At 40.3% G+C, this 121,896-nt stretch overlaps 1 protein-coding gene across 1 annotated transcript; it reads left to right on the top strand.

Annotated features, from left to right (window-relative positions):
- The first annotated feature begins 37,837 nt into the window (after window positions 1-37,837).
- On the top strand, window positions 37,838-106,410 carry gria1a (glutamate receptor, ionotropic, AMPA 1a). Its single transcript, XM_069171043.1, is given in 20 exon segments — window positions 37,838-38,259; window positions 38,426-38,560; window positions 54,731-54,970; window positions 58,480-58,664; window positions 62,274-62,327; window positions 64,711-64,869; window positions 66,186-66,353; window positions 67,401-67,505; window positions 68,428-68,538; window positions 72,884-73,090; window positions 74,211-74,656; window positions 89,649-89,847; window positions 90,326-90,573; window positions 93,479-93,593; window positions 99,892-100,026; window positions 102,003-102,056; window positions 102,058-102,094; window positions 102,097-102,164; window positions 102,166-102,198; window positions 102,200-106,410. Coding segments are annotated over 20 exon segments (2,937 nt in total). The 5' UTR covers window positions 37,838-38,171; the 3' UTR covers window positions 102,350-106,410.
- Window positions 106,411-121,896: the final 15,486 nt, after the last annotated feature.

Genomic DNA, 121,896 nt, shown 5'->3' on the forward strand with positions numbered 1-121,896 from the left:
CCCATCAGTTTATGTTATAGCCACCAGTTACCCTCCTCTGATTATTTAGGCTTTGTTTCTGAGACAGCAGGCAGGTCTAAAAACTAAATATCCATGAGCTTTGTGCGGTGTTACTATGAAGAAGAGTAAGAACTGCAAATCAGAACCATACAATCGTAAAGTGGGAGAAACCTTTGGTTCCAGAAATGTTTCCCTACTTTTGAATTGTCAATTCAAAAGTTGTTTTTTTTAATAATATGGTTCTTAGCTTGCAGTTGAACCCAAATACTTAACCTTAGATTCCAAATATACCCCAAATTGAGCCTGAGCCCAAAAGTAAATTTATATAATACAGGTTATATGATCAATTAGAAAAAAAAATGGGCGCTCTTTAGCATCCCCTGCCATTGCTGGTCCATTTCGGTTCACTGTTGTCTGGATGTAACTTGCCTAAATGCACCTTGGGTGTCCTAGTTGATGTCTCCCTGCACATTACTGTATACAGGTGTGACCAGGTGATAATATACAGGAGCCAGAATAAGCTGGAACTTGAGACTGACGTAAACAAAGATGTGAGCTTTATTACATTATAACAAATAAAATGTATCTCCAGTTGACTGGATAATCCAACTAAACACAGGGCATAATGAAGGGGTTGAAATAACTGTTTAATACAAAAATAAAATAAACCATAAATTAACAACCAAAGAAATAAGGAATGTGGGTCCAAACTGCACTGTCGGGGAGGCTGGTGGTAAATGAGATGTACAACAAATAAACACCACTGCAAACAAATTAATTGGAGCTAAACCAAACAATTTAACAGCACTACAAAATGACGAAACTTAAAGAAACTCAAACAAGACATGCATATAGCCTGCCACCATTTTGTTCTCCCTGGCAGCCTAACCACAGCCACACTGGAAAGAAATTAAACAGAAAAAACAGCCCAAACAATTTTGTATTAAAACAAACTAAAACCTAACAAATGGTGGAAAAAAGAACAGTGGCTGGCTTCTCAGAAGTATCTGGTAAAAGAACTAAGGAAACAAACAAAAATTAATATACAAAAGAAACTTCACAACCACATTTTACAAACTATCTACAGAGTGGAAACAAAAGCAAATACCTTCCAGGCCTGAAACAAAGCCCTTCCCTTCAGTTGGAAACATGCAGGTGCCTGGAGACTATTTATATAAAAAAAAAAAGCGAAGTTAATATGTTAAAAATAACAATTGATTAACACATCTTTTATTTTATCTAAAGAGCTAAAAGGCACAGTTCATCTTGATATTTGTTCACTACTAAAACCATGTTTTTCAACAAATCTTTTAAAACAAAGGGAGCCTACCAAAATCACCACCAAATGAAGGCGGGCCTCAGCTTCAGCTCAGGTGTGCAGGTAAGTGGCCCAGGTGAGCTTCCTGCCTCCCTTTATAGCCTCTCTCCTCCCTTCCTGCCTGGGTCCTAGTGCTCGACTAGTATCTGCCCGTCCACACAGGCTTGCACCATTGACTTTGATTTAAGAATCTAATCATTTCTGTTGCCGTCTCTTATCCTTTATACTAATGATTCAGCCAGTAGCTACTTGTGTCCATTCACCTTAGCTGTTAGTCACCTGCTATTGTCTATGCAGAAAATGAAGCATGCGTCTATATCACTCCTTCCCTTTGCAACGTGACTGCTTTCATTATGACTGTTGGACTTATCACATATACTATTACAGTATCTACCCCTCCACTGTGCGAGCCAAAAAAGTAAACAAGTGGTGCCCATTACACACGACTTTCTCACAATGCCAGCGGAGGGAGCATTTGATAACCTCACATCTGCCTGTGAACAGCAGTGAAGACCTCATAAACCAGAGCCAGACTCTCAGATAAATCAGCACCTAAATGTCAATATGGCCTTTGGAACACAGTATTTATAACTCAGCTACGTCACAGAGCCCACTGTTACTCTGAAACTGGTTCTCTCACCTTTGTTTTTCTCTCCACTTTATGTGAGCATTAACAAAGTGAACACAGCCAGGTGTGTCTCTATGTTTCCTCTGTTTTTCTGTGATTTAGTGCTAACACTGAATTCAGAGAAAGCTGCACCGACCGCTTTTTGTTCTTTCAATGTTTTCTGATTTAGCTGACATCTTATTATCTGGCTGTGGGTTCTTAAAAACAATCAAATGTACCTCTTTAGGTCTCAGAATGCTTTGATTTGTTGAGTGGAACAAGGTAAAATGTACTGCTCGCTCGCCATTTTCATGTTAATAAAAAAAAAAAATGGAAGCCTTGAGCTCCAATAATCCTCATATCATCTCTCTAGTCATCAGCTTGGATTAACGATTTCTCGCTTCATTTTCCAGGTAATGGTATGTATGTCCAGATACTCTTTGACCTTTGCTGCGATGTACAGGCCTTTTCACAAGTTGCCGACACATATGGCTCCTGATATGAAGTAATGCCAGAGGGCTACATCCATAGATGCTGTATTATTTGGTAAATGAGACTTTTAATGTGTTTGCCACAGTTGTCAAAGCCACATTATTAGTGATATGGAGCCCATTACAGCAAGTTTTACGTGATGCAGCCTTTTGATTGCTGTAGTTTACATGTTGTCTACTTATGGCTCCTCTCAGCGGCTGGAATGTGACTTTGTCAATCTGTTCTTTGTCAACAGCTGGCTTTTCACAGATCAGCCTCCAGCTTTCATCCCCAGATTTAAAGGTTGGTAAATGGCATGGCCATGCCTTTATGTACTGAATACAAGCTCATCCTTTTTTCTAGTATTCCCCACAGCAAAACCAGCATCACATTTTTAATCAGAAATGATACAATAATAAATTCCTATCCTGCTGGATGAGCCATTTTAATGTCTCGAAAAAATGTAATACTTCAATATGTTACAATGGTGCCATATAAATGGCCATTGCTTTACATTATCTTAAACAAAGGATGTAAGTGCATGCATTTAGGTATGTACATGTGTATTGACAGTTTGAGAACACGTGATGTCCCAACTAACCCAGCGGGTTTGAGTAGCTCTGGCTGATCCAAACAGACCCCAGGGCCAACAGACGTGTCCCCAGATGGGTTGCCTGGGGCTAAGAAAGGAAAGAGATGCGGCCTCGGCCAAGCTGACCACAGAAACAAGGGAATAGATTCATCATGTGTATGTGAGCAACATGATAAGTGCGAAAAAGGGATACACCCCACCAATAACAAACTAAAAACCTCTGACAACTAAGTTGATGTATTATTAGTCACCAGGGCATTTGTCTGGGAGTAAATCGAACCTTAATGAATGTTCACACACTTTATTTCAGGCTCTGTATCACTAGGTCACTGCAAAATAGGAAAAAGTCATGGGTTTTGCTTTATTTCAGTTAAAGATCAATCAAAATGCAATCGTATGAACATAAATCTGTAAACGTAAAGCTGTCTGGTTTAGACTTGTTAATCATTTGTATATTTAAAATCAAGTTATTCTGTAGATTGAGATGAAGAAAAGGAGATTAAATAAATATAAAGCATATAGAGGGGTTATTGAAAAGGAAGAGACACAACACCAGAAATCAATCCAGATCCAGATATGATTTACTGTACGTTATTAACTTAATAACTGCTCCACTTTAAAAGGCATTAGATCATAAAGAGCAAGAAATACATTGAAAGACAGCACGAGTAAGTGATGATGTGGGAACAGAATAAAAGAGGGTGGATATAATATTGACAAACCAACAGCACATCACAATAAAAGTACAATCAGATGGCTAAAATTGCCTGTCAGAAGCAACAGTGTGATTATAATATTAAAATGGTGGCCATCTTTCATTTCACTCCCTTAGCACCCTAAGTTATGGGCTAAATCATTTTAATGCATGTCATCAGTATTCACTCAAGTTAAATGGGCCTCTCCTGAGGAGGCTTATTCCATGGTGGAATTGAATTCATATTCATACAAGTGTACTTCTCTGGATAGGACCATATGTTTATTTGTGGGTAGAAGCGCGGAGCATCTGCTGACACTCTGGCTTGCCAGATAAGATGCTAGATGGAAAATTAACTTTTGAATAATCCGTGAAGTTTAAAACAAAGGAAACTCTGGAGAGAAATAAAATAAAAAGCTCTGTATGTGTAGTGCAAATATGACATGAGATTGAAGTCAGTATTAGAGTATTCTGAATTGTTTTTTTTATTATTCATTTAAAAAAAAAAATTATATTACATTACTATCTTTAACACAGCTCTGTCAAACACCCCACGCAAACATATCACATGTTCTGTATTTATTTGTAGTAATTTAAAACACTATGTTAGGTTTTAAGCAGTCAGGTGACACGTTGAACGTATTCACTGACCATCAAGACCGAGCTTAATGCTAACACTAGTTCTAGTGACTGCACAGAAGCAGCACTTCAAATGTCTTATCCTGGTAGTGAAGATGGTCAAACCAAATGGTTCAAACACTGTCAGGTTCGTAAGTATTTACACAGTGACACCATTTGAATAATTTAGCCTCTGTACTTCAACACAATGGCTTTCAAATGAAGCAATCAGAATGTGTTTGAAGTTTTTTCATCGTGGGAAAGACCTCTGCAATCATCCACTTTAGTTGTCATCCAATGTCACTCCTAAATTTTCTACTATCTGTCCAATAGGTTTTTGTGTGTTTTCAGTCTATATGATAACTTCCTTCACTCGCATCAGCAGCTCTTTGGACCACATGTTGAGAGTAATAGCTACTGAATGCAAATTCAACATCAACACCAGACCTTTCATCTCCTTAATTTGTCATGAGATAACGAGGGAACAGGCCACACCATGAAACTGCTTTTCAGTAGGTTGTCCAATTACTTAAGATCCTGTAAAAAAGGAGGGATCATGTAAAAAGAATGTCTGAAAGTCTATACTTCAATCACATTTTAAAGTAGCTCCATAGTCAAGTAACTGTACCTACAGCAGCTGTGTGCAGAGACGATGAAGCTCCACCATTAGCTGACGTACGCATCCTCAAAAATAACAACTAATGTTTGGTAGCAATGGGTATACAATGTAGGAAGCAAATAAGTGTAATTGTTTACCTTCTCTACTTAGGTTTCCTACAAGTCTCTGGTCATGGTGGAGACTGTTGATGGTGATGACAACATTGAGGAAGTTGAAGCAGTTTTATGGGCAGAAATATGTGTCAGTATAAACTGAATTTGAACCATTTATATTGGAACTTGAATTGATCAACTTGAATATTTGCAATGAAACCAATGGCTCTGAAACCAAACACTGAAATATATTTAATCCTCACAGAAAATGTTACTTTTTTTGTATTTTCACATTCAGCTCATAATTCAAGTTCAGTTCATGAATTTTAATTGCAGTGCATGTCTCACACATCCAGGAGTTTGATGAAGAGCAATCGAGTGCAGATCCACAGAGCTTCTTTTCTACAGTTATGCTGTCAATTGTATATACAAACCTTCTCATACAAGGCACGATCAAAATGTTCTGAGACTGCTCCTGGTGTGTGCAAACGGAGCGCGTCCCATAAAGTCTACTCTTTTTCAGTAGCACATATCTAACAAAGTCATATATTATGTGAACCTGCTCACTATGATCACCACTCCTTATCACAAAGTGTGATAGAAATGGTTAATTGAATTTACCATGTAACGTCAGTTATATATCTGCAAGGTATTGTCTATTGTCACCATGTGACAAAATAAAGTGAAGCAGTTACAGTGGAGACTCTAATTAAAGTGAAATACAGCCTGGTCACATACAATACAGCTGTCTGGTGCTGAACTATGAATCAAAACCTATAACATAGGACAGGACCCAACCTAACCACTCGTGTCAAACATAAACCAAGTTTTGCTTGTTGTTATTGAGAAAAAAACATGTATAATTGAAGATGTTACTAGGTAATGTGCCAAACACTGATAGCTTTTCATTTTTTTCCTAATTTGTTCATTCATTTGCATATCTGGAAAATTGTTTTTTCCCCCCTCTTTATCTGCTGTCTCTCTGCGTCTCTACCCTTCGCTACCTTTCTCCTCTGGTATCCTTTGTTCTGCCACTTCTATCTCATGGTGTTTGCTATTTTTCTCCTGTAATCAGACACACAGATTCATCTCTGTCGCCCTCAGACACCACCTAAATCAATTTCCCAGCACTCTCCCATCTTGGAGGGCCGCTGTCAGGGTTGGCACCTTGCAGCTGGGGACACACAAACACACACACTTTCTCTTTCATTCACATTCACCCACACGGTCACTAAAGCACACAGACAGGCACATATAAAACATGCACAGGTCCACACACATACACACACACACACACACACACACACACACACACACACACACACACACACACACACACACACACACGCTCATACCGGTGATTCACCACATCACTGTTCTCTAATGTCTTACTTGCTTCATCTTTGCAGCATCTATTTGTCACCGCTGACAGGTCCTGGCAGCAGCATCTATCCATCCTACCTTTATCCTCACCCCGTCAGCCCACACTTTTTCCCTCCAACCCGACCCCCACCCAGCCTCTTTCTGAGCTTGGGAGGAAGCAGCGAGGATGCTACACAAATGGTAGCCATTCCGATGCGGGGCCATGTCTTGAGGTGATGCAGCCTGTCTTTGATGCCAGCCAGCGTGTTCAATCCCAACATGGAGTTTAGGGTTGAGCGGTAAGCCAACCAGTCAGCTGTGATCAGTGGTGTCGAGGAGAGCATGTGATGCATCAGCAGGAAGGACTCAGCTCAGGCTGGCATCTTGTGGAGAATCACTTAGACACGGTATCATGATTTCTGTGTGAGGGAGTTATGATGCTGTTGTGGAGTCTACCGTACATTTCTACAAAAAACACATATCAAACTGATAAAAAATAGAAAAAGGTTTCCCATGCATGCTGTCAATAAGCTATCGATCACATCTACTGATAACTACATTGGTTGATTCGTTCAACACCTTATTCTAAGCTGAAATATTGTTTTACAGACATGTTTTGTATTGAAATTGGTATAGTATTTGTACATTTGTATTGCTATAAACCTTGGTACACAAGTTCATGTTCCACATCAGGATGCATTGTAACTTTGGTGATCCCCTGCCGTTTTTATCTAACTTGCATCATCGAGTGCTAATTAGCAGGTGTTAGCATTCTAACACTTTAAATTAAGATGGTGGTGTTAAAATTGTCACGTGAGCATGTTAGCGTGCTGATGTTAGCATTTAGCTCAAGCCGAGTTACATATTTGTGATTGCAATAACTCAAGCATATACTGTACTTTGTACTTGAGAAACTTTGAATGGGACACCACTAACTGCATGATCTGTTTCGCACCGCCGTGGATAAATGTGCATTTTAAAGAGTGGAAATGATTTTCTTGAACTAACTTTCAGTGCTTTGTAATACTGATCTAGTTGAAATTCATAGATCCCAGGAGTTTTGTAGGGTATATGTTAATTAATGTCTTATATGGCTTAATCACTGCCCTTATTACCACATGTGGTTAGGCGTAATATATCGTACTGATTATACCCATACATTAATTGCCTTAATACACCCTGTCAAACTTGTGTGCCAGAAGTGCTTGATCCTGGAGAAAACAGTCTGAGCATTGAGGGAATCACAGGAAGAAAAGGATCAGGTAGAAGGAATGAAATACAAAAAGACCAGATAATGAAAGATGTAGAGTTATCTACAGTCCTGACCTTAAGAGTAGTCCTGCTCTGTCAGCTCATCCATCTCTTCCTGGTTCCCCAGTTGTATGTGTGTCTGTGTCTACTGATACAGCCAAGCTTTTTCTGATCAAAAAGCCTGTGGAAGTGAAGTTATTGCTTACATTTCATAAGTCAGCACCATGGACAAATAGTTGTTTCTTATTCTGATTTTTTTTTTTTTTTTTTTTTTTTTTATCCCAACCAGCAAGACGACAAATGTCCTGTGATGCCTTTAAGTTATAATTCCGTGGCCAGGTTCACTGTAATTTATTGGTCTCTGCGTCTGTTCTTTAATGATGTATCTGATTGTTTACCACTATCTGAAGCTCTCCGCCAAGCTGACGACAGCTGTTCTGTCTTGTGCCATGCCAAGGTCCTTTCAAACATAATGGATACATGAAGACAGCGTTGTAGTTATATAGCAAATATAACTACAACGCTGTCTTCATGTATCCATTATAGCTTTAAACTGTTTCAAGTGTGTGGCATCAGAATTCAATTCACTGAGGCTGAGTCATCAGTGTGCGCTGAATGAAATCTGTCTCCTTGGCTTTTCAATTCTGCTCACAGTCATAATACTTGTCAACATTGAGGCATTTAACAAAAGAGCCTTGCCTCTTCCTGACAGCAGGAGCAACGGGAGGTTTGTATCTATCTGGTCTTTCTGCACACACTGCTGGCTAACTATGCAAATAAAATATATAAAAACAATTTAGGTGGATGCAGCTGCTTTTCAGAAACATAATCAAGGTTGGTGATGTTGATCTGCAATGCATTGTGCACCATACCAAGAAAAAAAAAAAAAAAAAAAACAACTTTTGAACTGAAGGGGAAAAGCCACACACAACGGAAAGCAATGGCCAGTAATTGTGTTGACGGTGATTGATAGTGATGTGGTAAGGCTAAAATAATCATAAATCACAAGTGACACTGGTCATGGAGCATTGCTGGAAAACATGCAAGAATGAAGGCATCTTACAACATAAGATGTTGTTGTTGGCCGGCGCTCTGTTTACACTCTTTGTTTGCTAAATTGATCCTGTGATCCACTGAAACTTTATGGCACAATTCAGCAGCATTCAAATATTTCATTCTTTTTTTTTTTTTTTTTTTTTTTTACCAATCAAGCATTGTGTACAGAAATATGTTCCAAAATTCAGCTACAATGAGGCTTTAGCAGTTTTAGGTAACCAAATGGAGTTGTTGTTTTTGCTGTTTTTGCTATCCCTTCTTATGCAGCGATGTACCACTCCCAGTACTCCTGCCACAATCAGAACACTTCCTGAAAACGTGTCAAGCACCATCTGCTATTCGCACTGGATTTCCTCCACAGTGGAGACAACCCTTCAGGTTAAACTTCATTTTGGGAAACAGAAAGAAGGGGCAGGTTGGGAGAATCTATTGTGCGGGTGAGAAACTTGCATGTTTTTGACACACTGTGAGCGAGTACGCTGACGTGTTGATACCGCGGTTCCTGTCATTTTTGATGAATGTTTTTCCTCCGACGCCTCAGAACGTCAGAGTAGAACCGGGTGTTGAAAGTCTGAACCTGGGGAAACAATGCATGTTGCACAACCCCACAAATGTAGGAAAAAAAAAACTAAAAACACCTGGGAACCGGAGAAATGTAAAACATCTAGCCCAGTACTTTATTGCTGTAGGCTTTCTGAAGCGTTTCAGGAGTCTCCATTGCTGATTTTACGAGTTTGACACAAAATTTCACTTGAACTTTTGTTTCAGGTCTGTGAAATTGCAGACGCACACGTACCAGTAGTCCTAAAAAAATATGCAACACTGGTGCTGACGTTGATCAAGCAACCTAACTTAACAAGCCTACTCATAAAAGTTATTGTTTCCCCCAGCTCTGTGCACATCACTGTGCTGCGCATCATTTGTGTGCAACAGGAACAGTTTCAGAATTTTGGATCACACCTTCTATTTTCTTGATTCAGCTCACTCAGGCTGCTGAAGCCTTAACTTCAGTTGCAGCTCATTGTTAAAATACTGAAAAAGATAAGACTGGAAAAAAAAATCAGAACCCATCCGTGCCGCAGATCTGTTTAGTTCATCAATAGTTGCAAAATTACCAAATTAACCCTCGTGTTGTCCTTGGGTCAAAATGACCCGCAACTGTGTTCAACCAAGTTCTATTTTATTTCTATATTTTTATATTTTTTGGGATCATTGGTCATCATTCTTTAAAGAAACCCTCACAGCCTCCTTGTCACCAATGATCCCAAAAAATATGAAAATAAAATAGAACTTGGTTGAACACAGCTGCGGGTCATTTTGACCCAAGGACAACACAAGGGTTAAGTTTTAGGTCATATTTAAGAAGAAAAAGGTTTCAAACTCATGATTTATCTCCACACTCTCTTTTCCTCTTTTGCAAACAAGTTGGTTATTTAAGTAAGCATATATTTGTACTTGTTGTCTATGTTTACAAGCCTCAGATGGCTGGCAGATGTATTTCTGCCTGTGTGTTCAGGGTCTTGTGTGGGAGAAGGATACACGTTCATCCTTGTTGTTAATGTAGCAACACGGTTATCAAGAAGCATTGTGGCGTACTTAAGACTCAGGCTGCCGATGCAGTGTATCCCTCCACATGTGCTATAAGATTAAAAACCCTCACCAAACTCCATTCTGGCTGGCGATCCTCTCATCACCCTGTAAAGCTGTGCTCTGGAACAGTGATCAAGATAAGTTGGGCAATTTTACACAGCAGCACTCCAGTAGAGCCACAGGGAATACATTTTATACATATTGTCAAGCCAGTGTTCTCCAAGGAGTGAGAGCTGCCAAAGTAAAGAGACCAGTAAATGAAGAGTTGAATGGAAATCGCTTCATTCATTAACAGGAGTGCTGGTCCAAGCAGTTTTAAGTTTGTTGGAGTATTGTAGTATTTTACACCCAACAAAAGGACAGGGCAGAGGGGTCTTCAGTTACACTGGATTTATTGGTAAAGACGTAAAACACGCAGTGAACTTTTTGTGGGTGTGACTAGCTACTCTCTGAGCTTGTTCTATATTTGTAGAGGTGACCTTGATATAAGTCTGATACTTCTACATTGTGACCAGTGTCTTTTAAAGGGCCACTTAAGTTTTTTTACTGCCTGCACCTGACTCATGAGAACTCTCTCCTCAACACCAGATAATGTGGAAAAGCTGCCTCTGTATACTGTGCTTCTCTATCCACAGAATGGACCTTGTGTGCCTCATTGTATTGCAATGCAATAGATGTTCATGGGTAATTTCATGCACTCATAAAAATGTTAATCTACAGTGATAATACTGCAAATGGAGTTCAATAATTTGGTCTGGCATGATAAAACCTCTTTGTCTGCTCAGCCTTCTCTTCTGTCTGTCTGTGTCTGCTCTGTTGCTGGAAGTGTTTGTCTTTTCCCTGCCTTTTTAAAAAAAAAAATGTTTTTACATGTGGCACTGTAAATTCAGCTGCATAGACTACCGTCGTGCATGAAATAGCATTAGTCACAGCTTTACCTTTCTGGCTGCAGCCACGCTTCAGAGTCGTGTAATGGAGGCTTTTAGGCAGGGTAAATTTCAGATGGTCAGTTCAGGTCACGGGGTCTGTGGGATAGGCTGCTGGGTGAAACCGTGGAGAGTCAGCACAAACCGAGAGCAGGGTGTCATCCAGCTTCCATCACCGTCAGATTTACTTAGGCTGGGTCGTATGCAGTTTAGTCTGGGTCAAATCAGGTAGAAGAGAAAAACACTAGGGCAGTCAAATGGTCCCCTTTGCTCACAGACGATGATGCTGTTACCTATGGTTTGTGAATGTATCATAGAGATTGATGCTGATTACATGGAAGCATTTTGGCAAAGATGAATTAAATAACTGTACTTCGGTTTCACGTCCCCGATTGTTCCATTCTGATCAAAGACAAATAAGCTGTTTGTAATCACAAGGATTAAGGATGAAGATAATTGTTTGCTGTCTACCTTGGCTGTATGTGTTTGCTGGCCACGCTCCAGAATGTGTGCAATCAGCCTTAGTTGACATTCATTTTCAAGTCCGCTTTCACCATTGTTTATGTTTTCTAAAAAACATCTTCCTGCTTTACATTTGTGGATTACAGTGAATCTACACAACTATTGAATAGATTGCGGGGAAATTGTTTAGAGACACTGAATGATGAATTGTGGAAACTTAAATGACCCTTGGCTTTTCATGTAGCAATACATGATATTACATTATATCTGCTAAACCCAGCATGTTAGCATTATTATTGTGGACATGCTTTAATTTTGACCATCGGTGTAGTGCTGCCTGAGCACACAATTTGCCCCTTATTTTCTTCCACGTGCGGAAATAAAGTGTTCACAGTTCTCTTGATCCAGTTGAAATCCATTTGCATTTTTTAAGGGCTTGAAGATCCTGTTATCTCTGAAGTATTGGTCAAGCAACAGATCCAATAAGAACAAATTGACTGGTCAAAGTTGTCATATTGTCACTGTATTGATTTAGTCATGATGTCAACTCGAAGCCTTGTTTTGATCTTCTCCTGTTTGTCCTGTTAAAGTTACTGCATTACATATTGATACAAACTTACTATAATACTTCCTGTATCCATTATAAATTAAAAGCTTTCTATAGCATTTCATTAGGCAGAAAACTTGTATTCCTTAACAAGGCTTTTATTTTGAAACATTTGCAGGAACCTGTTGTGCCTGCAATTTGTTTTGATTTAAGAGGTTGTCACTTCAAATCAAGAATAAGAAATGACCTTAGATGGTTTAGAGTTTTATTTTCCACAATCGCAAAAGGAAGCAGGGGAGCTGCATTCGGCAAGCTTCTTGGAAGTTAACCAATCACAAGAAAGGGGGCTTTTAGAGAGAGGGGTCTTAAAGAGACATGAGCTAAAATACATTGTTTCAGACAGAGAATTAACTGAGTGGATGCATAAAGGTCCAGCTTGAGATAAAGGTTGTTTTACTTTCAATTATTAGATACTGTTTGTATAGATCTCCCTGCCAAATTAACATTGTAGCCTATGAGTATTTGCAAGAGAGCTCAGCTCCCAGCTCCACTAAATCTCAACCCTAAGTGATTGTTTGTTTGTCCTTGTTTTTAAGTTAGGTTTTTTAGGTAGGGGGAATATGAAAATTCCTTGAGGGATATAAACAATAAAGACCTTAAGGCTGACTGTTTTGAACTGGGAACTAAAGTACAAAGTTTTGGTTATTGGTCTGATATGGTAAAATTATGCATTATTTACTCCTTCTGTGGATGAATTTATTGTGACTCATGGGCAAAAAGTCTTCAAGTTAATGAAGTGAACAGCTCTTGTGTTGATTTCCTTTCATGGGATAGGTTGACAAAAGTGAATTACTTAAGATAATCTGTCTTCCCACCGTTAGGTTCGTAAGCCCAGTTGTTTATTGTTAGCACAGGAACAGAACAAGGCATCACAAGGCAACAACACATTACGACTCCTAATAGTCATTGAACTGGATCACCAGCAACAATCATGACTGGCCTTGTGTGTGTTTGTGTCAAGATGTAAACAAAGTGCTGGAGAGTAGAGGAGGATATCCACATTATCCAACTAATATCACTTTGATGCGAGTCACGTAGAAGAACAGCATGGGTAAACAGAATACTTTACGTAAAAAACAGTAAACCCATATTTCTTTTAATCATATATTTTTTATGTATTTCTTGATTTAACAGCATCACTGATAAGCAGAGATTAGTTCTGATGGCATCTCTGGCATTTAAATCAGTGGGGCATTTGTGATAAATGGGCTTAAGAACATACTGTACAATGGTTGCAAGTCAATTACATTATCTCCGTAATATGTTACCGGGCCTGTATATTTAGTCATAAAAAGTGAATAAAGGACAGAAGTTGATCAAATGTGCTACTATGGAATTTTTGTTAGAGAGTCAACTACATGTAGAACTTTAGAATTTTTTTTTACCCGAACTCTAGGGTTAAATTTACTTGAAGCTTAAACCACAGATTTAAGGGATTTGAATATACTTTATACCTCACAGATTTACTATATTTAGACCATGGGATTCATCCACAAGAAAGTAAGAGTGTCGGTCAGTTTGGACTAGACATTTCCGCTACAGTAGATAAAAGGTCAAGAAGTTATCAGAACCCAAATTCTCAGGAGCATTTTTGATCAATTCCAATTTTTTATTGCAGTCTGGATGGTGTTTGTTGAGATAAAGTGCTCTGGACCAAATGTTGAATAGAAGGGCAGATCATGGCCATTCAAAGACCCTGCCACAGAAACTTTAAGAAGCTCAGCAACAGAGAGTAGGCTGACTTGTCATCTGTAGCTTTTCAAAGTTCTTTGCTATACTGTGGGGGAGAATTCATGTCTAGAAGTGACTGAATTGAAATCCTTTCGTCCAGTCAAATAACATGACAGACTGAGTTTGGCTATGAGTCACCAAGCTGTCTTTCTTCCTGAGGGGTCGCATTCCGGTTGCTTAATGAAAGCTCTTCCAGAACTCCAGTGTCTGGAGCACCAGCATGACTTTGAGTCGTGGGTGTGTGACACTGCAGTGAGGTGTGCAATAGAGTACAGCAGACAAATAACTTTGGGCTTCTGGTGGAAATAATTCCGCCTAATGAGAAGAGTAGAGTCTGATATGATTGATGAGGGGAGGGATGAAGGACAGGTGATGACAGACAATATAAATTTTACCTCCTCTATAATCGCCAGCAGCTGGCAAAGGAGAAGCGAATCTACAGGGTTAAAGAGGTGAGAAGTCTCCCATCGTGACAAGAGTGCAGCTATTATCACGCAGCAGCCATAGGTATTCATTTGAGTTATTTCTGCGACGTCCAGCTGCCAGCTGGAGATAAGCGCTGTTTGGCTGAACCTGTGAACTTACCAGCAACTCTTGGAACCTGTCCTCACCATGTTAATTGATGTATGCACCTTCAGCCCTGTTGCCTCATATTAATGCAACAAAAGCAATGGAGCTGGGCTAAGTGGATGGGCAGAATGTGATTTAAAGTCCAACAGAATTACTGTACTGTGGGGGTTATTCATACAATGATGCACTTTAAGTATACAAACACAAGGAAAGTGTCAGGCTTAGAAGCCCCTTTTGTTGTTGTTGTTGTTGTTGTTGTTGTTGTTGTTTCCAGAAGATTGGGTTTTATGTTGTTATTACTTGGATAATATCCATGGAATAATCTGTTTTTTTAGGGTAGAATATATGCACAGAATATATAGCTGTTGAAAAGTAGAGCTAAAAAGCATTCATGAAAAATGTATCTGTAGGTTAGCTGTGATTCAGAGATTCCTATTTCATCATCTCAAGTTTTAATCAATATGTTCAATTAGATTCTGTGTTATTACATGTCCACTGTACAATTAAATTTGCATTACATTCAAATTCACTGTCCATCCAATACATATTAATAAATAATTGTAAAGGGGTTTTACTATTTAAAATATCACTGATATGCAGCATTGTTGACTGACCACAGCCATAACTTGGATTTTAAAAATGTTGCATTAATAATGGACGATCAAAGGAACCTCAGTAAGACGGATCATTTAAACAGAGGAAAGACAAGCTTAGACTGATTTTAGTAATCTAACAACATTGACACAGATGTGAATCTAATAAACTGAAAACATGAAAGGTGTAGTAGAAAAAGTAGTTTCTTTAGAGAGGATAAACTCTTTGAACTCTGGTAACAGCAGGTCATTTTCTATACTAAGATGTCTCTACTTGATGGCCACATTAAGCAAAAATACTATTTGATATTCGGTTGGAACTATTTGACTACTATTATTGTTATTATGCTACTTATATATTATTTGCACTGCACCTCTTGTTTTTTTGTTCTGTTTTTTTAAGTAGTTCCACACACAACTTTTGAAGATTGTAGAAGTCTTTTGTATGTTTCTCTGTAGTATCTAATCTTTCAGTGCCACACAGGTTTTTACTGGCACCTGAAATGAACGTCTTATTCTTTTGTTGCAGCTGACAAATAGCATTTTAGTGCATTACCTCCACCTTCAGGCAGTAAAAACATGTTATACTAGGTATGGGCAAAAACAAGGAAAAAAAATATTTTTGTAGACAAAACATTGGTCTTGATCAATGTTTTTTTTGATAAATGACTAATTGAACATTTTAAAATCATGACCCAACCCTGCTCTATCCTTCCAAAAGCTTTGTTGTCTTGTCCGTTTCAAGCCCTCCAGCCTCATAGTCTTTACCCCTCGATTGGATCTACTCTTTGTGCCATGTTTCCTTCCTTTTTTTCAACTCTTGCACTGGACAGTCATGGATCCTCTGTAGACTCACCACACTTACTTACTAGCCTCAGTTTACTAATGGGAGGGTAAAGTCAGAGAGTGGATTAATTAATAGTTATTATGAATGTGACAATGTTGATGTAATGACGACAGGGTGTGATATGATTGACGCCAGTGATATAGTAGTAATGCTGGTTAATTAATGTTATCGAAGTAAAATAATTTCACAAAAATCACCCCAGCCTCAAACTCTGACCTCCAACTGAATAAATATTGTTGAGCTTCTGTTTTTTCAAAGGCTGTGTGGCTTTTTAAATTGTAATGCGGTATTTATCCTGTCTGTCCTGCTTGGTGTTATATTTCCTTGAGTTTGCTGCACCTGATTTTTAAAGAGCCTCTTGTTAAAATACTGCCCTCATTGGGCTTTAACCTTCACTCCCTTTTGTCAGGCTTAGAAAACAGACATCAAAGACACAGTCTTGTTTTTAATTTCCATTATATTAACCCCCCTTTTGATTGGCCCTGTAAAACCAGCAATTACCGCCATGGCTTCAAATAATGTTAATGTGCTGGCTTCAGCCACAGGGACTGGGAAGTAGTAAATGCAGTTGGTAAGTAAACTAATTTGGGTGTTGCACCAGGAATTGTATATTTGTGTGCATTTGAATTTATTTTTCTCTTCACGAAGAAGGGAGGAAGAATGGTGCTTTTGATCTTTTAAGTCCAGGACAAGGCTAAGCCTTGGGATAGGTTAGAAGAAGCCAAGTCAAGGCTGAGGATTTGCTTGGATGCAGACATAGCCAGCTAGCAAGGCTAGTTCATTCTAGAACAGGCAGATTAGGAGCTAAAGATTAGACTCTAATGATCCTCAGGTCTGTGTGGTAAGAGCTTCAGCACAAACAACATTAAACTTATTCATGGCCTGTCATCAAAAACAGTACAGGGCTTAATAAGCTTTGCCAGTAAATTCTAGCCCACAGGCCTGTGTCCTATGCCGATAAAATGCTGTACATTTTGCAAAGCACTCTCTTGACCTTGGTAAGGCAACGAGCCATGATGAGGGGCTAAGGGGAATTTAAACCTCAGCTTATCTAAACAGCTGACTGCCAATGGTTTCACATAGAGCGAAAGAAAGAATGAAAGAAAGACAAATACAAAGAGAAACAGAGAGTCATAATAGAGGAAGGATGTAAGAGCATGTTTGTGTGTTTAAAATGACACTGTAACTAAACATGTGTTTATAAAAGAGGTTATCTGCCCATTGGAGCATACTGTATTTCTGTATGCTGAGCAGGAACAGATAACCAATAACTGCCTCGAAGGAGTGATAACATAATTTTCGCAAGTGGAACTAATTTAGAAGGCAGAATCAGTCTTGTGAAAACAATCACACCACAGGCATTGATCATTATAAGCAGTGTATGCAACTAACCTTTCCAGTTTGAAACAGCAAAGAACGAGAACAAAGAAGCCCAGTTGGTCTTTCAAATTGTGGACATCACTTGGTAAGCAGATGATGTAGCACAGAGAGCAATCTAAACAGCAGTGAAAGTCTATCAACGATGTCAGGGAGCAGTGTTCAGTTGCCCACCAGATATATGGAAGTGTAGCTTATGCCCTTTAAATTCTGTCATCCCTGCAATGAGGGAGTTTTGATGTCTTGTCAGTGGCTTTAAAAGCTCAACTATATTATTAAACTGGTACATAAATGTTCTTGAAATTTGGTATTTGAATAAATTAGTCAGGTAAATTCATAGTGAGCTGCCAACATGACATCATGATCGAGGAGGTGCTTGACAACCAGAGAAGTTGCTTCGGTGCACCCATATCCCATGTGTCTATCTAGAACATTGCTCATTCTTCTATCCTGGTCATGAGGGCTTCCGGGTTGAGGGGCTATATATGTTAAAGCACTGTGGCCACACACTTTAAAATAGAAAGAAGAGGACAAAACTCAAAAAGTGATTTTAAAGTGTATCTGTCCACCAGTGGTGCAAGGCAAATAGTAATCCTGAAATGTTTCACATCCCCTATTTCTTAGGTACCAAAACATTAGTTATTGGGGTACATTAATCAGTATCATCATGTAGTAGTTCCCAGATTTCAAGTGAAACAGCAGAAATGTTCTCTTGTCTAAACGGAAGGGTATCTGCAAATACCAAGAAATCAGAAATCTAGAATTGGGCTCAGACTAGAAAGCCCTTGTGTGTCCTCCTTCATCACTAGTCTCAGTGGCTTAGATACTGAAAGCACATGGGAGACTCAAATTAAATGAAGCGTCCCTGTACAGCGACCAATGACCCTCTCAGGCTGGAGTGTCTGAGGGCAGGGAGGGCTGCAACAATGAGGGATTGCCTTCTGCTTCTGTGATGCTGTTTTTTTGCAACATAGTAAAGTATGTCTGTAGGGAAGTGGCTTTTCTTTTTCAAGCCACAATGATCAACGTACAGGATGTCTTTGTTTATTTGCAAAAGGACTGAATGCTCGACTGAACTACCATTAGATAACTCTTTTATTAAAATGTCTTGAATTTGACAGGCTCTGTGGTGGTTGACACGGTTAGACTAGACTAAACTCGAGTAAGCACTAAGGTAGCAATAAATAGAGAAGAATTCTATTAAGAAATTCATAATCCAACTAAGTATCAGCCTCATTACTCTGTTAACTACAAATGATTTAGGGAGCAATGCATAATTTATGGAGAGGGAATCTTAAGCCAGGAGCACTGCTAAAACAGGATACAGATACAATCACTGTTTACCCAAAAACCACCAAGGATCCTCTTCACCTCTACTGAGACCACAACTGCCTAGACCAATATCAGCCAACATAAAAGCTATGAACATTACATTACAGTTAACACAATGTTATGCTGTTGTGTATAAAATAAATATAATTACAAAATATATTTGTTAATGAGTCTCGCATACTGTAAATTACTGTAATGGGCCTACCACCCTGACATTTTACACCCCACTAGACATATTAATTTGAAAAAAAAAAAAATTGCTTCAGGGCTTCAGGGAGAACATTGTAATTAAACCTACATTACTCACTATGATTTTGTCACTTCTGAAGATGAACAAGGGTAAATGTTAAATGTTAAGAATAAAGTCTTCTTTCCAATTTCTTATCTTGAAATGAAGCGTTTTTCTTTTTATCAGACATGTTCAAATTACCAGTAAACATTTATCCTATCACTTTCGGGGATGGATCCATAACTATAAAATGCTTTGTGGTAGGCAAATGAAAGAAAAATGTACAAGATGAGTTTGCGGAGAGGCAGGGGAATCTAAAACATCTGCACTTACAAACCCACGACTTACACCTGCCAACTGTTGTTATGTAACATTTAATGAGGTAAACAGTTTTATTGCAGTAATCATGTTATTTTGTAGCTTCAAGATCTGACCAGTGAAAGACTCCTCGATAGATGCATAACTGCAACTGAAATTGTTATTGTGCAGCAGCTGGATAAAAAAAGTCAGCTTTTTGTCAACCAAAGAGGATTTGCCACACAATTGCGTCTTTCTGTGTGAAAATGTGTGTTTATAAGTACGTATGCAGTATGTCTGTCCACACACAAATGCATATTCATTCTCTTTTTTCTGATCGCTGTTGTCTCATGTGACAGCGGGTTATGCATTCGATATTTCCATGTGTATGAAATGAAATACTTTTATCCTCTGCTCGCATATCTTCTTCTGGTCTCTGGTGCTTTTCCTATGAGGGCCAGTGAGCTTATCTGTCTGCAGAGGAGTGTTCATCCAAACCGTGCATGTAATGGTGGCACCAACCCCCAAGAGAAAAGGTGATGAAATATCCCCCCTCAGCAGCTTAAAAAAGAACTGCAGTTTCCATAGGAACCGAATTAAAAGCAATTAGATATGACGCGCTGATTGAAGCTTGATGAGCCATCATTCAGGAATGGCCCTCAAAATTCATTCTGACGTCAACAGAATCTTACACGTCTCCCTGTCTTTAATTTCCCTTTCTTCATTGCTTGTGTTTCCTCTGTTTCTCCTTCCCTCTCCTCACCAAATGCTAGTTTAAAGCATGCTTTCTGCAATGAATCTCATCTTTACATCATGAGGGCTCTATTCATCTTCTGATCAGCCAGCATGTCTGAAGTGACGATCAATGACACAGTCTCGTTTTCTGAAAAGGAAAATGGGATGATGAGGATGGGCTGGAGAGGCAAACACGAGGATGTGTTTATGGGGGGAGGTTTAGGAGTAAGGGAGAAAATTAGAAAGAAGAGGGGGAAGGTAAGGGCACAAACAAATTGGACGATGAGGCGGACAGGGAAAGAGAGGGTTAGATGCAAAGACAAAGAGGAGGAAGGAGACGTGGTGATTGGTGACCCTGCATCGGGGCAGTTGTCCATGCTCCATTAAAGCTCATCTGCATAATGCTCCTCCTGGCCTCATTAAAGATGAGCGGAGGTACTGGCAACATTCTGCCAGGTAATACAAGTGATAGCATCCCCTCCTCCTTTTCTTCATCACCCATACCCCCCATAATTTTCCATTGCTGCCTTCCATCGTCGCTCAGCCCTCCACCCTCCAACCTTCCCTCACTCTACCTATCAAAAACGCATAAGAGAGATAAAGGCAACATCTGACAGTCTGCAACCCTCTCCACCTCTCATCCATCATACATAAATGCTTCCCTCCCCTCCATTCCACCACTGAGCTGCCAATCCCCCCCCCCTCATTTGTTGGTACATGTTCTGCCTCCCTTTCTCTCCCCCTTCAGCATTCTGCTCGCTCTGGGCTAAAGCATGACTGCATGTCAGCAGCAGTTTTGAAAAGTACACATCTTTCCAGGAAGAAATGAATGGATTTCATCTCTATTTTTGCCTTGCTCTCCTCCCCCCTCCTATTAGGCTTAACAGACAGTGACAGTAGCTCTAGCGCCAGTGTTAAAGGCCACTGGTAAATGGATAGCACGTTCAAAAACATGTTTTGTTTTGTTCTTCTGTAAAAAAAAAAGAAAAAAAAAAGGAATATTAATGACCAAATGTGAACACCATCCAACACAAATCAATGACCCCCGGGAGGAGAAATTCCAATTCACATCAAATACCATCCATCAAACCCCCTCCTTTATTTGTTTTAGTCTCTTGACTTAGAGAATAATGGCTGCTGTGGCAATCAATAGATTTTCTCACAACTAATGTCACTCTCTGTTCTACTCGCTCCCACACACCTCCTCACTTGTTGAGAAGCTGGATAGCACAGCACAGAGCTTTTCTCATTTTCCGCTCACACGCTCCATTTGTTTTTACATCTTTGTACTTCTCTCCATCTCTGGTCCCTTTCTGCTCTCTCCTCTTCTGTTACTCCCTCTCTCGCTGCTTCCCTCTCTATCTCTGACAGCTGTTGTTGCTTTGCTGTGTTTGCAGCCTACGCCTTATCTGGGCATGAATTCATTTAGCTGCCATTAGATGCCTCTCCACAGACCCTGCCCAGAGCTCTTTTAAAGGAGCGAACCCATTTAAACAGCATAATTCATAAAGAAAGCAGTGGTACAGATGGAGGAGTAATGTGCTTTAATGCTGTCAACTGTGAGTAGACGAATAGCTGGTCATTAACATCCATATCAATGCATGGCAACAGAAAGTAGATGCTCCAGTGTTGTTACCATTTACATAGACTATGTTACAGTGAGCACTACGTTCTTGACATCAAAGTATTCCCACAGCAAAATGACACACTCCATGGGATTTATGCTGAAATGTAGGGTCTTATTTTGCACCCACTGCCTACGTATGCAAATTTCACTCAACTTTTAAACCTTTCATCCAACTTCCCTGGATTCTCCGGCTCTCATGCTTGCCATCAGCACATTTCAGCAGTCACCTATCCAGCTTTGTGCACCGTACAGTATTTCCTGAAATCTGCATGCCATGCTTTTAGCATCATCTTCATCATTTCTACCTATTCCTTCCTTGTCTTCTGTGACAGGCATCTTGCTATCATCGGTGGGTTCTCCCAGCACGAACGACAACAGCCAGCTGAAGTACGGTTTCCAAGGTATTTTATTCCTCTGGCCACAAATATACAATATATAAATACACAATTTCTGTGTGCTCGTCTGCGTAGCCTCCGAGCTATCGCCGCACGTCTGTACAGCAGCCATCCTGCTACTCCGTGTCCTCCGCAGTGCCCTCTGGTGACCTGCTGGGGTTCTTATGTAGAGAAGAGAGGGAAAATCAGGGATTTGATTCAGCTGGGGCTAATTAAGCCATTCCCTGAGCCACTCCCCCAATCAGTCCCTCCTGCAGCTGAGTCAAACCAAGCCCCACCACCACATCCTCCTTCCCTCCAACATATTATATCCAAGACAGAAAAGTAGGTAGGACTTTCTGCCCCAGCTATTCTATTTAAAGAAAAGGAACTATTTTTTCATCCACTATTCACACATATTAACGTTCAAAAATTACATATGGAGTTCCCCTTGGCTCCGTTTTTGGGCCTCTTCTGTTTTAAATTGAAATGCTCCCACTGGTTTCTACTGGTTATGGAAAATACATGTCTGTATGACACCCAGATTGGCTCCATATACAAGCAACCGGAGTATTGAACATCAACGTTTATTAGACAAACATAAAAACAACAAATAATTGGACTTCTGATCAAAAGTCAGTGCTGAAGCTTCAGGAAGTTAAGAAAAAAAAAGCTGCTGTTGAAATTGGGGATTTTTTTCTCTGCCCTTTGTTTAATTAATTCTGAGGCTGTTTATTTATATATTATACTACACTGAGCTGTAATTTTCATTCTCCTCTTTCATCTCTTTTACTCTGTTTCTATGACCAGTCCATTCAGCCTCTTGGCCCCACTGCACTCCTCAAACTTTATCAAATGCAGCAGGTTGGTGGTTCACCCCTCACTGAACTTAGTGAACTTAGAAGTCACTCCTGGATGTTCTGTGAGCATTTTCAGCATTAAGCCTGTATCAATTATCCAGACCCAGCATCCACCTGTTGGTCATGCAACATTGTGGATGTTTTTGGCTCGGGCCACTTAACATGATTGCCAGGTCGTGCGTTGAATGAGCAATTAATTTTGGTATGTAATGTTTTTATCCAAACTGAGGTAATCCTCATTCACATTGTGTGAATTTTAGTACTTTTACAAACTGCTTGGCATGGCTAGGCTGCGATCGTTCACCTGAAACTCTGAATGCACACTCATCATATTATTCAGAGCTGAGAGTGTCTCCTTTATGACACAGAGCTCTGTCCACTAGCGACCATGGACACACCAAAAGCTTCTTCTCTGGTGCCACTTTCTTTTGTTCCACTCTCACGTGACTTTATCACGTCAGGGTTTTTTCCCCCCCTACTTTGTAACTGTTGAACTTGTACTGTAGGAAGTATGCTTGAGATAACAAAATAAAAAAAAGTTCACAAAAACAAAACATAATATGTAATTCAAACTTGATATAAACTACTTTGAATTTCTTTGTTGTTAAATGGTGCTACACAGGTACACTTGTTTTACCTTGCCTCCGTCCTTTCTCTCCTGTATTGGTGGTGCGACCATTAATAGTACGGTCACTTCCTCTTAAAGTCAGGCCATCAGATAGCTTTGTCACCTCTGCTCAGCTCCCATAATGTGTCTTCATATCATCTCTCTCTCACAGGTCTACTCATACATATTAATTGGAAATCAAATTGAAGAAGCTCCTCCGTTCCCCCTGTCAATTTTGCGAAGGCATTAATGGAAGCCATTAACCTGTTAATGACCAGCATACTGTAATGGTCAATTAACTTGCATTATACATGCATTTATTCAATTTGTGTTGTAAAGTTCAAACATCAAAGTATGAGAGGCCTCAAACGTGCAGAAAATGCAGATTCTCTTAATGTGTTGTGTATTGTCTGTTTTTGTATTACCAGTGTTAGCTGAGTGTGTGTCTAGATGTGAATGTGGTGTGTTTGTGTAATGCTTCCCCAGACCAAACACCACACTTCTCCTTCCTGTAGGGAGGAAGAAAATAAAACAGTTCTCGACAGAGATTTGTCCCTTGTTGCTGTTGTCATCGCTTCAAACTGCAGGGTCATTACTGCACCACAAGCAGCTTGGCTTAATGTCTTTTGACTTAACACTAATGACTGACTCTGCATCTGTTCCTGCGGGGAGCAGGGCAGACGAGAACACTATGAGAATTCATGCTAACTCGTATTTGCCACAATTAAGGTGGCGATTCACATTTTACCAGTTTTCTTAAAGTATTTCCCTGATGAAGGTTTGATTTTCATAACAGAGAAATAATATTATTTTAGAGGGGAGGAGATGAGAGTAAGGAGAGGAAAGCAGGGGGACGTGAGGGACAGATTAAGAAAAGGAAGGAATAGAAAAGAGGAACGATGAGATGATGTGAAAAAAGGAAAGTGGAGACAAGAGATGAGAAGCAGACAGGAAATGCGATGAGAGGGAAGGAGAAAGGGTTTCCTCCTCCTTTCTTCTCGCCTCCTTCTTTCCCCCGTTCCATTTTTTTTTACTGTATCTCTCACTCCCTTCCACTTTCACCCCTTTTTCACACTCTATGTACTGTGTTGGATAACCCATGCATATTTAACATAGCTGCATCTTCAAAGCTATGAACTTATTCATTAGCATTTAGAGTGCTAATGAAAGCACACAGAGTGCTAGCACCCTCACTGTTTCACAGCATCAGCCAACCCCCCCCCCCCCTGAAAATTGCACTATCTGCAACACTCTTCCCCCGAACCTGTCCAAGCCTTCCTATCTCTTTCCCTTTTAGTGTTTTCAGCACAGAATTCAATTACAGAAGGACAGACTTAAAAACCTAAAACAGAGCACTGTGTGGGTGAGGTAGCAGTACCCCACAGGGTTTCCGTTCTCTCTTCATCTGCTACCACCACCACTTCCACTCAAGGTTGCTCTATTCATACTTCACCCTTCCCTCTCTCCTCTCTTCCTCTCTCCTTGTTCTAACCTGACTCGGGGGGAGGAGGAGATGCGAGGAGCTCCCAGGGGTCATAAAGGTGTGTTGTTCATTCCTTCACAAGTCCTTATTCTCTCTGTCTCTTTCTCATCGTCTCCCTCTCTCTCTCCTATAACCCATGTACACTCTCACAGAGTAGCCAGGAAGCGGCTGGCTGCTCGGTTAATTGGACAAGGAACATTGTTCTCCTCACCCATTAACTTTCATTCAGTGAATGAAGGGAAATTTAGGCAGTTTTTCTCACAGCAACCGGGGCCAAAACCAGTCCATACTTCCCTCTTTTCTCAGCCAGGGGACTCAGTTTCAGTCTGTTCCCTACTGAATACAGCAGCTTTTCAAAGTTGAGCCTATACTCTCAAAACGGGGATGGATCTCTGCACCGCCTCCACAGCTACAGATTCCTCACTCTCCCACACAAACACACAGCAGCCTGTGCAGGTAGCCTGATTGACGGAGAACGAGAGAGACAGAGAGTATACAGAAACAGTAAGGAAGGTACTGGAGAGAGTGATGGAGGAGGAGGAGAGGGGTGGGGGGGTGGGGGCAGACGCTGGAGATAGTGGATGTTTCGGCAAAAAGAGGGGTCTGGAATGAGAGAGTTAATCTGCAGAGGAACAGATTGGCTCCCCGTCCCTCCTTCCCTGTCCTTCAATGCAAGGCACAAAGTCTGCAGTCTGACACACACACATGCACACACAAATGGGCATCCACACACAAAATGAAAGAACTACTCACGGTGAACTCTTAAGCATGCAGCTCATATGAATGTGCACATGCAAATGGATGTATAGGCTATACTCGTTCAGTGGTCAATGTTGTTGGCACTAAGACTCGGGGGTGACCGGAGAACAGGGTTGGCGACTTGAAAGATATGGGTCAATAAAACACAGAGGACATTTTAGCTCAAAAGGAAATTGATTTCTTAGCAGACAGAATGTACTGTGACCTTCACAAACCTTCACACAAACCCTTTTCTGGTGACTTTATAAGGACTGAGCTACATTTAATCGTTGTTTGCGCCAAACAATTCCCACTGCTGCTACCGTGGCCTGTTCAGCATCTCGCAGTACATTACATCAATATTCTGGACTTGTTACCTCATGGAGGAGCTTAATTGGTTTTGCTGAAGTTTAAACCAGGGGAATTGTGTGAGGACTAGATATTCAAGGGCTCAATTTACTTACTTACAAGTAACACACAGAATTACACAAGTAAATCCATGATTATTAATATATTTAGTGATTTTATTGAATATTTATGTGTGGATAATGTGTTACTGTGCTATTTTAAATGAATACTGAGACATTTTGGAAAATACACTTTCTTGCCATAAAATACAAGATCAAACCACTCATATATAATTCAGTAAAATGTTGTTTTTGATACTATTTATGGTCAGCATTTTTAGTAATAGGAATTTCTTGTATTCACAGTATAAGTAATAAGTATAAGTAACGAGCCAACTTCTGCAACTCCAGGAAATCTCTCATTCAGCATTTCTTATATTGATCATCCTGAAATAAGGAAGCATGATTCTGAGGATTACTTCCCATATTCCAATATAAACATTAAATACAGAACTTGCTATTGAAATCTTACAGATTTTAACAAAATTAAACCATCATGAGAGCTTTGTGAGCACAGAAGAAACTATGGCTGTCATTAGTGGCATATTTATTTTTCATCCATATCCATTAAATTCACCACAGCCCCATTTTAACATGTAATATTTTCTGTCTAAAAACAATATGCATCCTTCTAATATCCTCTCGCCCATGGACTCTCCTCTTTTACCGAGACATGTAGGCCTCAAAAGTCAAGGGCTTATGGAAAATCAAGTGTTAAAGACTGCTAAAAAAAAAAACCACAAATATGTAACAGTGATACTACATCATTTCAAATATTGATTATTTAGTGAAACTGCTGAGAAAGGCGATATTTAAAAAATATTATACAAATGTGAATTTGGGATCTTTCACCTGGAAGGGAACCTAGAAATTATGGTTTCACAGTCTCTCTAAATACTTTGGCATTGTGGAGTTTTCCCTTCCTGGGCTGAATGAGAAATGGCTGCACGTGCATCAGGAGTACTTAGGATATGATGCAGCATTGTACAATACATACATGAAATTACTGCTAATGCAAACTGAACATTTCCTACTGCTGCTACTATAAATTAAAAGTAGTGAAACACAGGGTCTTGTATTGTGAAGCAGTCACAGGAAACTGTCATCCTTACTGAAATGTTTTATTTGTTAGATGAAGAGCTGATGTGGCAATAGATTGCAAACGTGCAAGTCCTCAGACAATTAGGACATTTTACAGTCCTCTGATGTAGGGACAATTATTTGCCCCGTGAGAAATTTAACACCTGATTGCAGTTGCATATATTAATGATGTATTTATTGAAATAAGAAAGTTTAGTTGCACTGTATTTCTGACAAAGTAGCTGTGCAACAAGAGTTTACTTTAGTGTTAAATCACACTCACTGTCACCACCAGTAAACACAGGTGCCATCAGAGTAACGGAATTAATGTAAATATACATAAAGCTGGAGCCATCACCAGTTAGCATAGCTTCCACTGATTGGCAGTGCGAGTGGAAATAGCAGACACCAAGCTTGCATGGCTCTGTCCAAAGGTAACAAAATCCATCCAGCAGCACATGCACATTACCACATTAGTAATGAGAGTGGTCTTTTTTGAAGGCACAGTGCCATGAGCTGTCATGCACACTTTAACATACGTTCTACAGGACCTTTTATCCCATTGTTCTTAATCAAAATTTAAAAAAAAATCAAAAAGGATAAAGGAAAATATCAGTTAGCTCCAGTAACATTTATTCTTTAGCAGTGACACTCACAAGAAAGTGAACATCCCAGCATGTTTGTGTTGGTATTTGTAGTGTGTCCATGTGTGTGACCTGGTTTGCTGACCCAGTAACGGTGGGCATGTTCACCTGCATTAATCACACTTGTCTGATTTGCACATCTCGAGCAATTCAACAGCAGACCGCTATCTATCAGGCTCACTACTAAATCATAACTCTCCACCCGAACCGTAGGACACCTGAGGGGGAATACTGTAGCTGTCAATATTTCCTCTACTGTGATCAAAGCAGAGGGATGTGCACCGCGGAAGAGAGGTTTCGATGTTTGACAGGCTACCAGCAAGTGTGATTTTTTTCTGTATGGTTTGACATGTTTCAAATAATAATAAAGTGTTTACCCTGCTTACTTAGAGATTTTTGTTGTGAATAGGGGAGTGTGTGAGAGAGTTTATACGTCTTACTTGTTGAAATTCCTAGGTTCTGTTTTTTTTTTATTGGCTTTTGTAACTCTCCTTTTGTCTCTCATCCATGACTTCTCATCTGACCTTTCCACCTCTGCTCCTTTCTCCAGCTATCGCTGCAAGAATCAAGTCAGTCAGACGGTACCAGCAGAAATTAAGATCATTAGAGTTGCTGATTTAACAAGCTCACTGTACCTCATGCAGCTGTACCAGTAAACGCTGGAGATGCTGAGATAAACACACACACACATACACACAAATGTCCAAATTGATTGGACCAACACTGATTTCCCAGGGCAAATATGTGATACATGATTGCTTTCATGGGAAGGAGCTGTCACCTCCACTGCCTGCAATGTATACTGAAATACATGAGCCATGATATTGAAGTCTGTGTGTGAGCTGTGAAGTGGTTATTCAAACAAGCCTCAAAGGTTTTATAGGGATTTCCTGATCGTAAAATGAATTAGATTGCACCTAAATTCTGCCTTTCATTTTATTAATGGGGATTTTCAAGGCCTGCGCAAATGCTCCTTCTTCATTTTCAGGTCACTGATCCCAGATGTGTGTAATAATTAGATTCCACTGTCTAAAAAAAAACTAATGTTAACATTTTCAACACTATTTTTACTCTCCCTTTTCTCCTTCTGGCAAAGTAACCAAGATTACAATTATTGTATGCGGTCATTAGTCTAAAATGGTACTCATGAAGCAGTTCTCTAGTACGCACTGGCCAGTAAAATTTGCAGCTCCAGGTCCTGTTAATCATTTATTTTTCTTGCTCTATCCTTATAATTATGCCTGATCTCATTGGAGCTGACCCTGTTAGCCACCAATGCGCTAATTTGCTTTGATTGATGGATATTCAAAACTGTTGCACAGTGAGACAGTGACGTATCAACTCAGCACATTCACCTGAAATGTATCTCTGCCACTATTAGTTAATGTGCAACAAACACTCGTAAAGAAAGAGGTACTTGAGCAAATAATGTGATTTATTTTTCACTCGGTGTATAGTGGATGTTTCTTGTACAGATGGTGGAGGGAGTAAAAGGTTTTATGTGGAAAAACAAGACACACTTATCTTTTTCACGAGAGTAATTATGGAAAAAACAAGTAGTTTAATTTGTTCAGTTAAACAGAAGTCTCTTCATTAAATTCACAACCACATGAATGGCAACCGCAACGCACAAAACACCCGGTGGCTGTTGCAGGTATTTTGGTGAACTTTGACTGTTGCACATCTTCAGACAGTGATGAGGTAATTAGGCAACATCATTGCAAAACATTCATTAACAAGTCTTTTAGCAGCAATTACAAATGCTTTAACAATTAACATTTCTCTCCTGAGCTTCTTTACATGTAAACAAACAGGTGTTTATTCAATGAGCTGACGGCGACCTGGCTTTCTATAGCTTGATATACGACACGTGTTGTGTTTTTATCTCATGGATGATGATAAACATCCGGCCAGTCAGCCATCATGACCGTAAATGAGCAAGCTGTAAACTGATGTGTTACAGACACTTAGGTTTTGACGTTGATGCACCGTCTTTAGGTTGAATTACTGTCATGACCGTGATAACAACTACAGCTATTCTACCATTTCCTCCGAGCTCTCAGTGAGTTGTGATTAATCAGGAAGAGAAGAGTGAAAATCATTTCTAAGAATTTGGAGACAGAATAATACCTAATCATGTCACACAAAAAAAAAGAATCTACATTTCAAATGCGGCTGATTAATCATTTACTTCCCTTTCACGCATTGTGAGGCACCCCGAGCCGTGAATTCCCTCTTTGTCATCCTTCCTCACATCTGTACCGTCAGACAATGGATACAAAAGTCCCCTCAGTCTTGTCCTATTGTAAAGCTCTATGTCCTCCACGAGTTCATAGGTATTCACAATATTTATATTTCCCCAGAGGGGATTAATCATAATGCAGGCTATTATAATTTGTTCCCTGGAATTTGTCATGTCTGTGTGCGGCGATGCTCGATGTTCTGGAACTGCACGAGTATCGACTCCATCAATCAGTATTACCACGGTAACGTTGTGAGAGCTCCACTTCCCCTGCGGCCAGTGGAGGGGAAAGGCAATTATGCAGGTAGCATACGAGAGCGAGGGAGCTAGAGACAGAGAGAGAGAGAGAGAGAGAGAGAGAGAGAGACAGAGACAGAGAGAGAGAGAGAGAGAGAGAGAGAGAGAGAGAGAGAGAGAGAGAACACCTGAATAGCAATAAAAGGGAAGACGGGGGAGCATGTTTATTCCTGACGCCGCTTAATGGTTTTCTCTTTGCACTCTATGCCTGTTTGATAATAGGCATTATCTGATTGACTGGGTTCTTTGTGCATAAGTAGCCTCTCTCAGTATGTGAGGCTGAATGTTACAAATATTAAGTGTGACCATCTGCAGTGCCTTTCCGTAATTCCGTAACTGAAAACTGCCCTAAGTTAGAGAGAGCCTTAACGGACCGTACTACTGTTATTCCATAATGTACCTCACTCACGACAATACTGCAACACATTATTTTTAAATTTAAATCTTCTCTTCCTTGCACTGGCATCCATCGATTTCCACTAAGTTCATTGCGCTACTATAGCCTGGCATATAGACAGTATGCACTCTACTTTTAATTCATTTGTTTTCTTAGATAAAAGTTATTTTGTAAATACTTGAAAATTGCATGGAATCGGTGAGACCATCATGTTTGCTTTTCACTTAAAAGTTGGAAATGAATTAAGATGGCTGCCTTAAAAAATGTGGCACATGTAAAATTATTTGACGATGCTGTTTGGTAAGTTCCCATAAAAAAAATTCAACATATGGCATGTCAACTTTTGCCCAACTTTGCAGTTGTAAGAATTTTCAGAAGCCCCAGAGTTCTCCGACTTCTTAAAGGCACACTTTTTTGGGGGGCAGACCTGCTAAATCAATTATGAGGGAAACTAATTAAGCTACATGTCAATAACTCATCCCAATTAAGGTGCAGAGCAGAAATCAAGCGTTCCACTGATTCCAGGCCAGTCTGCCTCCTATTGATTCTCTGCTAATGCCAGGCATTTGTCCAAGGCTGGTGTACTTCCAAAGTGTCTGTCAGTCAGTCAACAGGCGCTGTAATCAAGTCTGGAGATAAAGCGAATAGCAATCCAACACCCTCATAATCCATTACTATGTTCTATGTGTGACATAAAGACCAATCACTGCTGCACAACTGCTAGATCACGTTGAGAGAAAGGACAATTTTTCACCCCATACTTTATACATTGTGCTTTTTTAGGAAACAATAGCAGGCTCAGTTGGTCATGTTTTCCTGTTTTGATACAGTTTAATGTTCTCATAGGATTGGCAAAATTTCTAATTAAAATCTTTATGACTCTTATTTTATCTTTCTTTATTTACATAGAGATCAGTAGCCTATCTCTGCCCGCCAATTGCTCACAGCTTTAGTTTTCATTGTAATTATATCCACTCATAAAGTGAATTTTGGTCTGGTACCAGGCTAAGAGACTCACCCAGATTTAAAAAATTGAATCCTGTTTACAAAAAGGAATGTGCAATGTTTTACCAGTGAGACATTTACAATACTGGATATATTGTTAACTGCTGTTACTACTAACAAAATCCCAGTGTTTAACAAAGCAGGGATGTGTTAATGTCTTAACATTAGGACTTTCAGATTTTTCACTATTTTCAGACCAGGAAAATAAAAAAAATACAAATACAAAATAAATAATTATTCAACGTTTTTCTGAGTAGAAACTTTTACACCATCATGCAGGAAAATTGTGGAATTGATTGTCAACAAATATAAAGAATAAAAATGAGTAAAATAAAACAACTGAACTGATTAAACAGAAAAATACAGCCAGATGAAAAGTGGAGCTTTTGGCTTTTTTTGGGGGGCATATTTTGATTAGTGAACATTTGATTTTCCTTGAAACACTGCCTGCAGATAAAGTTTGTATACTTGAACAACACCACAAGGAAACATTTATTCAACAAAAATATCAACATGTGTAAAAGTATTCTGTGGAAAAAGCAAAAGGCCAAAGTCTTTGCCTGGATTCTTTGGCAAACTCGGCTTTGGAGTTTATTGGCTTTGCTCTAATATTCTTTTTGGACAGCAAAGGCTTTTTCACGGCACACTTCCCATGCAAGTACATTTTCTACAGTCTCTTTATGATTGTAGACACATACATTTTTACACTATCAGTTGCAAGAGTTACCTGCAGATCCTGTGATGAATGTTTGAGGTTCTTGGAGACTTCTTTTTGTATCAAACAGTCGGCTCTTGGGCTGCACTTGCTGGGGCACTCAGACCTGGATGAACTGGAATTTCCCTACAGGTGAGAGATATATTTCAACTAATTTGGTAATATTGTTAAGTCCCTTGACAGACTCACAGACACCTGCAGCCTTTTTTTTCAAAAGACCCGAGAGACGATTTTGTCATGATGACATCACACACTTCATAGCAAAGAGAACACCGGACATTCGATGTATGAGGTTTAAATAAGGCAGGTTCCAATTCTTGGAACCCAAAATGTGATTCTAGTCTTTTGGGTTTGAAGGTCTGATAAATATACTTAATTTTTCCATTTAACTGATCTTTTATGACTATAAAATGTCAATTTTACATGTCATTTGTTTGAGTATGTCACCTTGGATGCACTATTTCAAAGAGAATCATGAGGTTTCTTGTTCAAATATGCAAAAAATAGTCAACAGTTTCCATGGGATGTACTTATGTTTTCACATGACTGAATATCCAAAATGAGGACAGTTTTGCTTCATTAATTCAGGTCTCTGTTGCAATGGGAGCTTGTTTGATGTCACTATTACTAAAATCATGGCTAAGGTTATAGATAAAGGTGATTTTCTTTTCTTTTTTTTACATGCAATCCATTAAAGTTCTGATTAGTTCTGAGTACTTGGGGCCATAAAAACATTAAAAGATAAAAGATGGGTGCACAGCCTTCCCTATACCCCTGGCTTATTAAGCTATTGTGGTTAACGTGTAATTGTGCATTCAGGCAGCTCGAAATTGGGAAAGTTCCTATTTGGGAACATACCACTTTTAGCTGAGAGGGTTCACAAACAGGCAACATGACATCCCCTAGAAAATCTGCTCTACGTCTGCTGTCAGAATACAGAAAAGCAGCAAACAGCCTTGTCATAATCCATGTAAACCAACATAGGGTTTGTATACTACATTTGTGCACTACATTTCTACACATTTTGATAGACTGACATTTTTTAACATTTGACACATCGAGGTAGGCTATGTCTAACCAAGTTTGGCTATTTCACCTTAATTTTTGGAGCAAGTACATTACTTCCTTTAAGAACAAACGCTGCCATGCCAAGCATTGTTAAATCTCCTTCACTTGGCTCTCAAAAATGTCTCACTTTCTTGTTAAGATATTCTTACACCTATGTTTTACCACTTGGCAGTCAGAACTTTCTACTTGCTCATGAATGAACCATTGGCATACAGGGGCCTTTTACAAACAGCAAACATGGAGCCACATTGCATTCATTTGGAGTTGTGTTTGTGGCCAAATGCCCGGTAATCACAGTACATTAATATTTGTTAGCCTTTTGGCTCTGTTTTGCTTCCCTTGCATGTTAGAAGAAAACATCTTTAGCTTCCTTGATGATATACAATGCTTACAAGTTTGCTATATGCTACCCATGAAGAAAGTATGGAGACAATTAAACCAAAACAAGTAAATGAAAAAAGACCCTAAAAAAAAAAAAACTCTATAGGAGCCACACATTTGAGTTTGGTTATTCATTTGTTTTTCCTACTATGAGAGTCATAGAGTTGTATTTAATCAAATATTGACTTGAGTTGTCCATTAATTCTACCAAATAAGTCATAAAAGTCATAGCTCAACTTAAACTTTTCTGCCATGTCATCCATCTATATGCTTTTCTAACATCTTACCAGTGTTTTTGTCCTCATTGTTAATCGTTCCTTTGGTCCCGGGTGAGCCGGTCTAAGTCAGGTTGACATTATTTTGCTAAGTCACCTCTACTCCTGAACCTATTTGACATATTTTGTTTCCTCATTACCTCCTTCAAAATACTTCTTATAGTTCTGCATCCAGCACTTTGACGTACACAAGCACTTGACAGCACAAGAGGGGGGCTCAATTATCTGAATAACATGCAGGGAGGTTTTTCTTTTTTTCCCTCCATCACACTCAAACTGGAGTGGAAACGGCGGATTTTGACGGATTAGCCTCATTATACTCTTCACATAGACTTCTATTAAAAACCCCAGACAGAAACTCACATTATGATCTATGATGAAGACATCTTTAGGAACAAGAAGACACTGCATTTCCTTCTTTCCGTTACATCTGATGCCGAGGGTATTTTTAACCTAGAAAAACAAGAGATTGCATCTGTGATTGTTATTCCTCTACTTAGCACCATAGAATATTTAGCCATCGTTACGAATGCTATTCTAAGATTCTGTTTGCATTCATCAGGATTTTAAACAAGGCTGCATGGCATTCATTACACGTGGGGCACGGCAGGCAAACACAAGCACACAAAGGACACAGAAACACTGAAATAAACACTATGAAACAGGCTGGAAAATATGCATGAATCAAATGTCTTCCTGCATGTGGAGAATAAAATGCCAAGACAGTATTGTAATGAAAGCTTGCCTAGCCATTTTTGTTGGAGGTAACCCCTCATAATTTTGAACAAAGGCAAGAAAAATGTTATCTGTATCCTTGTATCTGTAGGACATCTATCATTCATAAATTAGAAAACCTTTTACTTCCTGCATTCAAGTATGTGAGGCACAGCCAGAGGGTAGTCAGTCACAGGTTTTTCTCTTATTATATGAAATGTTTCTGCTCAACGGGAAACACTGGAATTTCAATTCATTCATAAGCTTCTAATCTTCTAAATTTCATTTTCTGGGTGAAATATGTTGGCGCCAGCCTTCGTGTTATCGAAACAATAACAGAGGAGATGATTTGAACTTAGGAAAATACCCTTATTTGGTGTGATAGATGAGCTCTAATCCAAATAGTATCAAAGGCAACATTTACCACTTCATTTTCTGAACAATCACCAGGGCATCGTAGTTGTTTGCAGGCAATCTCATGTGAATATCACCGGTGTTGGTTCATTTTGCAGTCTGTATAAAACATGGGGATGTACCTCTTTTCCAGGAAATAATTGGCTTTAGCTGGCTGTAAATACATGGCTTAAATCATAACCCCACTTATCAGCTGCTTGCCAGTCCTGCACAGTGTGAGAGGGTGGGTGAAGCACACAAAGCAAAAGTCCTCGTTCTCACTCAGAATTGTAAAATTTCATATTAAACCCAGCCAGTTTAAAGAATAAATCCTGGTAATATTAAGTCCATTTCCCAGAGTGTGTTTTCTCTCTTCTAAAACTTCCAACAGTGAAAAACCTACCAGTAATTCAAACAGCCATGAGCATAAAGCTCCCAGCGGTTCTGGACACATTTCTCAGGTGAAAAGCAAAGTGCAGTAATATCAATTAGCTGTTTTTAATTTATAATCCTGCACACCAACTAAGCAAACTGCAAAAGTTGAAATCAAAGGTGGATTTGAAAAGCATGAAAATTATATTTGGTCTTTGTTGCTTTATGCACATTTCATTAAAATACTGTATTAGAACAGTTTAAAGTAACATGTCAGTCAATGACAAGCAAATAGAGACAACACTACAATTTGTTCATTTGGACTATATATAGCCAGCATTTATGTTGCCTTTATATGTATTAAGTGTATTGTAGTCTGTTAAAACACATGACGTCTTCATGATGTTATACCACTGTATTTTAGTCAATTTTAATGCAAATACTGTGTATTAACTGTGATTAAATTGCCAAAACAGAACTGTCCTAAAATGAAGTAGAAAACAATGTTGTGGATTTCTTAAATTTGTTTTATATATTGGGAATGATGACTTCAGAGATTACACTTTCTGATTTTGGAAGTTGAGAAAACAGCCTCACCAGAAGCTGTTCTTGAGATTTTCTGTCATTTTGCATGATTTTCATCAGTATACTGAGTTTGCCCTGAATTTCCACTTTTAGGAGCATTTCGCTCGCCAATGTTTATCTGAAAAATTGTCTCAAATGGTTGAAGTTCATAATAGCCTCGAGAAATGTGGGAATTTGTATCAAAGCTATAATAGCTTTTCTTCAGTCATGCCTAACATTGTAGCCTATGTTTTGGCCTCGTTTTAATGTTACATCCTTAAACTAGAATTACCACATCACGTTTCTGTACCTCCACCAACCAGTGAAGTTTACTTCCATATCTGACCAGACTCATAATATGTTTAAACTTTCATGAAATTTAAAGTGACTCTGATAAACCACTATGTTGAAGCTATCACAGTGGAAAAGGCTTACCATATAGCTGCTGCTGCAATGACGTTACAAATTCTGAAACGTGGAAGCTTCACACACATCTTCAACCACACAGCACAACATATTTATACAGTCACCACAGTTTCAAGGTGGACACCCAAGATAAGTGTCACCACTTCAGTATCTGACCAAAATGTGAAATATGGTCAAAATCTTTCCTTCTGTTCCTGAGTTTTAGTGTTGAATAATGGCCTGAAAAGTGTTTTTGCGGAACATTATGACTTAATAGTGAAGTTAATCTTTGACCTTTTGGATATAAAACTGCATCACTTCATTGTATGCTCCACATCTTACTCATTTGTGCCACATTTAGTCATAATTAGCACATTAATTCTTACGTTTTGACCACCACTGTGTTTTGTGAGGATGCACAAACCTTGACTTTTGCCTTTTGACCACCAGAATCAAATTAGTTCATCCTTGAGTCCTTCTTGTGTGCCATATTTCAAGAAATTCCATCGAGGTGTTCCTGAGATATACTTTGAGGGAGACAGATGAACTCAAAAGAAAAGAAAATGTACATTTTTGTGTAAACCTTTAAACAATTTAAAAGACATTTTTTGGAATCATAAGGTCATAGTTTCACAACGTACAGATCTACAAAACTATTCATCTTTATGTGTCCCAAGCCTTAAAATCACTTAAAAAAATCAGAGGTAAAAAACCCTTTCCTTCAAATAACACATCTAGAAATACAAAAAAAAAAAGATGATCATGAAAGAGGCTGTAGACAATATAGATATTCTGTGCATATAATAGAGATACGTTTTGCAGTGAAGCCAGATACACGGCTAACCATAAAATCCCGTTCGTCTCTATGGGGACCTGTGTGTGCGCTCTAAAGGTGCACACTGTAAAAAATATTCATCCCGCAGGTCCTTATCTAGCTAATGAGTGTGAAAATGTCCATTTTCTTTTTCAGAGGTGAGATCCTTCAATAGGGTGAAATATTGACACTTCTTGTTATCAGTGGAAAAACAGGCATGGAAGTTTCTTCATTTATCGATATGTCGTTTCCTTTTTGAGCATTGTGCACGATATTCAGTCTTGTTGCAGAGACACTTGTTTCGAAATATTTCTTTAAAAGAGTCAAATATTCCTCTAAACAACAAAACAAGTGAAGTCATCTCGCAGTATTGTGTGTGAGGAGGGTACCTTGTTTTAGGGTTCAGAAATAATTTCCAAATTGTCATTAAGACTCAACAGCTTTTCAAGACGGGCATATTTTTTGCAGTGCGGCTAATGCTGAAGTCATTCTCCGTCTCATACAGCAGCAACCAAGGACGAGAGCATCAGCAGACAGAGGGAACAGAAGAGAGAGAAAGGTGCCTCCTCTCGCCATTGCGATAATTGTCTCGCTGTTGAATCCATGTCGGTGCAAATGCTGCTCTAACGGGAGGCGATCGGAGTGGAGGAGAAGCGGGGGATTTAACTTCACACCCGGACAAACCTATGCTTGGATTTCGGCTCTTTTTCCCTTCGCCAATGCAAAAGGAAATATGCAGCGAAGCTTCACCATCCTCTACACCAGTTTACTGGGGATGTGCTTGGGTTCAAGCTCAAGTTTTCCAAGTAACATCAATATAGGTGAGAATGGCGCACAACGCATTACACCTTTTGTCGCAGCACTTAAACCTATAACTTTAGCTTGAGTGTCTTTTTTTTTATTATTATTATTTGTGTTTGTCTTTCCTGATTTGTCCTCGGGTCCAGTGTGTCCAACAATAACTCCTGCTTCTTTGCTGCTCAACAGGAGGATTGTTCCCGATCGAATCACACGAATATGAGGTTTTTCGGTTCGCCCTCTCTCACCACCAGGACATCCCCAAACTGGTGCCGCAGGTGGATATGGTCAAAATGGGGAATAGCTTCTCCATGACATATGCTTGTAAGTATCATCCCACTGGAAACAGATTATATTTGCCCTTTATGTTGCAAGTTCGGCATGTTTCCTCTTCCTTTCAATCTGTTGATCGACTTTGTAAAGAACACTCGGAACTCCTCTGGTTGGAAAAAAAAAAGCATGTGTAGGCTATAATGGCACATTTTATAGGCCTGCTGCAAATCGTGTGTTGGTAGTTTATCTTATTAACTGTTGCGTGGGACCGCGAAGGACTTCTATTTTCCTCTGCATGAATGCAGCGTGATTTGCGCTCCGGGGAAGCCACGGTAATTGTACACCAACCACTGCATCAGCGCTCCTATATAGTCATATAACATCAGGTTGTTTTTTTTTTTTTACAACTATGTCGATTTTAAAACGGCTGCCAGTGATCCCAGTGCGCCTTTCCGTCTTTATACTGAGGTAGGAAACAAAGAGGCAGCGCGCAGATCAGGGCTCAACGCGATGCGAACAAAGAGGAAAAACGACTCTAAATGCATTTCTAATTAGCCACGGAGCACAATCCAAATTTTTTTTTTTTTTTTTTTTTTTTTTTTTAAAACCCTCCCACCCTAAAACCTTTACAAAGACACGCGCACACATGTATGCACGTAAAATAAATGTTTCAACTTTCAGGACTTTTGTTTGATCTTTCAGATGTTTTATTATTATTATTATGAACAAGAGACAAACCTGCGTATATCTTCCATTAATTAACGTGAGGGATATTTGTGGCAACATTTAAAATTAAGATAATAAAATGTTGACAATGGCATGCAAGATTTATGGTCAAAAAGGGAAGTTTAAAAGTCCCTGGTCCAAGCACTGAGGAAGCCATTCTCCTGTGGGTGATATTGTGTGTTATTACAAACAATAGCTGCATGTCTGAGCTCTACAAAAGAAATGTCAGTCGAAATTGTTTCTTCTTTGTTAGCCCTGCACTTATCCCTCCTTTGTATTTTGACAAGATTTTGTCGCCCTTGAGGCTTTTCAGCTGTGTTTTTCTCATTCCATTCAATCCTCGATTCCTCCATATGTGCCTGTAGCTCCCTCCCGCTCACTATGGCAAAGTCGCACACTTCCAGGAGATACCCTTTGACAACTGGGTCTGGCTGTCTCTCTGCCAGGTGTGTGACTTCGCAGCAGCGACAGACGTTTGATTACTACTTTCAGACATCAGTTGCTGCATTTCCAAAAACTCGTCTTTATTCCATTTCCACTGGTTTGCGTGGAGCCAATGATATAAACAAATGTGAGAAAAAAAATGACGCAGACACAAAATACAGGCATAATGACATTCTGACTCAGGGTCTTAATGTGATGTCGTTGTAGTATTCTTATGAGATTCAGTTATGAGCCCAGAATTGGATTGGAAATAAAAAGCAGTACGTGTAACAGCACTCATGTAGATTTATAGACGTGCAGGGTTGGCTGCTGCTGAATGCTGAACACCACTACTAAAAGGACATTTATCCTTGACTGTCAGAGTGTAGTGCAGATCTATTATTTGCTGCTACCTTTCCATATGACATCCTTTCCAGAGATGTCTTAAAAAATACAACACGAGCTGTTGAGGATATTTGAAGTTCCCAGCCGACACCTCAACTATCACCCACCCAACCCCTCAGCCGTTTAGTACAGAGAGCCAGGCAGAGATGTGTAATGAAATGTAAACACACCCGGGATGCCCTCATAAATGAGACTGTCATCTGCTCTGGATGTGAATATGAGGGTCGGCTGCTGGTGAGTGTTTGCAGGGAATTCTCCTGTGGATCAAACATGGAGTCTTTGGCAGCAGGAAGGCGGGTGGTGGTGGTGGCGTACATTCATGTCTCTGCCACAGCATGCATTCACTTGAGAGACAGCAGAATGTACTGTAGACTGTTAAATAACATCTCAAATGTGCAGCATGGCCGACTTTCTGTTAACGGCTTTTCCATCTTTTCATAAAGTTAATTGGTAGATTTGCTTCCAAAAGCTGATTAAAAAGTATCTCATTTTCCTTTTAAAATAAATACTTTGAATACCCACAAACATCAAATAGCCTGATCTATTTTAAAGTTTTCCAAAAACTACTTGAAACCAATTTTTTGATGAAGAATCACGGCCAATATTCCGATTTTACTCAAGTTTAACTTGATCCAGTCACTGTCAGCTCTATCCACATATTCCCCTTTGTGTGTTCTTTCTATCCAGTCACCCTTCCCAGGCTTCCATGCTCAAATTTGACATCTTTTATTTTTGCTCATGTCACGCACATCACTGCAGTCCATGTGTATGGTGGTGGGCTGTGGTACAAGCGTGTCAAAAAGATTCACGGTGGAGGGGGATGACAAAAATGATTATGACACCTCTTCCTGCTGTGTGTCACTTGTTCTAAAAGAGTATTTGGATGTGGAGGCTATAGAGACATGTTTGTAAGGAAAAACGAAGGCCTCCAGGGCTTGTTTATAATGAGTCAGATGTGAAAAGCAGCCTTTTCCTGGGTTTCTATTTAGCATGCATGTGTGGATGTGTGTTTGTGTTTGTGTTTGTGTGTGTGTGTGTGTGTGTGTGTGTGTGTGTGTGTGTGTGTGTGTGTGTGTGTGTGTGTGTGTGTGTGTGTGTGCATATGTGGGTGTCTGCATCTGGGTGCACATTCTGGCATCTATGTAGGATGTCTTGAGTGACTGACAGTTCACCTCTGTAAGTGTGTGTGAGTGTTGGAACGTCCCCGGGGCTCTTGGGGGTCCACGAGTGTGAAAAGCAACAGGGTGAATAGGCCCTTGTGCACTGGGATGAATGGAGCTCCGGATGAGGGTGATACTCATCAGCTGGCTCTTATGACTGGCCACTTCCTCCAGAAGAAAGTCCTCCTACCACACACACACACACACACACACACACACACACACACACACACACACACACACACACACACACACACACACACACACACACACACACACACACTCACTCACTCACACTCACTGGCACCTGCCTAAAGAGTAGGAGAATTAGGGCGGATGGCTGATGTTGGGCGAAGTAGGGCAAAGGTGAAAAAGAAAACAATGAGGAGAGATAAGAACAACCATAATAGATAAAAACAATGATCGGCTTATGGCAAAGTGATTCATTTTATGTCCCTCCTGTGGAGTCATCAGGATAGTAATGACGATGGCAACACTCTGCATAATGTGAGGCACGTTACTGGAACTAATTTGCATTTTTCTCTCTTATGTCTTACTTTGGCGGACTAAACCAAGTGAAACAGTGGTAGAATTTGCATTTTTTTAAAAAAAAAATTTTAATTTTTTTTATTATAGACCATTTCTATATGTGCCTGTGTGTACATGGTTGCAGTGGCTGGACTGGTTCATTTTACATGTTTCCAGTGGTTAAAAATAACTGCCAGGGATGTTGTGTGCACACAGAGAATATTAGTCACCGTTCCCCTCAGTTAGATATCACATTACCATAATCTGCTATTGACTTGATTTAGAATACGGACGTCACTGATTCACAAGCTTCATGTCAAAGCCCCTGCAGGCTCACGCCTATACGATCTCTTTGATGTCCTACGTGTGGGGAGATTTAGGCTAAGCTTTGCCTATTTTTGGTTTAAAAAAAAAAAAAAAATCTGTTTGCAGAATATTGCATTTAGCAATAAAATGTGACATTACCGACTGTGGGATTTAACATTAGATGTATGTTTAGTTTCACGAGTCACTAACTTGAATTTGATTTTGTGTCCAGTTCAGCCATCCTTATGATAAACCTTTCATTAAGACTAATTAGTGTTCATGGAAAAGACAATTTGTGTTGTCACTGTGATGTAGACGGCAGTATTTCCTTGGGTCTCTGAGGGTCAGTAAAAGAGGATCCATGAGGCAACGATGATCAATGAACTGAGCACTTGCACGGCCGATCGGCCTGCCCAGCCGATCAATAGAGCACACATGGGGGCGGGGGTAGGGTGCGCTTTCCTACGTGCACACCTAGAGGACAGATATGAATTACTGTCAAATGTTGGGATGCCTGTAGGTCTGTGTCAAAGAGAGAGTGTACAGGGAGAGGTCAAGTCCAGGGCTGGTAAATCACGTGGTATCGTTGGTAATGGGCTGTAATATCAGTGAAGCTCACTGTGAAAAATATTTGTGTAAACACAACTATACTTACATGTCATTGGATGTGTTTATTGGTGATATGGTTGCAGTCATATTTTCCCTCGGAGCAAACACCCCGCATTTTGCAAAGCACCAGGACACGATGTAACAGGTGAGAGGTATTGATAGTCGCACAGAGCATAGCGATGCTGCAGTTTGTAGTGTGGTCATGCAAGGTTGAACTGTATTTGATGGTAGGAATCACTTTTTGATAATTAATACAACTACAGAACCCCCCGTGACAGGGGAAGAAACCTGAGCTTTTAGACCAGCTTATAAACATAACAAGTTAACTCAACCTATGAAAGAAAGTACAGAGGAAAACTGAAAACCCACACTGAGTGCCTGATTCCAATTTTAACATGTGGACTCATGTATTTACTTTAAGCCGTACCTTAAAATATAGCTAAATATTTTATAGTTCCCGACCCTCTAGGCTTGTGACCCCTTCAAGGTTCATTGTGTGGGATTTAGGGGGACCTATTGACACAAATGGAATATAATATTAATAGTTATGTCTTCACTTCTGTATAATCACCTGAAACTAAGGATTGTTGTGTTTCCATTACTTTAGAATGAGCTTTTCATATCTACATAGGGAGCACAACATTGCCTGCCTCCATGGAAGCTACTAGATAGCACTAAATTGTACACACTGCTCCTAAATGGCAAACAAATTGTTTAATTGTGACTTATTGTCAATTCGTCATCTTGTTGGTGGGTTACGACCAGTTCAGCCAAAGAAGGACATTTTTTTCTTTTTCTCAATTTTTTTCCTCTTCCAGCAATCATCCTTCTATGTCGCCCTCTCATGTTTGGAACAACTGTTTTGTATATCCCAGTTAAACTATAGGCTTGTCAAACCGCTTTGTTATTTACCCCCATCAGATTTTGCTGTAACAGTGTAGCTAAATAACTAAAGAATGATGTCATCACAACCAAAATGTCAGACAAAACTATAAAAATAACCAACAGTGCAAAGATGAGGAGCCATCCTCTATGCGTGAGGAAACAGTTGCCATCATGTTGTGTCTTCTAAGGTGTGCGTCTACTGCAATATGTACCTGGCTCAAGTTTCCCCCATCAGTGTAGTATCATGGTCTGACTACCAAATAGAAATGTGTGTGAGCATGTGAGACTGCTTTGTGAAATTTCGTGGTCGCACACTTGCGCACACACAATAGCTAACAAGAGACAGAGCTTGAGCAGATGCATTTAATGTATTATTCAATGCAGCGCATCCAAAGCTATCACTCCATGGACTCATGAGCATAAATATGTAATAATAACCCGGCAGAAAAAAGAGAATTGAACTGACTCTGTTAAGCACTGTAACGCTTCAAAATACTCCGCTTTCTATAGGGTCTGCCTGGAGAAGCTAAAAAAGTCTTTCTTTTTTTGTATTTCTATCTTTTCACCCCATTTGCTCCACTTGTTTTCCCTTCAGGGGAAAACAACACCCCAGAAAAAGAGTTCCTCAGTTGCTGTGAAATCATTAAATGTGTGTGTGTGTGTGTGTGTGTGTGTGTGTGTGTGTGTGTGTGTGTGTGTGTGTGTGTGTGTGTGTGTGTGTGTGTGTGTGTGTGTGAGAGAGAGAGAGAGAAGGGGGGGGGGTGTTAAACTGCAATTTTAGGCCCTGTGGCCGGTGTCAGTCCAGCTCTGGGGTGTTGTATTTTATTGTGTTGCTACTGTGTCAGTCATTGAGGTTCAGCTGTGGTAACTGACTTCCACTGTGCATGCATGTTCGTAGGGATTTCCGAGTGTTCAATACGTTATTGAAAAAGACATACGAGTGGCAGATCTCCGCTCCCTCCTGACTGTTTTGGACATGGCAGTTATTTGTCCAGGACAAAACAGAAAGAATTGGGAGGACAAACACAAAAACAAAAAAAAGGACAAGAAACTGACAGCAGTTCTCTTGGGCAAGCATCTGGCAGGTGCTGGTTTGATGAATGAGAAGGCTTGGATTTTTTTTATTTTTTTTGCTCCAGAGTGCCAAGGAAAGGGAATGGCCCATAGCAATCAATGTAGATCAGCCAAAACTGCTCCCCAAGCAGCAGAGTGATAGAGTGTGGAGCAGAAGGCGGACAGAGATTGTTTCTGTGTGCTTTGTGTGATTTTGTTGCTTTGTAAAAGAAAGGCAAAGGGAATGCGCACACGTGTCACGGTGAAGAATGAAGACAGAAATGTAATTTAATCTCACACCCTAATACAGCCATTTTCTATGAACCACTCGCCACATAAAAGTAACCGCAATGACTTACCCAGTGCTTTGACGTTTAGGAATTCTGTTGTGAAGACAAGAAACCCGTCTGTATCCCACATCTCTTGTAGCCCATGAACACACAGATCCTGTGTCCGTTCTGTTTTCTATTTGTTGTCCTTCTTGTCTTCCTAAGCCTCGTCCGAATCCTCTTCTGTATTCATACAAGCTCACCAAGTATTTAAAACAAATCTGCCGTCTCTGGAGGTAACGGTAACTGGGACGTGGAGGTCTGAGCTGAGACGTCTGGGGCTGGCAATTAGAGAACAATGTGTTCCGGGATGAGGACCAGGGTTTGCGCTGCGGCGTGCGGGGACACACGCCTCGCGATGGCAGCTGTCATGTTTTTGCAGCAAAGACAGAAGTGAAGTCCCTGTTTTTGTCATACGGTACATCTCAGGAGCTTCTGTTTACTTTAATGAGGAACAAAGCCTACAAGCATATTAAACATTGTGACATAGTGCAACTGCTCTTTCGGTAACACACAAGGCTGGTACTAAATGTATTACTTCCTTTGACTCCAGACTGTCAACAGTTGCTCAAAGTTGGAAAAGCAAAAAAAAATAAAAAATAGGAAAAAAAAAATACAAACTATATTAGGATTATGGCAATATAATGAGATGATCAAAGTTTGTTTACTCAGGTTTTGACATAGTGTGGTGTCTTTCCCTGTGTATCTGTGGGTGCATTAACCTCTGTGGCTATAATGTTACACATCAGTGATACTGGATTTAATTTTGGTTTGGCATATCATCAAGTAAATATCAGTATCACTGAACATGTTAATATAATTAAGTAAGTCACTATGCCAGTCAATACTGAATGTCTCAGTCCTGAAAGGGACTTTTGTAAAGTAAACCCACAAAACAATGTAGTTCATGATTATTGATGTGCTGCATTAGTATTACTACTGTAGATAGTCGGGATTTCAAAATACAAAAAAATTCATAATTGAAACCAATACCAAAGACATTCTAGATTCCACGACTCCTAATACCAAATTTGATTAAAAAATAATTTATTTTACCGTAAACACACACAACTGTGCATGCACAACATTATATTTTGACTGAAAAGTAATGGTAATGGCCTACTAAATGTTATAAGCAGCACCCAACTCATATTATGAGCTGTCACAACATTAGCCTACACAAGCTAATCTTTTGCTTGAAGCATTACTACAACAGATGCAAACAGTATTGGTAACATGACATAATGTTATTATAAATTTATCACGTAAAACTCTTACACCTGATTGTAATAATTAGATAAGTTTGAGGTGTATCCTCCTTTCACTCAAAATACTCTGTAACACCATTTGCATTCTGTTTTTTGGTCAACTCGTCCCTGATCATCCGACTCAAATGCAAAATATCTTAATGCACAACTTATTTTGGGTCACTTTTCCAGACGTTGCAGCACCTGTTGCTGCACTTACACTTGCTGCTGCCATTCCAGATGTTGTCACTTCCTAGTGTCTCCAGTGCCTTTGGCATCTATGGTACCTTAGGTACTTTAACTACCCAAGAAAAACATGTACTGTTATGTTTTCGGAATTGACTTGCACCCAAGTCTCAGTTCTTGTGACATCCCTAATAGATAGTAAGTTACCCACAAAGGTTAATGTTTGCAGCTTAGGCCACAACATTATCCTTATTACAAATTGTAATTAAGTTCAGTTCTGCTGTTCTTTTTTTCAAAGGCTAAAAAAATAGACCCCATCTGCCAAACTCCTGAGTTGAATGAATTGTGTCTAGTCATTGTGTCCATGAACACTTTCTGAATTGATTTTGAAATGGATCTACTGAATGCCAAAGATCAATAGCTCAATATAAATATAGGTACACTAACATAGGGGGTGTATTACCCATGGGTGCCTGGTACTCCATGAACTGTTAGTTCCAGATGATTGCTCAATTAGTTAACTACCAAAAAATGTACTGACTATAATAATACATTATTAATTTTTAAAGTAAAAGTGTCAAATGTTTACTGAGCCTGGCTTTTAAAACCATTAAAGTTTCCGCATTTAATCATTTTGAAGAGTATCTTTTAGTTTTAAACTAATGGTTGAATATGGCGGTTCATCACCTTGAGGACTGGGGGATTTTGATGTTCATTTTCCTCTTACATTTGTACCACTTTTGAATTAATTGATTCATCAGAAACATAATTTGCCGTAGAAGTTGTTCCCTTGTGCAGCATTGGTGACTTGTAAGAAAAAAAGTTACAAAAAGAATGGCATTTTCATGAATTGTGTTCATGTCTACAATGAACACTTTGATTTCCCAGTAGCTCGCCTGGAATTTGTTGAAGACAGTTGCTAATTTATACAGAGGTTTCTAATGAATCAGCATGCAGGTTGTGTGTTTGGATCTTCTTGCTCTGCTTATCCACCTTCACCTTCATCACTTCCTCCGTCAGAGAAATGAACATGTGTGAGCGGGATCGTCCCTATGCACCTGTCGACACTAATACGCAGATGGGGAGATAATTGCGAAGGGATGATTGCTAAGGAGATAATTGGAGTTTCCATACCCCCTGACAGGAGTTGGTCTGGGCTGTGTTTCTGACCCGTTGCCCAGGTAAGCATTTATTCAGCAGGCAGCAGGACTCTGCAGCAAACCAGATTGGAAACATGGTGAGAAACAGTGAGGAGGCGAGACAATAGCCTAGCATGAGAGGGTTAGAGAGTGAGACACAAGGAGGGAGAGAGATGTTCGGAGCGGAGGGGAGTGCTCTCACACCCTTGATTACCCATTTAATGAGGCGATGCGGCGCCATTGTTTTATTACTTAGAGGAAATAGAAGAGATCTAGATTTCACTGTGTGGTCCCTGTGTTTCCCACTGCTGGGCTGGCATCTGTTCTCTTTGGTCCCAGCGTTCTCCCTGTCATCTCCCCTCTCAGGCACTAATGCCTCCGTTTCTTGGCCTTCTGTCTGCCGTCACCGACATTTCCAAAATTAGCTTTTTTGTTCATCCATATTAGCATTTGTTTAACCCTTTTCAACTCACTTAATCTCTGATGAGTATCCAAACCTCTGACTTAAAATCTAAGAACTGTTTGGTTGGTCAGCAGCTCTGATCACTGCTATTTCCCAGTGAGATCAGTGTCTTCCAGTCAGCCTTCATTCACAGTTTTCTCCATTATTTTCTCCTTTCTATCTTTGTCTCAACCATTACTTTTTCTCTTCTGTCTTCTCTTCCTTTCTTCCATCTTTCTTTTTTGCCACACACACCAGAAACAACCTGTGACATAAACACTTTTTTATTGCTCTGGCACAGGCAGTAAATCTCACTTGAGCTTGAGGAGCTAAAGCTGTTTATACCAGGGAGTAGCAAGTGCACGTCCCTGGAGCGCAAGACTCCATGGGGCATATAGGTACTCTGGAGACATGGGAAGGCAGTGAGGCAAAACCCAGTCCCCTCCTAAAAGCCTCTAAAACCTATTTTGCATTTCTTGCCTTGGTATCGCTAGAATAAACATGGATGAAATCATCTCTTCCCCATACATTAACACGTTATCACTGGACGTATTGGTGGGCATGAATCATTTTCTCAAGAGCAGATTTCAATGTATGGCAGGAGATCCCAGAGCAAATTGGTCTCACAGTAAAAAAAAACAACAACAAAAAAAAACCGCCTACTAAGTCATGTTTGGAGACTTTCATGCATATCCTGGTTGGTGCCGCGTTACGGTCCCATGGGTCCCTGTCCTCTGCACAGAAGGAGATTAATTGCGCTGTGTGAGTCATGCTATGTTGGAGGGCTCGCGGAGCAGGCCACCCCCACCCATCACCTAAGGGAGTCTTCACAAGCACAAGCTGTGTGAGACGCTGCCTTGTCAAAACCAGCGAGGCATTTTTTTTTTTTTTTATTGAGAGGATTGTTGAGGTGGGTGTATGGAGCATGCGCACCCTTCTGAATACTTGTGTAGTATGTGCGCGTGTGTGTGTGTGACTGAACCAGTTATTGACTTCTTATGCTCGGCCTTTTATTAGCAGCTGATTAGTTCTCTGGAAGATGGATGGGACCAGAGGGACCACAACATGCTCACTGTTTTTATTACACACATTATCTGTCAGTTATTAGCCATGGGTGGCTGAGTGGCAGATAACTGTGTGCGTCTTCCAGTGTCTGGTGTCAGTTGTGTTTATCTCCCCCTCAGAGGGCTCTGCGGTTGATTGAGTGACCCTTCACCCTTGTGGACGTGGTGTATATTACTGCCTGATGTGACAGCAGCATTCCTGCTCCTGTCAGCTCTCTCATCTTTCAGAAAGACGCCTTAAACTAAATTCAGAAAACATACAATAGCATACCTTGTGACGTGTATGTCTTTATTACAGAACTGGCTATAGGAAGATGGCAAGAAATGACATGCAATCATAAACTGTTTATAAAATTGTATGTATTTTCTGTGTCTGAAAAGTGAGGCGCGTTTGGAAGTGCCTTAAAGAGCAATGCCACTAAAACCTCGTGCTCTAATAGACTCACATTCAAAAAGAGTCAACTTCTCGTATGATGTACTCACTGAATACATCACGGTGGCTGGAATCATTATGGTGTCTTTCGCTAAATGCACTCCTTCTGATCAGAACCCATATTTGGTCAGATAATAGGCCTTAAAGAGAGGGGGTGCCTGATCTGACTTGACAAGACGGGGTGCGGTCAGGTTGCCATTATAGTTGGATGTAGTTGCATTGTCAGTCTCTGACCCTTTCCAGCTCCAACCTCTGGTCCAAATGTGTTCACTTCTGGCACAAAAAAAACAAGATGACAATGGCCAAAATGCCAGACTCATGGCCTCAAAACAGCAGTTCGCAAACCACTGGGTGACGTCACCTTGGGTTGCCTCTCTCATGCAACAATGTTCCCTGATGCTTTAACCCTACAGGCTCATACTTGCTAAAGTTAATACAGTCACCTGTACAGATTATTTGGCAGCACATGCTACTCAGGCAAAATGTTTGCTGTTGCACCATCTTTGTCAAGTGTGTAAGAATTCTAACATTAACTTATTTGTACTAAACACAAAGTTCAGCTGAGGTTGGGAAGTCATTAATTGTACAGGTACTTGTTTATGAGAAGGGGAAATTGTGCCCGACTGCTTGGACAACTCCAACATTTTAGGGGGCCATCCTCAGGAGACCCAGAATAGCTGTGCACAATTTGATATTTGTCCATGCAAGAGTTGCTGAGGTATTTATGTCACTGTCACCATTTCCATCCACTGATGCTTCATTAGCATGACTAAAGAACCAAAAGCATTCTCTGATTTTGCTTTCTCAAACCTCCTTTATACCATGATACATTAAATGTGTCCATTTTGGAGTACTGCCTGGAAACCAACAAGACTTTGAAGTTGATAAATTGGCTGTGGTAGATTATGAAGACATTTTTCAATAATTTCTGACATTTTATTGACTAAATTTATAATTGAATTATCCAGAAACTATTTGGTGATTGAAAATACATTTTAGTTGCAGTCTTTTAATATAATGTCCCTGGTTTTGGTGCCTTTTCTACCAGTATTGATGGAAAAAGAAAGGAGATTTGACTTCAGGCATTAATTGGTAAACTGTGGTCTTGTGGTCTAAAGGTGACATTGGATGGACGACCCTGACTGTAGTTGTAGGATTGAGGTTCACTGTATGAAGTTGGTGTGTGACTCGGGGAATCCATGGAGCTTGGTTAAGCTGAGGTGGAGGAAAGCTGGGCTGGATTTAGCAGCTCACTGTTCACAGCCTTTGTCCTGCGATGCCCAGGGGAAAAAATACATGATTTCATACAGTTTGAAAACAGATGGCTGTGGAGTTTGACAATAAGTATCACAGAAAAGAGGTTTTTTTTTTTGATGGATCAGTGGATAAGATGAACAACTTTAATCAGGTGACCTACTTTGTGGAGTCACCTGGAAGGTCAGTCCTCAGTAGTCCATTTAAAAAAAATGGAAACACCTTTGTGAATGTCTAAACAAGAACCCTGCAATCGTTATGCTTCCTCCAGCTGAACTCAGTCTCCTGCTGCTGTGAAATTCCCTCTGCACTGCTGACCTTAATGTTGCACAGTATAATAGCATGCAAGTCCCAGGGGAGGAAAATAGTAGAACACTTGTGTTCCTTCTGTGTGTGTGGGTGTGTTTGTGGAGACACATAATGTAGAGAACATCCTGATCAGAAATTGTGGTCGCAGTAAACCTGCGAGTTCAGAGTATATTTGTTACTGATTTGCATCTGCCATCCTGCTCAAAAGACCTTCTTTGTATTGATTCTTGCAGACCTGGTTGTGTGAAGCCACCTAAAAATACATTTGAGTGCTCTCGGTACAATTCAATTCAACTGCATTGATTTTTATTTTTTTTCTGACATGTCAAGCAAAGCAGAGCTATTGAAAAAAGAATCACATACACCCACACAAAGGAGGTGCTCTGTAATGCTGCAGTCCTATACACAGGCTCATATGGAGCTGCTGGAAAGCAAGAAGCAAGCACAAGGACACCTTAACACCTTTGACTTAAACATCAATTTGCCGGTACATCTGTCAGATATTGACCTCTGTTATAATGAATATAAAAATCAGTTTAATTGACTCACTTTGATAAGAAGTCCCTTGTTGAACACAAATTCAAATAAAAGGCTTTGCTGTGTTTAATTCCCAAACATTGGTTGAATATTATTACATTTTTTTCATCCGTTGAAACTTAAAAACTGCTGTTTGATGCTTAGAAAATTCTGTTTAATGTTAAATGTTATTTCAAACCCAAATTTGAAACTTCAACATTTATGGGCAGTATGACGGATGCAGCGTCGCCTACCACCCCCCTAGTTGCCCTCCCGTCATCCACAGCTTCATATGCTGGAGCAACTGTCACAAACATGCCCTCTTTGTGAAGCCAGCACAGACACGTCTGTCATTTTATATTTGGCTCACGCTAAGCAGAGGAACAGCTGCAGGGCACAGGAAACAGAGAACAGGGAAGACGTGAGCTGCACGAGTTGTTTCTGACAGCTCCTCCTGCTGTGTGTGTATCAGCCCCTTTAGGATTGGAGGTTTTTTTTTCTCTTTTCCTGCGGCCTTCAAACTCTTCAGCCACAACCAAATGCAAATCAACTTGTTGTTCATTCAGACACTTCCAATGAGCTTTCCTGCATCTGTATTCATACAGTATGTGGAAGAATTATGTTGGTGACGTTTGGAAATTATTATAGTTAATACCATGGCAACTAAAAATGTGTTAACTCATAACTGGAAAGTTTTAATGAAATCCTAGGTGTTTTCCTTTCTAAACGATTGGCCCTATATTATGCTGTTTGTAAAGACGTCAGCAGCTGAGCTCCTTGCAAAGATTTTGGAGCTACGGTGATCTATGTTACCAAAAAAAAAAGATTAATAGCTTCTAAATAAAAATGACCACAGCTTTTTCTCTGGTCTCAAAGCCTCCCCGTCATCATTTACAATCATGGAACGTACTTGTTGGGTATTATCCCTTACTTGTTATGAGTGACAAAAATGTGATGCAGTGGAACTGTGTTGCTAATCTTCCATTATTTCAGAAATTATTTTAGGATTTTGTAAAGCCGAGTCAGTTTTGCAAATTTGCTAATTCCTTGAGGGGAAACCTAATTATGACAAAATGTCCAAACACTCACAATTCCCACTCCATCTTCCAAAAGTCCTTTCACAGCTCTGAGCCACTGTAATCCCTGCCAGAGAAACAGGCCGTTGCCCAGGCAACCTCAGTCCTGCCGCCATGGCAGCTGTAACTGTGGTGAGGAGATATGGGGTGCCAGGGTGGACAGGTGTTGCTGGGGTCTTCAAGATCACTTTAGGTTTCTCAGCCCTGCCTCCAATGTCATTACACATGTGGAGCAGGACTAACAAGCTGCTCACACACAAACCCTCTCAATATGCAGCTGCTCTAGACCGCTATCTGCACTGACACTGCTGAGTTACACTGATGTTCTGTGTTGTGCTCATGTCATATTAGACGTGCACCTGGTTGTCTTGCCAAGCACGGAGCAGGAGGTCTGTGCCACATGGCTGAATGTTTTGTTTTTTCTCTCAATTTTTTTTAAACGGACGCACTGTAGGTATGAGAAATGACTCGTATTCGGTGAAACATGGTAACCTGCTGTAAGACAGAGTAATGGCACCTTGCACAAACAGTCAAACGAGCTCTCATTACCTTCTATCCGGGCAGAACATGGAGCACACCGCTGAAAATTGGTCCTACAAAATTGTAAGGGGATATATAATGTGTGGTAGTGGAAAGCAGCAGTTGAGAGAGTGTCCATTTACTAGCATGAGCATGTGCAGACCATGAAGGAAAGATAGTTCTGTTACTGAGTCAGTGTGGCGAGGCGCAAAATGTCTATTTCAGGGCTTGCTTTAAGTAGGGTGAGTCACCAGGCTTTTGGAGCAGTAGAGGCTGCATGTGTGTTTGTGTGTTTGTGTGTGTATGTGTGTGTGTGTGTGTGTGTGTGTGTGTGTGTGGTTTTTTTATGTGATACCGCTGATTTTTCTCTCACTCTCAGTTTCTCACTCCCTCTATCTCCGTCACACACACGTGCCTGCCTGGAGGGTGCAGGTCTGTGACAGGTTAGGCATTTTGGGCACGGGCCATCCTCTCTCTGTCTTTCCTTCAGCTCCCCATAGCAGCAAGCTGGCCCTCGTGCGGGGACAGGCAGCGACTTCAATCTGTTTGGTAAATACGGAGATAAGTAAGGCCCACCCATCGCCACAGCAGAAAATAGCCCAGGCCAGACCTGCGAGTGCAAAGATAGCATGCTCTGCTGAGAGGATATACCTTCCGAAGAGAAGACTATGAACATAAATTAGCTATTTGAAGATAGAGGATGTGAAAGAAGTCAGAGTGACATGCAGGCAATGAGAGAAAGAAAAATTGAGAAGAAAATTGGAGAGACTGAGGGAGAAAAGCAAATGAGAAATGGTAACCGCCTCCTGCTGCTAGTAAAATGTCAATGGAACCCTGGGGATGCATTGATTAACCTCTCTACTCCCTCATCAACCTTCACCTCCTCTACCCCTCACTGAAGGCAAAACACACAGACGGCTGGGCTATAGATGGACCAAATTGTAAGATATGGGACCTTTAAACTAAAACGAGAGAAACTTAAACCTCTTTTGTGTAGTGGAGCTTAATAACATGGAGAAAATGAGGTAGTTTTAAAAGTGTTGAAGCCGTATAAACATGCGACGGAGTGGATGACTTAGGTTTTAATAGTTAGACTTCACAAAGTCTGACAGATGATACATGACAATAAAAACAAAAATGTGATGAAGTCAATACATTTCTAATTGTATTTAGTTTGATTTGGTTCAGTTCAGTTTAATGAGTTTTGTATTTATTGATTAATCGGACATTTATTTTCTTGAGTTTTCGGATGTTCCGTTTACTCATAATGTAAGAGTGGAGCACAAATGGAACAACTACAGTAAATCAGATTATTATTATTTTATTGAATATTGTGCAGTGAGGCATATTGATTGTGAACGTTGTGCTGGTCAATGCTGTTAAACTCATAAAGTTTAAAATTTCTAGTGTTGAAAATCCTACCATGCTCATGATAATTTATAGTTTCTTCTGCAAACATTTGATGTGCTGCCAAGTAGCAACAAGTACCTCGCGGGTGTAAAGGCGCTGTATGCACTGTCCACTATCTAACACTATCTAATTGGAAAGGCTCAGAGACTAACACCTCCTCCTCACATCTCCTCTTCTTGTTCTCTGTTTCTCTTCCTCGCAGTTTGCTCCCAGTTCTCCAAAGGTGTGTATGCCATCATTGGCCTGTATGACAGGAAGACAGTCAACATGCTCATGTCCTTTTGCGGAGCGCTGCACGTCTGCTTCGTCACACCATCCTTCCCCATCGAGACGGCCAACCAGTTTGTCATCCAGCTGAGGCCTGAGCTCCAGGACGCTCTGGTGGGGGTCATCGACCACTATGGATGGACCAAGTTCGTCTACATGTACAGCTCTGACTCAGGTATGAAACTTATTCACCCTGTATTATACCTCAAATCATACTGTATGTATAAGCGTTGTTACATCATTATAAAGGATGTGACTGTGAAGTGGGCAAGAACACCTGGAGTATATGTTATTCTCTAAAACATTTGCTATAATGGTTTCCAGCTGATTATTCAAACAGAAACGACAGTAAATGCTGCATCGTCTTTATTCTTTTCTGACTGCAACATGTAAAATTTCACCTTGGGCTCTCTTTCAAATAGCATTTTTCTGATAGTGCATGCACATGAAGACAGTCAGAGTCAGTACCAGTCATCAAGCCAGCCCCTATTTGTCGTCTTCATATTGCCATGGCGACAGCAGCGAGGTCAATCAAAGCCATTGTGCAGCAACACACAGCCGTCAGAACATTTATTTTAGACCACCGTCTTTTCACAGACAGGAACGCAGAAATGAAACATTGACCTGCACTGACTAGCAGATAAATCACACAATGGAAGAAATGATTGAGCTTTTCATTGAGCAGTCCTCAGCAGTAACCCCTGTTGCTGCAGCTCCTTTGTCAGTAGTCTTCCGGCGGGGGGGTGAGGTGCTGTAGTGTTCAATTTCAACATTTTAATGACACTCCTGCATAGGCAGACAAAAATATAGTAGCACACCTGTCAGCCTCCTGTTTTTTCCTCCTCCTCTCCTCTAAAGCCAAATGGCTCTAAATTTCCCATAATGCCATGCCATCTGTCCCAGGTGTTGTGGGTTTTGGAGCATGACCATGGTGGGTGTATTTTGTGTGTGTGACCAAAAGCAGACATGCTTTAGATACAATACATTTGAAACAATTGTGTAAAGTGTTACGGCTTACTGCAACTTTTGTGTACTTCTGTTTTTGTTATATTTTGAAATAAACAGATTTATCTCACTATCGAGCAGTGACAGTGGAGATTTCGCACTGATCTCGAGCCCCATTGATGCACGATGTCCGTAACGGCCACACATGTCCCTCAGATTTTTTTTTAATTTTCTGTGATGCCTTCATTATCCACTCACAAACTGTTGGGCTGTGTGTGTATGTCACCCCTGTGTGAGTGAGTAGTCTTCTGTTGCCTGGATACTATGTGGCAGTCACCCTTTCTACAGGGTTATTTTAAGCTGTTAAGAAAAGTCATATTTATTTGAGAGGAATTGTGTGGTGTGTGTGTGTGTGTGTGTGTGTGTGTGTGTGTGTGTGTGTGTGTGTGTGTGTGTGTGCATATCATCTTTGTCATAATTCCTATGAAAAGGCCAAAAGCTCTTTCATTTCTAGTGCAGAAATTTCTAGTTGCAGATGTGTATTTATATTTCATGTGTACCCAGTGTTTTAATCCATGACCTGATCTGGACAAGGACATACAAATAGATCACATATATTACGATGTTCTTGCTATCTCAGGAGCTTTAATAACTCCCCCCCCCCCCCCCCCACACACACACACACCCTTATTTTTTTCTATCAACATCTGTCTTGCTCTCTTACAGCACTGCCTCCCCCAATAAAAATGCCTCTCATTTTTATTTTCAAAAACCAAGAATGGGAAAACAAATTTGATAGCCCATTAAACCTATCATAAACAATATTCAGGAAATGGTTTCACAAGTGTTATTTTCTTCACTCTCTATTACCTGGTGCCCACGTCTCCATGTACCGCCTCTGGCCAAAAGGGTGCTTTTGACAGCCAGATACCATTATGATATTATTCTCTTCCAGGATGTCTTTGGAGGACAATTTCTACCTTGGCTAGTCCTACAAGCCTCCCTGTCAGTCTGGCTCTGATTTATATAGGTGCATCAGGTATATTTGAAAAGGGAAGAGTTTTTTTTTTTGTTGTTGATGCAAACACATACAAAATGGGAGGAATAAAAAAAAAAAAAAAAATCAACTTAAGGTATAAAGATATACGTGTGCAGCCACACTGATAATATTAATGTCAAGTAATGTCACTTCAGATCTCTCTGGAATGAATTACAGCACAGAACATACCCAACACCAACCGTTAGTGAGATTCAAACACTAATTTTAGCCCGTCTTGAGAGCTGCCCAGCTGTATACCTAAAAGCTGGAACATGATGTACATAATGTAGAGTCAGATTAACAAATAAATAAACACAAGGATGTTTGGAAATAAAGAAAATCATTCCAAAAAATAAGAAAGACGTAAAAAGATGCAGATAAGTGCACTGCTTCCATTTGAAACCGGTTATATTGAATGGTGCTGTCCATGGTGCTGAAACCTTTACTGACGCCAGGGTTCTACTCAATTTGAAGACTGGTTTTGTTCACAACCAATGATGAAATATCTCTACAGTTATTCACTCATGAGAAACAGTGAAAAGACAGAGACACCATCAAAAGTGTCACACATCCCCGTGTACCTCTCTGGTGGTTCTTTACCGACCTCTGTGTATTGTTCCCGTTGAACATCCTCACATGTTTCTGGTCGTTGGGTTTATTTACATGTACTGTATTGTGGTCATATGCGGAGGTGAAACACCATCCATCTTTTTATTTCTTAACGGCCTGGTGTCCATTGAGCAACATGAATTGCCTGGAGAGCAGCTGGTGTGTATTCTAATAAGGCCAAGCAATCATCTCCGACGCTGTGACTGCATTTCTCGTTCTTTTTGTGACAGGGTCTGTGTTGGTGTCGTGAATAAGCCAGTTGTGTGTTTTTGCACGTTTGCTCCTAAAATTTTTGTATGAACACGAACAAACAAGCATGCTGCATATGTAAAGCGCAGGATGTGTAGCTTTAACAGTGTTTGCCAGCTTTGTGCGAGAAAAGCAAATACGACTACATCATGTATTGGTTTACATTTCTAAATTTTGTAATTGCTATAATTCATTTGGGAATGGCTGCCAGTCTGCTGTGCATGAAACAACTTTATTTACTCTGTGGGACAACTACAGCTGCCAGCTTAAGAGGAATCTGATTGGTTTACTGTCAGCATTCAGGATCTCTATGTTGCACCTGTGTCTCTGCAGTGTATTGGTGACAGTGTAATTGAGTAGCTCCACTATAATTGGTGCTTGGAAGATGTAAAGCTGGCTGAGTGTGTCGTCTGTGATGATGCACGGTCTGATTATTTGTTAGCGTGAAAGCTGTGATTATTTAGCTTGGCGATGTGCGAGCTGGAAAAGCGCACCTGTACGTGTCAGTGTGCTTAATGGACTGTCCCACTCGTTACACTTTATCACTGAAGCTACACGGGAGATTTAAACAGATAAGCTTAAGAATTTTGGGTTTCTGTGCACCTTCTGTTTGGTTTACATGCTCTTTTAATTTGTTTTCAAGCTCCTCATTTAACTACACAGAGTATGAGATTAAGCAGCACATAACTCATGTCTCAGGGTTGGCTCTCAGTAGATGAAAATCAACGAGTCATTCTTTGCAGAATCTTTGTTGTAAAATCCCACACAGTTACCTCACAGTTTCTGTTGTCCAATTTAGTCAGTTCCCAAAACATATGAATTATCCGTCTTCTCTTTTTCAGGCCTGTCGGTGCTGCAGAAGGTTCTGGACACAGCAGCAGAGAGGAACTGGCTCGTGACCTCGGTCAATGTGGAGACCATGACAGAGGCCTCCTTCTTAAAAGTGTTTCAAGATTTGGACAAGAGGAAGGAAGGACAGATTATCATCGATTGTGAGACTGAGAGGCTCACAGGCATACTCAGAAAGGTAAAACGATTTACTTCTATTTTTGTAAAGAAAGTGCAGTATGCACTTCCTGTATGGTGCAATGTATAAGGTGATTCCAACTTTTTTTTTTTTAAAGTGACCTCATAACCCAATTGTAGAAAAACGTCATGTATTTTATGTATAAATTGCAAATAATACACGTAGGACATTTTGCATTATGACTGAATTTCCAAACTAATCATTAATTGAGTATTTAGTTTGCATGTTTTAAGTTTAAATAGCTTTTCAGAAAATATATTGATCAAATCTGAAAAACACACTTCAGGACAAGGCTGAACACATTTTAATCAGAAGAACAAATGAGAAAGGCAGAGCAAGAAAGGAGGGGCTATAGATGGAGAGTGGGGGGCTGGTTGTCGGCCCACTGAGGTGTTTAGTCTCCTGGAGCATCAAAGATAGGAAATATAAATAAAACGTCATTGGCATTTGGAGCTGTGTGATAGGATCATCGCTTACTCACCTCAGGACCATTGAAAGGAAAAGGATCTTGGGATCACAACTGACTGTTCACCAACCCCCTCCACCAAACGTAGATTGTCTAATCACAACTTAGCAACCGTAACTAAGCACGGCAGGCCTATCAAACTCTGGATTTCTTCACATGATGAAGTGGTGTACGTGAGTGCTAAGGTTTGGTCTTTTTTTTTGCGGTCTTTTGAAGCCAGAACACATAAACAAACATGTAAGAATAATGTAACGTGAAGTGTAAACATTTGCGTGTTTGCCTCACCGGCCTGTGATTAAAAACGTTTGGCTAAAGGAGCGTTTCAAAGAGTAACAGCTGCTAGAAATATCGTTACATTTGCCCATTTCTATTGCAATAGTGAATAAATGTAATTTGAAAAAACTGTGATCGTTCTCTTATACGGTACGTAGAACACTAGAACTAACGAGCTCTACCACCACAACAGAGCAATACTGCTTTTGTTATTCCCATGTCTACATGAGTCATCACTAATCAGCTCATGTAATGGTGACATTTTGCGTGGGACATGCAGTCTTTTAGCATGACATCATGAATGACGCAATTTAGTTCACTTATGAGACCGTTTTACAGGTTCTCATTTTAAAATGAGAATTGTTTAAAACAAATTCAAGTGTGAACTAGCTCATGTTAAACAGCAAACGTAAATTGACTAGTTGATAACATCTCCTAAAGACAGTCCTCTTTCAGCCAGCTAAATCAGCGGTAGCCGGGTAAAAATGAGCTCTGTCTGACATCAAGACCCCAGTTATTTTTAAGAATTCAAAGTGGTTTATTACTGCCTTTCTCACAGCAGACAGAGTGGCATATTCATGGGAGAAAAATCAACAAGATGTTATTATTTTTTCTTGTTGATGTCACTTATATGATTCATAGTTTTCCAGTCAGATTTAATAGTTATTTTCTGTTTTAGCACATTGTTTCTAAGCACACACACTTGAACTTCTGTTCATAACACACACACACACACACACACACACACACACACACACACACACACACACACACACACACACACACACACACAGACACACACACACATACAGAGTCCCCATCTGTATGTGTAGGCTAGCGCTGCACTGTGTGAATGTTATTGATGGCCCAGTGTCTACAGTTAAGGTTATTGCATCAGTTCTCACCAGTTTACTGAAGCTCAGCCTGAGAAGTTCTCCATTCAGACGGCCACCATCAATCACCGACATCTGCTCCTTGCCTCCGCACCCAAACAATGACACACACACACACACACACACACGCACGCACGCACCCACGCACGCACGCACACACACACGTAAGTGCAACACACCTCTGCCTGTTTTTGCCCTATAAACTCACTACCTGTGTTCATCTCATACAGTACACAGATTGCCTTACGATAATGTCAGCGACAGTGTCCCGAGGGTGACTTTTCATACAAGCTGAATGTTGCCGTAGCCTCCGCGGAGAACGTTTAATGTGATAGAAACGACCACAGAAATGTTTTACTGGGTTTTCCGCCAGAGAGAAGAAAAGTGACCTGTTCTCTCGGGCCTGAACTCTGAATGACTCTTCAAATATGCATGCATAATTAAAAAGCAATTCACAGCCAAAAGTTTTCCATATGACAGTCCACTGTGGCCGTAACACTGCGTGTGTTTCCCCTCACTGGTGTCAGCACTGCTGCGCGTCTCTCCTTCTTCCCTCTAGTTTTTCCTAACCCGAGGCTTGGCCGCAGGACTCGCCTTGTGCTTGGGTCACCATTAATAACAAATGCCACCTTCTGTCATGACCTACAGCGTCGTTAGACACACACACATACAACACACACACAAATACACTCCACAAAATATACACAAGGCAAAATGCTCACAGAGAGAAAGAAGAGTTAAAAATGTGCTGAGTTTATTCCACAGTGCCTGAGCGGAGAGAATGAAACCAGCAACTAATCCACAGTGTTAAGGCTATTAATTAGATTCTGCATGGCTTTAAACTAATGCTGCCCACTTGGCATTATTTTTTGTGACTGTTGTGATGACACATTTACACAGCCACATTTGTTGTGCTTGTACCCTACACTAAGCTCTTTATTTAGGCCGACACAGACTAGACAATTACCACCTGCTATAGTTGGGGATTTCTTTTTGAAATTGTTTTCCTTCTTATGCTTAAAACCAGTATGATGAACCAGTTCTGGCATGACACGATCCACCTCTCTAATTGCTGACCCTCAGTAGCTTGGCTGACCTGTGACGCCTACAGTTAGAGAATGACGGCAGTGCATGCAGGAGAGGGATGACGTGTCGGGGGGAGAGGGGCTTGTGCACAGTTCAACACTGACCGACTTCATTATTTAATTATATTGTTAGCCCTTGATAGAGATCCTGGGAAGTAGAGCATTATGAATTATTTAGATATTAGAGGGAAACAATATACTGGAAACGCAGGAAAGAACAGGCACATTGGGGAGGGGCAAATATAACACAGTATACATTATTATATTTGCAAATTGATGACTCATGTCACTTGTAATTTACCTCGGTTAAAGAGTTAAGGTTTTATTTAATTATTCAATAATTATCTACTAAGCCATTTGAATTTATTTTCTGTCTTCATTTAATAGTTTTTTTCTGCAATGCTACCTATTTATTCCCTTTTTAATGTTCAGCTCAGGTTTGCCTTTGTTTGTGTTTAAAAATTATGAATATAGTAAACATTTGAATTGCATCAGTGGTTGGTTTATGTGAGGAGGGTATTTGTGACAGTGGGTATCTGGCTAAGGAAACAGCCCTCTCAGCAATACCATTCATCACCAAAGGAGAGGAGAGGGAAGGACATCTCACTTAAAGTTGTTTTTATCTGCCTCTTGAACTCTCCTTTTCTTAAAGCTGACATTTGTAAAGTTAATCATTCCTTTACGGTGTGTAGAGTGTTAAAAGTCCAGTCCCTTTGCTCTAATTTCCTGTAAACCTACTTTCCGCCTGCACAAGGTCAAACACTGCACTGCTCTGTGTCTGGTATACTGCTGAGACCCTGTCAGAACCCTCCCCTCACCCTCTCACACTCACATACCTTCTGTTGGTGTGCGACAAGCATTTTCTTTTCTCTCCTCTGTTCTTGTCTTGCAGATTGTTGAGCAAGGAAAGAATGCAAAGAGCTACCACTACATTCTGGCTAACCTGGTAAGGGATCATCATGATGTCACTGCCTTTCCTTTATCTATTTAGATTATTTTAAACATGTACTACATACTTCTCCACATGCTCATTTCCCTTGATTTGCAATTAAATGTAGCTTATAACATGATTCCGGACTTCCACTACTTTATTGCCAATTTAATAGACTTGTGTTTGCCTCATAACTATCTGGTTTTACGTATTCTCCCTCCCATTTAACGCATCAGCCACATCATGTATTCTTTCACTGTTGTAGCTGCAGAAAGTACAGTAGCACAAAAGGGAAGCCTGTGACAGTCAGAGACAGAAATCTGTACAGACTCAGTGACAGAAAAAGGTCAGGCAGTCAATGCATGGAAGCTCATATCCATTAGCTGTCCGTGTCTGCTGCCATTTTCTCAGTGCGAATGGTAAGAAGACCACTCCAGCACTTACTAAATGCAACTAAATGAAGAGCAAAGTGACAGCAACAGAAGCTATGGTAATAACAGCATTAATATGCAGCGGCTGGCTTCAACAATTTCTCACTGCTGTGGGTTTTAGATTGGCTCAGTCTCTCTTGTTTGGCCAGTTTGCCAACATTAATTTTAAATGATAAAGCTCAGACAGTAATAACAGCTGATGCACAAAGTGGCCACAGTAATTTATAAAGGGACCATTAAAAGGTTTGTGCAAAATGTGACTCTTTCTGTGTCCTTGTACCTTTATTTGAATCCTGCTAATTCACGTACTTGTACATACGACTGCTCCTGTGTGTGGATTTCAACAGAGCATAGTTTGAATTTACTTACAGCTCACAGCTAAAAGTACTGAGATGTGGTCACAGTATCTGTTGGAAGAACCCCCCCTCCGTGTCGTGTTAGCAAAGGCTAGTTTCTATAGTAACCTCCTCAGCTCACAGCACAGCATTAGCTCATTCACAGAGCAGAACAAAAGACACAACTCTGTCTGCTCAGCTGAGAAATATGGACTCCTGGCAACACACACAGGTACATTAGGGAGACGGTGCCGCTCCTCCGCTTTGCTTGCCGTTGTTTCCTGACGCTTGAACTAGCCTTCTCTTTGCTGCACGTCAACCTTACCCTTAAAAAAAGAGAACTTTAGTCTCGTTAACAGCCGGTCCTCCTTATTTGTCTTCATTTGTTTCGACTGATCAAAGAAAGTAAACAAGTGAGAGTTTGAGACCGACGTGTGGCAAAGAGAGAGCCCGAGCTTCAAATGGCATGAAACAAATAACATCAGACCCGAGAATAAAGAGAAAAGATAGAATCGCCGTGTGTTGTCAGAGAGATGCCTGGTGAGAAGGGGACAATCCAGAGAGGCACCTTTTCTTCTCATCAGTCAAAACTTTGCTTTTAAGCCTTAGACGAATCACAGACAAATCTTCTCTGCTGCTCTGTCTCTACCCCCGCCCAGTCCCACTTGTCTGCCTCTTCTTCTCCCCACGCTGACAGGCAGCCTGCTGAGAGACTGAAACTGCCTTTCCCACTCTCTGCCTTTCTCCCTCGCTGAAAAACAGCCTTCTCCACATAATAGTCAGGAGAAAAAAAAGACAAGTAGGAGATACCATTACAGTAAACCTCTTCTCTCTCCATTCTACTCTGCCTGAGGCATGCTTTGCATTGTTCACAGTAGCCTGTAAGGTTTTGATCCAACCATTGTTAACAGTAGCCTATGAGGACTCAGTCTATCACAGATTGGTTCCGGACTGCTCCTGCCATGAAATGAGGTTTTCTATTTTCTTACTCATTACTCTTGTCCCTCAGGAAAGGCAGCAATGAAGTCTTTTCAACGGAATAACCCCTCCAAGTAAAACTGCAAACCAATTTACTTCATAAAGTTCATCATTGTTTATGTTTCTTTCTGTTGTATACCTTTTTTCGGGGAGTTAAATACTGGATACTAAAAACTCTCCAAGCCTCTAATAACTCACAAGTTGGCTTGGATTTGTTAGAAGGGGTCATAAGCCTAAACATTTGGTAACTTCTCATCTAATTCCCCTTTAGGTTAGTCTCATTACCCTCCATGAACCCCCATTTTCACCTCCAGAATCCCTGGTTGCGAATCACTTCACTAGATTCATCATCACAATTTCCATATCAACATATAGCTCCAGCTATAAATCATGATCATGAACTGGAATGTAATGTCTAGTTGGCCTTAAATCTGCTTTAATGGACTTTGTGTCTTTGTGTCTCTTGCTCCTTTTGATCTTTTTTGGCAAGCATGGTTCAATATCCATGGCCAGAAGTTTGAGTAAATTCCTCCTAAGGTTCTGTATAATCATGTTCTGTGCACATGCAGGAAATACTACTTTAATTCATATAAATATAAATGTGTTTTCATACCTGTATACCTCAGTTCATGACTGTCTGGCTTCCTGTCTCAGGGTTTCCTGGACATCGACCTGACAGACCTGAGGAAAGGCGGAGCCAACATCACCGGCTTCCAACTCGTCAACAACTCCGAGCCGAGTGTGAGCCGCGTCGTCCAGCAGTGGATGGAGTTTGATAATAAAGACTCTAAAGTGCCCAAGAGTGGACTCAAGGTAATACCACTTCACTTTATCTCAGTGTCCTGGCTTTATTGAAATTTGGAAGGAGCATGATATATAAAAAGATATGACAAATTTTTGGTCCAGGGGCTTGTCATTTAGACCAGAGGTCTTCAACAGGGGGTCTGCGACTCCTAGGGGGTCCGCGGAGGTACTGCAGGGGGTCGTGAAATTTTTGGTTGATTAGACAATTTTTCATATTTTTAAAAAAAATTTTCCCCACATTTTTTTTCTACAAATTTAAATGTCTTTGAATACACATTAACATGAATCCAACATATTGTAGCGAATTAATAAATGGAGGCAGAATATGTTATCGTTCAGTCAGAAATGCACACATTCAGCGACACGCAGGAGCTCCCTCAAGCTGGGCACCGGTTCACTCACAGCGTGAGACTAGCCTGGACCTGTCTCGCCAAGCCTCCTGCACACAAAGAGGAGGACCCGCCCTTATCGCTGTGGTGCCAATCGCAAGGCTGCATGTTACATGTTGGCTTTGTCAGGTTCCCCATGATTGACCGAGAGCCTATTAAGTCCCCAGCTTTAAAATAAATTTTAGTCAATTTGAATAGCTTGTATGCATGATTATCATGCAATTGACAGACAATGTTGATATTGGCATTGGTATCAGTAGACAAGGTATGTTTATAAATGGCAGTGGCACGGCCACCCTACTCACTGTACTTTGCACATGTTTAAAATAAAAACATGAATATATGAACCTGTGGATTATTTGAATAGCTTAGTATTGAATGCACAATAACGAGGTATGTTTATACATGGCACTAGGCCCAGTTTAGTATAAAACACTATTTTTTCCAATATATATAGTAGGGGGTCCCTGCTCTATCTTTCTATCAGTTTGGAGGTCCTTGGCCTGAAAAATGTTGAAGACCCCTGATTTAGAGTGTTTGTGACTGTGAGTACTATATTGGGAAAAGTTATGAAAGGAACCTTGAATAAATATGGTGGACCGATATTATCTTTGTTTGCTGATTCAGATCTGCTCTTGAACTATTATTGATTTATACAGTCCAGACAGATAAGATCGATTCCAAATCCAAGCATTTGTGTTTGCAGGGTCAAGAAATTAAGTGAAAATTGAAGTAATAGAAATTATGCCTTTAGATGTGCTATAAAACACAAGCTGCATATTTCATGACATGAAATGGAACTGAATTAAAATTTGAAGGCTTGTGGAAGTCATAGAAATGCTGATAATGACTGTAAATTCCTCCATTTCTGCTTTGACTCTCTCCTTGTTTTTATCAATCTTGCTTCTGCTTGAATTATCTGCTCTTTCTTTGCAGTACACAGGTGCTCTAACATATGACGGGGTCAAAGTCATGTCCACCGCCTTCCAGAATCTGAGGAGACAGAGGATAGACATCTCTCGCAGAGGCAATGCTGGAGAGTGTCTTGCCAACCCGCCGGCTCCCTGGGGACAGGGCATAGACATCCAGAGAGCCTTGCAGCAGGTCTGCACACATGGATAGAAACACGCTAACACAAACACGCACACACGGACATACATAGACCCCCACACACACATACATTATTGAGTGGCACATTGCCTAACAGCTCCTGAGTTGGGGCTGGCTGAACAAATTAGGTCCCATTCTGTCGTGTAAAGTTCACATTAAGTCGTAGGAGAGCTCCCCAGTATCAAATGTGACATCACGGCTAGTAAACAAAACCTGCAGGGCAATAACACTCAGCCGTGATCATCATGGAATATGACATCAGCAATTGAGTTTAGAAATGCAATATTTGGCAATGGAAATAGAAATGCAGGACTGGCTGTGAGACTTCTTGATCTCACGGGGACACACAGACACACACATGCACGTGTATCGAGGAACAAGGGCAATTATTTTTGTTGCATTTTTTTAATTCTGTTCTTAAAAAGACTGAATACAGTTGCCAATTATAAGTAAAATTAAAAGTCAAGTATGTTTTTTTTATTTACTCTTGAACACTATTAATATGAAGTATGGAGGGTATAATGAATGCTCTGTGTCTGTGAGGGCATACATATAATTGCATGTGTGTGTGTGTGTGTGTGTGTGTGTGTGTGTGTGTGTGTGTGTGTGTGTGTGTGTGTGTGTGTGTGTGTGTGTGTGTGTGCAGCCTGGGGCTCTGTCTGCAGAGTAGCTGTGCAGTGGCCTGCTCAGTCAATCTAGCCATCTGCCTGCAGAAAGACTGGAGATTGACACCGTGTTCGCTCAATTAATTCCACCACACAGCCAAGACAAACACGCTGTACACATACACGCACACCGTCTGTCATTCACCTCCTCAGGGACCTAAGGCACTGTGGACTTTCACAAATGAATACTATACAAACACATGCGGGCTTAACATGCATTGCATGTAAGCGTGACATTCAAATGCTTGCTGCTAGCACAGACATGAAGAAGAGGGCATATTTGAATATGGTGCTTCACGGTAACCATTATTTAATCATCTGCCAGACGAGTCTGTGCCTCTGAGTTACTTATTCTCTATCTGTGACTTCATTACAGGTCCGTATAGATGGATTAACCGGTCACATTCAGTTCAACGAGAAAGGCCGCAGAACTAACTACACTGTTAGCGTCATGGAGCTGGCCCCCTCTGGACCCAAGAAGGTAAGATGGCAATTTCAGATGTTTATTATTTATTTATTATTGTGCTCAAGAACACATTTTTTAAATTCTGCCTGCAAGCTTCTTATTTGCTCCTTTTACAACCTTACACTTTACTCAGTTCAAATCCAAGTCAGGTCTGGGCCATCTTTATCAAACTAAGAATTACGAATGTTCTGAGGAGTCAGTTTAGGAGTTTAAAAAAAAAGGTATTTACTGAAGATAAAGACACATTTAACAAGCAACCTACTACCACTCACAGTGAAGTGTAAGAGTAACCTTTTACAGCAGCGCTCGAGTGATCACATGATAAGTCATGCATATACTCAGAGCATGAAAAGCTAATTCGTGACAAGGATTCACCCCACTACTGCCCTGTTATTAAGTATTTTAAATTCATAATACCCTATATATGTCATGTGAAGTGGAAAAATTGAATGATTGTATATTTTTATCATACACATTAATGAGTAGGTATGAAGTCATAGGAAAAGGGAAACTGGAGCAGGAAGAGAAATCCCACTGGTGGTAAAATAAGGTGCACTGGAGAGGCCGTACAGTGAGGAGAAGGAGTAGCTCAGTGAGCCGTACATGACGGTGAAGATGCATGGAAAGGGATTGGGAGCAAAATCAAAGTCAAAGTTTAATTTGTATTGTTTGCATCCCTGAATTTTTTTTAAAACACATCCTATTACATTACAATTATATGTTTTGCAGCCATGTAGGATGTGCTCAACCAACTAAATAGGACCTCTCTTGAATTTAAGTATTTTTAAGTCATAAGAAATATGATGAATACATTTTCAATTTAAGTCTATAAATATGAGTAAAAGTTTTCAAATTTTCACTTTTATTTCTCACTCAAGTCAAAATGTGACTTTTAGCACATAAATAACGACTTTGTGACACATTGTCTTCGTCTTAGGTCGGCTACTGGAATGAAGATGAGAAGTACGTGACCACGGCCAGCTTCGTGAGAGGCAGCAATGAGACTTTCGGACTACAGAACAGAACATACATAGTCACCACTATCTTGGTAAGGCTGAGTAAAATAAAATAATTAAATAAAACATAGGTTGAGGGATTTGGGAAAGGAAGGGAGAGACTGAGAGAGGAAAGTCAGGGTAACATTTTTCATTTTCTTTTATGATAGAGTTCCTCAAAGTTCACTCCCCTGAAATAATTCAGCAGACATCTGTGATTGTATCTCGCTCCTGTCCTTCCCTTCCCAGCTATATTCTGCTAACTTTCTCCCTGTCTGACTGGTGCCTGCTCAGAATTGGAATCAGGATAACTTTATTTGGCCAACTACAATAGAAGTGCAGAGTTTTGTCTTTGTCCTGCTGACAGAGTGTGTTGATGACTGGCAGGGTTAGTTCAGTACATATTTACTGTATGTTTAAAAGTATGCTCAGTGTCAACACATTCTCAGATATCATGTCAAGATAAATAAGAAACAGGCAAGGGACCTTTATACTTACAGAAGTCTGCAGCTTCAGAGCTTTGGAGTTAGGAAATACATCGGAGGGCCTGGAGAACACATGCAGTATTTCTGAGGCTGTGATAATGTGTCCTTCATTTCTCCCTTCTTTATTTGGTTCAGATGTCACCACCAGGCTGTTCAACATGACTTGTCGAGGTTGTATTGAGTCTCCTGGCCTATATAACAGAGATGGAGGAGCTGAGGCCTGTGGGTTAAGTTTGAGAGGAGGGAGGCACGGGTTCAATCTGACCAACTCTCAGAGCAGCCAGGTTATCATGACATTTTCTCAAAAGAGAGAAGCATAGCTGACAATAACTTGGCTGGAATATAGTGGAGGATAACAAAGATGGTAAGGACAGTATATCCCTGCAGGTACAGGATGTTCTCAGTGTCTGCAGCTTGTTGAAAATTTTATATCACAAAATACCTCATGTCTGCAGTCTTTTTTGTACTTCTGATATATTTTTCAAGTAGGAATATCTTTTATCTCTGGGCACCACTGCTGCCATGTGATTTTGTTGGAGTGAACACAGGTATCACCCAATGTATCGAAGAAATGTGTAAATAAAATTAAAAATTAAAAACACAAGCCAATATGAGACATCATGCAGCAGACTTCAGGTGTAACAAGGGAGTGTGTGTGCCGCTGAGTTCCACTGTGAGGATTAATGGGATAAACGATTTCAGCTGTGTGCTTCCTTTTTGTGGCATTCACTGCTCACCAGATAACGGCTGGGTGGAGGTGATGGAGCCAAGAGACAATGTAGAATAACAGAAAAAACACTTTGGCACACTTCAGTCTGTGCAGTCATTCATGTAAACACTTGTAAACACCTGAACACAACAATATACTCACATTACCAATGAGATGGGATGGGATGGGAAGCCTCAAATTAAGATATAGGACATTTCTGAGGACCACTACATCACGCTTCACAGACACAATTGCTTGAGTGTTAACAAATTGATGCAAAATGGCTGTAATAGTCAGTAGTTCAATCTAAATAAATCTTAACATTTACTTTAATACAATCCATTCAGCTAATATTGAAGAGGCTATATAGAATACACAATTTATTGATATCTTATTTAAGTTGGTAATAAAAAGCCTAGGAAGATGATATGCAAAAAATAGATACATTTGCATACTTTGTACCTTTTTAATCTTGTTTGAATTCTGCATGAACACACCCGACCTACAAGTACACCAACAGTCTGCCAGCATGCAACAGTCCTTTTTACAGTACTTTTCCAAAGGGGCACCTGGAAAGATGCAGAGTAGATTGACTTATCTGAAGAATAAAAACCCTGAAATTTAAATTGGATACAAAAATAGATTCACATTTTGAGCCAGCTGCAACTTGTCAATATGACATGTTGCGAATGAGAATATGTCATAAGTAGTTACCAAACAAGTAGAGAAGTTGAACATTTTGCTAAAAGCTATATTTGAATGAATGTTTGAAATAGTTAACTAATGAGAATGGATGTTTAATAGAGAAACATGATTAAAACAGTTAGCTTAAAGTGATACAAAATTGTTGATATTGCGTCTGCTACTCTGAGGGTTCATAGTATAATTGCAAACTAACCATCACACATATTTACATGTATGAATATTTTACTGTAACAATATTGTAATCAATAGTGTAAGCATCCAGTATAAATTCAAGTTAGTACATTTATATCATGACATTAGGTGTCGATGAAGTAGCATATCAATTTGCCTGACAGGACTAAGCTGGTACAGGTGGACAGTATTTATTTGCATAAAATGAAAAAATAAATAAATAAATAAAAAATAACTTGTAGTCTAACTGACATCTAATTATAAAAGCAGGTGAAAATCCTTACTTAAATCCAAAAGTTGCAGCCTCCTGAGTACAGACCCAAAATAACTCTGACATAATCTCCTATCAGTGTCCCCTTTTCTTGGAAGATAAATTGGTTTTCTGTCTTGGAACCTTAGAGAAGAGATAAGGTGTGAGTGTAGAGGGTTTTTTTTTTTTTACACTTTTTTAACTTTTGTTCTCTGATTCGTTGCTTAAGGAGGTTGTTGTTTTGTCAATTTGAAGAAATCACATTAGTTCTTAACAGTGCCTGCTGTCCAGGCCTGTGCACACAGACTGAGACTGGACATCTGGAGGAGTAAAGCAGAGCGCGTTTAATGGAGCATCAAAGCTTCATGTCTTCATGATTGTGGATTTACACTAAAACCAGTCCATGAATGAAATGTTATGGTTCAGTTTAGAAGTTTGTTATTAATGGCCCTCAGTCTCCACAGGAATTAAAATGGATTAGCATATAGCATATAAAAGAGAATCATATAGCTTGTAGTCAGATCCAAGAGGAATAAAACAACAATTTGACTAATGATGGAACTTATTAAACACGGTTATTCCCATGTATTTTTTTTTTTATACTTTTGTGTGTGTTTGCACACTCTCTTGAACATAAATCTGTGTCTGTATTGGTTGACTGACAGCGGATCTCAGTGGAACTGTTCGAGGTCAATGAGAATGAGTCGTGGAGGACCCACTGTATGCCATGCTATGTCTATGTGCGTGCGGGCACATGCTCACGTGTGTGTGTGTCTGTCAGGTGCAAGTGCATACTCTGTGAAAGTGCTGCATGCCAGACCTTACTCTCCGCTGTCTCCCTGGGGTGCCATTTGTCTACCAGTGGGCCCCAGGTTATGTGTAACAATGATTAGCTTCACCTCAACCATAAAGAGCAGGGTAACACAGATAACTGTAGCACACAGAGGGAACACAGATAACTAGCACGCAGAGGGAACACAGATAACTGTAGCACGCAGAGGGAACCCCCTCCCCTCCATAGATCCTGATGAAACACGGTGGCAGGATTTGCTCAGCTCAGCAAAGCCTTAGCTATAAACAGGCACACATAACAACTTGTGGGAATTGAGGCCTTCCAAGTGCTGGTCGACCATTCATAGTGAGCTGACTGGAATTGTGTATGAAATCCTGAAAGTGAAGCGGGGCCCCCGGGTGTCAAGTCAGCTGTAATTTCTCAGGCCAGTCAATCAGTGTGAGATGTTGAAATATCAGCATAACAAGAAGAACAGCCTGGCCCTGGAACACAGGTCAGCCGGGATTGAAAGCGCTGTCAGCTCCACCGTCTACTGTGTACATGGCCCACACACACACACACACACACACACACACACACACACACACACACACACACACACACGTGCGCGCACACACACACATATATAAACAGGTGCATCTTCAATTCACATCAGCTTTAATGATCTTGTCCAATTACTGTGCTTCCTTGCATGCTCCTTGTTTTCAACACTCCTTTCAATGTGGCTATGCTGCCGTAATGATCATACTTAGGCACCTTTTGTGTTTGAATTACACACGATACCCTCAAGCAACAAAGTCAAAATAATGTCTTGTAATTTCACAGAATTACCTTTTCTTCTTTGCCTTTCACACCAACAATTATATTTGTGCCCAATAAGGTTTTTCTTCTTTCATTTCCAAAGCTGAACAAGATAAAAAAAAAAAAAAAAAGATGAGGTGAATGGCGGTGGAGCATAAAATGCATCCATAACATCCATTCTAAATTCTCCGATAGTATTATTAAACTTAACTACATGCTAAAGCTTTATTGGAAGCCATAACACTGTCTCTGGCTTAATTAGCTCAACAAATTGTCCTGCTACAGTATAAAAGCTAGCATCCTATAGTCCCAACAACCTGTGTGGAGAAATGATGTGCATCAGCATATATTTAGTTTTCATATCAGTGACTTACTCAATTACTTCAGAAACTGTTCAGTGATTTTTGACAACAGAGGTAACTGAAGTAAAATTGACGATAAAACAGAGATCACTTTTTACTCATGGTTTCCCCACATCCAACAGGAGTCTCCATATGTGATGCTGAAGAAGAACCACGAGCAGCTCGTAGGGAATGATAAGTACGAGGGCTACATCGTTGAGCTGGCTGCAGAGATAGCCAAGCATGTGAGCTACCAGTACAAACTGAAGGTTGTCTCAGATGGCAAGTACGGAGCCAGAGATCCTGAAACCAAGATGTGGAATGGCATGGTCGGAGAGCTGGTGTATGGGGTAAGTCAGCAGAGCTCTTTCTGTCATTATTCCCTATTCAAAGCTGGAAAATACACCAAAACTGCAACAAAAAAAAAATCTGTTGTAAATACTAAATCTATACAGGACAAGGCTAATTAATGAGATTTTGTATTTATTTATTTTGCTTTGTTATAACCCTATTTACAAGGGTGGATCAAAAAGTTCTGAGACTGTTCCTGTTGCACATGAACAGAGCACAACACGGTGATGTGCATGGACCAGGGGGAAGATATAGACCTCAAGCTATTGGTTGTTGAATGCAAGAAACGTATACATTTTCAACGCACTTTGAGGGGGCATGGTGTCGTGTTTGGAGAACCCGGGTACCATCACGCCACAGTTCAGATCATTTGTGCTAACTCAGTGTTGACATTCAAACCCTGAAGGACGAATTCAAGGAGCAAAAACCTGCAAATGTCAAAGAAAATCCACCTGGTTGTGCTCCTGACCTGACACACCTTCTTCAGTCTCCGACAGCAATGTTTTGTTCCTCTTGAATTGTGAACACCACTTAAAACACCTCAGCCAGCTCTCTGCTTCAGTGCCATAGATTTTCTAAAGCAGTTCAAGAGTCTTAGTTGCTGATTTCCTGAGTTTGACACACAATTTAATGCGCATTATCCACTCAAGGTCAAAGTAAAATTGCAAATTGTCAGTGGTCACAAAAACGTGTGTAACTCAGGTACTGGTTTTGAATCAGTGATGTAACTTGAAATATGTACTCACAAAGGTCATAGTTTCCCTCTCCTCAGTGCACATCACTGTGCTGTGCTCCAGTCGTGCAACATGATCAGTTCCTGAACCTTTTCATTACCCCTCATATTTAGCAGTATTTAGGGCCAGGCTGGGTATTTTAGACTTTAGTTAGTGGTATGTATAAAAAAGACTGAATTTGACCCGTTTTCACTGGCAATAGAGAAACAAAACTTTACAGTATGGTATTGGGAAAACTTGTGATTATAGGATTTCTGCACATATTGGCTTCAAGTATAAGATCTTTGCCAGATGTATTTTTCTCATGGGTACTCTTTGTAGAACATAAACAACAGTTGAAACACTAGAATACTGTTTACATGCCTGCCTGTGTTTGTGCTCCCAGAAAGCAGATGTGGCCGTGGCGCCACTCACTATCACGCTGGTCCGTGAAGAAGTTATCGATTTCTCTAAGCCCTTCATGTCCCTGGGTATTTCCATCATGATCAAGAAACCCACCAAATCCAAACCCGGCGTGTTTTCATTCCTGGACCCACTGGCTTACGAGATCTGGATGTGCATTGTGTTTGCCTACATTGGCGTCAGCGTTGTCCTCTTCCTCGTCAGTCGATTCAGCCCATACGAGTGGCACGCTGAGGACTATGAAGAGGGAGCTGAGCCACAGACTCCCACCCAAGCGGCCGCCTCCAACGGGGTGCAGCAGGGCCAGACACCAACGCAGCAGAACACCAACCAGCAGAGTCCTGAGCAGACCAATGAGTTTGGCATCTTCAATTCCCTTTGGTTTTCACTCGGCGCCTTCATGCAGCAGGGCTGCGATATCTCACCACGGTAAGAAACTGAAGCCACACATTTTTAAGCTGTGCATCCATAGTCCTTGGAGTCTCTGCTTTTGTTTGTTGGTACAAAGAGGCACTCAGCGCCACCTACGTATTATATATTTCTGTCAGGCACAGCAACGCTTTAACGCGCAGTCTTGTTGTCTTATTCAACTCAGTTGGGCTTTGTTTAGTGAGATTTTGTTTTGTACCAGTCACTTGTCATACAGAGCGATGGTAAAAGTTTGATGAAGCGCAGCAGAGGGAGTTTATGATGTGGTCATGTTGCAGACTGTTGTGTTTATCTTCTCCTGCCTCCAGATAATTAGTGTGGTGGAAAAAAAAAGACATCCCATGAACTTCTAGGACTATAAAAAGTTGTTGTTTTTAGCTCGCTTCATTATTTTTCAAGTTTCAAATCAAAATCTTATCAGTCTGTCTCTGTCAGTCTGGATCTGTTTAGTGATAAGTCACCACATTGATCTATCAGTGGGTACATTTCAACCCTTTGAAAGACTCATATGAAGGATCCTGGTGTGAGTATTGAGTGGTATGTGTTGGCTCCCCTCAAGTGCTCTCATGAGCTCTGGTATGAAACCATTCTCAAAAGGTCAGCAATTAAAAATCTCATTAAGTGTCTGAAATTAGAGACACTGAGGTCGACTTTCTGAGCTTTCCAGAGGGACTCGCAGGAGGAGATGAGATGATAATGTCAGTATTATCATTGTAGGGTCTGAACCAACAGAGACAGGTTAGGTCACAGAGCTTCTTGTCTCTTTAAAAATTAAGCTATATATACATTATATATAGGTGCATTGGTGCTGCCTTTGTGTCTGAAGTACCTATACTGTAATAACTACTGTGAGGATGGAGAGGCTGATGCTGTTGCCTCAAAGGGTAACTGTAAGCAGATGTTGATGGGAAACTGAAAAGCTGCTTGTGCCCATAAATACTAATGTGCACTCAACCTCAGCAGTTACACAACTTGACAGAAACAATGACATTTTGGGAAAAAAAAAAAAAAAAAAATTCTGTTTTTGATATTTTTTGAGTTAGATGAAAAGATTAATCTTGTGGAACCAGGGGATGGTTAGCATAGGTTAGCATTAAGTCTGGTTCAGTTCTGAGGTTAAAAATCCACCAAAAACACCTCTAAAGTATGGATTTTGAATAGCTATTAAAAAGTAAAACCTCAAATAGTTTATGCAACTATCGTCTTATTTCCCGTATTTGTATCGGCGCTTGGTAGCAATGCATTATTACCACCAGAAGTTGGCGGTAACAAAAGCTGTTTGCCAAACCACCATGAAACAACAAACGGAAGGGAAGAAGAACACAGTACTGATGTAAAGCAGCACACTCCAGGCCTGAAAAATGAAGCCAAAGTGCCAATAACAGTTCCTCAAATGGCCACTTGAGGCTGGTTCCAAAATGTATTCAATCTCCATAGACCATTGTGTTAAAATAGCCAATGTTACAGCAGAAATACACAAGTTCACCGCCCGGTAAACTGTTTTTTGTTTTTTTTGTTTTTTTTAAACCTACCTGTTTAAATTGTATCAAGACTTCAAGTTATGCAAAATTAAGGGAGGGGCTGCTTTGATTGACAGGTGGGTTAGCTCACTGCCTTCAGGTCACAGACTGTTAGCAAGAGCCATACAGACAAAGACTCCTCCACACCGGTTTCACCAACCCGGCCCGCCTCAACTCCACCCATGCTTCACCTTTTTGCCCATTTTTAGATTAGCTGGGACTACTCGGCTAAGGCCACCTAGGCTATGTCAGTTTTTTATATACTAAAATGTTTTTTTAATCTATGGTAGATTAGATGTTATAGTACAAACAGCAGAAATTTGCAAAGAGCTGCTTCAGATGTCAAAATGTTCTGTGTACAACTCCATTAAAAATATAAACTAAAATCAGGTGCACTGCAAACTCTGTCAAGTAAAGCTGTAATATCACATCTACCACAGCTCTGTACTTGCATTTGAGAGTGAGGTTGAAGTGATCTCAGCAAATATCAAACTGTATTTTGGCTTGAAACATGACACATATTGAACATGTCATATCTTGCAAAAATAAAAGCGTAATAACAGCAATTTCATTGTACAGATTGAACAAACATAATTTACCAAAGCAAACAGTGTCCCAGCTGTAACTCCATATTTCATGGACTATATGAGAGTGAAATGAGTGGATAAAGATTACATTAATTATAGCAACATGTAACACTCTGGCTTCCATTTTGTGACATTTACAAGATGTTTTTTCACTTTACTTTACACAAATATCAGAAGGGAAACAATCTCTATGTAGCTACAGGCCTGTATGCTGCACATTGGTGCTAAGCTGTACAATAGTAGGTACTGAATCCCTCCTCCCACAGGCCCTCACCTGACATTTACTGTTTTCTGAAGACTCCGTTGTGCTTCATGCACAATAAGGCCTCTGTTCTTCTCTTATAGGCAGGAAATGCAGCTGCAATATATTGATTACTTTGAACTTCACAGAAGAATAGAGAGAGAGAGAATGTTACCATGCTTCCTCAAAGTGTTTTTTCCCCGTGGCGTTTTGTGGCTGAACAAATATGTTTGTGTGAATGTTACTGTATGTGTGCTTGACCACACATGAGTTCATGCATATTTGTACAGTATTTGCATTTGTTTCGCTTGGGGGAGAGCGATCTCAGCTGTTGCAAGACCTTTCACTGACTGTGACTAAAAGGACAAAAAAGATCATTGTTGTGCTTGCAGCAGTTCTGTTGATGCTTCCTCTGACTGCAGAATTAATCAGCTGTGCAGCACATTTTGTCTTAATCAAAAACTATTAGGTTGAAGTTCAGTTAGTATCAATAAAAAGAGATGTGACATAATAGCAATAAAAATATTTATTGAGTTTTATCTGCCTGGTAACAGCAACACTTTTTGCTTGAGGTAATTTGAGACTCACACTGATGTGCACACATGTACTGGCCCTTTTGTCTGTTCTCATTAAAATAGGTTTTCTGGTAGAACAGAATTTATTTTGTGTATTCAATGAGGTTGGGAGCTTTAACGGCTTCTATTTGCCAAGGACTTGAGTCAAATATCTTTCTTTGTCTTTTAGTGTCCTTTCAAGGTGACTCTTTTTGTCCATTTATGTCTTAGTGTAACACTTTTTGGAAGTCAGTATGACAGAACAATAAAACAAAAACCTAAAAAACGCATGTCAGTAGTACACGGTGTAGCGCTCAGCATGGTGGAGTCTGCTTGGTGTCTTGAAAACCAACACAGTGAATGTTTCACCCCACTGAACACTGCCCTGAAGGAAACATCTTCCCCTTGAAAATTTGGGTGACCTAGTTGCTCTAGTTAGCACAGCATGCATTCACGCACGGAGGTGCATGTTGATCTCCTAAAGCGCTGAGTTCTTCTGCGAGATTTAAAAGGACATGTAATGTTGTTGCTTGTGTTTTTTCAGTTGAAAGCAACACGACTTATTCAGTTTTGTAGGGTTTCACATGCGCACAGTGTACCATTGCAACTGGGAGGTTGGTTGTTTCAATCCAAAAAGGTTTGAGATCATTCTTGTGCCCTTGCTCAACTTTCTTTTTTTTTTCCTCCTTTTGCCTGTATTTTTATACTCTGTTTTAACCCATTTTCAAGTATTTAATTAGACTTTTTTTTTTTTTTTTTTTTTTTTTTTTTACAAATTTTGGTGTCATGAATTTTAATAGAACTATCATTAAGATCAGAAACACTTCCATGAGATGGATATTATAGCACCATAACTTAGACCAAATTGACTCAAGCTGCCTTCCTTTTAAGGTGTCTTTATATAAAGGCCTGTTGCGGTTCCATATCTTTAACCCTTTTTGTTCATGCTTTCCTTAATGTGAGAATAATTGTAGAATTAAAAACATGTAAAGGACATTAAGTTCTTGAAGTTTGACATTTCAGGACAATTGTAAACCACTCATCACTGTGCCTTTATCACTAAAAGGTGAGAACAAAATGTTCTAGAGGTGCATCCAGCTCCAAGCACTTCACTCCTCATGCTTCTCCATTTAATCAGAGACAAAGGCCAAGAAACAACACACTCTGTCCTGGATTAATCAGAATACATGTTTAATTTCCCCGTCTGCCTCTGTCTCCATGTGTGGGTTTCCAAGTGTGTGTGTGTGTGTGTGTGTGTGTGTGTGTGTGTGTGTGTGTGTGTGTGTGTGTGTGTGTGTGTGTGTGTGTGTATGGGTTGGTTCTATTGAAAGCAAGCACTTATTGCTATTTTCTTTGTCTGCTGCCTGACAGTATCTGATTAGCCCAGACTAAAGGCACCTCAGCGTCAAGGTTTACAGACACCTCTGTATGCATGCATGTATATGCTCATATAGAGTGTGTCTATACATGCTTGTTTTCATAAATCAAAGTGATGCATTAATGTGTACAGTACGTCATTGTGTGTGTATTAGTCACACTGCTCCACCTGCTATTTATTCTCTGTGAGACCTTGTTTACTGTGCTCTTTCTAAATGTCAGCACTGTCAGTCAGGTCCTCCCATAAGCCCCAGTCCGTGCTGTTGGGCCCTCCTTGTGTTTATCTCTGCAGACAGGTGGACTCTGAGAGTGACCCCCTCACATAGACACACACGTACACAAACACATACTCGCAAACACCACCCCATCCATCCGATCGTCCACCCATTTACTTCCTCTGCCATCACCTCTTTTCATTCCTCCTGTCTGCCCTCCATCCTTTAGAGATCTCTCTGCCTCTTCCAGTGGTTGTTTCTGCCTGAGAATGTATCAAGTGCAGCAGCTCCCCCTCTCATTTTGTTGTTTCAGTGATGCCTTCTGTTTCACCTGGTGAATCCCCCCCTGTGCTTAACAGTTGCACACACAAAATAACATAGAAACTGGGAGATTTAAGAGTGTATTTTTTTTATCTTTTTATACGTGTTTTTGTTTGGCTTTGGAAAGTACTCCAGTCGTCCAGCTTCTGAAGCCACAATCAGAATAGCTAACCACATCCACACAGATTTTAAAACATGATTAATGCCTTTAAAATTAGTGAATTTGAGTTTAGATTTCATGAAATTGTGCAATAAAGTCCCTACCCTAGCCTTGATTAAACCTCAAACTCTTCATGTAAAAGTTTTTTCTAAGAAAAAAAAACCTTACGCCATAAAGTGGCTAATACCACCGAGGGCCACTAGGGATTAGCTCAAAAAAGGCTCTGGCGCCGCAGACTCCCATTCAAATTCTCTCATGAAATACAAAGTCAATAAATTTTTTCCACAAGTCAATTTGGTGTCATTCACTAAAGTCACTCCTTCTTATTCGTTTTCTGGCAGTCCATTTGAAATTTATCCTATCAATAATTTGATAGTAGGCCTCAAACCTCAGCCTTTTGAGGGGGAATTTTTCGGTTTCCCAATCAGATTGAGTCAGAGTTACCGTTCGCACATCCCCAGCTCATCCAAATATGGTCACTTCTAGGCTCCAAATAGCAAAATGGCGATGACCAAACTCCAGACTTGAGGCCTCTTAACGGCAGTTGACAAACCAATTGTTGACGCCACTGTTGGTTGCCGCTTCCCTGCAACTCAAGCATAGCAGCTTGATGTGAAAAGCTTCAGCCCACATTATCAGAATTGGTTCCTTAGGTATGTGATGCATGAAATCCTCTCGGTCAAAATCTTTACTTTTGAAACTATCATCGGTCGACTGCAGGTCCAAAGTGGAAATGCTCGACCCCAGAGTTGAGTGCTTGGTTTTGTCATGATATATCTTATAGCATCACACAAAAACACCACATGGATATGTTGACAAGGTTGCAAGCTTGACTGTCACTGCAAGGTTCTTTAAAGGATAAGGTGACATCTTTGTTTCAATGAATTCCTTTGAATTTGCATTTCTTCTCAAAATCCAAAGGAATACATTAACTGTGAAGCAGCTGCAGGATAGTGGTGTAAATCTGGATTTGAAAGTTTTTCCATTCACCATGAGAGGAACTGACTATTTTACAGCGAAACAAAACATAGTAAAAGGGAGAAAATGTACAGTTGGTATTCAAGACTTTTAGCTGAATGTAAGAGTAGCTATAAAGGTATAGGACAAGCAGCAACCATTAGCAGGAGACAATGTCGTATATGGCCCGGAATCAATTTCCTTAACCTTACCAAGAGGGAGCTCCAGATTGGAAGAGAACTTGAAGAAAAAGTGCATGGGTTCATGATGTTCCTCCAGTGAATGTGTTTTGAGACGTTTATGTCTGTGTGATGTCTGTATGTGTGTGTGAGAGTGTGTGTGTGTTTGAACAGCATTGCCCTGTGGAGTTGTTTCCACTCCTCAGTGCCTGTGCTGCTCCCGTTACATGATTGTAGACTGAAATAAATCAGCTCTGTCACTCACGCCCTGCCTGCCACAGCAGCAATTTCTCAGGCTGGCGGTCACAATCATTCAATAACGGATCGTGTATGTGGTGTATTATGGTAACCTGGAAGGGTCAGTATTTCTCAAACTGAGTTGTTTGTCACACGCTGATGCTTGTTTTCCTTTTTGCAGTGCTAAACAGAAGAGGGCAAAAATGAGGGTGTCTGCATGTATATAAATTTAGTTTACCTGAGGAGTTAGTACATCTCATGAATATCTGGCAGGACTTAGACTTGGAAAACAATTTGTATGTTACCAGCTGTAATGAGGCACAGATGACCTGTTGAGCTTTGCATTTTTGATCTTGAGCATGACTTGAAGTGAAAACATACAAACATGTTAGGCAATAAAATAGAACAATTTAACAGTCTCATCTTACATTCTCCTCACCATGCTTACAGGATTAACTACAGAGCAAAACAGTGCTGTTTCCGACATGGACCATCCGTCATCTGGTGAAGATGTTGGCTTTCTGCCTGGGTCCCGTTAACTTTAGCTTCCATCACACTTCAGTCATCAACTGCGAATTCAGAGGTCTTTCACAGGAGTCGGCGTTTTTATCCATGAATCAGCTGACAAACTCTGGCTGTGACAGCTGTCATTATACTCAGCAATGTCGGTGGTACAAGTTAGAATTGTGGAACTTTAATGACCTAACCAGTGGTTTTGCATGTTTTAGTTCATTATTGAAGATACTGTACTATATCATTGCTGCCCATTTTTTAAAAGAAATTTGATACAAAAAAAGTATTTTTTTTTTTTTTAATTACAGTATAGGCTGGTCTTATTTTAATCCTGCGAAGAGGCTGTTTTAAAAAGACGTCCTTGAACCCAGCACCATGAAGAGCTTTTGAAATGGTCCCTGCTTGCAACTGCATTAGTGCTGGCTGGTCATGAAACTTTGACAAATACAGAAGGACAGCAAAGCTGTTTACTGTGGGAGGGTGTCTCACTCGGCTCAGTTTTAGAGCTGTCTTCAACTTGACATTCATTTATGCACCCAGAACAAATGGAATGTCACTGAATTCAGAAATATGGACTTTTTACAGCTCTGTAGGTTGTGACTTGGCACTATAATTATTTGTACTCTTTAATCATTTTTACTTTTCTTCTCTTATTGATGGACACCACCCAATTTTTTTTTCAGTTTGCTGCACTCGGGTGAGAAAATGCAGCCACACCCTTCCCTTTAGACATACAGATAAAAGCATGACTGTAATGGTGTCTGCTATGTTGTATGATAAGTAGCGACTGTTCAGTTGCTAACTAAGCTCTCAGGGAGGAACCTAGTGAATGCTTGTGATCAAGAAAATGATCGATCTTGCAGAGGGATCAGTCATGTGTCACACTGCGTTATTGTTGGCGTTGCTGTCACAAACAACAATACATTAGATCGTATTACACTCCACCGAGTTACATAATTGTGGAGTTAGCGAGCTGCTGTAAAACGGCTGGGGGAAATTTGGTTGGAAGAGATGATTTATTCATAAAGAGACGGTTCACTTTAGTTCACGGAAAAACGTATGTTTTATTTATGTGGAGATCGCATGAAGGCAACTTTTGATCATACATGCACGCACACACACACACACACACACACACGCACACGCACACGCACACGCACACACACACACACACACACACACACACACTCCCTGAGGATCTCGCTGGGGTATCACACTTTGTACACAGACAAAGACACCATCCCCTCAGAAGCGAATATTCTGTCACATCAGTCACTCAGAGGCACACAGTGTATGTTTCCAGATGCAGAGAGGGTTATTTGCTGTAATCAAGCTGTGACTGTATATGAATATATTTCTTGCAACCGTGAATTTTACACCAAGCCCCTCAGCCACATGGGAAATCTACCTGGACCAGCGTAAACACTGCCAGTCGTTTGACTGGAAAGATGCGATGCTTAACTGCTTATCAGTCAGGCTTGTGTCTGTGAGCCCGTGAGCTGAAAGGAGACCTAATGAGAGTTTTCTCTCTGTAATGGCAATCTTATCCTACTATAGAGGTGGATGCCCTTATAGAGAGAGACAAGAGGAGAAGAGAGATGACTAAAGTCTCTCTCAGCTCGGCTGTACTGTTTGGAGTGCAGAGTGTGCTACCATGGCAACCATAAAGAGATAGATTTTTTTTTTTTTTTTTTTTGCAGTGCAGCTTCATAGCAAGTGTCTTTGATGTGTGAAACTGCACTTGAATGCACATACATGTCACCTGTTTGTGCTATTATAGCAACAGATTTGATGCACTCTTCAGTTTTGTGTGTTCTGATGGTATTGATTTTCAGCGAACAGTTGTGCTGTATCTCTGTTTGGCCTCCTGTTTTCTTGCTGGAGTGACTAAGAGGCTTTGGGTATGTGTGTGGGCGCGTAGCGAGCACTCTCTCTGCTTGCCAGCACTGACTTGTCTCAGGTTTCACGAGGCTGAAACAGCATCCAGGATATCATTCAGCAAACACCTGTACAGCCATAGATACAATGATTACAGTTGTATCTCAATCGTATTGATTCCTCTGCACCAACACTTGGAATGGCTACGGGCTATACTGTTTTTCTTTGCACGCATATCCGGTTAAAAAGAGCCATATGTTGCAAAGCAGCTTATAACTTAGCTGCTCCTTAATAAAATAAACAATTACAAAGCATTTTGAATCATAATGCTTTTGTCAAAATGTTCTATACTGTAACTGAATGAGTGTAATCACCAGTTTGCGGTGTGTTTGCTTCAGGGTGGTAAAATTATCATAATATTCTCTTTTCAACTCAGTGGCATGGTAATACTGACCTTTAGAGGAAGAGAGAGAGGGAGGGAGAGATGCTTTAATAAATCTTTTTTTTTTTTTTTTTTTTACTTCCATGCTTAAAGCTTGTGTGTTGGTTCAGCCTTGGAGATGAAAGCGCTCTGAAATAATTTAGACTAACAATCGAGGAGACCATTAACACAAACGTGCAGGCAAACAAAAGCTAAAGGTAACCTTAGGACTTTGCAGCAGTATTGGCTGTAGCATGTAGTCATTCCCCAGAGCCTCATATCGAGACAGAGAGAGACAGAAAGAAGAGGTGGAAAGTTGCGCACACACACACACACACACACACACACACACAGAAAGCATCAGACAAGTGCATTTTCAAAAAGATGTCTGTTGTTTTCTGTCGCCCAGTGTGCACTAAAAGCCTCATGTGTTGCACATCAAACCAATTTGGCATGTCTGCTCTGAGCTGAGTTCAGTTTTGGAGCTGTGGCAGAGGAAAATTGTCCTTATGCATGTGGTTTCCAGGAACACAGTGACCTATATGGAGGCAGAATTACATAAAAAGGTAATGTCATGTATAAATACTTTATTCTTGTTAATTATCCCGGCATGCCCATATTATTATGCATGTTTAGTTGTTGTTTTTTCCCTTTGTTTTGAGGAGACTTTGGGGAATCAATAGCTTAACTAAAGTTTCATCAGCTATGGCATATATTCGAGGAAAGGCTAATTAACAAAATATAAGTCAGCAAACTGAGAGGGCTGTTAAAGCAGTAGAATACAGATGAGCTGTATGGACAAAATATGAGTGCGATAATGTCAGTCTTGCTGAACCACAACTTCAAATCATGACGAGAGCAAATTATGAAAAAAACAATTGCTGTAATTTTAACCAAATGTGCCACAAACAAACAAGGTGATCTATGTTTTTCGCCTCAATTATCACAGCCTGTTTTTAAAACGTAACATACTCCAAGTGAGAATACAAACGATGAGTGCTGTCTGTATACCCTTCTAGAATAAAGCTAGAGGAGTAACCCTTGAGTTGGTTGCTAATATATTTTAGATGATAATGACTTTTATTTTGGTGAAAACGTTTTGTTTAAAGGAAGTTACACATTGTGTATCTTCTTGGTGTTTGATTAGTGGATGCTCTTTAATGTGACCTCGATATAAATAATGCTCTGGTGTGATGTTTTTTTTTCTTCATACCTCTGTTATAATTTTCACATCTAGTGAGCTGTGTTTGCTGAGGAAGTTTCTGGCAGTTCACCACAGCAGGGGCCAATTAGTCAGCATAAACTCATTAACACTTAAGATTCTGTTATTACACTGTGTAGTAAGTGTTTATCATGGGTGGATATCTCTCTGTATGCACAGTATATCTGCTGTATCTGTACACATTTTGGCTTATGGACGCTATTTTTCTCACATGTTCCAATTTTACTCTCTGTCATTTACATGTTGTCTTTTCTATTGACTCGCACAAACTAAATAAAATGTCTTATCTGTCCAGACGTGTTGGGAGTGGCTGTGCTCATTCATTAAGAACATACAGCTGTCTCGCAAATTTTTAAGAAGCATAAAAAAAAAGCAGTGTAGCAGAAAACTCCCTTTCCATCCCTGATTTGTCTTAGAATCACACCATAATTAGAGACCATTTTCTTTCTCATTTAAACCTCTGTAATTCCTAATCCATTGTAATGTGGCCATTACAGGCTCATTTTTTACACTTGCTAAAGTCATTAGTCATTGCTAATTACCATATCGAAAAGAGGAGGCCAGCCAGGGGAATTCTAATGAGAGTTTAGTGAGACAGCAGATTCCCAGGGAGCTGTGGGTGGAGATCATATAGTGAACGATGAAGCTTTAGATCTGAGCCAAACCGATCTGTGTTGTTTTCCGTGATTTTCCACTTTTCATTCATGATGAAGTAAGAGCTTAATAGTTTAACATTAAACACTCATCTCCTCTGCTTGTTTTGGATTGGTGCAGGTAGATATGTAAGGTCACATTTCACCTGTAAGCCCCGCCCACTTCCAAGTAGTAGCACAGACAAACAAAGAGAAAAAGGTGTTCCAACTTTGGAAGAATATTATTTGTTTGCAGGAGCCCATCATTCAAAGCCAGAAGCTCAAGGGAGAAAATATTACTTTTGTTTTCTTGCTAAAACCTTGTGGTGTCCTGGTGGCCGATTAGGCTATAAGGAGTAATTGCAGCGTTCGAAGTCCTGACGTTGTCCTTGATTGCATGACATCTCTCCACTCTGTCCACTCATTTCATGTTACTCCCACACTTTGAAAGGCAAAATGTCTTTAAAGGATACACAAAAGACTAATGTCGAGTCTAAATTCATCAAAGGTTAATATTCATTCAGGTTGGCATATTTGATACGGATTTTTGAAAATGCCATTCAGCCCAAACCCTGCCACATACTGAGGGCATTTTTACAACTAAAAGTCCGGACAAAAATCAGAACCAAAGTTCATGTTTTTGTTACACTGAATACATTTGATCTGAAAACTGGTTTCTTGTTGCATTTTGCAAGCACACTAGAGAACTCTGCATGACTGTCGCCATCACCTACTTCCTGTCATTTTCTCCCTATGCTTGTCATTGGTTGGTTTATAGACGGCCGTGTGTCTGCTTTCAGTGTGTTATTATTCAGCAGGCCGCTTTTTTTGTTTTAAGAAGTATTAATGAACAGATACTTTTTCTTTTTTTTTTTTGCCACTATACTATTATTATTACTACCAGTACTTTCTCCCAGAAAATAAAGAGTTTGTGCCTTTTTATACATTTTTTCAAGTTATTTCAGTTCTTCATCAGACCAAATAAAAAAATGTGTTGTCTCCTTCTTGCCCAGTGTGCTGCCGCGGCTCATTTTTTTTTTTTTTTTTTTTTTATCTCTCTTTCAGTTATTTTTCTTCTGCTTCTGTTTAATGAATGACGACAGCCTGCTGAACAATGGTTCAGTTTAACCTGGACCGAGACCTTCTCTCTTGGGCAGACCGAATTTTGATCTGTGGTCCAAGGCACCTTTCACATCTGTTATTTTGGTTCGGAGCAAACTAAAACGGTTTGAAGGACCAAAAAAGTTGTGAAAGGAGCCTTTTTACTTTTCCTTGCTAAATTACGTATTGTTTATTTTGATATATTTGAGGGTTTCCTCCTCTGGAGTTTTCTTATTATTTATTCCAAGATTTCAAATAATAATGATAGAAAACAGAAATGTTTTTATAGGTTTTAATTGTCAATTATTTGGTGTGTTTACTTGAAAAATTACTTTTAAATCATATATCTGTCAACGGACTATCCCATTAATCAATGATTCATTTCAGCACTAATGATATACATACACAGGTACATGGTATTTCTTTCTGCGTCACTCTTGTGAACTAATGCTTTTCCTGTCCCCATTAACATTCCTTTTCTGCACAATGCAATAAAAGAGGCTAAGTGAATAATTGATTAATCGTTGCCTTTACAAGACTTTTAAATTACAGAGCTACTTGGAAGATTTCCCTTACTGTAATAAGACAGCTTAGTTAATGTTTCACCGAGGCACCAAGGTTGGCTGCTGCGCAATAATGTATGAGGAGCGGAAAAGAGGCTCAAAGGAAGGCAGTTCAAAAAGAAACAAACGGAGACAAACAGGTCTGTGTTTGCCAGTCGCTCTGCTCAACTAGGGAGGACAACTGCTGCCGGAGACCCAAAACAGACGCACACACACACACACACACACACAGCCCCTTTCCCTTCATCCCTGTCACACAGCAAATGGTGACCCCGTTGTTCTCTTGCAGAGACAAACTCACACACACACACACACACACACACACACACACACACACACACACACACACACACACACACACACACACACACACACACAAACTCACACACACACACACACACACACACACACACACACACACACACACACACACACAGTCCCACCGTTCTCAGGAAGGCAGCGTATGCACATGTATGTCTAAGTGTGTGGGTGTGGGTGTTTGTGTGTGCATGCACAGTTGAATGCATCAGTGTCAGTGCCAAGGTGTAGGCTATTGTTGTCTTGGCCCAAAACAAACCCCTGTCAGGCCCCCCAGCACACGGAGAGACAGGCAGGGAGCACAGCAGAGACGTTGGGTGGATGGAGGGGAAAGGGAAAAAAGAAACTGGAGGAAGGGAAGAGAGAGGCAAAGAAAACAAGGCGACTGAAGAGGAAAGATTAGACGGCTGTTTACTGCCATCTCTGGAGGCCAACAGCAGTCAGAGCTAAAGAGTTTGTCTGCCTCTGGTGGTACTATCCAGTTTACTTTTCATCTCTGCCATTTCTATCCCCCTCTCTCTTTCTCTCCCCCCTCTCTATCCACCTCTTCCTTACGTGTATCACGGTTTCAGCAAAGCATTACACACTCGTACTCTCTTTCTCCCCCAATGCTGTCTGTGTTCTTTGGTTGCCCTTCCTCTTTTCACAGAACTTATTTTCACCACAAGCAGACTATCTTGCAATTAAGTAGTAGTTTGAGGCAATTTGGAATAGATTATTGCACTTTATGTATGGATGCTGAGGAGCGCTGCTGCTCTGTAACTGGTTGTTTTTTCTTGGTCAATGTTTACATAAATATATGACACCGGTACCATAGGCCTAAACTAATTTTATGTAAAGATGGTCAGAGGATGAACATGTTGTGTGCATAAGATGATAGTTTGAAGAATTTCAGCGGTTTTGACTTTTGACGCAGGAAATCAACGAGCTGGTTTGATGCAGCAACAAATATTCACTGAGGCAGTTGGAAATTCACGTTGCTTTTTTTCAGTGCAGTCAAAGCTTAACCTTCCCCACTCCCGTTTGAGCAGTGAGCAGTGAACAAGTCAAAATATACACACACACACACACACACACACACACACACACACACACACCCACACACACCCTGCAGACAGCTCTGCATTCTCCCGACTGATTTTCAAAGGCTCTGCATCCATTCGGTGTTTGCTCTCCGCTCGCTCCACGGCTGCTCTTTCATCATCCAGCCGTCATCTGAAAAGCATCTTAAATGATTATGTTTTAGCTTCTCTCTCTTTTTATTTTTTTCCTCCATACTTAATCTCGCCTTCATGTTCATGCTCCATTTGGCTTGACGGCACAAAGGTGAATCATGAAAGCCTTTTTTGTTTCAGATTTGTGTCATTTTCATTGCGTAAGCTCTGCCACTCTGTGCCTCGGCGCTTGTCGGGGACCGATATGTAATGCAACATGATTTCTGCTGTTGTTGCTCAAGCTGGCTTCTCTTGAGGTGAAGAGACGTGCAGAGCGAAAAGATGGGGATTTGACTTAGGGGATTTTGCTCACAGTTGTTTTTTTATTTTTTATTTTTTTTTAGGGGGGGGAGTGCAATTAGAGCAGTGGCTAAGTGTTCTCATCTGCCTATTAATCCCCAACAATTAATGCACATGCTTCCATGAAACATATTGGCAACTTTCTTAAAGTGAGATTAATTTGGCAGGCAGGAAGCTGAGGATGCCTTTGTGGAACTGGTTATCTTTCCTTAGCAGATTGGACTAAGCTCTCCAAGCCTGGTGGAACGAAGAGTGTGTGAGTGCAGAGAGAGTGTGATGCAATGTAGGTCATTTGGATGGTGTGAACATCACACGGTTTTTAGATTGCTGTTCTTGATTATGTGCAAAATTGACCACGAAGAAAAAATACTGTTGCTATTTATTTTACAAGCCTCTCCATTAACATGTCATTGATTCTAATATACATGATCATGACATATGGTCTTTGACCAACCAACAACATCCTGTCCTTCTGCTTTTAGCTCTCTGTCAGGCCGCATTGTTGGAGGCGTCTGGTGGTTCTTCACCCTCATCATCATCTCGTCCTATACTGCCAACCTGGCTGCCTTCCTGACTGTGGAGAGGATGGTGTCTCCTATAGAGAGTGCCGAGGATCTGGCCAAGCAGACAGAGATCGCCTATGGAACGCTGGATGCCGGCTCCACCAAAGAGTTCTTCAGGGTATGGAAAAAAAATCTACACATTTATTCTGGCAATCATTGTTCAAGCAAACATCTGTGACCAATCCATTGCGTCCCCTGCATCTGCTTCACAACAAAAACCTCCCATGGAACACTTTCATTGTGGGAACAGTGGGAAGTCGAGCTCTGTTATGGTAGGGAGCAGTAAACAGCAAATCTGATTCCAGTGAGATGAAATTAAAAATAGTAATCCTTGATTACATACATGTATCACTTCCTGCGAGTCACTGGAAACTCTGCCACTAACAATAAAAACTGTGAACTAAAGATGTACAGAATGTAAATACACAAAAGGGCTTTTGCAGAAGAGTCCGATCATAAACAGTTAAAACAGGTTAAGTGCAATACAATTTTAACTTTAACATACAGGATAAGAAAGAATGATTAAGGAATTTAAACTGATCCTGTGTTATTCCCTGTTTTTCCATCCCTCTCTCGTTAACCATTCTGTCTGTCAGAGGTCAAAGATCGCCGTGTTTGAGAAGATGTGGTCGTACATGAAGGCAGCCGACCCGTCCGTGTTTGTCAAAACGACAGACGAGGGTGTAATGAGAGTCAGGAAGTCCAAGGGCAAGTATGCCTACCTGCTAGAGTCCACTATGAATGAGTACATAGAGCAGAGGAAGCCCTGTGACACCATGAAGGTGGGCGGAAACCTGGACTCTAAAGGTTATGGAATCGCCACGCCCAAGGGCTCCCCCCTCAGGTAAAACCCTGCCACTGCAGCGTGGCTGGATAAAAGCCTTCTATTGTTGTTATTGGAGCCTGTGCATGAGCATCATCTGTCACCTGTTTATTTGTTCATGGTTTTGGATTTTAGGATTTGCTCATATTTAAACACCTGCATGAGCTCGGACTGATAATTTTCTTTTTTTGTGAGATTTCATGCATTTTGATTTATTCATTCATGTTTTTATCATAATAACACAATATATATCAGTTTTCTGTTCTTCATATTTTCAATGCATTCTTATCAGACATAGAAGACATAACATTACTTTCAGTCGCCATCAAGCCTTTTTCTAGTTTGCATACATCACACACACATTTACAACTTGATCGTGCCCATTTCCACCAGCAAAGGCCACTTTTGTTTGTGTGCATATGCAGATAGCTGACTTGTGAGCACTAGCAGAAGTGTGAAGTGGGACTATGAGATGTTTCTTCCTCTTTAAGCAACACTTGTTTCCCTGCTGCCCTTCGATTACATTCTAAACTTTCTTTATGAGCTTTTGTGGTTCAGTTGATCAGCTTTGAAACTGATGCATCTCAAACACACACAGATACACCTACAAAATGTAACTCACAAACCAACAGGGCCCCTGAAGCAGGAATACAACTTAAAGAATTGCATCCCATACAGCTACTTGCCCACTCTTGTCAGGGCTCACATCTTAAATGTGAAGTCAATAGAGTTGAATTTATATTTGCCAGATTGTATTTGATGAATTGATGTCATAAATGATCATTCATTCTGGATGTCCCTGTGCCATCGATGTCCCAAAAGCAGCAGCTGTCATTTCACATCGCATTAACACTTTAACCAACTTCTCGTTTGTGTTCCTCCTGCAACTGCAGAGAGAGTGCAGAAGCTGGTGGCATCTGAAGCTTTTAATTTATCTCTAATAGGCCTCATTCATTGTAATGAAAGAACCCATTATGGGAAAGTTTAATTTAAACTCGCTGATAATTCACTCGGGTTTCCACCTGGGTTGACAGCCAGAGGTCAGACTGTTGACTGGAAATGTTTCCTCGGCCTTACTCACATGCTCTTTTTTAAATTTCACACAAATTTGATTTCATACATCCAGTAAGTACTCTGTTTGTGATAAGACAAATGAGGAAATTAATCTGCAACCAAGTCATGTCGTCTGATTGGTTTGGACCTACAACATAGCAGTGGGATGGTGCGTTTAATTGCTGAGGATGTCCCGCATTATCTCTTTGTGTTGATTTGTTTTTAGCCGAGTGATGTACGTTATTCTCAGGTTGCCACTGATGTCATTCACATATGTCTGATGCTGAGTTTCATTAATAGATAACGAACATTCATGATTGGATGAGCAATCTTAAAGCCTGGCAATTTGAATAATTCAGATTATTTTGAATGGTTTAAGAGGAAAATTTCAAATTGTACTGCTTACCTGGAATCAGATGTGAGCGAATGACCCATGTATTCAAGGAGTTGAGTTCAATCATACCTGCAATGCATTGTTAATGAAAATATTTGAATATAAGGGACGCATTGATATGAGGTATTTTTGCTCACGATATTAAATCTGATACAGGTCTGACATCTGTGCTCTCTTATATTCAAAATGCACAGTATAATGTTTCCTGGAGACGTGGAACAGTTTGACACTGATTCATTTTTAGAATCGTTGATATCAGAGTGATATTTTGTAGACAGTTTATGACATTGATATATATATATTGCAGTGCAGGCCTGATTGAAATTAAATCTTTGAAAACAAAGATAATTAAATAACTCTTCATTTTTCAGGATGTCTTCAAAGAACAGTCGGTCTGGTGATCTGTATGATTATTCTGCTCCCTGCCTCATTTTTTACATGTACGACATCCAGCCACACCCATGTTCGCCTGTTTATCCCATCCTACTAACATCCAGTACAGCTTCCCTGACATCTGTTCATCTTACCAAACTATCCAATGACCATCCATGTCCACAAGCCTTGACTTCTTTCTTTTTGTCTGAGTCCACTGGGCTGAGAAAGAATTCAGAGGTTTTACCAGCCCTGAGGAAACCTGTGTTCCATACAGCTGTGTTGTGCACTCAAGGTTGGGAATAAAGACTCTTCTCTGTCTGCTGGTAAGAAAGGCAGAATTTCAACAAATTAAGTTGTTGCTGTACAGAAGAATTGGCATGGGTTTGAGGAGAAAAAAAGAAAAACAACTTGGCAAATACCTTAATCTTAACTTCTGATTGCAGATTCTCCCATTCTGTGATTTGTGGATGGAGAGAGTTTTTGTCCCCAGCCAGTCAGCTATAGGAAATACACACACACTCACAGAGATAGAGAGAGAGAGAGCAACCCATGGGGAGATGCTTTGGACTCCATCTGCAGTCAGTCAAACAGTTTCCTTTCAGCCGGTTTAAAAAGTAAATTTGTTATGGAAGTGAAAATGGCACTCAAACAGTCAAAGATTCTGTTGACATCTGTCTCTGTTGATAGTTATAACTTCCTCAACATGAGCTTCTATTCAACAGGATCCTGTTATGGTGTTGAATACTGGCCAGTTACCATAGCGATGTGTTTGGTGGTGCATCTGAAGGGAAATTACCATCTGTAGACAGACTTCCGCATCCAAGGCATCTCCATTTATCGTGTGTGCTCTGCCTCCCTCTGAGACCTCTGCTTGGTAAAACCTGAGTCTACTACTGTATGGGCTTTCAGCATTTCAGCCCATTGCCGGTATACAACTAACATGTGCATCTAAAGCCAGTGCTCCTGCTTCATATCAGTAGCTCTATGCAGAAGCATTTCTAATTGTAAGTCAATGTTGTCATAATCACCACCACCATACGACCAATCTCTTTATATCTGTCCCGTAGTGTCTCCTAATGGCTACCGTTTTATATTATTTTCAAGAAACCCAGTAAACCTGGCAGTGTTAAAACTGAACGAGCAGGGCCTCTTGGACAAATTGAAAAACAAGTGGTGGTACGACAAGGGAGAGTGCGGCAGCGGGGGCGGGGACTCCAAGGTCAGAGCCAGTTTGATAAACCCTGCGGGTAACCCACCACCACTGGGCGTGGGGGTGAGGTGGGGATGAGGGTAACCGGCAGGCCCACGCAGCACTACCACTCCAGCAACACTTAATCTCTCTGTGGTGTGTGGAAGAGCAAAAGGAGAGCCGCTGAGGGGGGCGATTATTTGGCCTGCAGGGGACAAATGTGAAATCCACAGAGAGGGGAATTTTGTATCATTTCCCCTGCTTTAACAAAATGAGTAATACTTATTTAAAATTGATAAGTGCCTGCTAATTAAACCAGCCATGTCTTCCATGCTCAGTAATGTTTTAAAACTGCATGCATATATTCTGTGGCTGCAGATTTTTTTTAGATCTAGATATGAAATCTGACCGTTTTCAAATTCTCTTTTTACAATGTAAACATTGTTGTTGCATAAGTGAGTGTAAGCAGTGTGTCGGTTACCCAAAGTGATATAGTAATACACATCTACTGCCTTAGGGAGCAAACCAACCAAGCTAGATGGAGTATTAATGCCTATCACTTTGATTCTGATGTTTCTAATGTTATTTATGCTACATATTTGTGTGTGTGTGTGTGTGTGTGTGTGTGTGTGTGTGTGTGTGTGTGTGTGTGTGTGTGTGTGTGTGTGTGCACGTGCGTGTGGTGTGTGTGATGGGTTTTGTTTTTGTTGTGGTTTTTTGTTACCTATGAGCAAGCCCAAGTATTAATGTGTGTATGTATTTGCTGCTGTGTTTCTGCATTAATAACATAAATAACATGGTATAATATGTTATTTATGTTATTTCCTTATGGTTGGAAGGATCCCAGTAAACCTAGCGGTGTTGAAACTCAATGAGCAAGCCATCTTAGACAAACTGAAAAACAAATGGTGGTACGATAAAGGGGAGTGTGGCAGCAAGGACTCCAGAAGAAAGGTCAGTCTCCAACCCAAATCTGTCACCTCACAGCACCTCCCAGCACATCCCTGCCCTGCCCTGCCCTGATCCTAGACCAGCCCCAAGTCCAACCCTCAGCCTCTATCACACTGATCAGTACACCTCACGTGGCTCTAGTGGTGCTACAGTATTGGTCCAAATATAAGAGGACGATCACAAGAGAGCCTCCCACCTGTTTTTAGGTGAAAAATGTTTTTTAAATGAGAAACACTAAAAGCTACAAAGTAGGCAAATGGACTTTATTTATAATATTTGTTACATTTACATATAAATATAGGTGCAATAGATGCAATTATTTTTTTTAAAAAAATGTCATCAGTTTTAAGAAAAATACAGGAAATACAGTCTTAACTGGTTTATATGTTTGATGAAAAGTTCACATCTTTTTTTCTCATGAGTCTTTGCATATGGCTGATCCAAGACATCTCATGGATATCCTCTCATCAGGAACTGATCAAAAAGTTTGTGGGCTTCTGTTTGGAAATCTTCATCCTTTATGCCCATTCGTTTAGCCTTAGGAAATTCACTATAGGGCAAACTAATTTTGAAGTGGGTGTGATAGCCTGAGTAATGTAAAAGGCTATATCTGTCAGTGGGTTAAGTGAAGAGTGTGGTGTAAATATCTCTCCCATCATAGATTACCCATGTATCCAAAAGGTTTATGACGATCACAATCCATATCGGATTCTGTGAAAACGAAGCGTGGAGATCACTTCCAAATCAGACATAAGGACTTACCATGTCTAAAACTGACTCCACCTTTGCAACTTCCACAGGTTAAATTGAGCCTATTTAACAGCTACCGCAAATGTCAATACAAAGACTATTGGGAATGCTAGAACGTAATGTAACATTGGTACAAGAAGGGTCCTAAAATCAATAAACTGATTCGGTTATACCAGTTCAGTGTAATAACTATCAGACTTTTGCTCCGTATTACAAGACATTAGGTGACTGTAAGTGTGAAACATCCATCTAATTGTTACTGACATTAGTGGCTACTGCTGTTGTTTCAGAAAAGAAAATACAAAAGACACAGACACGTTTTGCAGTTCTATCAGTTTTAATGATGACAGGTAGAATCTTCAGAGAACAAACAGACACAGAATGCCTGTTTTGTAGTTCAATAGAAAACTATAAAAAAGGAAAAGGAAAAAGAGATCAGATCTCACTCAGCACATGTATTCCAGTCATATGAAAAGTTAAGAACTATTTCCTAAAGCCTTGCTTGAACCCATTATTCATTAAAATACAGTACATGCATTCATGAAACAGTTAAAATGGACTTTATTTATCATATAAACATTTTTTCGTGAGGGAGAGATGGTACAACCAGTTGAGTGTGCCTTTAAAAAGACATCCCCAGACTGCGTCCCTGCTATTGAGTCTGAGGAATTAAGCAAACACATGTTGAATTTCTTATAAATGTAGTTATCTGGCAGCGTTTTGTTTTGTTTTGTTTTTACAAAAGTTTCATATTCTCCCATCAAACTAGGCTCGGGGGTTGATCGATGCGAGCAAGTATGTACCGAGAGATTATTATAAACTCACTCGCCCAACAACACCAAAACAAGCTCACTTAATACAGCTCACTCTGCAGCACAGAAGCCCCTTGCAATATTCACAGAAAACATCTGCAATTGAGATTACATAAAAATCCAGTTCTCTAATGTGAAATGACCTCCACTTTTTAAAATGTAATTTCAGAAACACTGTCTTAATATTTGAGCCAGTATCTGGTGTCTATTTATACCCATTGATGAGTTTGTGTTGTCAGAGATTTATTGTTCATTGCCAGTGTATAAATAAATATTCTGTGGTGGATTAGTTAGGATTGTTTCAATATTTTGTTATACATTTATGGAGTACAGTTACCGTCTAGGGAGAATTAATCCTTTTAAAATATATTTCCAAACACACACACACATACACACACAGATAGTGTTATAATAACCATGTGTTTGAACAGTAGAATAAATATGACAGAAAGTAGATTGTTCGAACACAACTCCTTCCCGAGGAAAAGAATAGGAAACCCAGAAGGACATGAAGGAGACAGATGAAAACATTAGGAACTTGGATTTTGCTGAACTCTTTGAACATGTTGAGCTGTAACCTTTTCATTCTGGCCTCTATAATAATCACGCCCCAACTCCCTAACCTCACAGTATCCATGTATGGATGCAAACCCGGTCAATCTGCCATCTCGACTCCACATCTGCCACTGCATTCATTAGCAGTGTCTGCTACCTACAGACTCAAGAAGTAGTTCCCCCTGACAGAAAAGATTAGTCTCTTTAGCTCAGATACCTCTACCACTGTGTGGCTTTCTGATCCTGTCAAGATTTTGTTCACCTTCCTTCCCTTTGCTTATACTGACTGATGGTTTACTGCAGAGGTGTCAAACCATGTGCCATGAAGTGCTCAGTGAGTCTCCAGGGAACACATTACAAACAATCTGAGAGTATTCTCTGAACTCTCTCAACACCTAAAGCCTCACAGCAGAGAGTTACAGAGAGAGAGATATATTAGAACACCAGTTCACTGACGTTAAGACAATAAGCCTGTATTGTTATAAACAAACATGTCTCTATTTAGAATAAGAAATGAGAGTGGTATCTCGTCCAACGTTCAGTAAGAAAATGAAGATGGTATTCTTCTCCTGTTCATTACTCACAGCCTCAGCTTTTTTTTTTTTTATTTTGCAGCAGTTTCCTCCTCTGCTTAAAAAAACTCCCAAATTCTCTCAAGCAACTCTAACTCCCTACTCTGAACAGTTACTTACTGTGAGAAGGGCTAAGACACCTCATTAGTTGCCTTTTGTTTTAATTGTTTTTTTACTGTAAGTGGCAAGTTTTCTCTCACACACACACAAACACACACACACACACACACACACACACACACACACACACACACACACACACACACACATTTATTCTAAAACATTTCTCAGGATTTGGCCAGGAGGAAGGAACTGTTGGAAGCTTTGCACATTCAGCTGTGTGATAAACACAAAAATCAGCCAGAGAGGAAGAATTAGTCTTTGTGTTTGGAGCAAAATCAAGCAGATTCTCAGTTCTACACAGCACATAGTCTGACACACATTCCCTGTTACAAAAAACTAATTTACATAAAATAAATGATTCATATACAGACTAAATGTATTTCATTGTAATTTGGCTTTTTGGGTTGAAAACTATTCATTTAAACAAATGGACACATACATTTCTGAATTTCAGTTGTTGGTTAAAAAAAAAAAAAAAAAAGTCCTCCGTCACTGTGAGCTCAAATGCAAGTAGAGGCACAGTAAAGTGTAATTGAACATAGAACTGCAGCTCTCCATTAATCTAACGTGACAAAAAGACGTTCCCCAAACACATTTCCATGAAATGATATCCTCATTAAACCTGTTAGGTTGACAGATTTATGTAAGTCTTAAGCTTAATGATTCCATTATATTGCAGATTAGAAGGCGTAAATGGAAGTAGGTACAAAGACAGATAACCTATTAAACGAAGCAATGTCAAACTAAAGACTTGTTTGTGCTGTTGCTGCATGAATGCATGTGTTGTGGGGTGTTTCTGCACTTTACCTGTCCCCCTTCCCTCACAAAATGTTACGTGAGTGAGTATTTTGACTTCATACAGACATAAATGTAAAACTTTAAGCAATGTATAAATAAGTCATAAACAGTTTAGATCAGTGTCTGATTTCAGTATCTGAGGCCTTTCTCACAAAATGAATTCAATATAGACGAGCATTCTTTGAATTAGTATCTGGTTTTAGTAAGCTAATGTAACATTAGTCCATCTGTTTAACTGGTCACTGAAAACCGGACATTAAGTAGCTTCAACACAGCAATGAGCATGTGTGTATGCACGAGGTCGGGTTTAAAACAAACAGCTATTTACTGGGTGAAACTGCTGTTCCCTGCAGGGGAATTTGACTTCACACAGCACAAAGTAATGTCAGGTGAAGTCAAACTAGAATATAAAAAGCTATACATAGAGGATACGCTTAATTAATGTTATTAAATGGGGATAAATAACATGGCTGGCATTTTAAAATGCTAACTATTCTGGAATAGGTGTGGAAAATTAGTAGGTTTGTTTCTTTTTTTATAAAGACAAAAAAAATACATCATGAATAAAATAAAAGACAAAACCAAACATTCAAATGTATCATTAATGTTGCTTCTGTTGTTATTGAGAGGTCACTGCACAAAGATGATTTGTTACATCCAAAAAAGACCAGAATGTAGCTTAAATAAATCATCAGGAGCTAATTTTCACTGAAATAACATCCTTTTTCAAAATGAAAAGGCATGTCGCTGTTGGTCATTAGGGTTCAGACAGGATGTCTTTCATAAATGACATCAGTCACTGTTTTACATAGTTATCTCATTTTCTCTGTTCCTGCAGTCGTAGATTGAGTCATCAATATAAACAGTCACTCTCCGTTGCAGTTAACATGCAGCAGTAGGTTTTATAAATAGCTTGTACTACTTGCTGTACTGGCTGCTTTGTGAGTGCTGTATTAACAAATCTTTAAGATGTAGTTTTTATCAGTGCACATCGTGGAATGTGCTAAATGTTGAAGGAGCAGTTTTAATGGCAGCCCAGTATTCATATTAAATGATGTTTGCAGCAGTCTGTGCCAATCATGAATTGCATATACCTTAAAGCTGCCCTTTGAGTCCTATCTTCGCATTCTCAAAGCTGTCTACTTCCTACTGTTATGTTAGAAGCCCTGAGACACACACTAACTCCAAATCTTAAAAATACTAAGAATTGAAATATGTCAGGTGTCATAAAACAAAGTAATTCTAACATTTCTAATAGAGTGATCCTGTGCTCTTTGGACTCATTATTTTTATTTGGATGCAGTATTTTTGTCGAGGCTAGACAAAAATACCCAGTTTGGTCTGCATGGTTAGTGACTAGCTTCAACACAGGTTGTTTTTTTTTTTTAACTTAACAGAGTTAAGTTTAAAGTTATCCAGATTTCATAGTAAATCCCACTTTGTGAGAGAGGCCTCTAAAATATAGTTTTATTCATGTTTTGGGTGTGTTGTGTGTTTTTATGTGTGTCTTGTCCTCTTGTCTTCTACTTTACTTGTATTACATTGTCTGTGTGTAGAATTAGTTGAGCTAATGTGTACACTGTATCTGTTTCAGTGTGTGTGTGTGTGTGTGTGTGTGTGTGTGTGTGTGTGTGTGTGTGTGTGTGTGTGTGTGTGTGAATCAAATTTGACATCATGTGCATGTTTTGTTGCCACTATCTACACTCATCCCTTGGCTCTGCTCCCTCCTCCTCCTCCTCCTCCTCCTCCTCGTCCTCCTCCCACCAGGACAAGACGAGTGCTCTGAGCCTCAGCAACGTGGCGGGGGTCTTCTACATCCTGATCGGAGGCCTCGGCCTGGCCATGCTGGTGGCCCTGGTGGAGTTCTGCTACAAGTCCAGGACTGAGTCGCGCCGAATGAAGGTGTCCACCGCGCGAGCCGCTGCCGCCTCAGCCGCTCAGGCCTTTCACTGCTCAGCCTTAGACAGTGGTGCTAGCGCCCCCTACACAGAGCTGCAGAGCTACGGCCTGTACGCCAACAACACTGTTAAGATATAAGAGCAGAGCACAGCCACGGGGTAGGAAACGCTGTGATCAAGCCATGATGATGATGATGATGATAATGATGATGATGATGATGATGATGATGATGATAACGATGACAACATCTGCCTCTCCACCCCCCCCCCCCCCCCCCCCGCCCATCTAACCGTGGTCACAGTAGGGCCTCTCACGGCTTCCACCGCAGTGCAAACGCTCTCCTGTACCTCTCTCTACCTCTGCCGCTCCCTCGTCTTTATGTCACCGATCCTCTGCAGTGTTGTTGAATCACTTGATTTTTAAAGTTGCCTTTATGCCTGAAGTTCTAAAAAATAATAATAACATTTCCATGTGATAATGTGGCAGGATTGTTGGCATATGGCATTAGTTTGCCTTTGCATTACATGTTACTATACTATCCGTATATCTTAATATGCACATTTTCTTTGCTGCTTAAGTTCACATTTCACTTTTTTTTATTTCAGCCAACAAAATGTTCCTCACACACCTCTTGTTAAATCCCATTACGACACGCATTACAATCATCTTTTGCACACCTTTCAGGAACTTTACTTTGCAGCACAGGTGTAAAGGCAATTTGAATCACAGTGGTACATCTCTCTGTCGCTCTGAGCAAATCTCTCCCCTGCTCCTTCCTCTGTTTTCGCTGACTGTCTGGCAAACGCAGGGCCCATTGTGGTGAACATCGTTTATATGTTATACCATAAGGCAGGCCTGGTGCGGCTCGCATGTCTTCCATCACTGCTTTAAGCTAGAACAGTCTAACTCAAATGGTTTTTATGTGCAGAGATCTGAAAGTATAAAAACGTGTTGCTTTATACTTTATTGGGAGATGTGAGCGTTCTCCTCCAGCAGCTGTGATATCGTAGCTGTTAGTCATCTGCTTCATGGATCAATTTACAACAAACAACCTTTGATTTGTTCTTCCAACATCAAAGCCCCTCTGGGCTCACTGATATACTCTTCATGTAAACATAAAAAAAAAAAAAAAAAAGCAGCAAGGCAGGGCAAAGACAAAGAGTGATCTTCTTCGCAAATCTCTTATGTTTTAATCAGCCCATGAAGAGGCACCTGATCAGTATGCTGATGAGACTGGCGAGGAGCCTATTAGTCCAGCGGTGTCTTTATGCTGTTTGGCTTGAGAGGAACAACAACACCGTTCCAATTAGAGGCCGGTGTAATTTTCCAATCTCTGTGCAACACTTACCAGTTGCTCCAGATCGCACTCCCTTCGCCCAGTTTAATCAGCTTTGGAATAGGTGATGCGAGCAGACGCCGAAGAGGCACATATGTGCACGCACACACACACACACACACACACACACACGAGAGCATCCCATTAGGTCAGCTTTCGAGCCCAGTGGCTTTTATTGTGCTAGACTGGAGAATGGAGCTATTAAACCAGTGAGTGAGGCCTCAGCTCCCGTCTTACTGCCCACACTTCGCTCTGCTCCTCCTGTTACAAATTTGGACATCAGAAGCACAATGGCCAGCACCGTGGTTTACCACCCGTGAATATCACTCAGACCCTGATAAAGAGGGTAAAAACCAGCACCCTATGACTCCCAACAGCTCACTCAGCTCCTGAAATACTTGCCGTGTCAGAACCACACTCAGAAAGTAACATAAACACACTCTAGTGTATATATATTAATTAAGTAAAGGCCAGAGAAACAGCATACCGCTCTGAAAGACCTTTTAGCGAACACAACTCTTAACTGCTGCTAGCTCTAACTGTTGCATCAGCCTCTTCTGTTCTGATTAGGATACAATTCATGTATGCACGACTGACTGAAATATGGTCTGCAAACTAACTGTAACCTTTTTTTTTCTGACAGCAATCCATCAACGACGCCATGCGCTGCTCCACCCTGACCAGGATGAGTGGCAACGGGAGCGGCGGAGAGAACGGACGAATCCTCACCCACGATTTCCCCAAGACCGTTCAGACGCTGCCCTGTATGAGCCACACCGCCAGCATGGGACTGGGTGCCTCTGGCATGTGATCACCGCGTTACTGTGCTGGAGGTGAGGGGACAGGCAGGGTGGGGCAGAAGAAGAGCACGAGACTCTCTTAAACTCAAAGGTCATGGCTGTCCGGTTTGACCCATCCATCCTCCTGGCTGTCAACGCGAACAAGACTTCTCTTACTGCCAAAACAAACTCTCAAACCGCTCCTTACTAACTATAAACAGAGACTTGCAACATTTTTTTAATACGTGGATGTTCGAAAAAGAAATAGCGAAAAAAAGAAGGGAAATGTGCTGCAATAAAGAAGCCGTCAGCGGGGCGTGTTTTTGAATTTTTTTACAGTGTTCATTTATGTGGGAAAAAAAATGAACTTTATTCTTCAGTGTGACGCCTGCGCTGTGCCATTTCGACGAAGCTGTTTGACGTTAGTCTGCGTGTGCAATATCTTCATCTCCACTGCTACCTACCTAGATGCTTTCTGATGGCTGATGGAACATGTCTTTGCACAGATGTGTCTGAGGAGGACAAACCACTTGTTACTGCTACGATGATTTCATATTGTTTTTCGGGGGGACAGTCCCGCTCTCTTTCACTCTCACATTTACACTCCATTTTGGAAGGACAAAGTGCTCTGTGTAGCATCGGCAATTTTTAATGACATAGTGTATGGTTTACACTGTTGTAATAGCGCGGAGAGTTTTGTCAAAAGTAGTTTGATTCGACTTATTTTCAAGTGAAGTTTAGTGCTGTTTAAATCAGCCATTAACAACAAACATGCATTGCTGCTACACCTCATTCAACACATCATGCCTTGTCTTGGTGCCACATGACCATTCTCACAAAATGCACACACATAGTACACCGCACACATGTTGCTAGGGGGTCATTTGATTGGCCAACTGAAAGAGATTTCTGTTGTACTTGGTAATCACAGAAACAGTTAGTGGGCAGATTCAGAGATGCTCACCCTGAACGTTGTGAGAAGGAGAAGAGAGAAAACATACTGACATTATTCTGTGGCTATATATAGTACTGAGTGACCTTACACTGTATTCTACTGTTGTGACATTCATAGCATATCCATTGATATACAAGGCAGCCTATTTGCAGACGTGTTTAAGAAGAAGATTGACAATTTTAGATATAATCTGCAGAAAATATTCCTCAAACTATTGTTAGAGCTCTTGCTTCATATTTCACTCACTCCTGTGATTTATTTCAGCTCTGTTCACTTTTAATGGTATGGGCAGCGCAGCTATTCACTCTCAATTTATCCAGTTTGGCATATTCCCTGCAGATTGTGCATGGCCTATAAAAGGAACGTCGGCATGCTGTTGCTGGCTTGCGCAGGGAGGAGGCGGGATTGATACACATGAAGTGACTGACAGATTTGCGGTCATCTGTGTGTATTGGAAGTCAAGGTTACGGCGATCACTCGGCCGCAAAGTTCTCCCTTTCAGATCACGTCAAATAAACAGAAATCAGAGTGGCAGGCTCTGGACTGTAGAGGGCAGAGATGAAAAAGGGCAAACTGCCTGGGTTTGACATGCAGACCTTAAAGGAAAATTCCATCCTAAAATATTTCACTATTTTTAACCCAAAATGACTATTGATGTACTCTGCATTTCTTGGACCATGTTGTCAGTAAGCAGGGTCATTTACAGTATATTTATTTAAGTCAGGGGCCAGCAACAGAAAACAAAACAGTGATTTAAAATCAAAAGACATGCTGAATCTTTTTTTTGTCAACAGTTCCCATGAAAGGAAATACCAACAATGAATGGGTTCCTCAGTCTAAGGCTCAATTTTGAGACATGAACGCACAATTTTATGGTTTCGGTTATTTTACATGGATGATCTCAGTATTTTTGCTCCTGTCTGTGCTTTTTTCACTCATGTGATGTAGGTACACAGAAGGTGTAGTCGCGTATGTATGCAAAACAATAAATGTGAATGCAATTTTTGAGCTGTTTGTTCTTTACACCTTACAGTCAAATTGTATCAAGACAGTCTTGACAAAGGTCTCGTTATCAATAATTAACACCCAACGATGTTTTTCCTGGACTTATATGTTGTCTGTTGCACATTTTCTAGGGAGTATAAATCATTTTGATAGCCTACAGTACTTTCGAATCCCCCGCCCTGTCTGGGACACTCAGCCCCAGTTCCCTTGATTCCTACTAAAAAGACACATTTAAAAATAAGATCACAGATGTAGAGTTTTGATTTGTGAGTATGTTCTGTATAGCCTGACGGTGTGGTATTAAGTCAAGACAATCTACATTGCCAGCCCAGTATCACACCAAAGCATGTACTACACCCATCAATCCACTAAAGGGTATCATGTCAGTGTCCCATTTTGCCTCGCCAATATGTGAAAAGCACACGCATGTGTGAGCAGCCCGTTTTCATGCCCAGGGGCACAAAGGGGGATAAAGTCTGTGTATGGAAGAGGTCAGGGGTCAATAGGGCTTTTGATATAACATATTTAACATATGTTAGGTACTTGAGTAAAAGTAGTTACTTTAACCCTAAAACAATAATGGCATCGTTTTTTGGTATTGAATGAAAAGTGTCAACCTGTGCAACGTTGTGGCTCACTAATGTGTTTTTTTTTTACATTTACAGTAGATCTGACTGTAACTACACAGCTAATACATGCTTTTTAAGATCAATTCATTGTTGGTTTTGGTCCTTTCCTCGGAATTATTGCCAATAAGAAAAATACAGAGTATTGCCAGCTGAATCCTTTAAAGTGTAACCTGCAAATGAAAAACCAATAACAGTGTTTCACATCACAGCCAGAAGCTGTGTTAACTGTACATTATGTGCATTTTGCCAGCACAAACATCTTTTCCTCTTACCAAACCGACACTTTTCCTCTTTCCACCTACGCACACATTCCACTGCATAGTACAGCAATTTCATGTACCTGGATTGTCCGAGATTTTTCAAGAAAATATAGCAACTCCTTAAGGTTAAGCAGATGAAGCAGGTTGTGGGAGAACTGGGTGTGTCAAAATGGCAAACTATAGTAATTTGTGACAACAAAATGTCCTGAAATGCATTGAACATCATCATCGTCGTATAGGGGTTGATATCTCCAAGTCTAACAGTGTTCCAAAGGTGTCATTTTACTTGAAGGAGATGAGACGGTTGTTGCTTGAAATGGGATTTTTGCTGCTGTTGGATGCCAGGGGTCAGCTGTAGATTATGTACCACACACTTTGGCTGACCTCTCATTTCCCAGCAAAGGCCAGGCGCCTGTGCAAAGGCAGCACTCACCCTCTGCTTCCACAACTTGGTTGTGCATTTTTCTTTTTTTTATTCTCCTCTGAGTTTCTGCTTTAAAAAGAAATATGATGGTACCAAATCTAATGTATGACCTCTCTGTCCTCTACAGCGTCATACAAGCAAGAAACATGGGCAGTCGGAGTTTACTGAAACCATACATATCTCCACCTGTTATGTATATACAAGGGTTTTTCTCCTCCCCAGTGAAAATGTTTGATCTCCTTTTAATCATGCCTCAGTGTACCAGGATTAGTTCCCTGCTGCGTGAATACTTTTCCTTTCCTCCTTCATATGCGTCTTCTTTTTGCTGATGATGTATTGATTAGTACACAGCACAGCACTCTTCAGTGGAGGCTTTACATTTGGAAATATGTTTTATATGCCATAACAAGATTTGTAAAAAAAAAAGCAAAAAAAAAAACTGGACACTCCATGTTTGTATTATAAAAGACAGTTGGGGTGCCAGAAAAGGGGCACTTTAACGAGTATAAAAAGTAACACATACATACACACACACACACACACACACACACACACACACACTCTGTTGTTGAATAATCTGTAGACGCTATTGTTGTTTAAAGCCAGTTTTGAGTTTATTTTATTTCAATTTGTTGCAGTTTCAAAAAGCATTTCCTGTTGGTATTTTTTAAGTGCTTGAAATTCAACACCATGTGAATATTTCTTTGTTGTTTTTCTTTTTCACTGTATTTTACTACTGGAAATCACAGTTTGTTTACCAGAGACATTATCATTGCTTATATGTTTTGTTTTTTTCAACTTTAGAAAAGATGTCACTGAGTTCTAAAATTCAAACAAAGGTCAATAAATGGGCTCATGGTTTTAATATATATATAATATATTTAAAAGAATACAACTATTAGGAATCGGACTTTTGAGAAATAAACTTTTTTTTTCTAACCAAGGTGTCCTGAAAGGAAGTCATCATGCTTTTGTAACTGAATAAAGGAATAAACCATGGATATTTGTTCCGTTTTATTTCCAGAGGAGTCATATATCTCAAACCATGCCTTGGGCAAATAGGATATGACTTTAGATATTACAAGCAGAGAAGGATAAAGCTCTGCCTCAGTCGGAGTGCAGTGATCCAAAAAAATTATAATCTAAGGCAGTCTGTCTTATATGGAAGTAGAAAAAGAAAAAGGTCTGTTTCATGAGCTGCAAGACAATTACACAGAACCAATTTCTGCTGATTTACTGGTCTTCACCAGGGTCATACAGATTAGTGATTCCAGACAATATTTAATGAAGCAGTACCTTCAAATACAATTCTCTCAAATGAAATTGCATTGTACATGATTTGCATGTACAAAAGCAGGCAAGTGAACATCCATGAAAATAGCTTGGTACATTTGGTATGTTATTTTATATAATGTTTTGGGCACTTTATCTGACAGCGTTGAAAGATGTAGACCAGAAATGTGGGGAGGGAAAAAGAAGTGATGACAAAGGTCCTCTAATGGGTTAAAAATGGGGGCATTGTGCTTTGTGGTGCTTTGTGGTGCTTTGTGGTACGTTGTGGTGCTTGGAGTAACAGTATGTTTTTTGTTTTTTTGTTTTTTTTTGTTGATTTTTTTTTGTTTGTTTTTTTAGCATATTTAAAGAAGTTCACAATTTGGAGACAACATAAATATCAATTTAGTGTCTTCATTTTAATTTCCATTATGTTCATGTTTTTAGAGTTTTTGTCACTTCCCCTTGTCTATGTTTATACATAGATATTGATGATAAAAACGTAATTTTTTTTTTTTTCACTATTGGGTCAGATAGAGATCAACAAAATAGTGTGCTGTGATGTTTCTTTGAAAATATACTTGTTTTGCTTCTTCCCAAATACTGCACTGCACATTTTATTTTTTCTTATTTCTTTATTTGTTTTCTTTATTTGTTTATATATTTATTTATTTACTAATCAATGGATTCATTGACATGTAGTTTTTGTTTTATGCCTTGATCATTTCTGTTCATCCATAGTCGTCCTCCAAACTGCTGACTGTAATGCATGTATTAATTTAATTCAGTCAGGAAACTTAGCTTGAAAGGAACTGTTGTGTGAATGCAGAATATGTACAATGTTTGACATTTAGCCTCTGACCTCATAACTTCCCACAACAAGAGTGACCAGTGCAGCAGTGGAGTGATGATAATAATCTCTCCCCCGTGAGGAACATAAACTCAGAGGCTACAGGTGGATGCTGAGCAAAGGCATAGCTTGTGAAATGCTCTATGAGCAGTAGTAACTATTATTTCCATCAGGTGGAGCGATGTTGCAGCAAAAGAGTCGGCAGAGGACTGACGGCTTCAACACACCGCAGTGGTTAACCCCTTAAGCTCAGAACTACATCTTCATCAGAAAAAACATCCCAGGATTTAGTCAGTGACAACTTCACGACTGTGAGGCCTAAATGAACAACCTTTGATTCTGTGGAGAGGAGACACGTCTAAATACAAAAAGTAACCATCAGCAGGCCCGAGTTACATTCGGGAGTGAAAACTGAATGTGTGATTACATAATAACCTTACATTAAAGAGTCAGTGACACTGATGTTGCTGAACCTGCTCTGAAAATTCTCAAATACAACTCTACCAAATTAGGTGCAACAAACTAAAGCACAGCTGCTACATCCTTGCTATGAAACTTTAAATTGCAAATGCATATTACAAGGTCTTTTAAGGACAGAAAGGATCAAAAGGAACAGAACAGTGTGCCATGTAAGTGCAGCAAACTTGAGCTGACCGCCTACCTGCAGGCTTTGCTTCGCTGATGCAGAAACCTGGTGAATGAGCAGTAGTTTTGTTTGATTTTTTTGCTAAAAAATCATCAACATTTTATTTCCATATTGTGCACATTTTGAAAATAAAGTCAAAAGCAGGGTGAAGGATACATTATTTTAGTCATGCTGACAGCCATTTTGAGTTTTGTCAAAACTGCACCTGTGCAGAGTGAATTAATCCTCATCCTTCATTAAGAAAATCATGGGTGTGACTTCCTTTTAATCGATTCACCAAAATGTTTAGAAGACAGATGGACTGTGACGTGTCAGTGAAGCTGCTGCTGCTGCACGAATTCCCACTACTGGGTGATTCATACTTCAATAATTCTTCTATTTATACCCATGCATACATTCAGACTTGATTCCCTGTGTGCATAAAGGGTGAAAAGGAAAAATAGCTTTCATTACCTGGAAGGAACATTTCATGCAACAGTTGTCTCTCGTGTCATTGTTCAGCCTGGAAGAATTATTATTATAACAAAGATACAAATATAGAATATGTCACTGTGTGCTACGCTGAGCACATGTGTGTGTGTGTGTGTGTGTGTGTGTGTGTGTGTGTGTGTGTGTGTGTGTGTGTGTGTGTGTGTGCTTGTGTGTTACATTAGCGATAGCAGGGTGTCATGCTGTGTCACACCCCATGATTAGTGGCATCAACTGCCAGAGAGGCCCCACTCTTTCTGACTCTGACAGCTAAAGACCTACTGTGTAATTAACATCTCTCTTTTCTCTCTCTTACAGAAGTCTGTCGCTCTCTTTTTTTCTCTTCTTTGAACGAGGTGTTTCAACACTCAGAAAATTTGTTTGGGCTTTTTTTTTTTTTTACCTCTTCTCACCCGGTAATTTTCAGAGGGCTTGTTTGTGACTTTGAAACGAGGGTGTTTGAAAAAACTTGTCAAACTCTGCAGCGTGATTATTATCATCACCTATTTTTTGTGATGTAAAACATAGAATTCTGGACTAACTTCTGCTTCAGCCCTCGTATGGTAGTGTTGGTATCTGACTGCTTGGTGAATTTAAGGAGTCTCCATACACTCATTCTTGCACCCCAGACAAACTTTATCTTAGGAGAATGAAATCATGTCCCCAGGTTTTTAGAGCCCAAGTAGTCAATACTTGTCTAAAATTAAATCAGGGTGTGTCACCTTTTCTGGATCTGGAATAAATCACACCTAAAATGTATGATGTTAGTAGTGCATTAAAAAAGACACATCCAATAGCAACGTAATACACCTGCATCTATACTGATGATGGAAAAGGCAGCAGAAATATGATGTTGCAGCGAACAAGGAATGTTGATGATAAAACAAAGAGATGTGGATAAAGAAAAGATAAGTACAAGGAGAGTATGTTGTTCCAGCCTGGAGAGTCATTGAAAATGAATGCTGTCTAATTGTGTCCAGGTGCAGATTTCTCACCTCTCTCTATCCCTCAATAGAGAACTGTTGTTGATGAGCAGCAGCAGCATTATACCTACACAAGTGGACACACACACACACACACACACACACACACACACACACACACACACACACACACACACACACACACTAATAAGCATATTTGCAGATTCTCTAATGGGGACAGTTGATTAGCAGCAGGGCCAGTTTCCAGGAGACATGGACAAACACAGGTGTGGACTCGTAAACACAAACAAACACACACACACACACACACGCACACGCACACACACACACACACACACACACACACACACACACACACACACACACACACAAATACAGATGTTTGCGGAATAGTTTAGCCCCGTGGATGAATCTGTTATGAGGTTTTGTCCCCTTAAATACTTTTTTACTTTTGAGAGAATATGTGTACATGCCTACCCTAACAGAAAAAACATGACTTTTCCATGTTTTTCACATTAGACACGTGATCACATGTATGACACATGTTTACCACATGTTGCAACATATGATAACAGGGAAAACATGTGGAAAAGTTTACACATGGGAATCTACATGAGCTTCACACATTACACCACGAAAATATTCCAAAACCATGTTTCCCATGAGCAAAATGCATGTTTCACATGTGCACAATCACATGTGTATTTTGTTTTTGCATGCGAAATTCATGTGTTTTTACTGTAAGGAGATACACACTTTAACATAGAGAAATCAAAGTTTATAGGCTAAAACTATGATTGGACAGTCACTGTTTGGGGGAGGGGTTTGGTGAACAGTCAGTAGCATGACAATATGACACGTCTTACATTTGTCCATATTCAGTTTTGGGATGCAGCCAGAATACATATGTTGAATGTGTATTAGGCCTGTACATAGTAGTGATGTGAAACCAGTGAAACCAAATACTAAGTATCATGAAAATATTTTTCAATATGTCATAATTCTAGTTGTTTTTTATTCAGCTGAAACATTTCCTTGTGTGTGTCGTCGTGATGCTTGCTATTGATTTTTGCAGTGGGTGTTTTGTTGTTTTAAATCAGGTCCATTCCCAAGGTCTTTTTTTCCCCTTTCTTTGCATCTCAGTAATACTGTTATGAAGAGAGGTAGTCGAACTTAGTTGCAGGGGTTCCTCCCTGGCATGTGAGCCATGTTTTTCCAAATAAAGGAGGAAAGGAAATCAATAGCGGTGAAGACGCCGCTGTCAGCTTGTGTTGAACATATGGGAAGATGTTTCACTGGGAGAAAATCCTCGCTCCTATGTGGAAGAGCTTGAATAAACTGCCTCGGTCTCTAATGGCAGGACAGAGTCGCACACAGCTTCATGGATGTTGACTCTTTCTACTCATTATTTCTATTTTTCAAGTCACTTGTAATTCACCTGGCCTCTCATGTTCCTGTCCATTGTTTCTCTATGGGTGCTGCCTATACACTCAGAGGTAGCTGCAGGCAGTGGCTGCACTCATGTCTGTGTGGGAGGTTTCCTTTGCTTAGATACATAAGCAAAGACATAAACACATATATGGACATGGGTGCATATAAGCCCAGGCACACACACACACACACACACACACACACACACAATCCGCCCACAGAGATGCTGGAACAGTCAGGCCCGGTTACTGCATGCAGCACCTCTCGTCTTTCATCCATACAGCCCTCAAGGCCGTTTCTTTGAGTCTGAGCGACTGACATGAGAAGAAAGCACACACGACACATTGACAATACACAGAAATTGCCTCAGGAAAACATGGGTGCTCCCTTGATCAATCATGTATAACAGTATATACACATTCATGTTCTCTTTTACCACACACACGCAGACAGTCAGAAAATGTACAGGACCTACTGCAGCACACTGATTTGAACTCAAGTTAGAGGGCTTTTCAACCAGGTGTAAACCAGTTGGAGGTATGCTGGAAGTTAGATGATGTCGCCAAACTCAAACCCAACAGATACAACAGAACCAACCAGAATCGTGACAGATGTAAATAGATTGCAGTTTATACTTGTCTTCATTGTCCAATAGGGAATTCACTTATTCTTTCTACTGTCTGCCGTCTGTTTCCACCTCACCATCAGCCTCTGGTCAAACACCTCTTCTTCTCCTTCACTCTTTGTCTGTTTGTCGTTTCTGTGTTCATGCTTGTTTCTGCTCCTGTTTACAGTGATTTTGCCCATTTTGTCCCGTGCCTTGACTGTTGACTCTGCTTTAGCCTGCACATAATGCATTGCATTAAGGTTTTTTATTTTTGTTTTTTTTGTCCCCGGAATCCTTCATTATCTTTAAATTATACCTTTAGTTTTACCTGCCCTGGGTTTCATGCATGCTCCCTGTCTTTGAATTGTGACACCTGTGTGGATTAAACATGCAGGCTTTTCAGGACTTTTAGGACTTTTTATTTGTAACAGAATATTTGTTATGCTACGAAATTGATACTTGTTTTTCTGATTACTTCATCCTGCACTCACCTGTACTTAAATCCAAATTGTTTTTCACTTGCTGAATACGAGACTGAAGAAATAGAATAGAATTGGCTAGGATTAGGAAAAGATTATGGTTGGATTCATAATAAGTAAAACACAGTAGTGACATCACATCAGTAACTTCCTTACATTACCTAAAGCAGATCCTGCTGATATTTGTTTTCTCACGGACTCAAACACGGTCTTTCAGGTGAAAATCCTGTGTTGGTTCTGCCAAACCAACCAATACTAAGGACTTTTTCAGTCTTTGTACTTTGTACATCTCTTTTTTACCCCAGTCATATGGTTGTGTACTTTTCACCCCTGGAAGAGGCTAAATGTGACATTAACACGGTATCCTCGAGTAAATGACAGGTGTGTTACACGCTTTGGTGTGATACCGGGCTAACCCAGGACGATACCTGGAAAATCATTACCTTGGAATGAGCTGATAATATCACAAAAGACTCTTCCAGTAACTGATTTATAACATAATATATATTTTTCTGACAAACTGTTGGGCTGCAGGTCAAATATATATATATTTTTTAAATCATTTTTGAGTATCTTTTTGTCAAAATTGTTCTCTCGTCTCTTCCTTTAAAAAGCTATGTTTCTGTTATAATCTGTAAAACTGTATAATCGGATTTAGAAATTGGACTTAGATTCACCCTGCTCTTAGAGGCAGGTCAAAAGTGATTACATTTTACAATATTTAAGCTGTACTAACTTACTTTTTGCTGAGATTGTTTAAAAAAATTTAAACTTCAAATCAAAGACTAAAGTCAAAACTTTATTTAAAATTCATTCTCCTGTTTTAAAAGAAAGTCCTGTTCTGATAACAATATACAGGCAGGCAGGTATAAATAGGGGAGGGAGGAGGAAGGAGGGAGGACGTTGTTAAATAATACTTTAGCCCTTCAGTGGTCAGTGCACACATCAAGGCTCACAGTTTGAAGCTCCACTTATCCCATTAGCTGTTGATTTATAACTGGTAATGCTGTTATATTGCTCTGTGAATGAAAACGTATGAGGTTATGATGAGTTATTAACCAGTCTGAGCTTTATTGGTCCTCTCTCGTCTCTGTGGTGTGGAGGGTCACAGAGGGACTGGCAGAGAGGGACAGTCAATCATGAGACAGAGCCTGTTAGTCCGAAGCTCTCAGGCATTAACTGTCCCCTGTTTGAGATATGTGTTTCCTCATTGTTGTGGGAACAGAAAAGTTGTTCTGCTGCCAGCCCTCCTAAAGTTAGGGGCAAAGCTGGTGCCCTGGACCTCACTTCTGGTCCTCTGTTTCCCAACTGTCCATCTCAGCAGACGAAGGCAGACGTCGGCCTTGCGGGGAAGATGGATGGAGGTAGTAAACAGGATCTGGAGACAGAGGGAACAGGAGAGCAGGAGAGGGAGTGAGGGAGAGATGAATGGCAGCCCACACCGCCTCAGACAGAATGACAGATGGGGGGATTATGGAGCAGGGCTACTTTCCAAAGTGATCAAAGTTAGGGAGCCTCCCTTCACAACCCAGGTAGACTCCCAGCCAATCACTATGTGGGTAGGGTCAAAAACCGAGGAGCAGGAAATACCTTCCCTTTCAGCGTAATATTTCACTCAATAGTCCAGAATTCCCTACTTAAATCTCTTCACTGCAATACTTCGATTGCTGTTTCCATTTCCTGAAAAAGAGTCATCCTTGGAAATAAGAGACATTTTTCATTCAGCCTGTCAGTGCATGGTGAATAGCTGCAAGTGGGCAATCTTCTTTCTTCATTCTCAATGTCAGAGTTCACTTGAAAGACACTCACATCACTATCACACATTAAACATTCTTAACTCTAAATTTCAGCCTTCTCCTTCTTGCAGCCCCAATGCATATTTAGCAGGCACACCAATCAAATTTTCCAAGACAGTCAGATCGCCTGAAAAGCATTACTGCAGCAAAGGCAAATTTAATCTAATGCATTTATTTGCATGTGTGTAGAGGTCTGTGCATGCAAGCATCTGAAGCAGCATGCATGTATGTATGTGTGCACATATGACACATGTGCAGGTGGATACGCATCAGTGTGTAAAGCGTGCAGGTGTGATTGAGATTTTAGTAAACACAGTGTGAAGAAAACCCTGAATAATGGATTCAGCCCCAGTAAGAGTAATCAGTGAACCCTGAGCTCAGCCTATTGAGTTTAATAACATTCTGAATGTCAGAACACATGAGAGCAGAGAAACATAATCCCCTCTCCCTGTAGAGAGAGGCCTTCAACTAACTCTACCTCTCTCTTTCTATCCACTCCCCCCTCCCTCACACACTGTATACACACACATCTACACTGGTAAAACCTTTTAGATTAGCTGGTGTGATTTAAAGAAATAAGGGAGAGTTCCAGTTGAGCAGAGTTCACATATCTCCGTCCCAGCAGAGTTCTGTCACCTTATCACGCTCTGGTTTTTCTCTGTTTAGTAATTGGAATGAAAGTTATGCTGCACCCTCCATGGCATCTTTGTGTTTCGGCTTGTGCCACCGTTGCTGTTTACAACAAACACTTTTCTTCTGTGAGAACACAACTTTAAAATACTTCGCCGATTGTCATTAAGATCTTGAGCTGAGCTAAAAGGAGAGTGAATATTGGACTTCCATTTATCAGGTGGCCAGAAACACAACTCCTAATGAATGATAAGGGTGCTCTGTCTGCTGGATGTGTAAATAAGTAGCCATTTACAATCCTTCAGATGATCATCAGATGATAATATGTCAGTGTTGTGTTTAGAGCTTGTTTGTTGTTTTACTGCCACCAAGTGACCAAAGAAAATTACTTAATGAAAGTCACCATGTTTACTGTTGTCTATCTTGTGAAAATTCAATAACTGCTACAGTCTCAAATGACTTGTAAACTGTTGCTTTAAAGCCACAAGTTCTGCATTTTGGCCGTCACCAGCTTGATTTTTTGGAGCCAGAAATGACCCAACATGGACGAATGAGGGTTGGATCTGACTGAGAACCATAGACCGCGTATAAAAGGGTCTTTTGTGTCTAAAAAATGAGACCTGTATGGAAGTGCCATAAACTGCAGTATCACCGAGGGCCGCTGGCTTGGCTAGGTTGGCTCCAAAAAGGTAATTGCTCTATAGACTCCCATTCAACTTCTCCCATGAACTCCAAAGTCGGTAATTTTTTTCCACAAGTTATAATGATGTCATTCATTAAAGTCACTCCTTGTTATTATTTTTTTTTTTAAATAATTCCATTATTAATTAGATATTAGGCATCAAAAAGTGTTATGTTTGGGAGTATGTCCGTTTGATTGACAGGTCTGTGGTGCAGTCAGGTTTTTGCTATAGGTGGGTGGGCTTAATGTCCTTGGAGATCGAGTCAGATTCGTCCAAATATGATCACCTCTGGTTCCGAGATGGCGTTGGACAAAATCCGAACTCAAGGGTTCAGAATTGCAGTTCACAAACACGTGTAACATCACAGATAGTTCCTGCTGACTGAGAACCCAAGGATACATTGCTCGCCCACTAATACCAGCAACCTGACTGCACCCCAGGCATGTCAATCAAAGCAGACCAAACATACCTCTTTTTGAGGCCTAATATCTAATCAATTATGGACTTGTTTTCCGAAAGGACTGCCAGAACCCTGATCAGAAGGAGTGAATTTAGGGGATGACGCCATTAAGACTTTTGGAAAAAACTCTAGTGACTCGATATTTCATGACAAAAGTTGATTATTTTTTAATAGGAGCCTATTAGAGCCAGAGGATGTTCAGAGCCCGCCGCTATGGCCCTGAATGGTATTGCACTTTAAGGCACTTCACTTTTAAGACTTTTTTAAATTCTCCACACACAAACATAGTGCACAGTATGTGAACAACACTGTAGGGTTAAAGTCTGGTGTCTTTGCTCATCAAGCTTAATGTTGCATTAAGATGCGACATTTATAGGAAACCTAAATCAAACAAATGTTATTTGCCGCAGCCACACTGCTGATTGCTATAATGGAACTCATAGCTAGAGGTTGATTGTTGACATTAAATAGGGAACATGCAAATAAAGTTTACACAGAATGAAGGGAGTTGCGAAATCACAATGGCTAATAATGCTGCTTATATCTGAATGCCTCATTATCATGAGTTTGCATGAATGCGTACTTGAATGCCTCTTTATCTCTCTCCATTTCTCTCTATCTGTCTCTGTCTCTGCCCCCACTCTCTCTCACATCTATCACATCTTCTCTCCACACTACCCGCATCTCCACATTTTCTCACTGTCCCTGTCTAATCTGTAAAACTGCACATTTGGCTCGGTACAGGGAGTGATAAGAGGAAATGTCACATTCCACTGCAAGCAGCGGACCATCACACTGGAATGTCAATTGGCCGACTGGTGTCGGGCTGGAGGGATGGGGAAATAGGGGGATGAATGGGCGGAGGAGTGGAGGGTGACAGGAGCAGCCCTGTTCCATTGTGTGTTTTTTAAAGACATGGCGTTTTCTGATGATTATTCTAATCCCACCAAGGACCTCTCAGCCTGAACTGGGTGCCTTATCTGCCCTCCACAGTCATTCTCTCATTAAAACACAATCACAGGCCACCAACTCTAATAAACCTTCAACTTCCTCTATGAAAGAGGGAGAGGATGGGTAGGGGGGGGGTGAAAATGCAGATTACAGTAGGTCTGTCTGCCAGTCCTTCTGTATGTGGCACAGGGAACAGAAATCCTGCTTCTAATCACGTCCACTCCAAGAAGGCCGTTGGAAAGAAAATGAGTGAGTTAGGTGATTTTTTTTTTTTTAAATCCACGATGAAAAAGGTCACTCTACAATAAAAGCTACGGGGATTACAGAGTGCCAAGTGGAATTTGGCCTGTATGTACCGTGATTGTTTTTGGTTGCCGAGAAGAAGTGACTTGGAACACACTTCTGAAATCGCTGCTCTTGGGGCAAGTTGTCCAAAGTTAACATCAAGCCAAACACTTGCAGGCACTGATGCTGCAGCCTGCAATCCTTTTTGACTACCATATCTCACACTCACTCTGACACACACACACACACACACACACACACACACACACACACACACACACACACACACACACACACACACACACACACACACACACACACACACACACACACTACAAACAGGGTTTTAAACCCTCTTTAATCATCAGCTCAAGTGAATATATCAACCCCTGCAGCTTGGCTTAAATTCAAACATGATGCAGTGAGGTGGGCCAGTTTGTCGCCTGTCTAACAATTTCAGTATTTGGGTGTAAAATATATTTTGTGTGGGTATTGGGACTGGACTATAGAGCAAATCTACTGACAGTGTGAAACTCAGATTTGACAGATTCAAATTTACTTCCACAGTTTTCAGAGAGTAAAGTTGAGGCAAGAAGTTCATCATTTTTGGTGCATTTTTTGAGTCAGAGAAAAGTAGAGAAAAGAAAAGAAGCCAGCACAGGAAAATAAACGCCATGTACATATGTTACTTTAATCTTCTTTGTACAATGTTGTCTAGTTTGATCTCAATAATTGAAGGCTTATTATATATTTTATAAACAAAGTAAAGCTTTATTTCCTGTTTAAATGTAGTGGATAAAAAAAGAAAAGTGATCGTACAGATATTCAGCTGAGTAGAAGTTGTTTTCAGTGTTTCCATTTTAGTCTGCAGTATTGAACAGTAGACAGTGTGAACATTTAAAACCAAAGTGCAAAGCAGAATTTTCCATCTAGGTTTAGGATAATTAGTATGTAATTAATATGGGATATTGTGCAGTTGAAAAGTCAACTTGTCAGTCAGTTACTTAAACCTAGGTTGGTATGTACTATGTAAAAGATTTTTGGACCTTTAGATCTTCAGTTTGTTATCTATCAGCAAGGTGTGTGCTCAGTACCAAATTCATTCTGCAGCATGTCGACAGCAATCTCAACCTGGCAACAAATGAAGAAAAACAAGGCCATCATTTCGCAAAAATGCTGCAGTTGTCGGGAGAACAGTAAACCAGTTTACAGTTACCAATCATACCAGTAAACATAGTACGTAGGTGCAACAGCATCAGGGAGTTTCAACATAGTAGTGACTGCACTGACAGAAAAAGACTGAAGAGCTCTGAATGCAGTTAGGGAAAAAAAAATTATACATTACATTTCATTTAGCTGATGCTTTCATCCAAAGCGACTTACAATAAGTGCATTTCAACCATGAGGGTACAAAACCCAGAACAACAGGAATCAAGAAAATACAGTTTCTTCAAGAAAGCCAAACTTCAAAGTGCTATAAGTAAGTGTCATTTTAAGTGCTACTAAAGTTGTACTGTTCAAGGTAAAGTCTGAAGAGGTGTGTTTTTAGTTTACGGCGGAAGATGTACAGCGTTTCCGCTGTCCTGATGTCGGTGGGGAGCTCATTCCACCATTTAGGAGCCAGGACAGCAAACAGTCGTGATTTTGTAGAGTGTTTAGCTCGCAGCGAGGGAGCGACAAGCTGATTGGTAGAAGCAGAGCGGAGTGAACGGGCTGGGGTGTAAGGTTGGACCATGTCCTGGATGTAGACTGGACCCGATCTGTTCACAGCACGGTACGCAAGTACCAATGTTTTGAAACGGAAGCGGGCGGCTACTGGTAACCAGTGAAGGGAGCGGAGGAGCGGAGTAGTGGGAGTGTATTTAGGAGGTTAAAGACCAGTCGAGCTGCTGCATTCTGGATGAGCTGAAGAGGTCGGATGGCACTACCAGGTAGACCTGCCAGGAGGGAGTTACAGTAGTTCAGACGTGATTATAGTTTCAAAATTCTGATTGAAAGTATTTGATGAGAAAATATGGGCTACACGCAGTCAGTATTTACCTGTTGGGACAAAAATCCAAATGAATTTTTACACACAGATACATTGTACACAGAAAAGCAGCAACAAATGCACATAGAGCAGAACTTAATAGAAACACACCCGCGAATAAAAAAAAAAAAAAAAAAAAAAAAATTGGTCAGCCACCTGTCAAGTCTATCATGGAGTCAGACAGTGATTATGTGACGAAACAGAAGACACAAACTGAGGCAAGTTCTCTGAGATAAACCTACCTGACAAATAAACCGAAAAACTGTAGGCATGTGAACCAAAACTGGCGCTGTTCTACGGCAAAGGGTGCTCACATCAAACACTGATTTGATTTGTTTTTCTGTTTACTGCGCTTTGTGTCAAGTGAACACATAAATAAAACCTATTCATGCCATTATTTTTGAAAGCATCCTGATTTCACTTGTAGTGCCTGAAACCTTTGCAAAGAACTGCGGTGTTGTCATTAAAATGTTGCCTAAATGAGATCCTAAAAAAAATGTTGCACATCAAAGCACAGAGAAAGTTTTTCTCAGAGTTGCATCTCCTTCTGAAATACTTCTGCTGGCTAAGTAATGGCATAATAAACAAAGCTATTGTTTCCCAGTAGTGATGATTACGTAAATGTAAATAATGACTCTGCGTAAAATCCTCCTTTGTCCCACTAGTGACTGTGAAATGAAAAACCAGGATGGTAGATAAGAGTAAAAAAAATTGTTTGGCCACAAAGCCGATGTCTTTTTTTGACTCACACTGGACGTCAGCAATGCGCCAGCTTTTATTTCCATTTTCTTACACCTCCTTCTGAAATCAATAAGTCTTCTAAACATAATTTGCCAATTATATCTGACTGGACGCTGCAAATGCATAAATTCTGCCACCTTTTACAGAATACTGATGATCTTAAGTGTGAATCTCCTTTGTAAAGTCGTATTTGTCATCTGCACTGACATTATAATATTGATATCCAGGCCAGCTCTTCTATGCATCACTTAGAGGTAAACCCCTTTAGATTTAATTGCTTCAAGATAACTTGGAAAATCTGCAGTGTTGCCCTCTTCCTCAGGCCGCAGCTCTTGTTTTCATGTCGGAGATTCAGCACCATGCCCTTTGCGTCTGGACACAACTTAGAAATGTAAGAAGAGGAATTTATGGAAATAATATGCATTAAAAAAGATGAGAGAGGAACCAAAGTCAGAGCAGGCAGCTGTCATTGGTAGTGATTCAGAGGTCTATGAGGCCTCACTTTGTTCCTAAATTATTCATGCAATCTGTCAATGGTGTTGTCTAGGCAGACTCCTCTCCCCATGTGTTCTATGATGACAGAAATCCTGCACTATGTTCACTGCTATCTTCTGCGAATCCCTCACCGAAGACATGCACTGCACTCACAAAGCTCAGGCACATGCTTTTGTGTGTGCCTGTATGTGCTGGCACGTAGATATGCTATTATGCCATCATTCCGAAATGAAAGTTATCTTGAAGCAATTAAATCTAAATGAAATGGCTACATGTGAGCTTGAATGTCTCCTCTTGTGAATCTTCAATAACTTCTAGAATCATTTTTCATGTTTGCACGCTTTGTGAGCGTCGCCTTATGTCTCTGTTAAGTGTCCCCTTATGCAAAACAGATACAAAACACAGTGGCATATGAATATTCAGACGACGAGTGTGCACGTGCACGCACGCACCCGATGCTTACAACCACCACACATAGTCATGTGCACACAGAAAGATCTCCCTTCGTTGTGTGTCACCCCAATGAGAAGTGGCTTCGCAGCAGCTCCACATCTCTTTGTGGGGGACTATAAAAGACATTTCACAGATGTTGGAAACAATGTATTGTTGAAGCTCTCACTCAAATATCCTCTTTAAGTTGCCTCCACCACATGATAAAACCCCTAATAACAAAAACAAAGAGGGTGAAGAGAAGAGGAGGAAAAGATGAACTTCCTCCAATGAATATTCACACTGAGTGCACTGCGGTCTCCTGTCAGGATGCATTGATCTAGGGAAGTACGCGGAGCGCTGTAACTTTGTGCCCGCTGTGTTGTGAGTGGGACCACACTGCTCAAACTGAGACAGATGTGACTGTGTGTTTCGTGGAGATCCGGGCCACCGTCACTCAGCATTAAGATGGATCACGTCTTATCTATCAGGGATGATCACATGGACTTTGGACTCGACAAACTTTACTTGAGTTTACTTTGTGGAGCTTTTTAAGCATCCAAGACACATCTTTTTTTTTTTTTGGTCTATTTAAAAAAAAAAAAAAAAAAACAGAAGGACTGGGGGTTTTCTGACCTCTAGTGTTTAGTGCAACAGCCTCAGGGAGGCTCAGGGAAGATAAAAGTTGGATAGACACACTCGGATGCTCAGAAATACAAGAATTGCCCAGTTAGCAAATTATCAATGTCACTGTAAACATGGTTGTCCTCCATCACATCCAAACATCAACCTGTTGTCGTCACGGTGACAAATTGGTGCAAAACCTCACTCTTTTGATTTTCTTTCATCCATGTCACACCTGACTTTTCACCTCTGTCTGCTGTTGATTGTTGTTCCTTAGTTATAAGTAATGAAAAGCCATGAAGAGTAAATGTGATCTCATCCACCGACAGCTCTCCCTTCCTGTGTTGTTATTTACATTGCCTTATCTACAACACACATCTTTGCTTTGCAACAAACCGAAGTCCCAAATTCACTTTAGGTGAGGCATGTTTTTCTTTGACAACGCCATGGTGACTTGTCGCTGGTAGAATTAGGACCATGAGGTGATGAGATCAAACAGACTCATATCAGTGTACTTACTGAAACCTCCATATTTGTCAAATCAAACCACCCTCTCAATTGCTCCATCATCTTACCTTGCTTCGTCCATAAATTCCTTTCTCCCCACTTCTTCTCACTTTTCTTCTGCTACTTATTTCCTTCTTTCATCATCTTTATCGTGACCA

The sequence above is a fragment of the Embiotoca jacksoni genome, unplaced genomic scaffold (assembly GCF_022577435.1).
Source record: "Embiotoca jacksoni isolate LCO1_2020_lvr unplaced genomic scaffold, fEmbJac1.0.p SCAF_5, whole genome shotgun sequence".
NCBI classification, from domain to species: domain Eukaryota; kingdom Metazoa; phylum Chordata; class Actinopteri; family Embiotocidae; genus Embiotoca; species Embiotoca jacksoni.